The sequence below is a fragment of the Mya arenaria genome, chromosome 17 (assembly GCF_026914265.1).
Source record: "Mya arenaria isolate MELC-2E11 chromosome 17, ASM2691426v1".
In the NCBI taxonomy this organism is placed as follows: domain Eukaryota; kingdom Metazoa; phylum Mollusca; class Bivalvia; order Myida; family Myidae; genus Mya; species Mya arenaria.
The window spans coordinates 44,379,692-44,523,870 of NC_069138.1; the positions used below are offsets into that span (position 1 = coordinate 44,379,692).

Below are 144,179 nucleotides of genomic sequence, written 5' to 3' on the forward strand. Positions count from 1 at the left end.
CCATAGTTACAAGGGTCACAATGCGACATATTGGAGCCATAGTTACAAGGGTCACAATGCGACATATTGGAGCCATAGTTACAAGGGTCACAATGAGACATATTGGAGCCATAGTTACAAGGGTCACAATGCGACATATTGGAGCCATAGCTACAAGGGTCACAATGAGACATATTGGAGCCATAGTTACAAGGGTCACAATGCGACATATTGGAGCCATAGCTACAAGGGTCACAATGCGACATATTGGAGCCATAGTTACAAGGGTCACAATGCGACATATTGGAGCCATAGTTACAAGGGTCACAATGCGACATATTGGAGCCATAGCTACAAGGGTCACAATGAGACATATTGGAGCCATAGCTACAAGGGTCACAATGCGACATATTGGAGCCATAGCTACAAGGGTCACAATGAGACATATTGGAGCCATAGTTACAAGGGTCACAATGCGACATATTGGAGCCATAGTTATGGGTCTTGATACAAAGATGCGTATTGTCTTTGGCAGCATGCCTGCCAAGTTCCATCTCAAAACATTAAAATATTTTTGAGTTTTGGCCACGATTAAAGCTTATCAATATGTCACCTTAGTGCAAGAACTAATTACCTGCGTCTACTTCTAAATGCAGTTATTGAGTTATTGCACTAAGGTGAAGAAATTTAATTTATTTTATACATGTACCCCATCATTTTTCATTCAAAAATAGGATCAATATACGATCAAACTTCGAACAGACTTTTGAACAATATTTATTTTTCGTTGCATAAACATTCATTAACAAGGGAAGAACAGACTAGTATAACAACAAAATAATGAATAATGCATTTGCAGATATATTACATTCTACTGGGGACCATTCCTTTCCTAATAAGTGAAATTTAAAGGGACCCGCTTACAAAACATTTACTTTTATTTCAAGTTGGTGACATTGAGTTTTATATTTACTTTGATGAACAAAGACCAACCAGCGTCTGGCAGATAGATACTCATTGAAACAGAATATGTTTATTCAAGCTGGGATTACTACACCCAGATTGAAGACTACAATGATTCAATTTTCAATAACGTTTTTAATATTATCTGTCACATTTTTGAGCCATTAATTACGAAAGAACGCTTTCTTAGAAATTATTGTTTCGGTGTGTCACCATATATAATATGAGCAAGTCCGTCAAACACCATTTGCCTCATTCAGGCTGCCTCAAAACATTTTCAGTTTCAAAAAAAACACAAAACATACTTATACCTATAAAACATTGTATAACTCTGCATTAAAAATATCGATTTCAAAATTCAAATTTTAAACTGCTTTTTGTGATACAAAAGAAAACAAATTAAAACAAATATCCTTAAAAAAACAACAAGTTATCAAAACCAATTATAAAATCACAGTATTCTGTGCTTAACAAATAAATCTATGTTATACGAATAAAGAAAAGTGTGCAGATGTTTTTTTTTTTTTATTAAATTAGCTCTAAAATCAATAAAATTAAATAGATAGGTTTATATAGACGGACATAAATTGTTTCAATTTAAGGTAATACTAGTACATGATGATAACTTTTGTACATTGTTCAAAGTTTGAAAGGTTTTAAAATGTCAAATACATTTTCCAACTTGTTCGCTGTTGTTTTGTCGTTCATTTAGCATTTATTTCTTAAATTGATGAAAAAATAGTGAATTTAAAAAGGAAAATTAATTTAAGTGAGTAGTTTGGAACAATTATAAATGGCATAGTGCAAAACAGTTGTAACTGAATACAGAATTAGAAAGTTTTACGATAGTCTTACATTAAGTCCTCAAATTGGTCTTAAAATTGTGCAAACAACTTAAACGTTTCAGGTATATTTAGAGAGTTTCTGGTGTTGACTTTTCTTTCTATTTCTTTAATTATAATTGCAAACAAAACTGTTAAGATTAACCAATTAACTCTTCTTCCAATCAATATAAATATATATAATGGTGTCATTAATTTGACACAAATATTTGAATGTCAAAACAATTAAAACAATTAAAACAATCTCTGACAGGAGTAGGATGAAATTTGTTATTGCTCTCAGATTCAACTACAAAATTTAGGATTCAGTCACACTTGATACGCAATATCGCTTTGTAATCCAATTAATCATCTAGAACATGTTAATGTTAACATGTTCCGTTAACATGCTGATAAATATTCATCACTGCAATAAATCATGTGTCAATGAACAATTTATACCTTGTTTGTTTTATTCCGGTGGATAATTGTCCCCTGTCCGGTGACCAGGGGATTGATAAACATTCTGGGGGATCCCCTGCACACACCCGGCAAGGGATATGGCATGTTCACAGCAGATAATAACAGGTTATATCAGGGCGAAATATTAAAAACAAAAAAGAACACATTAAATTCCAATAAAAACAATAAATTAACACAATTGTCTAAAATAACCTTACCTGAAATAAATGTAATAAATACATCAATTTCATTACTGATCTTTTTTATGTAATGTGACATAATTTTATTAACTTCAAAAATGTTCATTTCAATTAACTTAAATTCCAACCCAAAAGTTAAAACATGATTTCTCAAAATACTGTATATCTAGGCTAGGGTTTAAAATATGTCAGTAAATAATATTATAAACATACTGCTTCGATGTTGTAAAATCTGGTAATTATTAATATAAAGCTTAAAATCATAATATGTATAACAAATGTGTGTAAATTACTGGTATATATCACTTTTACAATAAAGTTACAAAACAAACAAAAAGACAAAAGTGTAATGGTTAAGTCTTTTAGTGATCAACATTATATTATGTAACCTAACCGATACTGGACCAGCCACTGTTTATATCTACCACTCCAATGATTAAAATAAATAATGGCTGAATGCAGATTTACTGAAATAAATGTATTGGGTAATTAAAAAGATACTGCTGTCTCATTGGACAAAATATAATGTTGACCACTGCAAGAGGTTGAAATCAGTTTCCTTATCCGATCAAACAAGTGGCATTATAAAACTGTATTGACACAATTACAGCAGCTAGTGTTATGGGCCTTCTTACACACATGCACAACGTCTCTGAAAACATGACTGTATACAAAGTTTTATTCAAATAATTGTAACACATTGTGATTAATGCCTGATATCAAAATTTTACACACAGCCACATCAATGCCGCATAGGCTTTGACAATACCTTGACTATTTCTGCAAAAAGCAGACCAGCTATCAATAACAAACATAAATGCAGGAAGTGGTTGCCAATGCCCATCTGTTCCTTGTTTCAGTAAATCAAGGGGCATAACTCAACAACAGCTAAAATCAGAGTTACTGCCCTTTGATTTAGAGTTGTGAACTGACCTTGGTCAGATGTTAACAACTGATCTTATCTTGACTTTTGTTTACTTCAGTTATGGATAAAGTTAAAGTATGTGCATATCATACACAGGGTTTGGCTCTAACAAACACAAAACATACATCGTACAGTAAGTTTGGCTCTAACAAACACAAAAACATTCATTGTACTGTAAGTTTGGCTCTAACGAACACAAAAACATTCATTGTACTGTAAGTTTGGCTCTAACGAACACAAAAACATTCATTGTACTGTAAGTTTGGCTCTAACGAACACAAAAACATTCATTGTACTGTAAGTTTGGCTCTAACAAACACAAAAACATTCATTGTACTGTAAGTTTGGCTCTAACAAACACAAAAACATTCATTGTACTGTAAGTTTGGCTCTAACAAACACAAAAACATTCATTGTACTGTAAGTTTGGCTCTAACAAACACAAAAACATACATCGTACTGTAAGTTTGGCTCTAACAAACACAAAAACATACATCGTACTGTAAGTTTGGCTCTAACGAACACAAAAACATTCATTGTACTGTAAGTTTGCCTCTAACAAACACAAAAACATACATTGTACAGTAAGTTTGTCTCTAACAAACACAAAAACATTCATTGTTATGTCAAAACCAATACAATTATTGCAAGATGAGTAAATATTTACAAACTGACATGAATCACCTCCAGGAGTTCGATACATAGACATTATTAAATACTAATACTAGGAATTCAAAGTATAAACAATTCTGTTAAAATATTCGCAAGTTTCTGGAAACCAGTCCCTAAATAAAGTCATAGGATAGACTGGTATAAGTGGATAATACATCTGTCGAACACGCCGGGCACCCGCCTTGATTATTGCTAGCGCCGTGTCGCTGGGAGACTCCGCTTTTACGAAGGCAAGTAAGAAGGTTTGACCGAAGTCCCGCAATTGACCAATAGCATTGTCTGTGCCTAAAAATAGGTAAATAAATAATAAATAAAGTCTGCATCAAATTAAACAGAGATAGTGATGAGATTTACTATTGATATAAATATTCTCGCTGTGGACATAATTTTGATCCTAGCTTAATAATTTTCATTTCAGGTATCCAAGTTACGGCCCACAATGCAGGTTTTACACCCCGATGACAACAACAGTGCTGGGGCCTGTACCAACATTATATCAATTGCTGTTGACTTTTATCAAAATAGAAAAACTAACAAGACAACTTCACCATTACACTGTCATGTTCTACTGACCACCAAGAACACATGTGGTCACTAAGATAATAATAGTTACATAGTTCAAGCTAAGTATATTAGTGAAAGACACACAACTTACTAATAAAGCCAAGGAACCACATGTTCACAGATACATCACAGTTACGTGACATAGTTGAGGCTAAGTTTAAGCAGAGGACACACTTTTTATCAATTAAGTCGAGTACACAAGTGATCACAGTAACATAGTTTTAGGAACGTTTTAGCGAAGGACACAATACTTATCAATAAGGTTAAGAACACTAGTGTTTAAAGAGATATATCACAGTTAAATCGTTAAGTCAAGGTAACACTCCTTACTTATTAGGCCAAGGACGCAGGTGGTCACAGAGATGTCATAGTTACATAATATAAGCTTAATAGAAGTTAAAGTCAAGGTCACACTCCTTTCCAAATAGGCAAAGGATGAAGGTGTTCACATAGATGTCATAGTTACATAATATAAGCTTAATAGAAGTTTAATTCAAGGTCACAGTACTTAACACTTAACCCAATGGTTCAGGTGGTCAGAAATATCTCAGGTACTCATTTAGATGATATTTAAGCCAAGGCCACTCTACTTACCAATTAAGCCAAGGACGCAGGTGGTCACAGAGATATCACAGTTACGTAGTAAAAGCTCTTGACGAAGTCCTCCAAAGAATCCGTCCAGTGCAAACTTTGACCCTGAGTAGATGGACACAAAAGGCTGGCCGAGCTTGCCTGAAAACCAAGATTACGGGTTACGCTAAACCATGATTCAAGACATATTAATTCAATACTGAATATTGTCTATTTTTAAGGGATTTTTTCCACCATCTTCAGTTTATTCCTTGGACTGGTTAAGGCTAACCAAAATGTTTATGGATTTGTCAATGTTTATCCAACAATTTATACTAACCAATCAAATCATTTCAATATGCAAACTATCCTAAAGATAACGTGCGGAAAAAACTTATCCATGCCCATGTTTTGTTCAATTGGCGGCTGAAAATTATTATTGCTCAAGTCTTTAAACTAACCTAATGGACATGTGAAAATCGTGAACATTTATTTAAGTTAATTTTATGAACATTTTATATAATGATTTGCAAAATATAAAAAAAATATAAATAAATAAATTTGTAGGTTACAATAAAATACACTGATTTCATCCAATTGTGGATCAAATTTCCATCCTATTTTTACCAGTAATCTTAACCAGCCCCTTTCCCAGCCCCATTTATCTGCCCCATTTACCAGCTCATTTAGCAGTCCCATTTACCAGCTCGTTTATAAGTCCCATTTACCAGCCCTTTTATGAGTCCCCTTTACCAGTAATATTTACACGTCCGATTTACCAGCCCCCTTTACCAGTCATATTTAAAAGTCCCCTTTACTTGTCCCCTTTACTAGCCCCCTTTATCAACTTTACCAGTCAACTTTACCAGTTCATTTACCAGAAATATTTACCAGGCCCCTTTATCAGCTTTACTAGTCCCCTTTACTAGTCCATTTACCAGAAATCTCTACAAGCCCTCTTTACCAGTCCCCTTAACCATTATTATTTTCTGCCCCTTTACCAGCCTATTATGAGTCCATTTACCAATCATATTTAATTTACAAGTCCCCTTAACTTTTACCCTTTATCAGCTTTACCATCTCCCTTCATCAGCTTTACCAGCTCCTTTTATCAGCTTTACCAGCCCCATATATCAGCTTTACCATCCCCCTTTATCAGCTTTACCAGCCCCATTTATCCGCTTTACCAGCCCCCTTTATCAGCTTTACCAGCCCCCTATATCAGCTTTACCAGCCCCCTATATCAGCTTTACCAGCCCTATACCATTTTTAATGAGTGTTTTGATAAGTAGTTTGAATAGCTATATATGCAACATTCCTTTTATCATAAAGCATAAGAAAAATATAATTCTACCGATTCCTACCTGCTTTTTGGACAAGATGTTACTCTAACCACACAATTGTTTTTGGCCTAACAATCTTTATGCTAAACCCAACTCCACAGCTACTGAGGGAACAATGATAAATAATAAACTCCTAACCCTGATGGAGGCATCCCCTAAACACTCCAAAATTTGCCTGGACATACAGACAGGGGCAAACCTTTCTTTTGGCATAATGGACATTACGCTTAACCCAACTCACCAGCCAACGAGGACACGACTATAATACTGCCTTTGCTTTTTTCAAGATGAGGTAGAGCATATGAGGCGAGGTAGACGTAGGACTGGTAGTTGACTTTTGTCACTTTGTCCACCAGGGAGACATTATGCTGGGAACCAGTCCACACACCGAGGTCCAGCAGGATGATGTGATTTAACACAATGATGTCCAGACCTCCAAGTAGCTCAACTGCTTCCTGTAACAGAATGGTTACAAAACTTAGAAATAATGATTATTTTATCTTTGTTTGACTGGTTCGCTGTTGTCCAGACCTCCTTGTCCTTAAACACAATCAATAGTTACAAAACTTGGTAATAATGATTATTTCTATTCTTTGTTTGACTGGTAAAAAGATCACTTGAAGTTCATTTTTGTCACAAATTCTGTAGTAATGTGAAATAGACTATTCAGTTGTACTGTGATGCTTGTCGAGAAGAAAATCGGTAAGGCTTATGAAGCCTTATTTAAGTTATTAGTATCTAGTAACGTATCTAGTAACATTCTGCTTTCTAAAATGCTAGTTAGCTAGGAGAGAAGTACATGTATATTAATAAGTTTAAAAATAATAAAAGGGCAATAACTCTAAAATTCCATATACAAAATAATGCTTCTTTTGCCCACCACTTCTTGTCAACACAGCCAATGCGTGGATTAAGTTTAAAGTCAATACCACAAAAAGATATGGAGTAATGGAGAAAAGGACACTTTTCCTGATATACGGAATGGACAGAGACAGACATACAGAAGGGACAAGGTGATTCCTATAGCACCACCACCACCAGGTGGGGGTAAAATAAATAACTACAAATCTAGGACTATTGTTGTGGATGAGTGATATGCATTTGGTGGGATTAGAATATACGACCTCTTGCTCTGCAGGCAGAAACACTCGTCTATTGTTTTTAAGTCAATAATGATTTCACTTAAAGGTATTGGCCTGGTGTACATGTGGTATTGTCTTCAGTGACATGTGCAAAAAGTTTCATTTGAATATCTTCCCAACAGTTTTTTTCAACTCTAATGACCCAGATTAATGTTTTGCACTTAGATAAAGACAAAGCTGATGCCAACAACACCAAGGCTATAACAACACCATGTTGTACGCCAACAACATCAAGGCTATAACAACACCATGTTGTACGCCAACAACACCAAGGCTATAACAACACCATGTTGTACTCCAACAACACCAAGGCTATAACAGCACCATGTTGTACGCCAACAACACCAAGGCTATAACAACACCATGTTGTATGCCAACAACACCAAGGCTATAACAACACCATGTTGTACTGATGCCAACAACACCAAGGCTATAACAACACCATGTTGTACTGATGCCAACAACACCAAGGCTATAACAACACCATGTTGTACTGATGCCAACAACACCAAGGCTATAACAACACCATGTTGTACGCCAACAACACCAAGGCTATAACAACACCATGTTGTACGCCAACAACACCAAGGCTATAACAACACCATGTTGTACTGCCAACAACACCAAGGCTATAACAACACCATGTTGTACGCCAACAACACCAAGGCTATAACAACACCATGTTGTACTCTCCTTACCTTTATCACATGTTCAGTGTTGTTCAGCTGTAGCATGTCAGCTGGCACATAACCAAACACCTGGTTCCCGGACCCATACTCCCGACATTTAGCAACCACCTGTAAATATAAATATCCAAACCATTAGTCAAATATGAGTGCATTAATAGCATTGAGTGCTATATGAGTGCATTAATAGCATTGAGTGCTATATGAGTGCATTAATAGCATTGAGTGCTATATGAGTGCATTAATAGCATTGAGTGCTATATGAGTGCATTAATAGCATTGAGTAATATATGAGTGCATTAACAGCATTGAAAGCACTATGAGTGCATTAACAGCATTGAGTGTTGTATGAGTGCATTAATAGCATTGAGTGTTGTATGAGTGAATTAACAGCATTGAGTGCTATATGAGTGCAATAATAGCATTAAGTGCTATATGAGTGCATAAACAGCATTGAATGCAGTATGAGTGCATTAATAGAATTGAGTGTTGTATGAGTGAATTAACAGCATTGAGTGTTATATAATGGCATTAATAGCATTGAGTAATATATGAGTGCATTAATAGCATTGAGTGCTATATGAGTGCATTAACAGCATTGAGTGTTATATGAGTGCAATAATAGTATTGAGTGCTATATGAGTGCATAAACAGCATTGAATGCAGTATGAGTGCATTAATAGAATTGAGTGTTGTATTAGTGCATTAATAGCATTGAGTGTTGTATGAGTGCATTAACAGCATTGAGTAATATATGAGTGCATTAATAGCATTGAGTGTTGTATGAGTGCATTAATAGCATTGAGTGTTTTATGAGTGCATTAATAGCATTGAGTAATGTATGAGTGCATTAATAGAATTGAGTGTTGTATGAGTGCATTAACAGCATTGAATGCAGTATGAGTGCATTAACAGCATTGAGTGTTATATGAGTGCAATAATAGCATTGAGTGCTATATGAGTGCATTAACAGCATTGAATGCAGTATGAGTGCATTAATAGAACTGAGTGTTGTATGAGTGAATGAACAGCATTGAGTGTTATATGAGTGCATTAATAGCAATGAGTGTTAAATGAGTGCATTAATATCAATGAGTGTTAAATGAGTGCATTAATAGAATTGAGTGCTATATGAGTGCATTAATAGAATTGAGTGCTATATGAGTGCATTAATAGAATTGAGTGCTATATGAGTTCATTAATAGAATTGAGTGCTATATGAGTGTGTTAATAGCAATGAGTGCTATATGAGTGCATTAATAGCATTGAGTGCTATATGAGTGCATTAATAGCATTGAGTGCTATATGAGTGCATTAATAGCATTGAGTGCTATATGAGTGCATTAATAGCATTGAGTAATATATGAGTGCATTAATAGCATTGAGTGCTGTATGAGTGCATTAATAGCATTGAGTGCTGTATGAGTGCATAGATAGAATTGAGTAATACAGTAAAACTGCGATCGCTCGAGGTCGCCAGGGACCGAGCCAAAACCTTGAGGGAACCGATGTTTCGAACGACCCGATTTTCAATTTTCCAGTTTGATATGAAATATCTTTCAGTGTATTTTAAGTTTGAAGTCATCAAACAGACTGTTTACTAAGTCACCGATTATGGAAAATTGTGGAAATCGCTTATATGTTCAAACTTTGTCTTAAACTAAATGTAAAACGCAAAAGAAAAAAAACAATAAATGAATAAATAGAAATGTTTGTTTTAACAAAAAAGCACATTTTCGTAACAATCAACATTTGTATCACAGTACATATTGTGGCATTAGTCAGATTTAAGTTTCGCAAAATCAAGGATTGTTGATTGGCGCATCTTGTGACAAGATGTCGGATCGCGAAACTGTTAAATCCGATGTTGAATTGATATGGTAGTGTTTTATTCATATTTTTATTACTCATTTAAATTTCTCACAATTAACTTCTTATCAGTAACTTCTCATAATTATCATCTCAAATGCCCATATCAACTAATATCGGTCATGCGTTAACAATGAAAAACGTTTTTTCACACCTTTTCAAATTGCCTTTCATCTGTCATTGCAATTTTTACAACTTGCGAAAATTTAAACTCCTAGCAAATGTTTGTTTATTTTGGAACACGCGTTCTGGAAAAAGTGTGAAATTATGTCCTCGAGGGAGCCATAAGGTTTTGTGCACGATTTGTGTACTTGGGACCGAGGATATTGCTCGACTGCTCGACATAATTAGGTTTCGAGGCAGCGTGGGCATATTTTATATGAAAATAGAAGGAAAAAAGTTCGGAACCAAGCTCCGACCTCGAGGGAACGCCGGTTCTCGAGCGACCGCTTGTTCGAGGGAACGCAGTTTCACTGTATATGAGTGCATTAATAGCATTGAGTGTTGTATGAGTGCAATTATAGCATTGAGTGTTATATGAGTGCAATAATAGCATTAAGTGCTATATGAGTGCATAAATAGCAATGAGTGTTAAATGAGTGCATTAATAGCATTTAGTGCTATATAAGTGCATTAATACCATTGAGTGCTATATGAGTGCATTCACAGCATTGAGTGTTGTATAGTTCCATTAACAGCATTGAGTGTTATATAGTTGCATTAACAGCATTGAGTGTTATATAGTTGCATTAATAGAATTGAGTGCTGCTAGGATAGACTTTTCTTGACATTTTGGGGCTGTCTTCACATTTCCAGGCGTTTCTTGATATTTCACAGCTTTTCACAATTAAATCATACCCCTTCATTCTTATTTGATTTCAAAGAGCAGAGCACTGCCGTGCCAGTCTCACAATCAACAATTATGTATGCCAGAGTAACGGGCCCTGCTTTGCATTGCATATTGTCTCTGGCAATATATGTGTACACAGTTACACAGTACACAGTTGATTATAATATCTTATAAGACTTTCATGTAATCAAAATAACCAAGACAATGCCGACCCAAATGAGGACTGGAAGGATGACTGTTGTAAGAAAGAGTGCTGTGTGAAACTTCTACACAAGAGCTCACCTTAACTAAGCAACATTATAAGTAAACAGCAGCAAGAGAGGGAAAAGTTAATCCCAGCCTCTAGAATGTACTCTTGGTTTTTACCAACCATTTAGGGGCAGATTTGTTATGCAATAGCCATAAACCTTGTTAGAAATATTGCAGAACACAAGTGTCCATGAAATTTCTATGGCAATTATGATCTCAAATTTAACAATAATGGTGATTACATCTTTGTTAAATTAAACAGTTCTGAACAATCGGCCATTTGTTTCATCATGCTTTTTAACAGTTTTCTCCAACAAAGCTTGAAAATGGATCGAAGAAGTCAACATTAACTGTGACTGTTGATAATCAGGGACAATAAAACTGTGATTGTTGACAATCGTGGGCAATAAAACTGTGACTGTTGACTATTATGGATAGGAACACTAATATCAGAGTATTAAGACAAAGCGATTCAAAATGCAAGCAACTAACTTCTATGAGAAAGCTTTGCAGTGTATATGCAAACTTTTCAAGAACAAGTGGTAAAACTTATGACAATTATTACCACAAAACTTATGGGCCTTGTTATGCATGTATATTGTCTTTATTGGTTATCCAATTAGAGCACTCACTAATCACCAAGGCGACCTGGATTTGATTCCCGGCCTGGGCGCATGTGAGTTTGGTTTGTGGAGTTTTGTGCTGTTCTTCCATGATTTTTGTTTGTGATTATTTGTTTTTGTGTTCTATGTCTTTGCCGTTAACCCAGTGCCATTAAACCGGGTTTATGTTTAAACTTTTTGCTACTGAGCTTGTTTCTGTAGTTTTTCACATAGGTATTGTGGTCACCAAGCCGGACAGGTGGGCTTTCCCTGGGTATACCAGTTTCCCCCACAACCCAGACCACACTCTCGCACATCATCATGCCAACGAGAGTGACTTAGCATAAGTTATCATTACTTTCTTTACAAACGTTGTAAGTTGTAAAATAAATAAAGTTTAAAGTAACACTGACACACAGGCTATGAGAATACCAATACAACAGACAAGCTACAATTAACATACAATTACCGGTACCATGGTTACCACACAAAAATAAAACATGTCAAAGCCAAAGTGTACAGTAAAATCATGTTCTTTTTAAAACAACCTACAAGATTTGTATACATAAATGTAATAACTTAAGGGTTCAATGCAAAACAGATGCAACTTCTATTTTTTTACATGTATATGGTGTTACAACATTCCTGCGATCATCCTCGTATTGTCAATATCATGTCATACCTCTTGCAGCCGTTTTTCTCTGCGAGCAGTGATGACAACGTTCGCACCAAGTTTGGCATAGTGGTATGCGATCTGTTCCCCTATACCCGTAGACGCACCTGTGACCAATACACGTTTTCCCTTCACCGACTCTGGAAAATATAAATTATAAAACTTGATATAACTTAACTATATTAAAACATGCTTATTAAATCGCAGTATTTAAAGATGTCCATTAAATCAAATTATTAAAACATGATTATCAAATCACAATATTAAAATAGGTTTATTAAATTGCAGTATAATAATATGTATTAGAACATGTTTATTAAATCAATTTGTTTAAACACATTTAAGAGGAAGATATTATGGTCCAATCTAAAAGGACAATATCTTTGCTCTCAAAAAGGTCAATTTAGTACTGGGCCCATCATTTAATACTGGGCCAGTCATTCAGTACTGATCCCATCATTCAGCACTGGGCCCATCATTCAGCTATGGGCCCATCATTTAATACTGGGCCAATCATTCAGTACTGAGCCCATCATTCAGCACTGGGCCCATCACTCAGAACTGGGCATTCAGCACTGGGCATTCAGCACTGGGCCAATCATTCAGTACTGGGCCCATCATTCAGTAATGGGCCCATCATTCAGTACTTGGCCAATCATTCAGTATCCCTCATTCAGTACTGGGTCCATCATTCAGTATCACTCATTCAGCACTGGGCCCATCATTCAGTACCCATCATTCAGCACTGGGCCCATCATTCAGTACCAATCATTCAGCACTGGGCCAATCATTCAGTATCTCTCATTCAGCACTGGGCCCATCATTCAGTACTGAGCCCATCATTCAGTACTCTGCCCATAATTCAGAACTGGGCCCATCATTCAGTCTCCCTCATTCAGTACTGGGCCAATCATTCAGTATCCCTCATTCAGAACTGGGCCCATCATTCAGTATCCCTCATTCAGTACTGGGCCCATCATTCAGTACTGGGCCCATCATTCAGTATCCCTCATTCAGTACTGGGCCCATCATTCAGTATCCCTCATTCAGTACTGGGCCCATCATTCAGTATCCCTTATTCAGTACTGGGCCAATCATTCAGTATCCCTCATTCAGTACTGGGCCCATCATTCAGTATCCCTTATTCAGTACTGGGCCCATCATTCAGTATCCTTATTCAGTACTGGGCCAATCATTCAGTATCCCTCAATCAGTACTGGGCCAATCATTCAGTATCCCTTATTCAGTACTGGGCCAATCATTCAGTATCCCTTATTCAGTACTAGGCCCATCATTCAGTATCCCTCATTCAGTACTGGGCCCATCATTCAGTATCCCTCATTCAGTACTGGGCCCATCATTCAGTACTGGGTCCATCATTCAGTATCCCTAATTCAGTACTGGGCCCATCATTCAGTATCCCTCATTCAGTACTGGGCCCCTCATTCAGTACTGGGTCCATCATTCAGCACTGGGCCCATCATTCAGTACTGGGCTCATCATTCAGTATCACACTAGGATATATAAGGTAGGATAGATAAGTCATGATAGATATTACACTAGGATACATATGCTAAGATAGATAAGCTATCTTATATATTACACTAGGATAGATAAGCTATCATATATAACACACTAAGATAGATAAGCTATCATATATAACACACTAGGATAGATAAGCTATCATATATAACACACTAAGATAGATAAGCTATCATATATAACACACTAGGATAGATAAGCTATCATATATAACACACTAGGATAGATAAGCTATCATATATAACACACTAAGATAGATAAGCTATCATATATAACACACTAGGATATATATAAGCTATCATATATAACACACTAGGATAGATAAGCTATCACATATAATACACTAAGATAGATAAGCTATCATATATAACACACTAGGATAGATAAGCAATCATATATAATACACTAGGATAGATAAGCTATCATATATAACACACTAAGATAGATTCGCTATCATATATGACACACTAGGATAGATAAGCTATCATATATAACACACTAGGATAGATAAGCTATCATATATAATACACTAGGATAGATAAGATATCATATATAATACACTAAGATAGATAAGCTATCATATATAACACACTAGGATAGATAAGCTATCATATATAATACACTAGGATATATAAGCTATCATATATAACACACTAGGATAGATAAGCTTTCATATATAACACACTAGGATATATAAGCTATCATATATAATACACTAGGATATATAAGCTATCATATATAATACACTAAGATAGATAAGCTATCAAATATAATACACTACGATAGATAAGCTATCATATATAACACACTAGGATATATAAGCTATCATATATAATACACTAGGATAGATAAGCTATCATATATAATACACTAGGATAGATAAGCTATCATATATAACACACTAGGATAGATAAGCTATCATATATAATACACTAGGATAGATAAGCTATCAAATATAATACACTACGATAGATAAGCTATCATATATAACACACTAGGATAGATAAGCTATCATATATAACACACTAGGATAGATAAGCTATCATATATAACACACTAGGATAGATAAGCTATCATATATAACACACTAGGATAGATAAGCTATCATATATAACACACTAGGATAGATAAGCTATCATATATAACACACTAGGATAGATAAGCTATCAAATATAATACACTACGATAGATAAGCTATCATATATAACACACTAGGATATATAAGCTATCATATATAATACACTAGGATAGATAAGCTATCAAATATAACACACTAGGATAGATAAGCTATCATATATAACACACTAGGATAGATAAGCTATCATATATAATACACTAGGATAGATAAGCTATCAAATATAATACACTATGATAGATAAGCTATCATATATAACACACTAGGATATATAAGCTATCTAAGCTATCATATATAATACACTAGGATAGATAAGCTATCATATATAACACACTAAGATAGATAAGCTATCATAATATAATACACTAGGATAGATAAGCTATCATATATAATACACTAGGATAGATAAGCTATCATATATAATACACTAGGATAGATAATCTATCATATATAACACACTAAGATAGATAAGCTATCATATATAACACACTAGGATATATAAGCTATCATATATAACACACTAGGATAGATAAGCTATCATATATAATACACTAAGATATATAAGCTATCATATATAATACACTAAGATAGATAAGCTATCATATATAATACACTAGGATAGATAAGCTAGAATTGATAATACACTAGGATAGATAATCTAGGATAGATAATACACTAGGATATGTAAGCTAGGACAGAAAATACACTAGGATAGATAAGCTAGGATAAACAATACACTAGGATAGATAAGCTAGGATCGATGATTTGCTAGGATAGACAATACTCAGGGAGAAATATTGAGACAAACCAGACAAACTATTAACACTATGATTAATAGTACACAGGGAAAACATAACCTGAAGCAATCTATCATTATCATATATCCATTTAATAATACAACATATAGTATGATGCAATGATTTTAATCATATTATTGGGAGAATCACTGCAAGAATAACTGCACATTATCTACAGGAAATCTGGAGAGGAGCGTTGTGAGCCTGTCTGTTAAATATGCCCATGAAATATCACAGAATATCTCAACATCAGGTACGGACAATTCAAGGAAAATTGATATAATGTTATATAATTTGACTTGATAACTGAAACGCAGTGTACATTGAATGCATTATATCATAAAGCGAGGTTTTTATAAATCTGTAAATAACACATCAGTATTTATGATATAGATAGAAAATCTCATTACAACTATTAACCAGTAACCAGGGGTTAGCACCAAGGGGCAGTGACATATTTAAGGTCCAGTAATCAAGTACTAACTCACCTGGATTAAAGTCATCTATCAACCAGTAACCCAGGACTAAACCAATCAGGACAGCTAGAAGCTTTTTGAACATCCCTCATCAAGAATGGTCTGCCCCTGAAAAATACAAAGATCATTTTTGAGCACCCCTCATGTATAATTATTTCCCCCTCAAAAAAACCCGTCATGTATAATGGTTTGCCCCTGAAAAAGACAAGACAAGGTTTTGAACACCCCTCTTGTATAATGGTCTAGCTGCCCCTGAAAAAGACAAGACTAGGTTTTGAACACCCCTTTTATATAATGGTCTGCCCCTGAAATATGACATCGCTAGTTTTTGAACACCCCTTCAATAACTCAGGTTTACTCGGGAAACAAAACATTAAGATAGTTTTGAACCATCCTCTTTAATAAATGGTTCACTTTTGTAAGAAAAGCAAAGATAATTTTTTGAGCACCCCTTGAAATTGATATTAGCCTGAAATATTTTGACTGAGTGTGTTTTCTATAACTGAGTCCATTCATAGTGTTTTCTATAACTGAGTCCATTCCATAACTGAGTCCGTTCATAGTGTTTTCTATAACTGAGTCCGTTCTATAACTGAGTCCGTTCTATAACTGAGTCCATTCATAGTGTTTTCTATAACTGAGTCCGTTCTATAACTGAGTCCATTCTATAACTGAGTCCGTTCTATAACTGAGTCCATTCATAGTGTTTTCTATAACTGAGTCCGTTCTATAACTGAGTCCGTTCTATAACTGAGTCCGTTCTATAACTGAGTCCATTCATAGTGTTTTCTATAACTGAGTCCGTTCTATAACTGAGTCCATTCATAGTGTTTCCTATTACTGAGTCCGTTCTATAACTGAGTCCGTTCATAGTGTTTTCTATAACTGAGTCCGTTCTATAACTGAGTCCGTTCTATAACTGAGTCCATTCTATTACTGAGTCCGTTCATAGTGTTTTCTATAACTGAGTCCATTCTATAACTGAGTCCATTCATAGTGTTTTCTATAACTGAGTCCGTTCATAGTGTTTTCTATTACTGAGTCCGTTCTATAACTGAGTCCATTCATAGTGTTTTCTATTACTGAGTCCGTTCTATAACTGAGTCCATTCATAGTGTTTTCTATAACTGAGTCCGTTCTATAACTGAGTCCGTTCATAGTATTTTCTATTACTGAGTCCGTTCTATAACTGAGTCCGTTCTATAACTGAGTCCATTCATAGTGTTTCCTATAACTGAGTCCATTCATAGTGTTTTCTATAACTGAGTCCGTTCATAGTGTTTTCTATAACTGAGTCCGTTCTATAACTGAGTCCATTCATAGTGTTTTCTATAACTGAGTCCATTCTATTACTGAGTCCATTCCATAACTGAGTCCATTCATAGTGTTTTCTATTACTGAGTCCGTTCTATAACTGAGTCCATTCATAGTGTTTCCTATAACTGAGTCCGTTCATAGTGTTTTCTATAACTGAGTCCATTCTATTACTGAGTCCATTCCATAACTGAGTCCATTCATAGTGTTTTCTATTACTGAGTCCGTTCTATAACTGAGTCCGTTCTATAACTGAGTCCGTTCTATAACTGAGTCCATTCATAGTGTTTCCTATTACTGAGTCCGTTCTATAACTGAGTCCGTTCTATAACTGAGTCCATTCATAGTGTTTTCTATTACTGAGTCCGTTCTATAACTGAGTCCGTTCTATTACTGAGTCTGTTCTATAACTGAGTCCATTCATAGTGTTTTCTATTACTGAGTCCGTTCTATAACTGAGTCCGTTCTATTACTGAGTCTGTTCTATAACTGAGTCCATTCATAGTGTTTTCTATTACTGAGTCCGTTCTATAACTGAGTCCGTTCTATAACTGAGTCCGTTCTATAACTGAGTCCGTTCATAGTGTGTTCTATAACTGAGTCTGTTCTATAACTGGGTCCGTTCTATAACTGAGTCCATTCATAGTGTTTTCTATAACTGAGTCCGTTCTATAACTGAGTCTGTTCTATAACTGAGTCCGTTCTATAACTGAGTCCGTTCTATAACTGAGTCTGTTCTATTACTGAGTCTGTTCGATAACTGAGTCCGTTCTATAACTGAGTCCGTTCTATAACTGAGTCTGTTCTTCAGTGTTTACCTTCATGTATCTACCAATAAGATCACAGGATGGTTTCTGATTGGCCTCTGATGAAAACAACCACCAAATTTCATTAGTCATTCATTGGTTTTATTAATTGAGTTAATTATATGTCCACCTGCACATTGGTGCTGGTAAGTATAGAGGCATTCGCACAAACCCTGGGTAAGTTTTTTTGATATTGGCTTTCAATTGGGAACAGAACAATTATTATGCCTTATTTTTATGCCAAATTTATCACTAAGTAAAGCAAAAATAAACAGTTACTTAATTACCTTGTACTCTTTGGGAGAGTCATGGAACATGAACCTGTTTACATATGTTTTCTTTTATTGCATCAAAAGAAACGTTCAAAAGAAAATAAGGTTATAAGATCTTAGCCTCCCCTTATCTCCATCAAACCCGACCTCATACAAAAAATTCAAGTAACTGGAAAATACTTTTTTATGAGTAATTTATGGACTACTGCCACAGATTTTGTTAGATCCGGCCTGTAACAGCCTTTTCTTCAACAAAACTTTTGGAAAAAAGTGGCTGGCAGTTCTTAAAATTAAAAAAAAAGTTAAAATGTTCCAGCATCAATTTTAATTAATAAATAAAAAATAAAATATGGTCACTTCCTTAAATCCATATGAAACTTTTTTTCTCTGGCCTTAATGCTTTAATCATTACCCTTAGCTAACCTTGACGACCTTTAGATGAACCTTATTGTCACAGATGGAGGTAAATCAGGGTTGAAAGCATAAAAGCTCTAAGAACTGCTATATTCCATATCATTTAGAACTTTTTGCATTCACTCCATGTTAATACATATAACATCTGTTGACAAATAAATTAATGAATACAGACTTTTTATCATGAATTAATTAGATAATCATTCATGCATTTCTTTTGGCATTTCACATTAGAGCTAGGGGGGAGGGGGGTCCTTGGGGTCATAAACACCCTTCCCAAATAAGGCCTAAATTGTTTGGTTAGGGTTACATCCGGTTCAAAAATAGGTAGGGTAGGCAGGCTTTTTTTTTTTTTATTAGGTTTATATTAGACTGTCATTTTCATCAAAGCGGAATGGTGTTAAAGTTATCTTCTGAGTAAGCATTTAAGGTTTTAAACAACATATTGAAAAGCAATTTTTTTTTTTTTTAGTTTTTCATTTTTTTTTTCAAACTGATTATAAAAACGGTAGTTTCGGCGCCTATTCCGTAATGTTGTTTTTTTTTAAGCCTAACCAAAAAGATGCTCAAAACAGGGTATTCATGCAGGGGCTTTGGACTCTCCCAAGAACATATTGGCAATATTGAAATCTGAAGTTAATGTGCAATTCATTCATATTTTTTCTACCCAACTGTTTTTGTCAGGGGTGGGGCCTCATCAGGCTACTCTGTGGCTTGCTTGTTTGGAATTTCTATCTGTGTGAAATGACCAATATGTCACAGTTAACTGCTTGGAATTATGTGGAAAATACATTATCACAGTATGGGGTCCCTTAATTAATTCAAATGATTCCAACACATACTGCTATTTTTATCCATCTTTAATGAGTCCCGCTTGGTTCATTGTATTTTATTATCTTCTATAAATTTATTTAATTAATTGCTTTGCTCCTTATATCATTTGTTTCCATAGCAATGCTTACTAGAAAATGAAACAGTCATATCTACAAAATCTGATTCTTAAAATGCCCTAATCAAGTGACTTACTTTGACATTTAAGATACAAATCTTGTTTTTACCACTTTAGAAATCACTGCCAAAAAACATGTTGAAAAAAGGAGTAAAGGATATAATAAATGTGAATTTTTCCCATGACTTAATTATTAATGAATAATGTTTTAAAAGAAATGTACAATAAATAATTCATTCTTCTTAGCTTTTAAAAGATCAGCATGCTGAGCAAGCAGTCAAATTTTTTTCAGCAATATTCTTTCCTCACTGTATGACAGATTATTGTTGTTTCATCAAGGGAGATAATAAACTCCACAGTTGTAGCTCAAACATGAACAGTTGTAGCTCAAACATAAACATTTGTAGCTCAAACATGAACAGTTGTAGCTCAAACATGACCAGTTGTAGCTCAAACATGAACAGTTGTAGCTCAAACATGAACAGTTGTAGCTCAAACATGAACAGTTGTAGCTCAAACATGAACAGTTGTAGCTCAAACATGAACAGTTGTAGCTCAAACATGAACAGTTGTAGCTCAAACATGAACAGTTGTAGCTCAAACATGAACAGTTGTAGCTCAAACATGAACAGTTGTAGCTCAAACATGATCAGCTGTAGCTCAAACATGAACAGTTGTAGCTCAAACATGATCAGTTGTAGCTCAAACATGAACAGTTGTAGCTCAAACATGACCATTTGTAGCTCAAACATGAACAGTTGTAGCTCAAACATGACCAGCTGTAGCTCAAACATGAACAGTTGTAGCTCAAACATGAACAGTTGTAGCTCAAACATGAACAGTTGTAGCTCAAACATAAACAGTTGTAGCTCAAACATGAACAGTTGTAGCTCAAACATGACCAGTTGTAGCTCAAACATGACCAGTTGTAGCTCAAACATGACCAGTTGTAGCTCAAACATGAACAGTTGTAGCTCAAACATGACCAGTTGTAGCTCAAACATGAACAGTTGTAGCTCAAACATGAACAGTTGTAGCTCAAACATGAACAGTTGTAGCTCAAACATGAACAGTTGTAGCTCAAACATGAACAGTTGTAGCTCAAACATGAACAGTTGTAGCTCAAACATGAACAGTTGTAGCTCAAACATGACCATGAACATTCTTCAAAACTGGTTGAGATATATATTACAATTCTTATGCTTTTTAACGTGGTCATGAGTATTTGATAATTTCAAACTACATAATTATTGTTTATAAAAAAAATCCCAATCGTGTGAAAACCAATGCAAAAATATCTAAATCAAAGTCTTCAAAAGTCATTTTCCCAGAATACAAAAAAAAACCACCCTATGTGCAATGCTGCAGATGCAGCAGCTATCATATATTACACAAGCCATGATGTCGGACATGTAGCTTAGGGGCCAATTTGGGATTACCCAATTCAATGCCTTGGGGCATATTAACCCCTTCACCCCCTAAGGACCCCTCATTAGTTTATTCATTTCAAATTTAGGGTTTTTTGGTATGAACTGTCAAAATTTCATTACACAACTGTATATTTGCGTTCCGTCAGCTCCACTCCTGAATGTACATTACACAACTGTATATTTGCGTTCCGTCAGCTCCACTCCTGAATGTACATTACTTTATTTATAGTTTGATTTAATAAAATTGGAAGAAAAAATGTAATTTAATTTAATGAAGACAGAGGGGTGTCCTTGCTGGTCTCCATAATGGGCCATTGATGGCAGAAGGTTACTGCTACCAAACTACGGACAGGGTGCATCACCTATTTGCCATAACTCGTTAGCTAAAACCCTTTTATTGTAAGTCAATCACACCTACACATAATATAAGACCAGCAAACTTCTACTTCACAAGCTATAAATGTCACATGATATTTCATCTTCACGAAAATATGACAAGATATTAATTGACCAGTCACAAAAGCAATTATTTAAACTTGTTGAGATCATTAGGCGGAGGTTTACCTCTTAATCCATTAGATAATGCAACCACTTGCCTACATCTACTTACAAAATATAACCACATCATTGGTCAACTTTGATTGAAAACAGCTGATTGGTCAACTGATTATTTGATTGAAAACAGCCGATTGGTCAATTGTTTGAGCTGTTTAATGTAATCATCAAACTAAAGTTAAAGCCCAACTCATTGTGTTGACCAGACCAGTGTATTTGATGATATTTACAAATAAAGAAATAAATAATTGGTTGCTTAATTGGGCTTCTTTACCACTTCTTATTAACTTTCTGATTGATAGTGAAGCATTCTGACAAAAGAGAAACCTCTGTTCATACTGAATGTCAACAACTTTCTCAACAGTGTTGTCAAATTTTACCACAATTTTAAATCATGTTTTATAAAACCCTGTAATTATCTTTCTTCTGCGAGTCGATTTGGTCCCCGACTGTAGATTGAGAGTACCTTTGATCGATAAGTTATCTCTTAACCGTGGCCAAGACTTATCTCATTTCCATGACCTAGTTATATCTAAGTCGAGGCCATGACTTACTATCTCATTTTCATGACTTTGAGCTATCTCTAAACCATGGCCATGACTTACTATCTCATTTTCATGACTTTGAGCTATCTCTAAACCATGGCCATGACTTACTATCTCATTTTCATGACTTTGAGCTATCTCTAAACCATGGCCATGACTTACTATCTCATTTTCATGACTTTGAGTTATCTCTAAACCATGGCCATGACTTACTATCTCATTTTCATGACTTTGAGCTATCTCTAAACCATGGCCATGACTTACTATCTCACTTCCACGACTTAGTTATCTCTAAACTGTGGCCATGACTAACTATCTCATTTCCACGACTTAGTTATCTCTAAACTATGGCCATTACTAACTATCTCATTTCCACGACTTAGTTATCTCTAAACTGTGGCCATGACTAACTATCTCATTTTCATGACTTTGAGCTATCTCTAAACCATGGCCATGACTTACTATCTCATTTCCACGACTTAGTTATCTCTAAACTGTGGCCATTACTAACTATCTCATTTCCACGACTTAGTTATCTCTAAACTGTGGCCATTACTAACTATCTCATTTCCACGACTTAGTTATCTCTAAACTGTGGCCATTACTAACTATCTCATTTCCACGACTTAGTTATCTCTAAACTGTGGCCATTACTAACTATCTCATTTCCACGACTTAGTTATCTCTAAACTGTGGCCATTACTAACTATCTCATTTTCATGACTTTGAGCTATCTCTAAACCATGGCCATGACTTACTATCTCATTTCCATGACTTTGAGCTATCTCTAAACCATGGCCATGACTTACTATCTCATTTACACGACTTAGTTATCTCTAAACTGTGGCCATGACTAACTATCTCATTTCCACGACTTAGTTATCTCTAAACTGTGGCCATTACTAACTATCTCATTTCCACGACTTAGTTATCTCTAAACTGTGGCCATTACTAACTATCTCATTTTCATGACTTTGAGCTATCTCTAAACCATGGCCATGACTTACTATCTCATTTCCATGACTTTGAGCTATCTCTAAACCATGGCCATGACTTACTATCTCATTTCCATGACTTAGTTATCTCTAAACCGTGGCCATGACTTACTATCTCATTTCCACGACTTAGTTATCTCTAAACCGTGGCCATGACTTACTATCACATTTCCACAAGAAACAATTCACACATGTCAATTCTATTCCAACATAAGTCCCTGGGTATGTCCGACATTGAAATAAAAGCAAAGAATTTCAAATATTTACAGGAACTGTTTAAGAAACATGAAACAATTATGATGGAAATGTGGATATCTAATAAAAAATGTCATACAAAACATTAAACACATTATGCATGCTGTAAAAAAAAAGGAAAAGCATGATTTTTTTAAATTAAATACAAATATAAATAAATATTTACCAAAAATTCCTTATCTTTCCAAAGTGACCCCAATTAACACAGAATTACCACAATAATTAGCTTGATGTAATTAAAACACAATTAAACTGTTAAAATTTCACTTAAATCTACAGTGATATTTATCCCAAATATCGCCCTCACAGGCGTGAAAATGTCACAATGAAAATGTTAGTCAGTATTCTGATATTATAGTAAATATTACTCAGGCAAAACAGTTTGAGCTATTTCTAAAGTTCAAATGCAATTTAACAAACTGGTACTGGTACATCATCTTTGTTCTTGTTTTGTTGTTTACATCATCATCATCATCATCATCATCATCATCATCATCATCATCATCATCATCATCATCATCATAAGCATCATCATAAGCATCATAAGCATGATCATCAGCAGCAGAAGCACCACCATCACCACTACCACCACCACAACCACCACCATCATCATCATCATCATCATCATCATCATCATCATCATCATCATCATCATCATCATCATCATCATCATCATCATCACCACCACCACCACCACCACCACCACCACCACCACCACCACCACCACCACCACCACCACCACCACCATCAGCAGCAGCAGCAGCAGCAGCAGGAGCAGCACCACCATCACCACCTTCACCACCACAACCACCACCCCCACCATCAGCATCATCTTCATCAATATCAAAACAACAAATTCATCATGATAACTATCAGCATCAGCATCATCATTAAATAAAAAATCAGCAACAGGAGATTTTAATCATTATCATCAACAGCAGCAACAACAACAATAAAAACATCAGCATAACTGTAAAACATCATCATCATTACCATCATTGGTAACAGCAGCAACAACAACAACAACAATAAAGCAACTTCATTAATCATGGATTTGTGTCACCTGTAATTTATTACAAGCTTAAATATGGCATCCTGATTCACACTTTGATTAAAGAACTGAGCGTGGAATATAGCATGTTTATGCAAATTTATATGCAAATTAATTCATTCTGGTAATCTTAAGGGCATGAAACTAAATATGAATTCCTCCAGAAACTGCTTACAAGCATCAAGGCTTTGGTATGGATCTCCAGCACTATAATAGCCTGGTATCAAACCTTTGCTCTGCTCATAATTTATTCAAATGAAAATAATGCAATTTTTTCCATATGAATAGAGCGAAAGTCGCTATTTAAATAATGACTGATGGAAAATATTTTATTTCTTTTATTATAATAGGCAATAATGCAAACAAACTATGCCCCTTTGTAGTGTTAAACAGGTGGTTTCTGTAGGGTAGAATTAAACATTTGAAATTATAATATATAATAAAAGAAAGAGAAATTGTTGTAAATATTACAGGGACTCATTCACATTCTTACATTCATATATAATTGTTAATTTCCTGTATTTGTATGATCTTTATTTTGTCATAGTTAAAGACCACAAAGCAAGTGAGATACTGATGTGCCTTAATGTGTTATTTTCATAAAATAAAGTGTTTTTATTATTAAAATTTGTTTTTACATTATTATCTTAATATTATTATTATTATTATTATTATAATTATTATTATTGTTGTTGTTGTTATTATTATTTTTATTATTATTATTGTTATTATTATTATTATTATTATTATTATTATTATTATTATTATTATTATAATTATTATTATTATTATAATTATTATTATTATTGTTGTTTTTATTATTATCCTTTTTATCAGGTTATAAGGAAATGCTTGGTTCAATGAAAAAAAAAAACACAAACAATTACAGGAATGGCTTTATTTTGCTGAAAATTAATTAAATTTCAATTCAACATTAATTAAATTAACTATTTGTCAAATTAAACACTTTCGAAGTTATCTACATGTAAAATAAAACATAACCTGAATTAATTAATTATATATGTAAAATTAATTATTATCTGAATTAACTTTATGTAGAATTAAGCATTACCGGTATATGAAATAGTTGTACATAAAATGTCTTACCCAATTAACACAGAAATATCCTAATATTTTCCTCTACTAACTTTCACACTTATCCGAACCTTTCCTTTCTGTATATAGTGTTGGCTTTGAACTTTATGTTATTAATCTATAACTCAATAATCCTAATCAGGATTAATTTAAAACTGAAAGCGAAACTCCTGTTTGTTTGATTATATAGCCAATTAAGAAACGAGCTTGCTAACACCAGCACATGTTTTCATTAAATTCCATTCAATTAGTTTAACTGCACCTGTTTTTCTTTAAAAATTAAAGGTATTTTCTCTCATTTGGGACAAAAAGAGAAAACCCCTATTTTTTCATTTTTCATTTTAATTTCACTGCATGTGTTAGTAGAAATGAAGGATACTTAATTTCTTTTTTTTTCATAATTAAAGTGACACTCTTATTTAAAATCAATACAAAAACATGAATAAAAACATAAATTTTAACTGATAAACCTTGAACTACTTATTAAATAATGCACTTATGAAAAGTATTAATTATTGATAACATGATTGTAACGCAAAAATATTAAATGATTGGTGAATGCTAAAAGATTTACTGTGATCTTTTAACTATAGTCTTATAAGGTAGAAATAACGTGTTTTATGCGCATTTCTTTCAAAATAAACTCGGTATCCTTCATAAGAACAATTGTTTTTCGACCTTTATTCATCGATATATCCTTTTTGGAATATAAAAACAATTGTATTAATTGTGGTTAATCTGATTTGGGAGTAAAAGTACATCTTGAAGCCTGTGAAGCAAATACCCATGCTCCTTTGTTTTTGTATTACGGTATGTCAAAAAAGGGGCATAACTCATCAATCATCACCATCAAAGTTACGGGCCTTCAAGCTGCACTCTCACAGATTGACAGTTCTGACTTTTTTTTTATCTCAGAATTTAACTGATTTTGGCATCAATGCCTTAAATTCAGTCATTAAGAATTACTCACAATATAACAGATCCCCATTGTTCGAAAAGTGGCCTAAAACTTCAATTTTTTGAAGCGTTTAGCCACTAAACATCAATTTTCAACCATTATTATGAAGAGCTACGTCATAATCTAATCTATAGTCAACTTTCTTATAGCACTTTTTATAATACATTTATGCAAAAATTGGCTCATTCCAAGACAAAATATAAAAACAGTTGTAAAAAGGGGAAATCTGTGAGAGTGCAGCTTTAAGCAATACATGTATGTATTGTAATAGTTTAATTCTGTAAATTGCCACAATTTCTAAAATATAACCCCTCTGTATCCTAGCAACACTTTTGTGTTAAATAATTCAGGTAACCAAGGGTAAAACACACATTTCTTCTCATGCACATTTTGTTACTTACAGTTTGTTTTCTTTAATATTTGAGACACTGGATGAGTCTGCTATGCGGGTTGGAAGTTTGACTCCCACTAGGGTAACATGTGCATCCCTTCTAAAAAAACACCACCAAACAGCCCTCAGGAACACCATAGTGGTTTCTATATAAGCTTACAGCTGTGTTTGAAATTAAGCTCAGTATATAGTAAAGATGTTGTTGGTCTTCATAATTTAAGCTCCACCAGGGGAGACAATTCTCATGGTCTCCCAAAAAGGACAGCAGTTCAAGAAAACAAGGGGCAGTAGATACCAACCCTTGTCTGTTATTTTACAGTTAAAATGAATCCAGAGTTATGGGCCTTGCTACACATTTTGCTTAATTTCTCTGTTAACATGTGTACCAAGTTTTCATTTAAAGCTGCACTCACACAGAATGAACGTTTTGACAACTTTTGTCTTTGAACGAGCCAATTTTTGCGAAAATGCATGGAAACCAGTTATTTGAGACTGCTAACAAAAAACAGAATGCAGATTTTCAAATCAAAGTTCAAAAATTGATGTTTTATGCAATTTTCTTTAACAGTTAGTAGCGGTTTAAGCCATAAAACATTAATTTTCAAACGGAAATATGACAATCTGCGATCTGATTTTTTGTAAGCTATCTTTTATCATTGGTTTGCAGATATTTACGCAAAAACTGGCTCTTTCCAAGACAAAAAATAAAAAACTTGTAAAAATGGTATATATGTGAGAGTGCAGCTTTAAGAGTTAAGTTTTTATACACAACAACACCAACAACTCAAACTGCACCATCAATTCTATGGCAATACCTCAACTGTTTTCTTCAAAAGAATAATAACTTAAGTTTTCCCAATCAAGTTAAAATAAAATGTATTTGACACCTGGTAAAAGTAAAATCTACAAATTTAAAACTCTGTCAACACACTTTAACTCATTACCAGTGAAACCTGATGCCTGATCTTTTATTGTCTTACAACTTTTTCAAAACACCTAGCACACAATATCCCTCAGTGAAATGAATCCACCCATTTTTGTCACAAAGGTTAATGAGGACAGTATGGCTTTAAGTGCTAAACTGCAGTTACTCTGAACAGAGAGTTTGGTAGTTAGAACAGTCTTTCCTTCATAAGTCCACTTCAACTTACAAGAGGTTGGTTGGTCATTAAAAATCCATCAGGGGGAGGGGGTGGGGGGTTTAAAATATATTTAAACAAGTTCACCAAACCATTATTTTAACCCTTGACTTTCAAGTTCACAAGCCTTGGGGGTGATATGGAAGTCAGAGTCAAAAAGTGTATGGTAAAGCCGAGATTTGGGTTTATAATTTCAAGTGCAGTAGGTACTTAACATGACTACGAGACTGAAGGGCTTCAGTTTACAAAAATACCCATGTTCCAAGCTAACCTACCAGGTTTTGTTTTTACCCTAGATAAAAAAATATCTGTTTTTTTATTTGAAGTTATTGTTGACTGTGTTTCCCATTGGTGTTGATTACAATTAAAAAAATTGAATATTCATTATTTAATACACAAAATACCAAAATGTCATGGTAAGCATCGCAACTTGCTTTTGCTGTTTTAAGTGCATGGACTTAAATGACAACAAAAACAATTACACAACTTTGTCCCTACAATACCTTGAATTTGTTGAGACCATTGCTGTAAACTAAAATGATTTGTGTTTAGGCCTTACCCCGATCCCAGCTGACCACATTTAAGCACTATCAGAAAGTTTATACCAGATAACACTGGGGCAACTGGTTTAAGATAGAGGTTAATCAGTATATATCTACCCCGGGGTACTCACTAATATGATAGTCTCAGAAACTGTGGGTGATTATAATCATTACCCATGACATTCCCACCAACATAGGGGTGGGGGAGGGTCTCTGGAGAGGTTACAAGGAGTGGTAAAAAAAAAACATCATGGAACTTCCTCCTCAGTATTTCCATTTTCCGATTAAGATTTTATTTTCAATTTATTTAAAGCATCATCAGCAAATACATGTTTTCAGCCAAAAAATTTAAGTATATATGGAGATGCTTAAATACATTGTTATCATAGCGGGTCAACTTATATTTAAAACAATTATTTTTAAGTAAATTAATTTTCCTATCTATTCGAAACTTCGAAACTATAAGGAGTTTCATTGGTAGGTTTTTGCAATGTTTATTTGATGTTGTATTATCAAGATCAATTAAATTGGTCAAACAGACTTAATTGCTAGTGCTGCACTCTCAGATTGACCATTTTGACAACTTTTTATTTTTAGTCTTGAAATGAGCCAATGGTTGCATACGGTTTGTAGTTTGTATCTTTACATGTCTACCATTGATAATTTATTTTGACTGTTGACAAAATATTAGATTTCAGTTTTTCATATTTCTGTTCAAAAATTGCTGTTTTATGGCTTAGTTTAAGCATTACTGACGCTTTAAGACATGAGTTTTTCGGCAGCTCTCCAAATGATTAAGATCTGTTCATCATCCCATAAGACTTAAATGAAGGCATTGATGCCAAAATCAGCTGATTCTGAGACAAAAAAAAATAGAATAAAAGTCAGGACTGTCAATCTGTGAGGGTGCAGCTTTAATCAAGTCAGGACTGTCAATCTGTGAGGGTGCAGCTTTAATCAAGTCAGGACTGTCAATCTGTGAGGGTGCAGCTTTAATCAAGTCAGGACTGTCAATCTGTGAGGGTGCAGCTTTAATCAAGTCAGGACTGTCAATCTGTGAGGGTGCAGCTTTAATCAAGTCAGGACTGTCAATCTGTGAGGGTGCAGCTTTAATCAAGTCAGGACTGTCAATCTGTGAGGGTGCAGCTTTAATCAAGTCAGGACTGTCAATCTGTGAGGGTGCAGCTTTAATCACTGAACTGAAAATTTAGCTCTCACAATATTTTGTCATAGACTTGTTCATAAGACGGCTGCAACACGAGCAACAAAATTTCATTTTTTTTTTTTTTTAAATATTTGATGATTTGTTCATAGATTCAAATAAAAGAAGTACAGCTGAAAAGGTTGTCTCAAATTCTGTTACAAATATTGAAGATCACATTAAGTGTATCCATTAAATTTCCAGAGCAGAAAAGATTTGAAGGCTAACAATGATGACTTAAAACATCATCTTTTTTTTTTCTTTTTTATTTAATTCTTTAACAATGTTCTGAACAAGCGGGCCATGTGTTGTGGGATAACCTAATAATACATTGATTTATGTTTCGAGAAAAAGAGATTTTATTTAACAACCATTTCCACGGTGAAATCAAATAATTTCCTTTACGCCTAAAGTATGCTCACACTATTTCTTATGCTCATTATTAAACTTTGCAGCCCTCAAAAAAATAATTTTGTACATTACTATGATATATTCCAGAGGACTGGTTACTAGCAGGGGGTTATTTTATATGCATTTCTACCTTCAAACTGCATTAACCAGTCTACAGAGATTTGAAAAAAATAAGAGTTAAAACAAGATGAAAGTGGGGTTCTTAAGACCACAGTTTTACAAACATGCTGGGAGTATTTTTAAGCAGACTCAAGTACGCCCGGCTCAAAAGTCATAACTTGGTTCATCCCCAAAATGGCAATTGCTTACCGGGGTTATATCTCGAAAATATAATAATTTAAAGACTCCAAGGACAGTTCATAAGTTCATGAACACTACTCAAGAACTGGTTATAGAGCTGTTCATGAACAATTCTTAAAAGGCATGAAAAGTTCACGAGTTCATGATTTTCATTTCACAGGGGTTGTTAAAATCTTGTGTATAAAAAATAGATTCAGTACTTTGCACTTTCTTAATGTAACAATAGCCAAAATGTTCTTGCTGAACTTTGGGCCTCCAATCCACCACATATCAGCCATATAATTTTCAGTTTTTTGGGGACTGAAGTGGGCCATTGCCCTAAAGTTACGCAACCCAAACAACGCCCCTCTTATGTCAGATCTTGAATAAGGTTACATAATGCATAAAACAGTTATCATTTTCAAAACAACTTTATTTGAATTATGGACAACGAAAAAAACAATCTATCAAGAATATGATTGAAAATGAGTATACGGTTCTGTTAATAAAGATGCCGTTTTTATTATTCATGCAACTTTTAACAAAAAAAACTTCCTTTTTACCTTAGCATAGTTTTGTTTTAGAAAACATCTTTCAATTAAGAATAAGATTCTAAATGAGTACTGTTAATAGAGATGCTGTTTTTATAAATATATATATTTATGCAATTTTTAACACAAAAAAAACAACCATTTTACCATAGCAATATTAATAGACAGTGTCAATATCTTTAATGCAATCTTTAATGTTGATTAATTTTCGTGTATCAGCAAATTACACTATTTTGATTGGCTGACAGATAATGTACAATAATAAATTTTATCAGGGTCCTAGTCTGTACCTTGTATTTCATGAGGTGAGATCAAGAACGTTCTATGTGAAAATATATATAGATTCAGACAGAACATTTTAACTATCCTCCCTTCCATAATCAAACGAGGAGGAATGTCAAAAATAATTATTTCGCAGTTGGAAGTGAAACTGTGCTAAGTGACAATAACTAAAGCAGCAGATAGACCCCTCTTGCCCTCATCCCAAAACATGTAGATTTATATCTTTTGTTAATATTTCTTACCTTCTTACATGACAGAAATTAATACCTCCAATGTTGATTTTCCTGTTTAATACATTTTAACATCTTTCAATTAAAGACTTTATTTCAATTAAAGACTTTGAACTAAGAGTTTTAAAGAACCTGTCAAAAATGACCTTAAAAGTTTAACTTCTGTAATTCAATTAACTTTTTCGTTCCATATTATTGTCAGCACGCAAATCTGAAATAAGATTTGATCAATCAAAATTCCACGGCCATTCTTTTGAAGTTTAAATAGCTCAAAAAACGGAATTAATTATACATTGTGGTGGAGGTAATGGATTAAATTTTTAAAAACTTGCATTAATCCATTTACTATTTAGCAGCTATTAATTAAAATATAGGGAGGGTATTTCATTTGTTGAAATAAGATTTCAAAGCATCCATTAATGTACAATATGAAATTATAGGCATTCAAACACAAAAAGAATATCATAGAAAAGAAATTCAATTTAGTTTATACTGAAAATAAAGATCTGGTATGATGCAAAAAAAAATCAAAATATTAAATTTTACATTGACGTGATATCACAGATGTAATTCATTAATGAAGATTTATACGGTCTAAACTCTTTACAAAAAAATAATGTGAAGAGCTTCTTTAATCTACCTGTTACCCCTGGAGGTGATCCATGCAAAAATTTATATGGCATCATGCCCCGATTTCTTGAAACTTCTTACGTTCCTTATTAACACGATTAAAGGGACTGTACACCAGATTGGCACCAAAAAAGTTTTTTTCTGTAACGAATCTCAGGACAATTATCTAACAGAATGTGTTACACTTTGATATCATAATTGTAAAAAAAAAGTACCACAATGTAAAAAAAAAATGGGTCGGAGACCGGGTTCAAACCCATGTCGCCAAAATTGCCGTCCAGCATCCTATCTACTGAGCTATGATGGCTTACTCTTAAATTGGGTGACATAATTAAGCTATACACCTACCTCGGTAATATCACGTGATAACACCGACTAGCCAATCACACATAAGGAATGAATTCTACCTGGTAGACATACCCAGTAATCTTTTTCAATGGAAAAATACAAAATAACTGCTAAACTTACATAAATTGTTAACTATGTGGTACTTCAGTTAGTATTAAGTTTCAATGAATTGAACACATTGATGCCAAGTTTATGTCAGTGTTTGACAATTTTCTTTTTTTTCGCTATTATATCATACAGATTACAAGTGCTTAAAGCTAAGCTCACTATTTTTGTTCTTCAACAATTTGTGTAAAAATTACTTCTTTAAGAGTTTTTATACTTTAGTTAGGAATTATCTTTATGATATTCACAATAAATCATTCATTAAAATTCAATCTAAGTACGTTCTTTGCCTAATTGAAATAAGCTCCTTAAGCCTGCTATAAGCTTAATTAAGAAGTTTGGAGAAATTGGAGCCAGTGAATGTGTGAGCATATGGTCATAACCAAAATTATGTAAAAAACAAAACAAACCTAAGCATTCTGAGATTCAGACATATCGCTGTCAGGGCACCAATATCTATTTTAGTAAAGGTGACCATGACCTTGATCATTGACCTATTAACCCTATACATAGGAATCATCTACTATATAACCATGAACATTGTACATACCAAGTTTGAAGACTTTACACCAAGTATATTAGAAATAAAAACACCAGTATTATTTTCCTGTAAATTAAGGTCACAATGACCTTGCCCTATCATCATAAGGGTCATTACGTATGCACTGACATGACCAATGTGCATACCAAGTTTGAAGAAGCTACACCAAGTTGTTCATATCTTATTGACACAAGTAAGTTTAATACCTAGTAAAGATCACTATGAACTTGACCTTCCACCTATTGACTCCAAATCAATAGTTGTCATCTCCTGACTGTAATTGATCAGAAACAGAAGTCAGTGACACCGACAACGATGCGAATAATGACGCTGGACATGTCTGCAATGCTTTGCAAGTGACAAAGTCCAAACCCTGCAAATTTAAAGTGATATAGTTTACCAGGATTTGACTTTAGAGGGGACATAACTTACGGGTGTAAGATTTTCTCTTGTGCCGCTCCCTCAGAAACAAGATTTATTTAACATAAAGTGACTTGACGGGGGATTGAGGGTCCTCCTAGAAAATGTTAACAATTTATGATTTAGCGTATTTTTTTAATTTCATCTGCAATATTGAAATAAAATGTAAAAATGACGATTTAAGGGGGGGGGGGGGGGGGCGCACACCAGAAGCTACCCCCCCCCCCCCCCCCAATGCATGCAGTATGTTGCAAAAGTTTCAATGTAAAATGTAAATGGAAATATCATCGCCTGCATAACACTAAGTTAATGTGAAGGACGAAGCATGAAAGTTATTAACACCATTTTTTTACAGCATATTTCTTAGAAACCTGCAAGCAGTCATTGGCCTATCCAAACAGCTAAATATGGGTTTTAATTGCGATCTAGAAACCTGAAACTGGCAGAAATCTTTAAATGTCCTAGCACTGCTTAAAATAAATAGGCCACGTTTTTTTCAGCTCCTTCATTATAATAAAATATATACTGCAATTCAGTCTCGGCTAATCAGTACAATATCACAACCCTCGAATAAAACATTGTTAGCCTAGGGGTAACACTATTTTTCTCAGATTGCTATTTTACACTCAATGATATGTATTTATAAAAATATAATCTTCACAATGAAGTTTAAATAAGTTAGTATAAACTACTACAAATTATTCATTATATAAAGTTATTATAAGTTAGTGTTTATTAGCAGCCTTCTTATTGATTTAAACCTGCAGGCTGTGCAAAGCCCTGTGCCCACTAATTCTTTTGAAGACCATAAATAAAATCAAAATTTCTTAGTGTTCATTGTGAAGTGCCCATCATAAGCCTCTTTTATTATAACTAGCAAATGTGTGTAAATGCTTGATCTTTAAGAATGACCTAATATAACAAAATATTGACTAAATGGAAATTTGATGATTTTTTCATTACTAAATGGTATTTGTCTCTTGTAGTCTGAGTGACGGACAGGACCGAGCTAAATGGATTTTGAGTTGCCAGTTTAGCTCTATGTCTAAATGATTAAATGTAAATGTGTCCTGCAATCGCATGGGTAGATTCATGAGTCTGGCCCAAATTTCTCAAACCTTCTTAAGTCTGTTATAACAAGATTATGCTAAGCTCAATATTTTTGTTTTTTCGCTACTTCCCGATATAAATACTTCTTTGATAGGTTTTAGACTTTAAATATAAATGACCTTTCTGATTATCACAATAAACCATTTTCCATTTATCAAAATCACATTTAAGTATGTATTTTGGCCAATTAAAATAATCTTAGACTTAAGCATCAGTTAAGCTTAAGAAATTTTGAAATAATAATCATACAACTTTGATTTTTGATAAAAAAACAAATGTAATACTTTGTCAGCAGTTCATCCCTACAACACAGAAAGAACAAACCCTAAGTCATAAATTCTCTATGAAATGTTAATTAATAAATTAGGGGAGCATTAACAAGAGAAAAGCATTTAATGTCCAAAACTACTAGGAACAACATGGCTGTATATGGTTTATCGACATCGGAATAGTGATCGGTGATTAATGACCATGTTTTCTGATTTCTTTTCTGTATTTATTGTTGTGTCAATCACAGACAAAATTGATTTTTTTTTGTTTCAATGATCATGTTTAGTTAATTAGAACCAAATAACGCTTAAGTTTTGTTCAATTTAAGCAATTATATTTTTGCTTGATTGCAGTTTCAACAGCTTACTTTGTAGCTTAAGATCAACATTAAGCCTGGTTCTCCTACAATCTTCAGTCTCTTTAGACAGGATTAATTAAGTAACCTTATAGGGAGCGGAGAGCAGGGAAGTGACTGTGGTTTCTATAATTCATGATGAAATTAACTAATAAATTCTAACTGACTTCGTTAGCGTATGCCCATCCCAAATTGTATTAAATTTAAAATGATTCTAAGCACCTGTCAAATAGACCCCCTCCCATGAGATTGTGTCGTCAATTAAGTAGTAACGTTTTTTTTAGTGGTCTTCTTTACAAGTTTTTGGTACGCTGGCCTGAGAACACGTACCAACACAGTTGTGCCGACATACATATTCAGAAGACCAAAAATAAATGCTAACTTTCTTAGTGTTGAGCACGAAATGCCTCTATAATAACCAGTGCTCATGCGCCAGCATCTAAATAATCTACTTAATCAAACCAATTAATGACTCAATTGAATTTTTGCAGTTGTACATTGCTTAATGGATATTTGGTTGTCAGCGCTCTTCTAAATGATTAAATGTTGAATCTGTGTGATGATCACATTAAATTGTGGAGGCATGGGCGTGCTGAACGCTAAAATATTGTATTAAGAAATCAATCATTGTATATACTGAATAAAAAAAAAATGGAATACTATAATATACAAAAAAAATATAATAAGAAAATCATCTTAACATTTTTGTGGACTTAACATTTTAAGATATTAAGAAGATATTGCGATTCACAATCAAATCAATGTCAAACTTCTTCACCAAGTATTGGAATGAAGCCTATTTTATGGTTGTTTGAAAGGCATATACTTTTTTTGCTCTTTTTTATTTTTGTGACGTTTTAAATCAGCTAATAGCTCAAAATAGCTAACCAAATTTATGTTTGCTTATTAAGAGAGCAAATATTTGCCAAAAAGTCCCATTCTTCACTAATAACCAGCCTTTATCATTCGAAGTGACCCTTGATGAATTTTAAGTATCTGAGCAAATATCATTAACAATAAAGACTGGCATAAAATGATGTTTAAAACCGAGCAGAATATGATGAAATATTTTAGCAAGCCTGAATTAAATGTTAAATATAAAATCATTATTCAAATGTTGATGTGGACGTTTGTTTAATTATTTAAAAGCAATTAAATGTAACTATTTATTCTAAAAAAGTAGATACATTTTTGCTACTTCACATCTTTGTATTATTTCCATCGCAATATTTATTTTCCACAATCACGCTTTCATTCAATATTATTACACGTATATATGATTAATATTAATTATATTTCTGTTTATTTTTACTTCATGAACATGTTAGAAAATATAAAATAATGTAAAACATACAGGTAAAAAGTATTTAATTTTAATAAAGAATAAATTTAGTTATTAAAAAGTCACCCAGTATCACCAAATCTGGGATTCTTTCAGCCTTCATACAAATTAATTATCATTATATTTTCATATAATCAAGTCATATATAACCTGCCAGTATTAAGCATATCGCAAAGTACGATTGTCTGTAATTTCTACCCAGTGTAAGACAAGCCCTAGTCTACACTGATGACGTCGTTCCATAATTAACAATCATGATTGCCAGATGTCAAAATGTCGTCATAAAACAAAACAGCACTAATTTCAAGAAAAGACATTTGCCAATTTACGAACTACTGCTTCTTCATAAATAGAGAACACTTCAGTATTGGATCATACAGATTTTATTCTACTCAACTAATCCTATGAGGTTTTCATATAAATATTAACATTAAATTAGGGGTATATATTACGTCCTCTTAGTGCAATAATGCAATAACTGCATATATAGAGCAAATATTGCATTCTTGCACCAAGGTGACGTTTTATACTGTATACAAGTGTATCGAGATTAATTTGACTCTAAATAATTTCAACTTGGCAGGCCTAATATTATTTTCTACGGATAGCACAGTGGTAAGCGCCCTCCCATCTGATCATATGCGTAGGCCTCCTGGGTTCGGTTTCTGGCCCTGGGCAAAAGGGAGTTTGGCTGTGGTCACCAAGGCAGACAAGTGGGTCTCCTCCGGGTACTCTGGTTCCCCCACAACACAAGACCCAGCTCCCGCAAAACGTTGTAACAATGAGAGTGATTTACAATATATAATGTTGTTTTATACTTTTACAAACATTGTAAAATATGTTTGAACTAAATGAAACATTTAGAATATTTTGAAGAAAAAAACATTTGCCATTTAAAAAAGTAATTTATCTAAATATAAACATCAGAATTATCTAATTCACTTATTTTAAACTATCAGAGTGGGTTTACAATCTAACTAATTCATCTTATACATAAATATCCATTTTGGCTTCAGATGAGCCCTCATACATTTATTTTGCATTCATGCTTTTAGATTATTAATGTATTTTTTTTATTTGAAGCATGAGTTCTCTGTAATCATTATTACCAGAAAAACATCCATTACAACTACCCAGAAAACACATGTTAATACCCCCTGGATATAAGCTATCATCATTATTATCAGGACTAATTTTTACATAAGGCAAAAAAAAATGGTTTGGTTTAGGGTTACTTCTCTTTCAAGAACAGGTAGGGTTGGAAGGCTTATTTATTTTTTTGTTTGACTTTATATAAGAACTTAATTGTCATCAATGGAGAATGGTGTTAAAGTAATATTCAGTATAATTTCAGCTTTAAAGGTTTTAAACTACATATAAAAACAAACACTAAAACTTTTTTTTTATTTTTTTTTATATTTTTTTTAACAACTCACTATCAAAATGGTAGGGTCGGCGTCTTTTATGTACCGTAGGTAGGGTCGGGTTACCTGAACCAAATGTGTGTTTTTTAGGCCTTATCCAGATCAGCAAGGATAAATTATAGCAGATAAAATCTTGGTAACAATTTTTACAGACATGACTTCCAGACTAGCTCATACTGCTGCAGTACATTTTCATAGCAATAGTTATAGTTTAAGTTTTTATTTTTAGTCAGCGAAACAAATGACCATCCAAGATCTTTGGTTTTTCAGTAAATCCATCGGGCAATGCAGCTAAAAGCGCTTTTAATTTATTGATAGAATATTAACCTGTTATTGTTCAAATAATGGTTTGATTGACAACTGGTGATTGGTCAATGTGAAAGACCAGAAATAAATGCTAACTTTCTTAGTGTTGAGCGCAAAATGCCTCTATACTAGCTAGTGTGCATGCGCGAGCTTCTAAATTATTATAATACACCAGTCCATTGTAACCACGGCCCCCCAGGTCTAGGGAATAGCGGGGACTTTGACTTTCGGTCCAGCCTAGCCCGGGTAAAATCCAAGCATGAACTGCTGGTAAAATCCCTGCAAAATGCCCCCGCACCCCAGGGACCCTACTAAGATAAGGCCCATTCATTCCCTGCTATTTTTGATGCGAAGAAAAAACCACTGCATGCACCTGGCACTGCGGGGCAACCTGGAAGGTAAAAACATGGCCCATTTCCCTGGCTATCCCCCCCCCCCTCCCGGACCTGGAGGGCCGTGGTTGCAATTGACTGGTGCATAATATATTAAATTAAACCAACTAATGATTAATGGAAATTTAGCTGTTACAGTAAATCTGGGTTTTGAGGGTCAATTTAATATGTCAGTGCTCTTCTAAACGATCCAGTGTGAATAACATTGGGCAGAGACATGGCTTTGAATACCAAACAATGTTAGACAATGTATTTACACAGCTATCAGTTGACTTTAACCCACTTACAAAATGATAGGAAACACAATCAAGGACAATCCACTCAGGTAGCAGATATATTCATAATCATACAGAAAAGAGAAATGTTACGATAAGTTATAAATTGTGCAAGATTTTACATAATTTGAAGTATCAGAACTGTATTTAAAAGATGCAAAACAGCATCCTCAATTTAATATTTCTTCTGCATACACAGATAGGAGTCTGATATTATTATATATTCTCAAATCCAAAAATCAAGCATTCCAACCCAAAATATAATAAGCCAAGGACTGCCTGGGCAATGCAGCTAATGTAGAAAAAAAATCAGAAACAGTTGTATAAATGATTACGGCACAACAAATTAAATACTAAATAGTTTGAATTTCTTATAGAATGAAACAGCAGTCAGACACCTTAAATTAAGTGCCAGAGATTATTTTTTCTGTATCATCAGTCAGAATTAAATGTTCTTCTGACATACATCTGTATACAGAAAAACTATAGCCAGATCAGTGATTTTTTATATCACGGTTTGCCAAATATTAACCAGAATTTTGATTAAAATATCATTTATAATCTATTTGATTTCAGCTCCAAACATTATCTTGCCAAGATAGAAAAAAAATAGAAAACAATCACGAAAAAGAAAAAAGCATACTTCTTCATCTTTAAAACTATTATTATTATAATTATATAAAATTGGAACAATATTACGCCACACAAATTAAAGAAATTCATTACTTTTTATACTGATCGAGAAACTACTATATCAACACTGTCCAGAAAATATTTTTATCATCATTAGAATACTATTATAATGAAAAACAATAAAAAAAAAACTTCAGCTCTCAAATTGATATCATTTTATAAGGAAAAAAAACAAGAAATTTATTCTCCAACTTGAACACAAATATCTATTCCGTATTATACTATTCACACAATGTCCAGAAATTATTTTCTCAACATTCAAAAAATTTAATTAGAAGAAACCGGCATTTGTTTTCTTACTTATTACTCTTGTCATACAGGAAACTTTATCATCACCCAAATAAAAAAAGAAATATTTCCCATTTTTACTATAAACTAAAAAGAAAAAAATTATATCCATTTTTTACGACAAAGAAAGATGAAAACCATAAACTATCATAAAACTATAAAAACATCAACTAAATTAAATTTAATTAAATTGTTATCAGTATATAAATCCAAAAAAAACCTCCAAATTTAGATTATAAGCATTCCTTACATAGACTGAAAAAAGATTTAATTAAAATCCAATTTTTACTTAATAAGTTTCAAAACAGGTATCCAAACTCAGTCCACACTTTCCTCCATAACAATTATATAAACTATTATAATAATTCAAAATACCAACTCTACAATTGTTATCATAATGATCAATGATGAAGCTAAAGAACCTCACCCAAAGATAGATACATAATGTTCCTTACTAACTGAGAGGTTTAAGGAAGGTATTAACCCCGCCATGTATGTATCCAATAATACCGTAATCATGAAATCAGTAAATTTTTTAACAAAACTTATAATTGTCCCGAATATGAATAGAAAATTTCAACATCTTCCAAACTAAAGATAATATCCAATTTTTACTTATGAGGTTACAAAAAGATATCCGCCTTATCTATATTTTCACACATCATTTTTAAATTATATTATAAACCCAAAACATAAACTCTAGAATTGTTATCATTAATAAATGATGAAACTAAAACAACCAACCATCCAACCCAGAATATGAGATAAATATATATAGCTTACTGAGAGAAAACACGGTATCCGCAGTGTCCGGTAAGTGTTACGTCTTGTAAGACCGTCCAAACTTTTATATGGTAAAGAAAATACTGTATTGATTATGAAGAGCTAGGAAGAACATGTATCACACAAATAGTGCTAACAGCTCTGACAGGAAAGCCACATAAAATCCCGAAAGCTCGCTGATGACTTCCTCTCTATGTTCACATATTCCTTCTGATGTTACCCAGGGCTAATCAGAGTGTATATTTGATGATATATCTGTAAAACAAACAAGTATTAATGTCTATACAAATAAACCCCTTCTCTCTAAGTGGGCCTGTATAGTTGTAAGACTGATGTTATTGTGTTATCTCTGTTGATAAAAATACTGGATGCAGTTTCTTTTTTATCTCCCAAATCTTAAGTACTGTAACCAAAAAACAGCCCCCTGGTTGGATGCAAAAGTGTATTAATTTCACAAATTGAAAAACAGCCCCCTGGTTGGATGCAAAAGTGTATTAATTTCACAAATCAAAAACAGCCCCCTGGTTGGATGCAAAAATGTAAACAGCCCCCTGGTTGGATGCAAAAGTGTATTAACTTCACAAATTGAAAAACAGCCCCCTGGTTGGATGCAAAAGTGTATTAACTTCACAGACTGAAAAACAGCCCCCTGGTTGGATGCAAAAGTGTATTAACTTCACAGACTGAAAAACAGCCCCCTGGTTAGATGCAAAAGTGTATTAACTTCACAGACCGAAAAACAGCCCACTGGTTGGATGCAAAAGTGTATTAACTTCACAGACTGAAAAACAGCCCCCTGGTTGGATGCAAAAGTGTATTAACTTCACAGACCGAAAAACAGCCCCCTGGTTAGATGCAAAAGTGTATTAACTTCACAGACCGAAAAACAGCCCCCTGATTGGATGCAAAAATGAATTAACTTCACAGACCGAAAAACAGCCCCCTGGTTAGATGCAAAAGTGTATTAATTTCACAGACCGAAAAACAGCCCCCTGGTTGGATGCAAAAGTGAATTAACTTCACAGACCGAAAAACAGCCCACTGGTTGGTTTCAAAAGTGAATAATAACTTCACAGACCGAAAAACAGCCCCCTGGTTGGATGCAAAAGTGTATTAACTTCACAGACCGAAAAACAGCCCCTGGTTGGGTGCAAAAGTGAATTGACTTCACAGACCTAAAAACAGCCCCTGGTTAGATGCATAAGTGTATTAACTTCACAGATGAAAAACAGCCCCCTGGTTAGATGCTAAAGTATATTGACTTCACAGACTGAAAAACAGCCCCCTGGTTAGATGCAAAAGTGTATTGACTTCACAGACCGAAAACCAGCCCCTGGTTAGATGCTAAAGTGTATTAAATTCACAGACTGAAAAACAGCCCCCTGGTTAGATGCAAAAGTGTATTGACTTCACAGACCGAAAAACAGCCCCCTGGTTAGATGCTAAAGTATATTACCTTCACAGCCAAAAAACAGCCCCCTGGGGATTATAATGACTACTGTCATAGGGTTATAAAATATTTCATAATATCATTGTTGTTTATCAATATTGATTTCAATTTAGTTGAATTAAGCAATAGGAAAAGCTAAAGCATTTGTCTGCACGCAAGGCCACATATGCTAATCATAGATTATAGTCATAATCAGGTTCATACTAAGGACCCTGGCTGAAAAATTTTATTACCGCAAATCAGGTATCGTCATATCTACTTGACAACATGACAATTGTTAAAAGAATTAATGCGCTGCAGTTACAAAATGGGAGATATGGTGACCACTTTTAATAAGCTCAAAAGACTGCAATATTAATATGAATTTTAAAGCAAGCTGAAGAATCTTAAATAAATCTTGGGAAGGTACTGAAGGAATAGTTAATTATTAAAGATGATAAGGCAGAAAATAAAAATGAGTTGACTAAAACACCCTGCCTTACTTTACCTACTACAAATAGTTGAAACCTCCTTAACCAATATCAGGTTGTTGGGCCACTTTAAATAAGCTCATAAGACTGCAACGTTAATATGAATTTGAAAGCAAGCCAGAGAATCTTAAATAAATCTTAAAAGGGTACTGAGGGGAATAGTTAATTATTTTAGACAATAAGGCAGAAAATGGAGATGTGCTGACTAAAACACCCTGCCTTACTTTACCTACTCCAAATAGTCAAAACATCCTCAGCCAGTCTTTCATTGTTTCTTTATACCAGTACAAGTATGTAAATTATACTCTCTGAAATACTAGTTACCTACACCTGCTAGACTTGTTATTAATTACTGGACAGACTGAATCTTCTATTAGTAATTGAATGGCAACATGGTAATAAAGTATCCTACTTAGATCAAAGCATACAACACAAAGGTGTGAATTAGATTCTTATGAGTTCACTTGTCCCAACATCATGAAGAATACCTGAAATCCCAGTCTCAACTCATTTCACAACTATTTGTCATAAACTCAAAATTTATCAAAATTACATATATATATAAATATGTTTTTGCACCTTTTTAAAGGGCATTTTAAAATTATAAGAATTCATGATTAAAACCTTTGGTCAGAAATCCATGGGAAAAATATTCTATAGCCAAGATGTATTTGAGGACAATTCATCATTTATTGACAATTACTCCAGTATAATTATTTTGCTCTTAGACAAAAAAGTTTTTTTTTAAATATTGACAAAAACATTTTATAAACACACTGTATGAGAAGGGCTGGTAGGAATGACAGTTTCATAAGTATTTCCCTTCTCAAAAAATGCGCTTTAAGTGTATCTTTTTCGAACAAATGGCGCATTTATGCTCATAAGCGCATTTTTTCTGCGTTAAAAGCGCATAACTATTTTCTGTGTTAAAAGTGCATATTTTCTGCGTTTAAAGCGTTTTTTTTTTAGAAGGGTTTTGTATGTTTAGTTATTGTGTATGGGTGTGGTTTGAAGAAAAAGTGTTTGTTTTAAGAATAATGTTAAGACAGTTCATGTAAGGAAAATTGGACTGAAGGAAAGTTAAAATTTAAGGAAGATGAACATCTGAATAAGCAAGTAGAACATTTTCAGTTGAATTTAAAGAAAACTATAAATGTTTTTATACAAAAAGGATGAAAAAGGGCAATAAAAAGGTCAAGCTATGAAATGCATGAGAATAAATGAAAATGAAAATCGGAGAGAATTTGAAATATTCATTGTTAAAAATTTGAAATATTTTACTATCATTTACTAGTTGAAAATATTTACTACATATCTTTATGAATACAACTTACGGTGACAGATGCAGCATCTAATGATCCTGTACGCAAGTCCCTTTTAACATGATCAAGCTATATGCACTATTTTTTGTTTTGGTATTATGCGCTTATATTCCTCTTTTGTGAGTTTTGAAACTACATAAGGAACTTAAATTAAAGATTATCATGATAAACTATTTTTTGTTTTGTAAACTAAACTGTAAGTATGAAATTTAGCTAAATGAAATAAGGTTCATACGCTTAAGATTTTCTAATGTAATTAGGCCCAGTATTGTACAATCAAACGTATTTTTCAAATAAATTGTTGCATTACAGATAAATGTGCTTGAAGGAGAGAATAACATAGTCTAAACTAAAGGTAAGTGTGGGAGAAAAACTTAAAACAGTGTGGGACTTGAACCCACGACTGCCAGAATACTAGTAATAAGTATGGTGCTACTAGAGATGAGTAGTAGGGCGGCTGGTTCTTACCCACACATACTACACACTAAATTGAACAAATACTTATATTACGTTATACAATATGATCTTTAAATCCCTCAACATCAATAATCGTAATCAAGCTGGATTTAATTTGGGTTATGAAGCCAAGAAGTCAAGTCACTCTTTCCTGACCTGCTTATACAGTATAGTGAGTATCAAAATATGCTGACTCAGATAATCTAGGTGAATGGAGACTCTTAAAGCTGCACTCTCACAGATTGAACGTTTTGACAACTTTTTTATTTTTTGTCTTGGAATAAGCCATTTTTTTGCGTAAATTAATGGAAACCAGTTATATAAGACTGTTGACAAAAAATAAGATCAAAGTTTTTATATTTAAGAACAAAAATGATGTTTTATGCATTTTTCATAAACCGTTAGTAATGGTTTAAGCCATAAAACATTAACATAAACAAATATGAAAATTGTGATCTCATCTTTTGTCAGCAATCTTTTATCTTTGGTTTGCAGATATTTACGCAAACATTGGCTCGTTCCAAGACAAAAAAAAATAAAAAAAATGTTAAAACGCATATCTGTGAGTGTGCAGCTTTAACGGTCCAGTAACACAGTAATTGGATGAACTGGCTGTTACAACACAGAGGTTACGAAACACTATTTTTCACAAGAATGTAACATATTTTGTAAAAATTTAAACTGAAATGGATAGAGAAGCCTCAACATACAACCATATATTATACTTATATTAATATGTAGTGTACATGAACATAAGTATATGTGATGTTACAGATTGGTATACATACAAGCTCTTGTGGTTTATGATGATCTCTTGTATAAATGATCGAGAAGAATTTATTATTCTCACAGTGGTAAGTTATGAATGTTAAGGGTATAAATGTTGATGAGTGAACATCGTAATTATTTTTTCTGTAGTATTCTATAAATAAACTATAATAGAAGTATAATAAATAACATAGAAATATCGACATGTGTGTGTCTTTATTCCCACAGAAAGCGAAATTATTTAGTGTACAAATATTTTCCTCTTTTTTATTTTTAAATGTAACAAAAGATATTTATTTTGAGGATAAGCAGACACAAACTCAGAAATGAGTCAAATTTAAAAGGGTGACAGTTGAAGAGCCTTATCTGGACTCAAAATGATGCCACTAAAATTAGCTGAATACAAGAGACTTCACAGATAAAGTTTAAATTCATGCTTCTCGCAGTTATTTCAATTAGACTTTTGAATGGACTTGTCCCAATTCTAGCCATTATAAGCACTTAAAGGCATGAATATTGCCAACATTAGCTAGCCCTGCCATATAAAATTTAGATCTTATGCAAGCTTGTTATGTATTTAACCAGTGCCGGGCTTGAGGGCTTGTTGGCTTGTCGGCTCCTGCTTATTTCGACTGGTGCCCTCAAGCTGAATGTTTGAGACTGGACAGACATGTGGTTACCTTACCTGAGTTTCTACAGCGGTCCCGATTTCAATCCCCCAACTGCATGGAACCATACATCTCTGATCCTGTGACAAGAATTATTTGTTTATTAACAAGCTAAATCGAATAATAACAAATGATACATATGTTGACTAAAACTCTAAATAATAAGTAGACAACAAAATGCCTTCAAGCAACCTATTTCTTCCCTTAAATTAAAAAAATATTTTATAATGGGTTATATAATAGCCAATGTTAAAGTGTTTGTACACTGATGACCACATTGATAGACAACACCGATAATGATGATGGACAACACTGACAATGATGATGGACAACACTGACAATGATGATTGATGGAAAACATCACCGCGATGATGGACGACATCGACAACGATGATGGACAACACCAACAATGATGATAGACAACACTGACAATGATGATAGACAACACCGGCAATGATGATGGACAACACAGATGATGATAGACAACACCGGCAATGATGATGGATAACACAGACAATGATGATAGACACCACTGACAATGATGATGGACGACAACGACAACGATCATTGGACGACAACGATAATGGACAACATTGACAACGATGATGGACAACACCGGCAATGATGATAGACAACACAGGCAATGATGATAGACAACACCGGCAATGATGATGGACAACACCGACAATGATGATAGACAACACCAACAATGATGATGGATCACACCGAAAATAATGATGGATGACACTGACAAAGATGATTGACAACACCGACAATGATGATGGACAACACCGACAATGATGATGGACGACATCGACAATGATGATGGACAACACCGGCAATGATGATGGACAACACTGACAATGATGATGGACAACACTGACAATGATGATGGACAACACTGACAATGATGATAGACAACACCGACAATGATGATGGACAACACTGACAATGATGATAGACAACACCGACAATGATGATGGACAACACTGACAATGATGTTAGACAACACTGACAATGATGATAGACAACACCGGCAATGATGATGGACAACACTGACAATGATGATAGACAACACCGACAATGATGATAGACAAAACCCGCAATGATGATGGACAACACCGACAATGAGGATGGACGCCATCGATAATGATGATGGACAACACCGACAATGAGGATGGACGACATCGATAATGATGATGGACAACACTGACAATGATGATAGACAACACTGACAATGATGATCATAAGACAACACTGATAATGATGATGGACAACACTGATAATGATGATAGACAACACCGACAATGATGATGGACAACACCGACAATGATGATAGACAACACCGGCAATGATGATGAACAACACCGACAATGATGATGGACGACATCGACAATGATGATGGACAACACCGATAATGATGATGGACAACACTGACAATGATGATAGACAACACTGACAATGATGATGGACAACACTGACAATGATGATAGACAACACCGGCAATGATGATAGACAACACTGACAATGATGATAGATAACACCGACAATGATGATGGACAACACCGGCAATGATGATAAACAACACCGACAATAATGATGGACAACACAGACAATGATGATAGACAACACCAACAATGATGATAGACAACACCAACAATGATGATGGACAACACCGGCAATGATGATGGACAACACCGACAATGATGATAGACAACACCGGCAATGATGATGGACAACACTGACAATGATGATAGACAACACCGGCAATGATGATGGACAACACTGACAATGATGATAGACAACACTGACAATGATGATGGACAACACCAGCAATGATGATGGACAACACTGACAATGATGATGGACAACACCAGCAACGATGATGGACAACACTGACAATGATGATGGACAACACCGACAATGATGAAAGACAACACGGCAATGATGATGGACAACACCGACAATGATGATAAACAACACTGATAATGATGATGGACAACACTGACAATGATAATAGACAACACCGACAATGATGATGGACAACACCGGCAATGATGATGGACAACACCGACAATGATGATGGACGACATTGACAATGATGATGGACGACACCGACAATGATGATGGACAACACCGGCAATGATGATGGACAACACCGACAATGATGATGGACGACACTGACAATGATGATGGACAACACCGACAATGATGATGGACGACACTGACAATGATGATGGACAACACCGGCAATGATGATGGACAACACCGACAATGATGATAGACAACACCGGCAATGATGATGGACGACACTGACAATGATGATAGCCAACACCGACAATGATGATAGACAACACCGACAATGATGATGGACGACACTGACAATGATGATAGCCAACACGGACAATGATGATGGACGACACCGGCAATGATGATGGACAACACCGACAATGATGATGGACGACACTGACAATGATGATGGACAACACAGACAATGATGATGGACAACACTGACAATGATGATAGACAACACTGACAATGATGATAGACAACACCGGCAATGATGATGGACAACACTGATAATGATGATGGACAACACTGATAATGATGATAGACAACACCGACAATGATGATGGACAACACCGACAATGATGATAGACAACACCGACAATGATGATGGACAACACCGACAATGATGATGGACGACACTGATAATGATGATGGACAACACCGGCAATGATGATAGACAACACTGACAATGATGATAGACAACACCGACAATGATGATTGACGACATCGACAATGATGATAGACAACACCGACAATGATGATAGACAACACTGACAATGATGATAGACAACACAGACAATGATGATAGACAACACTGGCAATGATGATAGACAACACTGGCAATGATGATAGACAACACCGGCAATGATGATAGACAGCACTGACAATGGTGATAGACAACACCAACAATGATGATAGACAACACTAACAATGATGATGGACAACACCGGCAATGATGATGGACAACACTAACAATGATGATAGACAACACCGGCAATGATGATGGACCACACTGACAATGATGATAGACAACACCGGCAATGATGATGGGCAACACCGATAATGATGATAGACAACACTGGCAATGATGATGGACAACACCGACAATGATGATGGACAACATCGACAATGATGATGGACGACATCGACAATGATGATGGACAACACCGGCAATGATGATGGACAACACTGACAATGATGATGGACAACACAGACAATGATGATAGACAACACCGATAATGATGATAGACAACACTGGCAATGATGATGGACAACACCGACAATGATGATGGACGACATAGACAATGATGATGGACGACATCGACAATGATGATGGACAACACCGGCAATGATGATGGACAACACTGACAATGATGATAGACAACACCGGCAATGATGATGGACAACACCGACAATGATGATAGACAACACCGATAATGATGATGGATGACACCATCAATGATGATGGACAACACAGACAATGATGATGGACAACACTGACAATGATGATAGACAACACCAACAATGATGATGGATCACACCGAAAATAATGATGGACGACACTGACAAAGATGATTGACAACACCGACAAGGATGATTGACAACACCGACAATGATGATGGATCACACCAACAACGATGATGGACGACACCGAAAACAATGATGGATAACACCGACAACGATGATGGACGACACCGACAATAAGGATGATTGATGACACTGACAATGAGGATGGACAACACTGACAATGAGGATGGACAACACTGACAATCAATGATGATGGACAACACTGACAATGATGATGAACGACACTGACAATGAGGATGGACAACACCAGCAATGATGATAGACAACATCAATGACAATGATGCCAAGTTCTTACACACCATCAGCAACGACAACAACTGGCTATGACAATACCCCAATTATTTTGTGAACGAGCTAAAAATATTAAATTTAGTTGCCATGTTGAATAACCACTGTGTGTATCATTAATTAGTAATTTACATCATTTGTGAGCTACAGTGACACATAATGGCAGAATTGATTTTTAATTTCAAACCTTGAATAACCTCTCAAACTGTTACAGCCATCAAGGGAGACAATTTGACTTCCTCTGCATGATCTGGGTTGCCTCCCCTATTAGTTCTGACACTGTGGGTCTTTGTCTGGTTCCCTGCTTTCTGATATTCCATCCAGTACCAATAACAATACGGTAAGCAGAATGAACTCCAGAGGCGGGTCTCTGTACTGAAATATTTAGAAATAATCTGACTCCTGGAAACGATATAGGCTCACATTTTGGAGTGCAGGTATAGAAAACTATGATGTATTCTTTTATGCTTCTTGCTGAAATATTATGTTATTTCGGTGGTAATATTTTCACTGCTTCCTGTGCTGCTAAATAAAAATGAACTAGAGTTGAGACACTATGCCAATTCAAACTTTTTCTAAATGACATCATTAAATTAAATTAGATCTTACGCAAAAATTCAACAAAAATTGATCTTCAATAATCGCAGGTAAAATATGAAAAGAATTCACCAGAATGCGCCATTTAAGACTAAAGATAAACAAAATCTGCCTCTCCACTCTACAACATTTAAACCATAAAATTAAGGGTTATTTGGGAAGGGGTACATACATCCTGAAATGCCCCTAGTAGCTGCATGCTACCTCTCTGGACCCTCCAAACCTACCTCTCTGGACCCCCAAACCTACCTCTCTGGACCTTCAAACCAACCTCTCTGGACCCCCAAACCTACCTCTCTGGACCTTCAAACCTACCTCTCTGGACCCCCAAACCTACCTCTCTGGACCTCCAAACCAACCTCTCTGGACCCCCAAACCTACCTCTCTGGACCTTCAAACCTACCTCTCTGGACCCACCAAACCTACCTCTCTGGACCCTTTAAACCTACCTCTCTGGACCCCAAACCTACCTCTCTGGACCTCCAAACCTACCTCTCTGGACCTCCAAACCTACCTCTCTGGACCCCAAACCTACCTCTCTGGACCTCCAAACCTACCTCTCTGGACCAACAAACCTACCTCTCTGGATCTCCAGACCTACCTCTCTGGACCTCCAAACCTACCTCTCTGGACCCCCAACCCTACCTCTCTGGACCAACAAACCTACCTCTCTGGACCTCCAAACCTACCTCTCTGGACCCCCGAACCTACCTCTCTGGACCCTCCAAACCTACCTCTCTGGACCAACAAACCTACCTCTCTGGACCTCCAAACCTACCTCTCTGGACCCCCGAACCTACCTCTCTGGACCCTCCAAACCTACCTCTCTGGACCTCCAAACCAACCTCTCTGGACCCCAAAACCTGCCTCTTTGTACCCCAAAATCTACCTCTCTGTACCCTAAAATCTACCTCTCTGTACCCCAAAACCTACCTCTCTGTACCCCAAAATCTACCTTTCTTCAAACCCAAATCTACCTCTCTGTACCCCAAAATCTACCTCTCTGTACCCCAAAATCTACCTCTCTGTACCCCAAAACCTACCTCTCTGTACCCCAAAATCTACCTTTCTTCAAACCCAAATCTACCTCTCTGTACCCCAAAATCTACCTCTCTGTACCCCAAAATCTACCTCTCTGTACCCCAAAATCTACCTCTCTGTACCCCAAAATCTACCTTTCTTCAAACCCAAATCTACCTCTCTGTACCCCAAAATCTACCTTTCATCAAACCCAAACCTACTTCTCTGGACCTCCAAACCTACCTCTCTGGACCCCAAAATCTATCTCTCTGGACCTCCAAACCTACCTCTCTGGACCCCAAAATCTTCCTCTCTGGACCTCCAAACCAACCTCTCTGGACCCCAAAACCTGCCTCTCTGTACCCCAAAATCTACCTCTCTGTACCCTAAAATCTACCTCTCTGTGCCCCAAAATCTACTTCTCTGTACCCCAAAATCTACCTCTCTGTACCCCAAAATCTACCTCTCTGTACCCCAAAATCTACCTTTCTTCAAACCCAAATCTACCTCTCTGTACCCCAAAATCTACCTTTCATCAAACCCAAACCTACTTCTCTGGACCTCCAAACCTACCTCTCTGGACCCCAAAATCTATCTCTCTGGACCTCCAAACCAACCTCTCTGGACCCCCAAACCAACCTCTCAGGACCTTCCAACCTACCTCTCTGGACCTCCAAACCTACCTCTCTGGACCTCCAAACCTACCTCTCTGGACCTCCAAACCAACCTCTCTGTACCCCAAAATCTGCCTCTCTGGACCCCCAAAATCTGCCTCTCTGTACCCCAAAATCTGCCTCTCTGTACCCCAAAATCTACCTCTTTGGTACCCCAAAATCTGCCTCTCTGTACCCCAAAATCTACCTCTATGTACCCCAAAATCTATCTCTCTGTACCCCAAAATCTGCCTCTCTGTACCCCAAAATCTGCCTTCTGTACCCCAAAATCTGCCTCTCTGTACCCCAAAATCTACCTCTCTGTACCCCAAAATCTACCTCTCTGTACCCCAAAATCTGCCTCTCTGTACCCCAAAATCTACCTCTCTGTACCCCAAAATCTGCCTCTCTGTACCCCAAAATCTACCTCTCTGGACCTCCAAAATCTGCCTCTCTGTACCCCAAAATCTACCTCTCTGGACCTCCAAAATCTGCCTCTCTGTACCCCAAAATCTACCTCTCTGTACCCCAAAATCTGCCTCTCTGTACCCCAAAATCTACCTCTCTGTACCCCAAAATCTACCTCTCTGTACCCCAAAATCTGCCTCTCTGTACCCCAAAATCTACCTTTCATCAAACCCAAACCTACTTCTCTGGACCTCCAAACCTACCTCTCTGGACCCCAAAATCTATCTCTCTGGACCTCCAAACCAACCTCTCTGGACCCCCAAACCAACCTCTCAGGACCTTCCAACCTACCTCTCTGGACCTCCAAACCTACCTCTCTGGACCTCCAAACCTACCTCTCTGGACCTCCAAACCAACCTCTCTGTACCCCAAAATCTGCCTCTCTGGACCCCCAAAATCTGCCTCTCTGTACCCCAAAATCTGCCTCTCTGTACCCCAAAATCTACCTCTTTGGTACCCCAAAATCTGCCTCTCTGTACCCCAAAATCTACCTCTATGTACCCCAAAATCTATCTCTCTGTACCCCAAAATCTGCCTCTCTGTACCCCAAAATCTGCCTTCTGTACCCCAAAATCTGCCTCTCTGTACCCCAAAATCTACCTCTCTGTACCCCAAAATCTACCTCTCTGTACCCCAAAATCTGCCTCTCTGTACCCCAAAATCTACCTCTCTGTACCCCAAAATCTGCCTCTCTGTACCCCAAAATCTACCTCTCTGGACCTCCAAAATCTGCCTCTCTGTACCCCAAAATCTACCTCTCTGGACCTCCAAAATCTGCCTCTCTGTACCCCAAAATCTACCTCTCTGTACCCCAAAATCTGCCTCTCTGTACCCCAAAATCTGCCTCTCTGTACCCCAAAATCTACCTCTCTGTACCCCAAAATCTGCCTCTCTGTACCCCAAAATCAGCCTCTCCAGACCCGCAAATCTACCTTTCTTCAAACCCAAATCTGCCTCTCTGTTACTGCAACAGGTTCACATTTTGGAATACTGTATGCCAATTTAAATTCTATTCATTGGAAAATTCAGAAAAATTCAACCCAGCAAAGTAAACATGTTATTTAAGTGACATATACACCAAATTACAACAACTCCTGAAGAAGGAGTAAACATATATACAAATATTTCTCTGAAAACCTTTAAACAAAATCATGTATTTGGAGAGAAATACTGCTAATAAATTTGTCTCAATATCTCTTGAAATGGGAGCAACCAAATCCTTAGGGAAGTTATGTGATAATTTATGTGATAATTCTGCTAAAATACTGCGAATTATGGAAACAAACCAAATCCTGCATACTTACAAAAACTAACAAAAGCTCGATATGACAATATCTATACATTGAACCAAGATTGAGAGTATTATCTTTGTTTTCATCTTTCGCATATCGGCTCCAGTAGGAGGAGCTTAACCACGCAACTACTAAATTACTGATAAATTCACTCATACCCACCATAGTTCTTGATTGCTGTTCTTCACAACAATTGTACAAAATAGGTTTCTATCCACATTACTGTCTTGAATAAATATTTACAGCCGAACAGCTCAAACTCATTTGGCTGGAACTTCTCTTTGGCTCAAATTGGATGTGAAGGATTGATTTCTTTATACTAAAGGAAAGCATTCCCGCTAATGGTTCAAATTTCCTGAGTCTGAATTTCCTGGCTGTCCCCTGGCATCTTGAACAAACATGGTTCGACTGTACATCTTGGGTAAATGGTCCAGGACTTACCAGTTTAACATTGACGCAACAATTAGCTTGTTCAAAAATGTACATGTATTTTTAGTCTTAAATGGTGCATTCTGGTAATTTCTTTTCATATTTTACCGGTGATCATTGAAGATCAATTTTTGTTGAATTTTTGCGTAAGATAAAAATTTAATGATGTTATTTTAAAAAAGTTCAATCCAGCATAGTGTCTCAACTCTACTTTATTTTTAATAAGTAGTACAGAAATACACATTGCCTAGCTTATTCTGTGTTTTTTTCACATTTTTTTAACTAGGGCTAGGGTCCATGGAATTATGAAAATATCTACACATTACATTGTGAATTTACCACAATAGTATATTTCAAACAAAGCCAAGATCCTGGGTCTGAAGAAATTTAAGACTGCATTTTGTGTGCAACATTTATGCCCCATTTGCAGTCAGCAGAATGAATTTATAAAACCAGGTACCGGTAGCTAAGATTTCATGCTTGTCTATCCAGGAGTTTTATTTCAATGACTCTAACCTTTTGGCCATTTATCTGTCAATCTAACCTTAGAGATTCAACTACAGATAAAATCATTTGAATTACAGTCTATCATGCTGAAATAAAAGATATCATTGAAGATCAAGGGAGATCTATATCATGAAAATAACTGATGGCTCTTAAAATTGAGTGAAATGGGGTGGAAAATAGACTTTTTATATTGCCGATATTGGACTCTTTCATTAAAGATAGTAAAAAAGCATTTATTTCAATTACAACAATAACCCAGGTGACCCTGCATCACTCTGCTTGGCTGCTTGCATACTCGTTCTGGCTTCCATAACTTTAAAAGCAATTTTTATTTTTTGACATTTACCTATATAAAGGTCAATCAGCACTAAAAACCTGTTTCGATGAAGTTCTTTAGCTACATGCTTACCTACGTGTAGGCATACTTTATTATGCCCAGACATACAAGGCACACTCCAGTTGGTATATAATGATAATTTAATATATGGAAAAAAATAATGAAAGCATGTCAACAGCTTACTCAAGTGTGAGTACAATTCAAAACACTACAACTAGGCCTATGGCAGCTAATGTAGTCGACATTTCTTTGCAAAATGGAAAACAGGCTCCATCATTGAAGTGATTGATTTGTAGCAAAGTTTGATTTGAATTAATTGATATTTTGTAAGCTCTAAGACGTAATACATTGATGTATCATGATACTTTGACACTTACGAAGTTAAATTTCATCTCAATTATGGCCCTTTATTATGTCTTGTGGTGTGAGAAAAAGCGTATTGAATCGTTATTTTTATTCTTTAATTTCATGGTCAAGACCGATTTAACTGTAGCAAGGACATGCCATATGCAACTACTTAATGTTAGCTAGGGGCAACTAGTTTAGTTCTGCATAATACATGCAAATATCTGTGGTAATGATGCCCTGAAGGTTAGAATATCTAGCGTCTTAAATAGGTCTAATAAAACTCTGCAAACATCAATTTAAAGCAGCAAAAAGAGAATAAATTATTTATATTTTAAAAGTACATCGATCCTTATTTGGGAGCCTACCATAATGTTTTTGCTATTTCAATAAAGAGAGAAAAAAAACTTTAATCGTAAAATTAGTGGCCTTTTTATTTCAAAGGGAAGTAACTTAATTCAATCTAAAAATGGCGACCTTGGTGAAGTAAGTGAGAACATTTCGTCATTTTTGTGACATATTTTGATATTATCTGTATATAATCTCGTACTTGAATTGAATATTAACTTAAAATCACTTATTTTCCATTATTTACGTGAAAAATGTTAAGAAATGTAGAGAAGTTAAATGATAATCTGTGTTTTTAAAATCTAATGTTAATTCGGACAGCACATGCATTCGGATATCTTGATTAAAAAGCACTTGTTTCAGGAAGTTTGACCTGTAAACGTGTGTTCCGTCATTCTTAGTAAATTAATAATGATCTGTTTTCATCCGTCTTATGTTGACCTGTTTATTAAATGATAACATATGTAATTGGAAGCTACAACTACGATGTATTCAGTTTGGTGATATATCCGTTAACCACAATAATGCGCATTAAGGGAAGGAAACCTTTTTATCGTTCAGATATTCATTATGTTCCCTTAATGTGCATAGAGTCGCCAAAACAAAAACCATCATAGACTCGGAAGTGGCTGTTTATATGGACTTAATTTCGGACATATCTGGTGGTAGTATAATGCACCAGTCAATTGTCCAGGGACTTGCGGGGACTTTGACTTTTGGTCCAGCCAACCCTGGGTAAAATGACCGCCCTGCTGGGACCAACTGATGGTCAAATCCCCGCAAAATGCCCCCACACCCCAGGGAGCCTAAGTAAGGCAAATTCCCCGCTATATTTTGCTCAAAGACAAAACCACCGCATTCACCCGGCACTGCGGGGCCACCTGAAAGGTAGAAACACGGCCCATTTCGACAGTTGACAGCTAGCTTCAAATAAGGAATAGAAAATAAACAAAGATGATTCATTGTTAGACACAACAATCAAGAATTGAATGAAAAAAAAGTGTGAAAAAAAAGTTCTTCAATCACAATGTAAGTTGGGATAGCCTTTTAAAATTTCACCAAAATAACAAATAAAAACTTAACTAATATTAATTTGAATCAGAAGCAGCTAAATATTAATAATATTGGTTGGGAATAATTATCTATTTTTAATAAATGTTGATTTATTTCAGAGGCATCGGTAAACTTGGTATAGCAATAGGAGCAGTTGCAGCCACTGCAAGTCTTGGTATATGGAGCGGAGACACACGGAAGAGTGAGGCAGCATTGCAGCGGGTTAAGTCATCAGTGCCCAGCGCTGAGCAGTATATTCAAAAGGTACAACATTCTTGCCAAATGATATCTTAGTTTAGTAGCATCATTCACGAGTCGGACAGCCTTGCCTTGCGCTGAGCAGTATATCGAAAAGGTACAACATTCTTGTCAAATAATATCTTCATGAGTTTAGTAGTATCATTCATGAGTTAGACAGCCTTGCCTAGCGCTGGGCAGCATATTAAAAAGGTTCAACATTCTGTTCATATCTTAATTTAGTAGTATCAATCATGGGTCGGAGAGCATTGCCTAGTGCTGAGCAGTTTATTGTAAGATTCACATTCTTGCCAATTGATATCTTAGTTTAGTAGCATCATTCATGAGCCTGACAGCATTGCCTAGTGCTGGGCAGTATATCGAAAAGGTACAACATTCTTTTCAAATGATATCTTCATTTAGTTTATCATGCAAGATTAAGACAGCCTTACCTGCGGCTGAGTATTATAGCAAAAAGATACACCATAGTGTCAAATAAAAACTTATTTTTGTAGTATCACTAATGAGTTGGACAGCCTTGCCTAGCCCTGGGCAGTATATTAAAAAGGTTCAACATTCTGCTCACATTCTATCTTTGTTTAGTAGTATTATGTAAGATTCAGACAGCCTAACCTGGTGCTGGGCAGTATATCGAAAAGGTACAACATTCTTGCCAATTGATATCTTAGTTTAGTAGCATCATTCATGAGCCAGACAGCCTTGCCTAGCACTGGGCAGTATATCGAAAAGGTACAACATTCTTGCCAATTGATATCTTAGTTTAGTAGCATCATTCATGAGCCAGACAGCCTTGCCTAGCGCTGGGCAGTATATCGAAAAGGTACAACATTCTTGCCAATTGATATCTTAGTTTAGTAGCATCATTCATGAGCCAGACAGCCTTGCCTAGCGCTGGGCAGTATATCGAAAAGGTACAACATTCTTGTCAAATAATAACTTAGTTTAGTGGTATCACACAAGAGTGGGACCACCTTGCATAGGGCTCAGCAGTATATTAAAAAGGTACAACATTCTGTCAAGTTATATCTTCATTTTAGTAGTATATCGCAGGTGTTGGACCACTTTTCCTATCACACAAGTGGTGAACCGGTTTGTCTAGTGCTGAGCAGTATTCTGCTCGATAATAACTTTATTTAGATTTTTTTAGTAGCATCATGCAAGAGACCAACTGCCTTGCCTTAGCGCTTAGCAAAACATCAGAGAGGTACAGCTTCCTTTCAAATAATATCTAAGTTAAGAGTCAGACTGCTTTGCTGGGCAGTAAATCAGAATGTAAAAATTCTTGTCTACTGATATCCTAGTATGGTAGAGTTGTGCAAGAGTTAGGGACCAGGCAGTGAAATTCTAAATGATGTATTTTATAATTTGCTATCTATTAAGGTTTAAATATTTTATCTTTTTATCAGAGCCTTTCAGCAGAGGGAGTCCGAAAGATAGTTTTCAGAAGTTTGTAATGACTGTACATGTCCATTTTTAATTATGAGATTTTCAAAAAGTTTGATTCCCAGAGCAAAAGATTTTTTCAAATGTGAGTTAAAGTGAAAGCTCTGATTTCAATAAATAGGTGTCAGCTGGTTACAGTCTTACATCATAAACCTGATGATATGAGGCTTGAATTGCTTGACTATGAATGGTTCAAACTTTGTATGCATCTCAAGAATGTTTAGCTTGTTTTTCACAGAAGAAAGTTGTGGGATTGTCATTGCTATCACTTGATTATTGTGTTAAATCTTAAACCTTGTCCTTTTGACATATTTAACTGAAACTTGGTACATAATTTTCATGTTCCTAGAAACAATGCACACATGAACAGCAAGGCTATTAACTTTGGCTTTAAAAAATGTTGAATCATGCCAGATTTTTTTAATGAACAAAACAGCAACTCTCCTTGATGCTCTTGTTGTTAAAAATGATATTTGAGGTGCTGGTGGTGAGTTTATCAACTTGTCAGAGGACTTGTCAAATGCAAACCATACTCCGCCTGTCAGCAAATATACCGTCCCTATATTGACTATCATAAAATATGTTGAACAAATGTAAAAGATATATTTTCTTCTTTTTCCAGATTCCCAATCCTTCAGCAGTTGGGCGTGATTTGTCGAATCAATGGAATTCTGGTACTGTCATGTTATTATTTTAATTTAATTAATTACATTTAAATGAACAATTCAACTGTAGATGTATACATACATACATGTGTCTCGTCATAATGGACTGTATTCGATAACGTCACAACTGATGTATGAAGTCTGCATGTACCTGTGCTTTATAAAGCTCTTGTAACTTGTTCATTATGAGCTGGTCTGTTTTTTGAAGGAACAATAGAAATATAGAGAGCATTGTCATGGCGTCTTTAACCTTTGCCGTGACTAAAAATTGGTGTGAACACTAAGTCTTTAACCTTTGCCTTAACTAAAAATTGGTGTGAACACTAAGTCTTTAACCTTAATGCCGTAACTAAAAATTGGTGTGAACACTTAGTCTTTAACCTTAATGCCGTAACTAAAAATTGGTGTGAACGCTAAGTCTTTAACCTTAATGCCTTAACTAAAAATTGGTGTGAACACTAAGTCTTTAACCTTAATGCCGTAACTAAAAATTGGTGTGAACGCTAAGTCTTTAACCTTTGCCGTAACTAAAAATTGGTGTGAACGCTAAGTCTTTAACCTTTGCCGTAACTAAAAATTGGTGTGAACGCCGAGTCTTTAACCTTAATGCCGTAACTAAAAATTGGTGTGAACGCTAAGTCTTTAACCTTTGCCGTAACTAAAAATTGGTGTGAACACTTAGTCTTTAACCTTTGCCGTGACTAAAAATTGGTGTGAACACTTAGTCTTTAACCTTAATGCTTTAACTAAAAATTGATGTGAACACTAAGTCTTTAACCTTTGACGTAACTAAAAATTGGTGTGAACACTTAGTCTTTAACCTTTGCCATTATACCTAAAAATTGGTGTGAACACTAAGTCTTTAACCTTTGCCATACCTAAAAATTGGTGTGAACACTAAGTCTTTAACCGTTGCCGTAACTAAAAATCATAGCTGATATTTAAATGAACTTTGGTACACATGTTGATAGAGACAATACATGTATATCAAAGCCTATATATTTTGGTTTAATAATTGTTAAGTTATGCTGCCTTTTTTGACTGAAAAAGTAACAGATGAGCAGTGGCATTTACTCGATGGCGCTCTTGTAATGACTTTAGGATATGCCCTCAATGATGTCCCCTACCTAAGATAGGATGTCACCTGGTTGTTAAGGATGTGGTATGACAAACACTTTTTGTGTGTTACAATTTCTGTTTTTGCTGCTGACTTGGCCATTTGGACCGAAATTGAAAAAAACAACAGTTTTAGGACCGATTTTTTAGCCATTTTCTGTAACTGCAACCAGTCCAGCAAGGTTAAAATCGGTCCAGACCGGCAAATTTTTTATTTTTAGAAGCCCTGCTTGTGATAGTGTTTATTTTCATTAATAACATAAAAAAAACAGTGTTTAAGGCAACTCGGCCTACCTGGCAAAACCCTTCATCCCTTTTTTGTACCTTAGATAAAAAATTCTAAATTTAGCAATTGTTGACCATTTGTGTTGATTACAATGAAAAAACAAAGTAATAATGATTAAATTCAGAATATACTGAAACTTCTACATACATGGTAGCCTTTTATGACTTGCTTCGCTGTTATGACTTTATCCTTACCCTACCAAGCATTTTTGAGACCGTTGCCCTAAACTCTATATTATTCTTTTCAGCTCAACTAAACCTTCCCCTTGCATATACACCAAGAATACAATCAGTATTTCATGGTGGGAGCTTGACACTAAACAGACGAAACTCCTTTAATATTCAAATTAAAACAGTTGCAACTGTCATGTGTTGAGCCCATGATCAAGTCTTTGTAATTTGTATACAAATTTGCAACCCGTGTATTGCCTCCTGTTTCAGGGATCCAGACAGTATTTCATTGGGTGATGGACGTGCCACAGAAAACGTGTCAAGCCGTAAAAGACGCTCTGGGCAGTGGTGACAAGTGAACAATGTGGTGTGGTCAAAGCCATCTGTTTTATTTATCATTTGCCTACAATGTAGAATGGCTCTTGCCAGCAGATTTTCAAGTTTCAACATATTTTTTAAAGTTAAAATAAATGCATTATGGAGTTATTTTACTTAATATTTTAAACCGACTCCCAACAGCAACTGGCAGTTTTTCATTTCAACACTATTTTGTGATATCAAACCATAAGTATTATGGCTTTATAGTGATATGGTTTAGTGGAACGTGAACAGTGAATTTGCATCTATTTGATTGAAGTAATGAAAATGAGTGTCTGTTATTGATGTCAAAAAATAACTTAAAAGTTACCAGGTAGTGGTTCTTTTCTTTATTTAGAAACAATTCATGTACCTGTATGGAAAATCTGAAATATTTTGGGAAAACAATCTGAGTCAAATAGTTCATCATAATGTTGTAATAATAGAAATTGTTTTGTTTTATATCATTAAACTTTGATCGAAGTGTTTTTGTCCATTGTATTCTACCCAGTTAATTGATTGAAATGGTTAAATAGGGCATCTTGAAATGGTTGGATAATAGATGTCTTTACACGTAATTCAAGCTTTCAATATTCCGAAGGCAGACAAAACAACCTGCAAAATCCTGTTTTCAAAAGCTTTTAATTGAACATAATGTTCATAACAATATATATTGTACAAGCCTTTCATATGCCCCATGCTTGGCACAAATGTTCACGACATACAGCTGGGCGCATGTTCCAGCAACCCACTTTAGTTTAAACATATTTATTTTACAATGATTGTGAAACAAGTTATTACAACATTATATTAATCACTCTCGTTGGCACGATGTCGAGCAATAGTGCGGTCTTGTGTTGTGGGGATAACTGGAGTACCTGAAGGTAATTCACTTGTCCAGCTTGGTGACCACAAACTAAACTCACATACACCCAGGCTGGTAATCGAAGCCGGGTCGCCTAGGTGAGAAGTGAGTGCGCTAACCTCTTCAAGGTCAAGGTCACAATAAGGGCTAGATTTGTAGCCAATTTTCATGTCTGACCTTTGACTCCTCAACGGAAGGAAATATTTCAAAATATCTTCAGATCAAACTGACCTGCATAGTTATGGTTTCATCTTCCATCCTTTAGAGTCAAGGTCATACTTATGGTCAAAGTTCAGATAGTAATTTCTCTTGTCCAATACATAACTTCTTAACTTAAAGAAATTTAAAACCATTTGGCACTATTGTTTTCCACATTAGCTTAACATGATGTGTGCAATTGCTTCAGCTAACGTCCTTCAAGTTGGGGGTCAGGCTTTAGGACCACAGATCGGATACTTCATAACTCCTCTAGAAATGAAAGGTTTTCAAAATTACTTGGTACAAATGTTCACTACTTCTTTTTGACACCGATTTGCATAACAATTGGCACTTAAATCGCTGACAAGAAAAAGGAAGATAAATACTTAACACAGATATAATTGTAGTAATTTATTTTGAATAACAAAATAGTAACATCCCATACACAATCTATTTATAAAAAAAAATCAGTTTGAAATTCTTATTTATTAGTCATCAATTAGAGTATGAAGATATTTAAGTTAAAGAAATATCTTGGAAAGAAATCCAATAAAGTACACTTAATTTCATCCATTTCATTGAATACTCCAGCGTATTTATAACCTATATGATATCATAAAGGTTGTGAATATGCTGGGGTGCCGAGGATGACTTTATTTCAACATCACAAGACAATTATTCATATAATAACAGTACTTTAACTGAACACAGAGATCAAATCTGAGATAGACACAATGTTGTACACATCTGAAGCAATTGTATAAACCTGTTTTTTTTTTTGGTTTAGCTACATATATAATTTAGATACATATTCATATAATTTAATTCTAACATAAGACGGCATAATGGAAGAAAAAAATGCCTCTAACATGGTAATTTTTTGTTAGATGTTTTCCTTCATTAAAAGAAGGGAATGTTGGCAAGAGGATGGGTAAAATCATTTACTTTTTAAGGAGGTAATTGGGACGGAAATCGGCCCCAAAATCACTAGAAAGACAACCCTGAAGATACCCCTTGTTACTTCTCCATCCACAGTCTAATAGGTACAGCTTTTTACTCTTAAGTTGTATAATGAGAGGATTAACTAGGGGCGGCTGATGTGGCCACTTCTCTATAAAGCAAAGGGTTACCAAGAATGTCACCTTGCGCCAACACTAATGCTCTCCAACAATAATGCTCTGTTTCTTCCTATTGAAATTTCAGTCGATCTTTACATGGTTGGTGTAACCATCTAGCCTGAACCTAACAAAATAAGTAAAACTGACTTGAACAAGGGACATAATCATACAAGGGACATAATCATAACTTGACAATAATTAAAACCAGAGTCATGGGCCTTCCTACAACAACACAAAAGCTATTGCAAAACCCCGATTTTCTTCTCTTTACAGAAAGATATACATAAAAATTGTTAAAATTCATAATCTTATTTATTGAGACCTCGAGAACCCTATTTATTTGCCCCATATTAGGGGCAATGGGGTCGGCGGCGTCCCCATGGGCCTTACAACATTCAAGAACAGTAATTAACTAAAAATTCATCACAGTGTACGTGCAATTACCAAGTTACAAAATATCAACTTTAACAAAAATGTTCAGTTATTTAGTCTAGCAGTACCGTGAAAAGTTCTAAAATAAATTGTTGCTAGGTTATCAACGTCTATATACAGCATGTTTAATAGATCTGAGATTGAAATATTCTTTTTAAATTTAAGCCAATAATATATTATGCTTTTCAGTAAATGTTTGTGTATATTTTGGAAACATTGCACAATCATATAGTATACATCTGCATCTTGTGAACTTTATAACAAATATTTTGCTCAAAGTGTCCAGTCATGACAGTTGGTGCTCACTCAGTGTCCAATCATGACAGTTGGTGCTCACTCAGTGTCCAATCATGACAGTTGGTGCTCACTCCGTGAAATATATTGAAACCTTACAACAGAAGATACAAAACACTAAAAATGTAAGTTTATAATTCAGATAACAAGACTGACATTTAAATACTGAATAATGCTTCACAAAACAATACAAAATTTCTTCAAAGAAATCAATACACTTCTCAGTACGATAGGTGACAGTTTCTATCCGTGATGATGAACCATTTTTGTTTTGTTATTATATAAAGCATAAAACTTAAAAAATATTGAAAAAGATTATATAACACAAGGGGTTACTGAGGAAAACACATTCAAATCAGGTTTTTGTTTTTGACATTTTGCAGCAGGATGTATGCATAAAGAAGGAAGAGTAAATTTTGACACTGGTCCAACCTAGTTTTTGACCCGAGACAAAACATAGGCAATAAAGGGGGTTGTCACAGTGCCAGGCTATATTAGGGTCAGTTGTTACCAAAACTAGGTCCAGACCAAAAAAACATGTGACCCCCTTATATGGTATGACCTAATTTTTGACCCCAGACAACCCATGTTTACACTGGTATGACCTAATTTTTGACCTGAGACAACCCATCTTCACACTGGTATGACCTAGTTTTTTACCCGAGACAATCCATATTCACACTGGTATGACCTAATTTTTGACCTGAGACAACCCATCTTCACACTGGTATGACTTATTTTTTTATCTGAGACAACCCATATTCACACTGGTATGACCTAGTTTTTGACCTGAGACAACCCATCTTCACACTGGTATGACCTAGTTTTTGACCCAAGACAACCCATATTCACACTGGTATGACCTAATTTTTTACCTGAGACAACCCATCTTCACACTGGTATGACCTAGTTTTTGACCCTAGACAACCCATCTTCACACTGGTATGACCTAGTTTTTGACCCAAGACAACCCATCTTCATACTGGTATGACCTAGTTTTTGACCCAACACAACCCGTCTTCACACAGGTATGACTTAATTTTTTATCTGAGACAACCCATATTCACACTGGTATGACCTAGTTTTTGACCTGAGACAACCCATCTTCACACTGGTCATAAATATCATGCTGAGAAATATCCTGACCGAGTTTAAAGAAGATTGGATGAACACTGATGAATTGGTGCAAGGAATAAGAAAAACTTGAACATAGAATTTTGTGTTAATATTTGACTAGGTAACCCAATGTAGGGTTTTAGCTACAGGGTTATGGATGGGTGCTGCACCCTGTCCTTTATCAGTAGCACCCTTCTGTCCTCATGGAGACAAGCATGGGCACCCTTCTGCCCTCATGATGACCAGCATGGGCACCCTTCTGCCCTCATGGAGACCAGCATGGGCACCCTTCTGCCCTCATGGAGACCAGCATGGGCACCCTTCTGCCTTCATGGAGCCCAGCATGGGTATCCTTCTGCCCTCATGGAGACCAGCATGGGCACCCTTCTGCCCTCATGGAGACCAGCATGGGCACCCTTCTGCCCTCATGGAGACCAGCATGGGCACCCTTCTGCCCTCATGGAGACCAGCATGGGCACCCTTCTGCCCTCATGGAGACCAGCATGGGCACCCTTCTCCCCTCATTGAGACAAGCATGGGCACCCTTCTGCCCTCATGGAGACCAGCATGGGCACCCTTCTGCCCTCATGGAGACCAGCATGGGCACCCTTCTGCCCTCATGGAGACCAGCATGGGCACCCTTCTGCCCTCATGGAGACCAGCATGGGCACCCTTGTGCCCTCATTGAGACAAGCATGGGCACCCTTGTGCCCTCATTGAGACAAGCATGGGCACCCTTGTGCCCTCATTGAGACAAGCATGGGCACCCTTCTGCCCTCATGGAGACCAGCATGGGCACCCTTCTGCCCTCATGGAGACCAGCATGGGCACCCTTCTGCCCTCATTGAGACAAGCATGGGCACCCTTCTGCCCTCATGGAGACCAGCATGGGCACCCTTCTGCCCTCATGGAGACCAGCATGGGCACCCTTCTGCCCTCATGGAGACCAGCATGGGCACCCTTCTGCCCTCATGGAGACCAGCATGGGCACCCTTCTCCCATCATGGAGACCAGCATGGGCACCCTTCTCCCATCATGGAGACCAGCATGGGCACCCTTCTGCCATCATGGAGACCAGCATGGGCACCCTTGTGCCCTCATGGAGACCAGCATGGGCACCCTTCTGCCCTCATTGAGACAAGCATGGGCACCCTTCTGCCATCATGGAGACCAGCATGGGCACCCTTCTCCCATCATGGAGACCAGCATGGGCACCCTTCTGCCATCATGGAGACCAGTATGGGCACCCTTCTGCCCTCATGGAGACCAGCATGGGCACCCTTCTGCCCTCATGGAGACCAGCATGGGCACCCTTCTGCCATCATGGAGACCGGCATGGGCACCCTTCTGCCCTCATGGAGACCAGCATGGGCACCCTTTTGCACTCATGGAAACCAGCATGGGCACCCTTTTGCACTCATGGAAACCAGCATGGGCACCCTTCTGCCCTCACGGAGACCAGCATGGGCACCCTTCTGCCCTCATGGAGACCAGCATGGGCACCCTTTCTGCCCTCATGGGCACCCTTGTGCCCTCATGGAGACCAGCATGGGCACCCTTGTGCCCTCATGGAGACCAGCATGGGCACCCTTCTGCCCTCATGGAGACCAGCATGGGCACCCTTGTGCCCTCATGGAGACCAGCATGGGCACCCTTGTGCCCTCATGGAGACCAGCATGGGCACCCTTTTGCCTTTATAGAATGCTTAATACTGTCAAATATTTATTTTGTGTTGTATAAAACTTATAGTATGATTATAAATACATACACACTTAACATAGGATATCTGGCAGTTGATACCTAATATAACTTCAATTAAACACAATTTATAACATGTTCTGCCTAATTCATAATGTTAAAGTTCTTCAGTGCTCAATTCAATGTGCCCTTTTTACCATTAGCACCCTGTCCCTTTTCTGCAGGTGACCCTGTCCCTTTTCTGCAGCACCCTGTCCCTTTTCTGCAGCACCCTGTCCCTTTTCTTCAGCACCCTGTCCTTTTTAAAACCAGGCTAAAGCCCTTAGCCTTATCTTTAACCCGAGGTAACCCTTACTAACATTGGTCTTCAATATCATGTTGACAGATATTCCACCCTAGTTTCAGGAAGATAGAATAAAAACCTCTTGTATTAATGACACGAAAAAATCAGGTTAAAATTGACAAGAATCAGTTTAAAGTATCATTATAGGTCTATAATTCACAAGAACCTTACCAATTCATTGACACACAATAACAGATAACAATCAAGCAAGTATTTCATAAGAAGTTTTTTATGGTTGTATGTTTCTTACAGTGGTCGAAATTAACACAAGCTCACAGGCCCTGCACTGGTAAAATGTCTTCCAAGCTTGCTCAAATTCTGAACTTATATAGCAGGGCTTGTTCAAACATTTGATGCTATTCAATAGTATAAGAATTCGGGCTTGTTCATCCAAGAGTCTAAATTTGATGACTGTAGTTATTAAAACCTTGTTAAGCACGGTCAGAGTTTGCCATTTCGATCTTTTTATTACGGCAAAATAAATATACAATGACCATGACTTCCAAGCATGCTTTATGTTATTTGTCCAATAGTTCTTTTCCATATTTCAATAAGTACTCTAAAAATTAAACAGGGGCGGTATTCATAAAACATCTTAAGTCATTTCCTAACTTAAAGTCATTTTCCTATGTTTAGTATCTTTAATACCATACTTGTGATATGATATAATAACTTTATACTATCTAAAATACTCTTTGTTCATTAATGTAATGTAATAAACACACTTTAATGTCAAAGTCACTGGAAATTTCTTTCAATCTGACTACGAAAATCTTAGGAAATCGACTTAAGATTAGAAAATCGTCCTAAGATTAGAAAAATTGACTTAAGATTAGAAAATCATCCTAAGATTAGAAAAATTGACTTAAGATTAGAAAATCGTCCTAAGATTAGAAAAATTGACTTAAGATTAGAAAATCATCCTAAGATTAGAAAAATTGACTTAAGATTAGAAAATCGACTTAAGATGTTTTATGAATACTGGCTCAGATATTTAGCACCAAAATTACTGCCACATTACTATTGCTCCTAAAGTTCTATGTCTACAAATTCACTAAATGGAGACACTTGTCTACAAACAACTGGCGTCTCTAAAATAGATGTCAGCTTTTATATAGATCTAAATGTCGCCAGCACATTGTTACAGACTGTCAAGAGTGTCATAATGGATTATTTTTCTCTAAATGCCCTCTATAAATGTTCCCTTTGATGAGGACCGGTGTTTCTCTACATGCCAGCTGGCACGTCAGATCGCTCTGAGGTCTCTTCATCTTCCTCTTCATCTTTCTCTTGTTCCAGCATTTCTGAAAATACCCAGAAATATTGGGGATTAGCTTTGTTGCAAAAACAGTTTGGGGTTAGATTGGTAAACAGAAATATTAGGGGTTGTTTTGGTAAACAGGAATATTGGGGGAAAAACTTGTAAACAGAAATATTAGGGGGTAGATTGGTAAACAGAAATATTAGGGTTTGATGGGTAAACAGAAATATAGGGAAGAAATAAGTAGCCAGAAATATGGGGGTTATACCTATAGCTTAGATTGTGGCAAGAAGTATGGGGGTTTTGATTGATGACCAGTAATACGGGGGTTAGATTGTTGGCCAGAAATAAAGGGGATTAGATTGGTAAACAGAAATATTCGGTGTTAGTTTAGTAAACAAAAATATCAGGGTTATATTGATAGCTTAGATTGTGGCAAGGAGTGTAGGAGGGGGGGGGGGGTAGATTGGTGTCCAATAAGATGGGTTAACGATTGACTGGCTACCAATCTGACCCTATATAACTGGGCCAGATATATGGGGGGAAGACTGTAGCCAGATATATGGGGGAAGACTGTAGCCAGATATATGGGGGAAAGACTGTAGCCAGATATATGGGGGGGAAGACTGTAGCCAGATATATGGGGGGAAGACTGTAGCCAGATATATGGGGGGAAGACTGTAGCCAGATATATGGGGGGAAGACTGTAGCCAGATAGGGTTTGCTTTCAGGTCCGAAATATGGGGTGAGATTGGTACCCAGTAATGTGGGGTGAGATTGGTAGCCAGTAATATGGGGTGAGATTGGTAGCCAGTAATGTGGGGTGAGATTGGTAGCCACTAATGTGGGGTGAGATTGGTAGCCAGAAATGTGGGGTGAGATTGGTAGCCAGTATTGTGGGGTGAGATTGGTAGCCAGTAATGTGGGGTGAGATTGGTAGCCAGTAGTGTGGGGTGAGATTGGAAGCCAGTAATATTGGGTGAGATTGGTAGCCAGTAATGTGGGGTGAGATTGGTAGCCAGTAATGTGGGGTGAGATTGGTAGCCAGTAATGTGGGGTCAGATTGGTAGCCAGTAATGTGGGGTCAGATTGGTAGACAGTAATGTGGGGTCAGATTGGTAGCCAGTAATGTGGGGTCAGATTGGTAGCCAGTAATGTGGGGTGAGATTGGTAGCCAGTTATATGGGGTCAGATTGGTAGCCAGTAGTGTGGGGTCAGATTGGTAGCTAGTAATGCTGGGTGAGATTGGTAGCCAGTAATGTGGGGTGAGATTCATAGCCAGTAATGTAGGGTCAGATTGGTAGCCAGTAATATGGGGTGAGATTGGTAGCCAGTAATGTGGGGTCAGATTGGTAGCCAGTAATGTGGGTTCAGATTCGTAGCCAGTAATATGGGGTCAGATTGGTAGCCAGTAATATGGGGTCAGATTGGTAGCCAGTAATATGAGGTCAGATTGGTAGCCAGTAATGTGGGGTCAGATTCATAGCCAGTAATGTAGGGTCAGATTGGTAGCCAGTAATATGGGGTGAGATTGGTAGCCAGTAATGTGGGGTCAGATTGGTAGCCAGTAATGTGGGTTCAGATTCGTAGCCAGTAATATGGGGTCAGATTGGTAGCCAGTAATATGGGGTCAGATTGGTAGCCAGTAATATGGGGTCAGATTGGTAGCCAGTAATGTGGGGTCAGATTGGTAGCCAGTAATGTGGGGTCAGATTCGTAGCCAGTAATGTGGGGTCAGATTGGTAGACAGTAATCTGGGGTCAGATTGGTAGCCAGTAATATGGGGTCAGATTGGTAGCCAGTAATGTGGGGTGAGATTGGTAGACAGTAATATGGGGTGAGATTGGTAGCCAGTCATATGGGGTGAGATTGGTTGCCAGTTATATAGGGTCAGATTGGTAGCCAGTAATATGGGGTCAGATTGGTAGCCAGTAATATGGGGTCAGATTGGTAGCCAGTAATTTAGGGTCAGATTGGTACCCAGTAATATGGGGTGAGATTGGTAGCCAGTTATATAGGGTCAGATTGGTAGCCAGTTATATAGGGTCAGATTGGTAGCCAGTCATATAGGGTCAGATTGGTAGCCAGTTATATAGGGTCAGATTGGTAGCCAGTTATATAGGGTCAGATTGGTAGCCAGTTATATGGGGTCAGATTGGTAGCCAGTTATACAGGGTCAGGTTGGTAGCCAGTTATATAGGGTCAGATTGGTAGCCAGTTATATAGGGTCAGATTGGTAGCCAGTTATATAGGGTCAGATTGGTAGCCAGTTATATGGGGTCAGATTGGTAGCCAGTTGTATAGGGTCAGATTGGTAGCCAGTTATATAGGGTCAGATTGGTAGCCAGTTATATAGGGTCAGATTGGTAGCCAGTTATATAGGGTCAGATTGGTAGCCAGTTATATAGGGTCAGATTGGTAGCCAGTAATATGGGGTGAGATTGGTTGCCAGTAATGTGGGGTCAGATTGGTAGCCAGTAATGTTGGTTCAGATTCGTAGCCAGTAATATGGGGTCAGATTGGTAGCCAGTAATATGGGGTCAGATTGGTAGCCAGTAATATGGGGTCAGATTGGTAGCCAGTAATGTGGGGTCAGATTGGTAGCCAGTAATGTGGGGTCAGATTGGTAGCCAGTTATATAGGGTCAGATTGGTAGCCAGTTATATAGGGTCAGATTGGTAGCCAGTAATGTGAGGTCAGATTGGTAGCCAGTTATATAGGGTCAGATTGGTAGCCAGTTATATAGGGTCAGATTGGTAGCCAGTTATATAGGGTCAGATTGGTAGCCAGTTATATAGGGTCAGATTGGTTGCCAGTTATATAGGGTCAGATTGGTTGCCAGTTATATAGGGTCAGATTCGTAGCCAGTAATATGGGGTGAGATTCGTAGCCAGTAATGTGGGGTCAGATTGGTTGCCAGTTATATAGGGTCAGATTCTTAGCCAGTAAATGGGGTGAGATTCGTAGCCAGTAATGTGGGGTCAGATTGGTAGCCAGTAATATAGGGTCAGATTGGTAGCCAGTAATATAGGGTCAGATTGGTAGCCAGTTATATAGGGTCAGATTAGTAGCCAGTTTTATAGGGTCAGATTGGTAGCCAGTTATATAGGGTCAGATTGGTAGCCAGTTATATAGGGTCAGATTGGTAGCCAGTTATATAGGGTCAGATTGGTAGCCAGTTATATAGGGTCAGATTGGTAGCCAGTAATATAGGGTCAGATTGGTAGCCAGTTATATAGGGTCAGATTGGTAGCCAGTAATATAGGGTCAGATTGGTAGCCAGTTATATAGGGTCAGATTGGTAGCCAGTTATATAGGGTCAGATTGGTTGCCAGTTATATAGGGTCAGATTCGTAGCCAGTAATATGGGGTGAGATTCGTAGCCAGTAATGTGGGGTCAGATTGGTTGCCAGTTATATAGGGTCAGATTCGTAGCCAGTAATATGGGGTGAGATTCGTAGCCAGTAATGTGGGGTCAGATTGGTAGCCAGTAATATAGGGTCAGATTGGTAGCCAGTAATATAGGGTCAGATTGGTAGCCAGTTATATAGGGTCAGATTAGTAGCCAGTTTTATAGGGTCAGATTGGTAGCCAGTTATATAGGGTCAGATTGGTTGCCAGTTATATAGGGTCAGATTGGTAGCCAGTTATATAGGGTCAGATTGGTAGCCAGTTATATAGGGTCAGATTGGTAGCCAGTAATATAGGGTCAGATTGGTAGCCAGTTATATAGGGTCAGATTGGTAGCCAGTAATATAGGGTCAGATTGGTAGCCAGTTATATGGGGTCAGATTGGTAGCCAGTAATATGGGGTGAGATTGGTAGCCAGTTATATGGGGTCAGATTGGTAGCCAGTTATATAGGGTCACATTGGTAGCCAGTTATATAGGGTCACATTGGTAGCCAGTTATATAGGGTCAGATTGGTAGCCAGTAATATAGGGTCAGATTGGTAGCCAGTTATATAGGGTCAGATTGGTAGCCAGTTATATAGGGTCAGATTGGTAGCCAGTTATATAGGGTCAGATTGGTAGCCAGTTATATAGGGTCAGATTGGTAGCCAGTTATATAGGGTCAGATTGGTAGCCAGTAATGTGGGGTCAGATTGGTAGCCAGTTATATAGGGTCAGATTGGTAGCCAGTAATGTGGGGTCAGATTGGTAGCCAGTTATATAGGGTCAGTTTGGTAGCCAGTTATATAGGGTCAGATTGGTAGCCAGTAATGTGGGGTCAGATTGGTAGCCAGTTATATAGGGTCTGATTGGTAGCCAGTTATATAGGGTCAGATTGGTAGCCAGTTATATAGGGTCAGATTGGTAGCAAGTTATATAGGGTCAGATTGGTAGCCAGTTATATAGGGTCAGATTGGTAGCCAGTAATGTGGGGTCAGATTGGTAGCCAGTTATATAGGGTCAGATTGGTACCCAGTAATGTGGGGTCAGATTGGTAGCCAGTTATATAGGGTCAGATTGGTAGCAAGTTATATAGGGTCAGATTGGTAGCCAGTTATATAGGGTCAGATTGGTAGCCAGTTATATAGGGTCAGATTGGTAGCCAGTTATATAGGGTCAGATTGGTAGCCAGTAATGTGGGGTCAGATTGGTAGCCAGTTATATAGGGTCAGATTGGTAGCCAGTTATATAGGGTCAGATTGGTAGCCAGTTATATAGGGTCAGATTGGTAGCCAGTTATATAGGGTCAGATTGGTAGCCAGTTATATAGGGTCAGATTGGTAGCCAGTTATATAGGGTCAGATTGGTAGCCAGTTATATAGGGTCAGATTGGTAGCCAGTTATATAGGTAATAATAAAGCAGTAAAGGGAATTATCAATACAATTTGCACTTTTTGTAATGTTCTTGGAAGAAACCACATTCCTTATTTATTGCAATAACAACAACAACCCCATCTTTGTTTACAGAAAATAGTGACAGCTTTCCTGGTAAACAAGTACAAACTGTGAGTTAAAAAATGCATACAAAGATATAAATGTCTACTAGAAGAAGTGGCCAAGGTGTCAAGATGTTCACACACACACACAGGCTCACTGGTCTTATTGACAGTTCCATATCACATACACACACAGGCTCACTGGTCTTATTGACAGTTCCATATCACATACACACACAGGCTCACTGGTCTTATTGGCAGTTCCATATCACATACACACACAGGCTCACTGGTCTTATTGACAGTTCCATATCACACACACACACACACAGGCTCACTGGTCTTATTGACAGTTCCATATCACATACACACACAGGCTCACTGGTCTTATTGACAGTTCCATATCACATACACACACAGGCTCACTGGTCTTATTGACAGTCCCATATCACACACACACACACAGGCTCACTGGTCTTATTGACAGTTCCATATCACATACACACACAGGCTCACTGGTCTTATTGACAGTTCCATATCACATACACACACAGGCTCACTGGTCTTATTGACAGTCCCATATCACACACACACACACAGGCTCACTGGTCTTATTGACAGTTCCATATCACATACACACACAGGCTCACTGGTCTTATTGGCAGTTCCATATCACACACACACACACAGGCTCACTGGTCTTATTGACAGTTCCATATCACACACACACACAGGCTCACTGGTCTTATTGACAGTTCCATATCACACACACACACAGGCTCACTGGTCTTATTGACAGTTCCATATCACACACACACACAGGCTCACTGGTCTTATTGACAGTTCCATATCACACACACACACAGGCTCACTGGTCTTATTGGCAGTTCCATATCACACACACACACAGGCTCACTGGTCTTATTGACAGTTCCATATCACACACACACACACAGGCTCACTGGTCTTATTGACAGTTCCATATCACATACACACACAGGCTCACTGGTCTTATTGACAGTCCCATATCACACACACACACAGGCTCACTGGTCTTATTGACAGTTCCATATCACACACACACACAGGCTCACTGGTCTTATTGACAGTTCCATATCACATACACACACAGGCTCACTGGTCTTATTGGCAGTTCCATATCACATACACACACAGGCTCACTGGTCTTATTGACAGTTCCATATCACATACACACACAGGCTCACTGGTCTTATTCACAGTTCCATGTCACATACACACACAGGCTCACTGGTCTTATTGGCAGTTCCATATCACACACACACAGGCTCACTGGTCTTATTGGCAGTTCCATATCACACACACACACAGGCTCACTGGTCTTATTGACAGTTCCATATCACACACACACACAGGCTCACTGGTCTTATTGACAGTTCCATATCACATACACACACAGGCTCACTGGTCTTATTGACAGTTCCATATCACACACACACACACAGGCTCACTGGTCTTATTCACAGTTCCATATCACACACACACAGGCTCACTGGTCTTATTGACAGTTCCATATCACACACACACACAGGCTCACTGGTCTTATTGACAGTTCCATATCACACACACACACAGGCTCACTGGTCTTATTGACAGTTCCATATCACATACACACACAGGCTCACTGGTCTTATTGACAGTTCCATATCACATACACACACAGGCTCACTGGTCTTATTGACAGTCCCATATCACATACACACACAGGCTCACTGGTCTTATTGACAGTTCCATATCACACACACACAGGCTCACTGGTCTTATTGGCAGTTCCATATCACATACACACACAGGCTCACTGGTCTTATTGGCAGTTCCATATCACATACACACACAGGCTCACTGGTCTTATTGACAGTTCCATATCACATACAGTTGTGTACATTCCTATAGTACTTTCCCTGAAAATTTGCATTAAAAATAAATTCATCCTAAAAACTTATTTGCATTAAGTGAATGAAATACCCTGATTTGATTCCAATATCTGCTTCTATTTCTATGACAGTTAATTGAGTTATTTATTTCACTAGGGTGACAATATTCGCATTGTCCTGGCAACTGGCAGTCATTTTGCATGAAGCGCTCGTTGTTCATCATATATGTCATTTTTTATTGCATTCCTGGACCAGTATTCAAAATTGATCTTATCCTTAGACATGCCTCAGTGATTCCATTCAGCCTATTGATCAGCTAAATATACAGGCCTATCAAAACACTTAGTTACTAATCTTAAATTTAAGTTCAATCTAAGTTGCTTATTTAATACTGCCCCTGCACTCTGATTGGACAGCATAAAGTTGTAACACCAATGGAAAAAGACATTTCAAATAATTAAATTCCACTTCCTGTTTATAGACTTAAATGCCGAAAATGGATTTCTCTTAATTTTACTTTATATTATGAATTTAAAACAGAAGAAAAATATAACAATACTGATTGATTGGTATTTTCAATGCATTTGACAAAATTGCCCCTGAGCGTTCCCACTGCATGAAGGCAAAAAAAGAAAGAATTAATCTTTTACTGTACTTTTAAACTGATGAGTGATACCTTAAGATTAACCATTGTTTTTCTTACTAAGTGGGAATATGAAACATTTTATCAATAAACTCGTGAAGAGTCATCCTTTAGGAAGCACAGAATACACTCATCTGCATACATGTTTTTAAAACATATTCTGATTGGGGTAAGGGCCCAAAGAATTGTGAAAATAGCAAGGTCAGTCAAGGTCATTTCTGAGAATGTGAACATCCAGTTTCTTCCAGGATGATGATATACTTTACCTTTTGCTATAACCTCTAAGATGTTAGAGTCACATATTTTCTTAAACTGTGACTCGTCAATTGCGTACGACTGCATGGCAGCCTTGAACTCTTCCAAGGGACATAACACATGGGTGCAGCCTCGAATTGTCACATCCTGGAACGAGATTATGTGTGTATATTGTGCCATACATGTGAACTCTACCGACGGTAGGTAAAATATACCGCTTTTGAGACCCTTCTAACGCCATACCACTTTCCCGTCGAAATCTACTGTTATTGAAAGCTCTTTTAAAAAACCTCAAAATTCTATGAAATTGACCTTAAATTTTCTTTTAAAAACCTCAAAATTCTATCAACCATGCTAAAAACCATATTAATCTGTCACTTTAAAGATCATAGTGCAATAAACAACTTGTCAAATCACTTCACACTCGGCCGAGATTGTTGCTAAGTTACCAGTACGGTACAAAAGACCACTAATCAGCATTCTTTGTTAATTGACATCCTACTAATTAGCATTTTTGTAAATATCGAAGACATTATAAAACTATCAAAACAATAAAGAAAACAACATTTCCAAGGTGTTATTAATTATCTAGTGTTTAAATTTTTACAACATTTTGTCGGGAAAATTGACATGTACAACTCTGCAGCCGTCTGCACTTACACTCCGACCTGTTTTGGCAGTCAGATTTAATTTCTTTAGCAGCTTATCTGAATATAAACTTGTTTTTACAAGTCAGAGTTAATAATCCTTCTGTTTCTCAATCAAACACTGACATTTGACAAGTCTCTTAACCATGACGTATTTTATGCATATTTTCCGAGAATATAAAAATAGTAACAAATATCAAGTTTTTGTTTCCATTGTTTCAATCATTGTTTTTGACTGAAAATTAAAGGAATTAAAAAGTCTACTGCTTTTGAACCAAAACTACTGCTTTTGAGACCTAAATCTACCTCTCTGTCATTGCCAAAGGTTCACATGTCTGATTGTACAAGGGTGCTTTGCTCAAACCAGGAGCTCTTGAGAGCTCTAAGAACCAATCCTATGCAATCTATATTATGGTATGTTAGCAGAGAGACCTTTGTAATTTCCCACTCTAGAAGTACGCTACCTTATGGAAAGTGGTTTTTTTATTCCTGTTGTTAAAATATGAAAATGTAAATGAAAAAACAGTTGAGCTAATATAATCACAATGTAACACCAACAGTACAACTGTCCAGACAGACAGTGCCAAATAAAGGTATATGAGAAAATGGTGGTAGAACAATGTCCCTAAAAAGTTTTTATAGGACACTCCTTTAAAAATATGTTTCAACATACTTCAATGAAATTAGTATAATCTAACCCTGTATTACCTTTCCATTATAAGACACTCGTACAAACTTTTGTCCCCGTCTATTTTCGTACAGTTCAAACCTCACGTCTGAACCAAATGGAGGCCACGTAAAGTCATAAACGTCCAGCGTTCCGAGTAAACCAACAAGGGTGGAGTCGTGACACGAGAAAATGTACAGCTTTGTTCTGAAAGATATAAAAACTATTTGATACAACTAGGGTTTGATAAACAATTTTTGGTTATTTACACCCGAAGGTCCCTTTTTAATTGTAAAACCTATATTGTGTATTGGTGCCGATATATGGGGCTAGTGCTATTCTGAGAGTACTGATATGGTTCATATAAACTTGTGTTAACAGATCTGTGTTCTTAACTAGTCTGTTGCTAACTTTTACACCCTTGGAAACCAAGAAAAAAAATTAATATTATTTACTGGTTGACTTAAAGACTGCAATACAGGGTTCCCCCTGGGTTCTAAAAAATTGTCGCCACTTTTTCGCGGGGGGTTAAGGGGGCCGCGATAGGCCCCCTTATGGGTCCAGGGCAGCGCCCTTGTGGGGGCCAAGGGGGCGAAGCCCCCTGAAGCTCATGGGGTTTAAGCATTTTAAGAGCCTTAAATTGCATTTAATTAGCACATTGTCGTGCAAATCATAACATTTTGTTGTACATGAAGCACAAGATATTAATAGCAAATTGTTATTCTGTTGACAAAATTCATTGTATATGGACTAGTATATAAATAAAAAAATATTGCAAAAAATGTGACATAAACATCAATATGTTGATTTCAGTCTAATGCCTGCATACAATAAAAGAATACATTTGTGAAATTATGAGATAAATTTAAAATAAATGGAAACTCAAAGAAATATACATTGTCAAACTAGGGCCATAACTTTCCTAATAGAAATTTGTCTACCTACTCCTTACTCCAGCCAACATATTAGAAGCCTTATCAAATGGGGTTTAATCCTATTTATTTGATTTCTGTTATTCTTTTTGACACTTTTTGAACTCTTAGAATGCTGCATTTATAGCAATTACAAATTGCGACAAAACCGAAAGCAAGTCTATTTTTAGCGCATAAACATCATTACGAAATTTGCATATCACGTGACTTTCCAACAACATAAAATTCTACGATTTGCATATTTAAAACTAACACGATAATTACGCAACAAGGCTGTTGAGCTAAATATTAAAATTGTTTGCTAATAAGAGACATAACAGTTAAAGGATGTCATTGCTTGTCCTTGAAAGCAATAAAATTCTGCAATAATTAGCGAGGTGTTGACTGGGCCGTGACTGCTTGCCTTAATTATCGGATTAATTTTTGTTGTCGCACCAGCAGATGCGCTTGATTTATGACAGTGACAGAATCGATTATCATGCAGGCCGCATGGTCACCACTTACGTCATTTTAAGAAAATATTTTAGAAAAAAATCGTTGTCGCCATAAATTCGCCAAACTTGAACAGTTGTCGCCACTTTTGCGATTTTGTCGCAAATGGCGACAATGGCGATCGCCAGCGGGAACCCTGCAATACAGTAATTATATTCATGTGTAGATGCTTCGCCAAATAAAACAGCACTTGACCATGAACATTATTTTTCATGTGACCTCTAATACAGATGGAAAAGACATTTATCAATCTTCAGGCCCCAATTTCTCGAAACTTCTTAAGCTTAACAGGCGTAAGTCACTTATTTTAAATAGCCAAAATACATACTTATAATGGATTTTGATAAATGAGAAATGGTTTCTTCTAATTAGCATACAGATTTTTCTTATATAATTTATAAAAACTCTTAAAGAAGTAAATATAACGCATATTATAGAACAACAAAAATAGTGAGTTTAGCTTAATCCTGTTATAGGGGACTTAAGAAGTTTCGAGAAATTGGGGCCTGGTGCTCTAGTAAATCTCTTACGATCGAAAAGGGTCGCCAACCTGAATATACGAGGGTTGTTCGTAAAGTTTGTGGACAGGCTTTGTATTTTTAAATATCAATATAGTTATTTAATGTTGAAGTAACTTAAGTGTCACCTATTTCAGATCATTTTAGAAACAGGTTGTGTAGATATGACCATATTGTATTTTAGTTTACGTTGCTAAGAAAACTTATGGTAAGGAACATGAAGTACATTGAAAAAGCTTCGGGTCATAAAATACTTAAAACATTGTTATTCGTACATAATATAAAATTCATCTCAAACACAACTCAACATAAAATTGATATTTAGTAACTCGAAAACCTCTTGAAACATTGTACAAAATTAGAAAATGATCATAAACGGTATAAGAATAGAATGGGATTGAGAATCACATTGGTGAAATTGACGTTTAACACAGAGCAAATATCCTTGACATGAAATGTTTCACAGTTTATATTATACAATTACCCATTACATCTGATTGTTCATACATTTGATAGGAATATGCATGTTTTCTCCAAATTAGGTCTAAATTCCATCCAATTTCTGGCTCAAAACAAAGGTTCCTGGCATTTTAACAGTTTCAAAATGCACCTTAGAGGGTTTTTATCATCATTGTGCAACTTTAATTTAATTTGCATTATAATACTGGAGATAAAAGGAGAAAACAATCCGAGAATGTCATATAAATGACTATTAATTGATCTTAATAGTTTCATGATATGAAATGATGAAGAAAATTTACAATAAGATAATGCATAGCTATAATATGGTCATATTACCATCTATGAAATATATTGCATTTCTAATTCCCGATGCCATGACGTGTCAAAGTGCTCTGTGCCGAAAGGGATGGTTGTTAATAGAAATGCTTCTCATCATCATTTTTTTAATGAAGTTTTCATTTGATACTTCTTCACAATAAATTGAATGACATGTTATATTGTTTACATTAGCAATTGTGGGAGTGAACTTGCTCCTGTTCACAAACCACGCCGTGGGTGAATTTAGATTTTGTCCTGGTTGTTTGTCTAAATACGTATATATATATATATATATATGTCAATGAAGACGAATTTCACATGTATATGATTTGCCTCTTTTGCAACTGTACTCACTTGTTCTCATTCATGTTATCAATGTTGTCTGTCAGCATTTTGACTAAAGGACCAGTAGACAACTGCATGGCTAAATCTCGCCAGGCTCTGAAATGAAAATGAAAAAGTTTCAAACTGCTTCAAACAACTATGTTAAATACAAGTACAGGGATTTCGTTTATTATATTACAACAAATTAATGGTTATTGATCTGCAGCCAATTCTAAACAACTTTTGGCTAGTTGACTCATTAAAATGGTTTTATTTGTTAGTGGTTATTATTGGATAAATATTGACAATCAATTTTGGATAAATTTGACCCAATAAAAAAGTAAACTGTGTTTATACAAATAGCTTCTAATGAGTAATGTACTTGAGACTCATTTCTGCTCTACTCTACCAGTATCAAAGTCATTTCATACTATTTTCTGATTCTTCTAATTGGTAAATGTATGCCCAATGACTTATCGCATGCCTAAGGACTTATGGCATTTCCAAGGACTTATCGCATATCCAAGGACTTATCACATGCCCACGGACTTATGGCATTTCCAATTACTTATCGCATGCCCAAGGACTTATTGCATGTCCGAAGACTTATCACATGCCCTAGGACTTATGGCATTTCCAATTACTTATCACAAGCCCAAGGACTTATCACATGTCAAAGGACTTATCGCATGTCAAAGGACATAGCACTTCCAATTACTTATCACATGCCCAAGGACTTATCGCATGTCAAAGGACTTATTGCATGTCAAAGGAATTATCACATGTCAAAGGACTTATCGCATGTCAAAGGACTTATCACATGTCCAAGGACTTATCACATGTCCAAGGACTTATCGCATGTCCAAGGACTTATCGCATGTCAAAGGACTTATCACATGTCAAAGGACTTATCGCATGTCAAAGGACTTATCGCATGTCAAAGGACTTATTGCATGTCCAAGGACTTATCGCATGTCAAAGGAATTATCACATGTCAAAGGACTTATCGCATGTCAAAGGACTTATTGCATGTCCAAGGACTTATTGCATGTCCAAGGACTTATTGCATGTCAAAGGACTTATCACATGTCCAAGGACTTATCGCATGTCCAAGGACTTATCGCATGTCAAAGGACTTATCACATGTCCAAGGACTTAGAACTTCCAATTAATTATCACAAGCCCAAGGACTTATTGCATGTCAAAGGACTTATCGCATGTCAAAGGACTTATCACATGTCCAAGGACTTATCGCATGTCCAAGGACTTATCGCATGTCAAAGGACTTATCACATGTCCAAGGACTTAGAACTTCCAATTACTTATCACAAGCCCAAGGACTTATCGCATGTCCAAGGACTTATTGCATGTCAAAGGACTTATCGCATGTCAAAGGACTTATCACATGTCCAAGGACTTATCGCATGTCCAAGGACTTATCGCATGTCAAAGGACTTAGCACTTCCAATTACTTATCACATGCCCAAGGACTTATCACATGCCTAAGGACTTAGAACTTCCAATTACTTATCACATGCCCAAGGACTTATCGCATGTCAAAGGACTTACCACTTCCAATTACTTATCACATGCCCAAGGACTTATCACATGCCTAAGGACTTAGAACTTCCAATTACTTATCACAAGGCCAAGGACTTATCGCATGTCAAAGGACTTATGGCATGTCAAAGGACTTAGCACTTCCAATTACTTAACACATGCCCAAGGACTTATCACATGCCTAAGGACTTAGAACTTCCAATTACTTATCACAAGCCCAGTCTTCGACGTAACCCACTCGACCATCGACCGAGTCGAGCTGTTTTCCGCTCGGTCGAGTGAAAAAATCAAGTCACTAGCCCGACCTGTCAAGTGATTTTTTCCCGAAAAATAATTATCCGAAATGTTTTACCTATCGGTATCCATATCTGTTACAACAGGCTACCTAGACGCTTATTGAAATGCGCTTAATAGACGCTTGCACTATGACTGGTTTACCGCTATTTGTATCAGATCGATAATTCAAAATGTAACATTTCGTGTACTTGAGGGACGCTTGAAAAATTGAGAACGGGATACAGTCTATTCGTGTAGCTGTCATTTCTTCACACTGAACGATGTCGCTTCTACGTTATTTCGAAGGAGCTTCCCCGAAAAGAAAGGCTCCTGGTGACAAGCCTGATGCTAAAGAGGAGGTAACTAAGGTTTACGAACAGGCAAGAAAACAAAAGTTCCAGTCATTTTGGACTGTGAACAGGCCATGGCTTTGTTACAGTGATGGTATTATGACTTGTAGCATTTGTAAACAGTACTCCCCAACCAAAAACAATGCTGAATGGATGGTAGGTTAAATAAAGCAAGAATTGATATGGTCATTAAAAAGTATATGAAACTATATGAATCAGGGATGATAAAATTCCGGATTAATCCGGAATTCCGGATTTCAGGCCTCACGGATCGATTTTGAGATATATGTAAATCCGTTGAGTTTTTTCTAGGGAGGGAGGGGTACAGGGAGCGATTCGAGCTATGTTCAAACAATATGGGTACGAAAGGTGAGTTTTCCGGAAGTGTAAATCCGGAAATTAACGAACACATTTACGTCTTGCCAATCGAGCTATATGATTGGTTAAGATAGCTTCGGGTGATTACGGAAATTACCGATCGGACTAGAAAACAGTATCCGGATGGTTCGTATCCGAATATGACAGACGACGAAGATTAATAAACGAGTATTGGAAAAACACGACCACCACCAACTTCTAAAAACATTGATTCGTCGATTAAAAGGTATATTTGTTATTTAGTTTTAAGAGAAATTGCCGAAACGTTATTTTTAAAGTTAATAGAATGTGTTAAAACTAAGAAAGGCTTTTTGCGCATGTACTGATGTAGCAATATTTCGGACATTCCGATTCGGATTTTGTTATAATAAATGATTTTTATTTTACAAATTTTATTTGGCCGATTGAAGTTTACGATGTAAACCGTTTCTTTAATGTTCTCATAATATTTGAAGCACTGTTCTCAATAAGAAGTGGCTGTTGACCATAATGGAAGGTTCAAATGAAAATCACTATCCCCACCCCTGACACATTCAAGGTGGCTGTAACAACCATTTAGCATTAGATCAGCGAGCAGTGTTTTTATCCTTTTACCAGTTCACCAATCACTTTTTATCATGTTACCTAAATTGTGTTCTCTTTTATACCCTAGTTCTCACTTTTCTGATGTGATTTGCCTCATCAGTGTTCTATTTTTTTCACTAACAAGCCGGTGCACACCGTTCATGTCAGTAACACTCGGAAGAGGGGTTGACATTAAACTGAGATAGATAGATAGATAAAATTGGGTTGTTGAAAATTTAAAGAAAAAATGAATTAATATTTTGTAGTAGTAATATATATTAAGTAAGAGCAATCAGTTTATTTTCTATTTGAGACAGTTCAACAAATCTTCTTGAGGACCCAGTTTGAGTGAGATTTAATTTCTATAGTTGTAATTTGTATTTCCAGGTATGTTGATGGTTCCAAAAGTCAGGGATGAACAGACTCCTCAGCCAGTGCATCCGGTTATTCCTGTCAATGACCAACAATTCAATTCAGATGCCATGATTCTTGGATTTATGGCTGAACATGATATCATATAAGATGACTTCCGGAGAGGCAAGCCATTTCAATGATAAAATTGTTGAGGAGTTAAGTGATACTTGGTGTGTGCTACTGGACACCTGTAAAATCATGAGGAGAAAAAATCCGGCTTGGAGACCAGAATACATCAACTTGTCCCTCACCTCATAGACATTGATGGTGACACAGCCCGCCATGTCCACAACGGTTACCCTGCCAAAGCATTTACAGTCCCATTTGGATATTACTTGGAATTCCGAATAATTATTAATATAATATATATATAATAATTAATAATATTATATTCTCATCAAATGTGCAGATAATGGAATAAATACTCTTATGTCTGATCTATACAATTTGAATAAATAACACTTTACAATAAACATTTGCAAGCTTGATATTTGATATGTTGTTCATCATTATTTATCAAACATCCCACAGTATAGACTATTCATACACAGTCATTTGATCATAGCCAGTTGAGTTTTATGGGAAGTGGACAACTGACCAAAATGTCAGGTACATGTCTTATGCCTGTGACTTAATAAGGTAAAAAAGTAAATATAACTTTGTTCAAAGACAAAGGTGTTAAACTTCACTGCTAAGATTCCTGATAATTGTTCTGATTGCGGAAGTCTCCTGCTGGACATAATTATATCTACCAAACCGAAAGGTGAACTCCTTGGACACTATTCTAAGACAAAAAAGGGTATTAGAAACTCTGAAATACTGAAAGCTTCGGGGGGCTTTGCCCCCCTTGTCCCCCCACCAGGGCTTTGCCCTGGACCCATCGGGGGCCTTTAGCGGCCCCCTGAACCCCACGCAGACATTTTCAGGATTGGCAACTTGGCCCTGTTATCATCCCTGATGAATTCAAAAGCATGACAAACAATAATTGAATAATCTACATGTTTAATACAATGTACATGTTCACAATTTCAGACCTCTACTCCATCTGGCTAGACCCAAGGAGATCATCACCCTTGCAGACTCTGATCTCGACCAGGCAGATGAGATGGATCAGGCAGATCTCAGTTACAATATAACTGTTTGTACTGAACTTTACAATAATTATTAAATACTATTTTCGGTTATTTTGACAAATAAATTTTATGCCATTTCATGCATTACTTTTAGTCAACTACAACATCGCTGGTGCCAGAGAAGATGATGTATGATGGAGACGATAGTGACGGAGAAAGCGACTGCGAGATGTCAGAAGACCTTGTGCTTTCATTGTTGATGGAATACAGTAGAGATTAAAATGAGAAAACAGTTTACTGGTGTTATAGCTTTATTACCTTACACATATATTTAAATATCTCTGTTAAAAAAGTTATTTTGGTTCGGGCTAGTGAAACCTGTTTCGGGCTAGTGCTTTTTCCAGGCTGCTAGCCCGACTGGGCTAGTGCTTGAAAAAAAATTAGTGCGAAGACTGCAAGCCCAAGGACTTATCGCATGTCCAAAAACTTATCGCATGTCCAAGGACTTATCGCATGTCAAAGGACTTAGCACTTCCAATTACTTATCACAAGCCCAAGGACTTATCACATGTCAAAGGACTTAGCACTTCCAATTACTTATCACATGCCCAAGGACTTATCACATGCCTAAGGACTTAGAACTTCCAATTACTTATCACATGCCCAAGGACTTATTGCATGTCCAAGGACTTATCGCATGTCCAAGGACTTATCACATGTCAAAGGACTTATCACTTCCAATTACTTATCACAAGCCCAAGGACTTATCGCATGTCAAAGGACTTATCGCATGATCAGTGACTTATCGCACGTTCAATTACCTATCACATGCCCAATGTCTTATCGCATGTCAAAGGACTTAAGTATATTTGGTTTAGGTTAACAATCCCTACCTACATAATAGGCTCCGACCCTAACATTATCATAGTCTGTTGGTAAAAAAAATAAAAAAAATCTAAGTGTAATTTTTTAATAATTATGTAGTTTTAAATCTTTAATATTTTTATGTCTGATCTTTATCAGCGAAAAACAGTCCGTTTAACATAAATCAATTTTTACACAAACTATTTTCTTACTCATGCTGTCCACAGAAGGAGTAGTACATGACTTTACTGGCGTTGAGCTCAATTTCCCGTCTCATTGAATCAAGACATTTCACTCCGTGCAGGCCGTGTGTCTGAAAAGCAAGAAAAACAATGATCACAAGGAAGATCACTGCATTGGAAAACATCCGTACTGAGGATGTCTGAAAATAATAAAATAGTGTCAATGTAAACATTGACTGCTATTTTTTTTTAATCAACAAGCCTGATTTCATCGTCTGTCTGGCTACCTTAACAGATTGTTTCCTAGCCCAGGCCTATTGGTTATTTGGCTACTGTTAATTTTGCCACTTTTTCTGATTTTGATGGCTAATATATTTGATTTTAAATAGGAATTGATCCTTGATGAACAAGTTGTAGTAACAGTTCGCGGTCAATTGGAAAGTGAACAAGCTTGCCTGGTGGTCAATAACAACAAGGGAAAAAGACAGGGGTTACCTCCCTTGCGACTAGGTCATCTCGTATATCGATGAAGTTGATCTTATGTTTCTTCGGATGGTCAGGCTCCGTTATACCTGAAACAAGACACATATAGGATAATTAGGTGAACTAAAATTTTCGTAGTCAAATAAAAAAATAAATAAAAATAATATATATATATATATATATATATATACAGCTAATGTATTTTGAATCAAATCAATAAAAATAAAGTATTTCAGATATTATGAAGCGATTATATAATATGTTAAGTAAGAAACTTCACTTAAAAAATGACTTAAGTGAATGAATACCACCCCTGGTCATTTGTGATTACAATCTAAAGTTTTAATGTTTGGTGAACTCACTCAATTTTGACTGAACAAAAATTATAAAGCTATTGCAATTTATATTTTTGTTTCTTATTTTTATTGAAATTGGTCTAAAATGAAATGATTATTTTCAGGCCAAAAGAGCTTGATTGTAATGTTATTTTCGGTATGTCTTATATGTTGTTTTTTTCTACATATTAAACCCACTCCAATGAACTCGTACTAATATTGGGTCAACGAGCACCTTAATTCACATAATTGTACATAGGATGCCTTACACTTTAACAAATTCTCACCTTCAACATAAAAATATTACTGATTTTTTTTACAGCTTGATTGTGATAGAAGCTGACAGCTTATATAATCATTCCATCTCCTGGGTAGAAACCAGTACAATGTCCATTTTGAGATGCCATGAGAAAAACCCAATGGTGGTGATCAAATCCACAATCTCTTGGGTGAAAGGCAAACACCTAATGTGACCACTAGACCACTCTCACCTTTTCCTTTCTCATAGCTTACCTAAACATTGTTCCACTCTCCACCTATCCTCCTTAATGCCAGGTATGTCTCCCCCGTGTATCATAGCCGCATGGTTTATCTGCCGTAGCGTGCGACACACGGCTGTCCGCGGTACGAGGGGATCACACTCGCTCTTCTCAACATGGATGACTAGAGGATCTGTAGTGCAATACATTTTTAAGGTTATAGACCACTAAATAATTTTTTTATATTGTTATATTCTATAGTTAATTGACTAGCTTGCACACAAAATATCACTGACTACTTGTGATGCACGACCCACATCCATATATGGGGAGAAAGTTCCACTTGTGTACTGATGAAGAGGTTTAATATTTTATTAATTCAACAAAATTTTCGAATACAGATTATGACATTTGAATACCAAAAATATTCGAATATTGGTTTGCATCTCTAGTATTTAACATTTAAAATGACTTAAACTTGACTATGAAGTGTGTGTATTATTTAAAGTGGTCCAACAGATCAAGGCCATGATAAAATACCATGGGCTACTGGGATCCATGCAAGGCAATGAAAATATCTATGAAAGTTAAAAGAAAAAATGTTGCTTTTTTTATTCACAGAAAAAATGATTGTATGAACTATACAGTTATACCGTTCAGCACATCTATGTATTTACCTCTATCTGACCAAATATTCTAATTTGCAAAAAAAAATCATAAACAATTATTAAGACATAACACATTTGGTTAACAGACTACAGTTGTTATGTATATTCCAATAAAAATGAAAATATGAGACTACCTTCCAGTTTGTTGAGATTTTCCCGCCCAAACAAGCCCACCAACACACATCGGGCTGTCAGTATGGTCCGGTTGATGTTTGTGGAGCGTACACTGCAATAGAATATTAATGTTTCATGTACAGTGCATAATAAACACAAGCTTGCAAGCCCCTGTACTGGTAAAATGTCTTTCTAGCTAGTTAAAATTTTAAATTTTATACAGCAGGGTTTGTTAAAAAATTTGATGCCAAGCAACAGTATAAGAATTCGGGCTTGTTCATGCAAAAGTGTAATTTTGATGACAGCATGGAACAAATCTCTGATTCATATTCGGCTAAAACACGGTATTTGTCCATTTTATATATTTTGGTTGTTATACATAGATTGAAGGAAAGTGTGTGATTTCAAACTTAATTCTTTGCAGCCAAAGCATGTAACCTAGTCCACTCCTGCTGGCCTCCAAATTTCAAGTGAAAATATCAATTTGTATTCGAGTAACAGCAAAAAACATATCCCAAAAATGGCCATTTTTCAAGCGTTATGCTGTCTCATTTGATTTTTTTATATATTCAAACTGTTATATATCTATTTTGCATGATGATTTGGAAAAAATGCATTACCTCAGCTTATAGAAAATTTCAAGTGCTAAATTTTGGTGGGTAAATCAAGAAAATAGACAAATTATTACAGAAAATATGACTTATTAACATAAAGTGGTGCTTTTGCCAATTTTTCAAAATCACAATAAGTATCCCTTGTTATATGCATGAAAAACATTGAAAATTCACCCATTTACAAGTGATAACTGTTTTGTAAGACTGATTATTAATCAAATTTCCAATTTTTTGTTGCTTTGGGCATTCATGATTCACATTCTTAAAAAGAAGGAGGTTCAGTCCTGTAAGATTTTCAGGGTTAAAAAATCTGTAGAGTCCGTAACCATGGGTTTGTATCTACATATGTATTAATGACAGAAATGTGGCATTCCACAAATAAAAACCTCTGTATGAGTATGTTTAATGGCTGAAATATTTTTGGAATATTTTGATTTAAAGTTGCATTTTTTTACATATTTAATGTTACGGACACTACAAAATCTGCCTTCAAATTTTGATTTGAAATTTCCATTGTTTTCAATAGCATATTTCCTTATATTTTTTCATGGTAAAAGCAATTTTTTTATTGTGCAATATTGCATCATCTTTTAACTATTGGAAAATACCAATAAAACGGCTGATGCAACAATATTTGTGATGAATTATTGCATCATCCAAAACAACCACCTTTCTAAGAAATACAACAGTCCAGCTGTAATGATGGAATCAGCTAAGAAAATGGCTTATTTTGGGTAATAGTCGGTCAGATTCCAGCAAGAAGTCCTTTCAAATGGAAAACACTAAAGGTGTTGGTTCCAGTGATGCTCTAGGTATGTATAATCCTTATCTAAACATTCCATGCTATGTTATGTAGGGTCCGTAACCAAAACCATATGTCTGTACATGATGCCCTGAATTAATGCAATTGTCCACATGAAATGCACATGTTGTGATGCTTAATTGTTGAAATTGCCATGCCCAACATATAACAAACTAAAATGGTCTTAACAGGTTGTTTAATGGAAATCCTATGACAGTATGACACACAATTTCATTTTGTGTAGCCTATTACGGAGCCGAGATGAAATATTTTTACATAAAGATTGGCGTGTATGCCAATGAATACAATCAGTGTTATAATATACAGATCACAGACACAGTGGATACTTGTTAAATGTACAGAATTGAAGCTTAAGTAATATTTGATTTGTACTTGTACTCAGGTTACAGACTCTACAAAATACGGCCACTTGTTTCTAAGTCTACTGTAAGTATGTTCAAAAACATTTTTATGAACAGAAACAATACAATTGAACCATATAGGGACATTTATACCTTTTGAGGTTTTTCTTTTCACAAAACCTGTCTTTATATGAAGATTTATATACCATATATATTAATATTCTAAGGTATACATTGAACCCAACCGTTTAAGGTTAATTAATATTCAGAATGTCTTTTTACAGAAGAGAGCCGAAAATCATCACTGCAATCCCGGAAACTTGAAAAAATGCTGAAATGAATGCTGAAAAGAATGAAGACATAGAAAAGAAGCAAAAGGAGAAAAACAGGCTGAAAGTCAAGGCATGGAGAATGCGGACACCAAAGAAGAAAGCCGCCATTTTAAAGAAGCTTATTGAGTCACCTTCAACATCCAAAGTACTTTCTGACCAAGGAGTAACAATGACACCAGCTTGTAAGAAGAAACTTGAAGTAGCAGATGCTATACTGAATTCCTTGAAAGAAAGTATTTCCGAAGTAAACATTGGTGTTCGAAAAGACAGAGAAAAGAAACATGCATATATGATGTAATACGTGAATCAGTACTAAGGAAATACAAAAATATCACAGTTAGTAAATATTTCAATGTGTCTTACAAGACAAGGAAGATGAGAAATGAATGGTGGAAAAAGAAACAGAGAAAAACAAGATGTGATGTGATAAGTGATCATGTGAAACAATCAGTGAAAGAGTTCTACCTGAGTGCTGAAATTAGCAGAGAGGTGCCATCCAAACGTGATGTTGTTAGAATCAAAACTCAGACTGGTATGAAAGAAACACTACAGAAACATGTGATGACAATGACACACCCTTCCCTAAATTTGCCACCAACTTCCACCAAATGCCACCCAGATCCATGGCAAATGGGTGGCACTTGGTGGAAAATGGGTGGCACTTGGTGGAATATCAAGAATTCCACCAACTGCCATGAAATTTCCACCCAACTGGAGGTGGCAGTTGGTGTAAAATTGAACTCAGTTTTTTTTTCATGTGGCACTTGGTGAAAAAGTTGGACTTAGTTAATTTTTCATATGGCAGTTGGTGAAAAAATGAACTTAGTTAATTTTTTGGGTGGCATTTGGTGAAAAAAGACTTAGAAAATTTCAAGAGTTCTGTAAAATGGAACCATTACTTATCATCATGGAATAATAAGAGCATTTACGACAGTTCCTGTTCATGCTGCTGTTGTAGCATCATTACATATGCTACTATTTAAAACTAACTGGTAATGTTGCTGGTTATACTGATGATGATTACGATGTTGGTGGTTCTATTGATGATGATTATGATGTTGGTGGTTCTATTGATGATGATTATGATGGTGGTGGTGGTGGTGGTGGTAATTATGATGATTGTGGTGGTGGTGATTATGATGATTGTGGTGGTGGTGGTGGTTGATTTTGACAATTGTGGTGTTGTTGGTAGTTCATTGTGGTGTTGGTGATTATGATGATTGTGGTGGTATTGGTGATTATGATGATTGTGGTGGTGGTGATAGTGATCATGATGATTGTGGTGGTGGTGACAACAACAACAACATGTTGTTATTGATGATGATGATGATGATGATGATGATGATGATGATGATGATGATGATGATGATGTTGATGATAACAACAACAAAAATGTGATGATGATTATCATGATCATGATAATGATGAGTTAAACTAAGATTTCTGTGTACATGTGCTCTGTTGCTATTTCCCCAAAGGTACAGGGATCCCATTAATGTTTGATTTAAACTCAGAATGACCTCTCTGCTGGAAAATCTGCTCAAAATATTTGAATCTTCTGACAGTTACTAGCATTAATTTTGTGGAACTTTGAATAGTGAGAAAAAAATTTGTGCAGCAGTTTTGTTTAATAAAATGGATTGATTATAAGGTAACTGTTGTTTTTTTATCATATTAACAACCAAAAAAGATCATGACTTATCATTTTATTTTATTTTTACACATATTAGGCTCTTTATCTTTGTTCAAAGTTTGACTAAGAGATAAGCTTTATGCATGTAAGTCAAGTATGTTTCACTTTATTCCAAAATAATTGACAAATACTCAGTCAAGCAATGTACTAAGTTTAAAAATTATCATTCAATTTGTACAATGAAGTTGAAGATGTATTAAGAAATGTTATACACATTTTTTTTCCAGACACCCCCCCCCCCCCCCCCATAACGATGACAATGTACTTGGACAAGATTCTAAGACCTTTTTGGTAAATATTTGAATATTACAATAACTTAAATGAAGACTGACCTCATAGTTTTATCATATTTTATTAGCTTATACTTATTTAAAAGTGCTAAGTGCTATGAAGGGTGAGATAAACAATATTAAATGCCAGTCAAGAAAAGATGTAGAAGATGTATATGATCTAAAGGGTGTGTGTATTTTTTTTTAAGAAAAATCGTTGAGGTATTGACAAAGCCTTGGTGTTATTCATGTTGTTGGCTGCATGATTTTGAAAAAATAAAGATATAAAAGTGAATCTTGGTGTACACATGTTTCCAAAGACATTTGTAGAACAAATTGTAGAACAAATAACATTCTTCTGTGAGGCAAACCCTGTTATATTGAACAGATTTATTAAAATGATCGCTTTTTTCAGAAAGAAATATGAATAGAGGACTTCTATAGCAGAAGAAGTATAGCCAAACTTGCAGAAAACAACAACCGAATGTGCATCACGAAAGAAAAGAAACAGGTTATTGACATTTCAATATTCAAAATACCAAAACCGGTAGTTTAAAATTAACTTTTTGCCTGTATTGTCATTGCTAATACAACAGACGAGTGCTCTTGTAAAACATATTTGCAATGATTCAATGGATGAGGCTGAATTCTATATTTAGTTATGGTATATCATTTTGTTGTTATACTTGGTATTAATCTGGCTAGGCCCAAAGTTGAAAAAACTTATTTAAGAGTATGTTTTTAATGTTGTCATTTTATTTATGCATCTAATTTTAAAATATATTTTGAATAATGATAGCTAAAATGAAACCTTCAAAATAAATAATACTAAAACTGTTTACAGGATTTCTCCAAATGTAGAAATGCAGACAGCTCTTCACCATCAACTGTGATCCTTTGTAATTTTGTGTACATATGAAACTAAATGACTGCAAAGAATTGTGTTTTTTGTTGTTCTTAGGTTGTTGTATGCATACTTCACAAATCCCATGATTTTATTTCCACCAAGTGCCACGTAATTTCCACCAAGTGCCACATTGGCATGGCATTTGGTGAAAAAAAGATCAAAGAAACTGAACGTGGCATTTGATGGAAAATTGTTCCAATACTCCACCAACTGCCACGTTGGGGTGACATTTGGTGAAAAATTTGCCACCAACTGCCATGTGGCATTTGGTGGAAAACGTTCCAATACTCCACCAACTGCCACATTGGGGTGGCAATTGGTGAAAAAATTTGCCACGTGGCATTTGGTGGAAAACGTTCCAATACTCCACCAAGTGCCACGTTGGGGTGGCATTTGGTGAAAAAATTTGCCACGTGGCATTTGGTGGAAAATGTTCCAATACTCCACCAACTGCCACGTTGGAGTGGCATTTGGTGGAAAATGGTGAAAAATTATATCGGGGTCCCATTTTATTCTGTTTTTCATCGTTTTACACCAAGTGCCACCCGTTCCAATACTCCACCAACTGCCACCCATTTTCCACGTCCAATTCGTGGCAAATTTAGGGAAGGGGACTAGAAGAAGCACACAAGTTATACAAAACAAGAAACCCCAATCATAAAATAGGACTTACATCATTCAGCAAACTAAAACCAGTTAATGTAAAGAAAGTGTCCGAGACAAGCAGACGGTCATGTCTGTGCCAGACTTGTTGTAATGTAGCCCTGAAAGTAGAAGCACTTACAACATTGAAACAAGTTGTAAAAGAGACTGACATGACAGAAGACATTAAGATTGATAAGAAGAGTCTGAGTGATGCAACATTCTGCAGCTATGAACAAGAGCCATCTTTAAAATGTGTGTCAAGAAATTGTGAAAAATGTGGAGTACAAGGCCTTCAAAAGTATTTGGCGACTATGGAAGAAAAGAACAGAGATGGGATGGTGTCATGGTACCCGGTATCAATGGGAAAGCATTGAAATAAAGAAATATGACAAAGTAAAGCGCTGCGTTTCCTGTGTGCCCAAAGAAGCTGATTTCAAAGTGTTTTTGACAGCTTTAGAGAAAGACATGATGGTGTACCCAGAGCATGCATTTAGAGCATCCTGGCAACAGAAACAAATGGGTGTATGTGTAGAGAAATTAACAAAGGGATCTGTAGCCATGGTAATGGATTTCAGTGAGAACTATGCATGTGTCTTCCAAAGTGAAGTGCAGTCAGGGTTCTTTGATAGAAACCAGGTAACTGTACATCCAATGATGTGCTACTATAAAGAAAGTCTTGATGACAAAGATGTTACAGTAAAACATGCCATCATTGGAATAAGTGAAGAAACCAAACATGATGCGGATTTAGCAATTGTCTTCGAGAATCAAGCCATTAAATTACTAGAAAGCAGAGGGGTGAAGATTGGTGAACTCCACGAGTGGACTGATGGGTGTGCAGCCCAGTACAAGGGGAAAAAGGCGTTTGCTGATATCAGTCTCAGAAAGCAGCCCAAAATGACTCGAAACTACTTTGAAACGTCTCATGGAAAGAATGTCTGTGATGGGTTGGGTGCAACTGTAAAGAATGCTTGTTATCGTGCTGTAATAAGTAACAGGAAAGTTCTTGGTAATGCTGAAGACGTTTACCAATTTTGTCAAGAAACTCTGAATATGGAAGTAGTGGACACTGTAAAAAGCACTCTGTCGAGAAGAGAATTTGTATTTGTTGAAAATGTGAATAGAAACCGACCAGAAACAAATGTACAAACATTAACTGGAACACGGAAGCTGCACTCTGTTAAGTCTGTTGGTAAAGACTATGAGCTGAACTCAAGGAAACTTAGTTGTTACTGTGATGCTTGTGTGAATGGTGTAACATCAAAATGTGAGAATGTAGACATAGTTAATAAGTGGGAGAAAAGAAACCTTGATGTTATTAGTAAAGTCCAAGAAAAACTAAATGTAAAGAAGAAAAACCATCTAACAAGGAGCAGCCTAAAGCAACCTGCAAAGACAGGGTTGCCAGCACTTTGGTGAAATAAAATTCCCTGACTTTTCCCTGACTTTTCACTGACCAATTCATGTTTTTCACTGACCAAAATCGTCAAACACATAAACGGCCTCCTGACCTCCCCTATAGCCGTCCAATCCTCCCATTATATTTTTGCATGTAAACTTGTATTTATTTTCCAAAATATAAAACATTTACATTGTACATCAAAGTAATGATTCAAACATAGTGTTCTACTATTCTTAACTATTTCTATTCAAACACAGTGTGACTGTTGGTCAGTGAAACATGTGAAACATTAGCATGAAAACAAGAACATAGAGCTCATTTTGGCATATCATGAAATAATCACTATAAAATTAAAGACTTTGAATGAGTATGGTAAGTAAGTGTGAAAAAAAGTTAGTGTGAAAAACATAGCATTGCATAATTTAACCAGTTTCCATCATGTTTGCAAGACAAATCCTCTTGTACAATTTCTTAGTGTCAAAGCAAAAAGCAAAGCAGGTTATATGCCAATATGGTAGTTTGGTATACATGTATACTGACTAGATTTTGTTAGTAATTAAAAGCCCTTCTAGTGATCATGCACAGAAATAGCTAGACCAATACAGAATACAATGAGAGGCATGACTGTAACATTACATTTGTTTCAGTTTCTTTTCTAGATGTTCAGCTGTCTTAATTTCACACTCCATCTCCTTTCTCTTTCCATGGGACTTTTCCCGCAGGGCATTAGATTTGACCAGTAACTGCAGATTGTTTTTGGTTTCAGCTTGTTTGGCCAGTTCATCAGCTTCAACAACCAATTTATCTGCCATCTTCCTCAGACTTGCCGTTTTCTTCTTTGCATCATCCAGTTGCCTTTGAGTTTCTTCCCTTTCTTTGTCTTTCTGCTTCTTTTCATCCTCTACCTTTGTTTCCTGTGCATGAGTCCTGTACCTATGGTAAGCATGCCTACAGCTCTGAAGTAACTCCTTGCTGACACACTCGGAGAGTGGCTTGTCCTGGGATTTGAGGCCATCATAAGCCTGTCTGTACGTAATAAGGGTATGCTTATTCATGTTCCCTTTCAATAGCTCCTTATTGTCAGAGAACCCCCTCTCAACAGATGACTGGCCATGGGACAGAATAAGCATGTCTTTCACCACTGTGAAAAGTTCTTGGTATTCAGCCTTCCCACCAATATCCTTGTAGAATAGTATTATAATCACTAAGTTAACATATAATGCTTCTTAATATCACAGTTTACTGTTATTTGAATTTAATGCTTAACTGTGAGAGTGATAAAGTCAAATATTAAATGCCTAAAGACTGCCATAGCCAAGAAAGACCTTCAATGCGTATATTTTTCGACCTTTGAAATAATTTTTCCCTGACTTTTCCCTGACTTTTCAGGATTTTCATTTTTCACTGACCAAATTTCAAAATTCCCTGACAATTCCCTGACCTTGAAAAAATACCCAATTTCCCTGACTTTTCAAGTCCGCTGGCAACCCTGAAAGAACAAACAAAAGGACAGAAACAAATAACTTTGAAAAGAAAATCGGAGACCAAGCAACCAAAAGCCAAGAGGAGAAAAATAGAAGAGACAGCAGCAACAACATCCCAACAAGATACAGCCTTTCAACCTGGTGATTTTGTTACCGTTGGGCTCAAACCGAGAAAAGGACCCATAAGTGTTTACGTTGCTGAAATTACAAGTAAATCTGAAACAGAATATGGGCTTAAATATATGAAGAAAGCTGGAAACGCATATGTGTGGCCTGAGAAGTCAGACGTTTCTCAGGAGCCAACAGAACATATCATTTCAAAGCTAGAAGCTCCTGAACTTGTCAATGAAAGAGGTCATTTTAAATTCAATACACAGGAACTCAGCAAAGTTAAAGTTAATCTGTTGAAAATACACAAACATGTGTATTTCAAATAGAAAATGTTGAGCATGTGTTGGTTCTTACAATGTGTAGAGTCCGTAACCGTAGTGCAGTCTATTTCTATCTCATACAAAAAATATGTTCTATTGATATAAACAGCAGAAACTGACTATACTTGATAGAAAAAGTGTTTATTTTAGAAAAACAATGTGCTTGGGGCACTTGGTTCTACAAACTTTAAAAGTTACAGTTAAAGTTGTGTGATCATTTTTGTCAATTTTTAGAGTTCATCGCAACTGGGATGAAATATGTTTTTTTTTTATGCTTATCTCAAGCAGAGATTTTATGCATTTGTTTGTTAACATTCTAATTGTTAGTTTTCTGTGTTAACCTGAATAATACAGACTTGTTTCCATTAAAATCTTTGTTGTTATATGCCTGTTGTAGTGTCTGTAACCTTACACTGACCTGTATGTAAAAGTCGCCAAAAAAATAAATTTATAAAAGCGACTGTAGGAAAACAAATATCATTTCCAATGACTGAAACTTTAAACTAAAAATGGACAAAATTTCATGGCCCTGCATGGAAGTTCATTTTTCCACCTTGGTGAGACACTTAGGTGGACAAATACCGTGTTTTAGCCGATTGGATGGTGTTAGTTAATAGATGTCCACCTCTCACCTATGGGGTTGTGGGTGAAGATCGACCAGAGATTCTTCCTTATGACCTCATAAAAAGGACATCGCAACTAGTTTTCTGTGCAGGAAGCAGCCTTCACAGTAATCTACATTAGCAATAAGCTTAACAAAAGATAAATAATAGATTTGTATAAACTAAAGGACATTACTCCGGACAATGTTTAATATCATGGATAAACACACGAAAACTTACAAGACCTGTTGTGGACTATATTGCGCGTCGATGAGTCCCATCTCGTCGACATATTCCCTTCGTAGTTGTCTCCCCTTGATGTACATCTGGTCTTGGCCGCACTGTGTCAGCTGGCCGCGTAACGCCCCACCCTAAAACACCAAGAAAATATGGTTTTAAAATAGTATGACAAGATGTTCAGTGAGGTAATTCGCAAAACACCATAAGTGTTATTCGCAAAACACCATAAGTAGTGAGATTATTCGCAAAACACCATAAGTAGTGAGGTTATTCGCAAAACACCATAAGTAGTGAGGTTATTCGCAAAACACCATAAGTAGTGAGGTTATTCGCAAAACACCATAAGTAGTGAGGTTATTCGCAAAACACCATAAGTAGTGAGGTTATTCGCAAAACACCATAAGTAATGAGGTTATTCATGGTAATTTCCTAGTAACTTAATTCATTTACCTTATTAAAGGCTTGTAATAAGAGTATTCAGAAAAACAGGAGTTAAATACATTAAACTAGTAGTAATACACATTCGAAGCAAGTAATAACAAGCAACACCTCCCATTTTTTTTTATTCATTTTGAAAACAGTGCACACTCTCCTGGAAATTCTTCAACATACCTTGTTTAAGTTTCCTTTTTTTTCATTTAACACATTAACTTACTTAAATATGATTTAACCAAACAGAATGTAGTTAATCATATTTAATTATATCCTTTAAAGCCTTCAGACTTGTTAAAAGAGAATATTATACAAACCATGCATAATCAAAAATTAATAGTCACTGTATTCATAAAGTATGGTATTTTTGTAATTTCTTAACTGAAGTCAATATCTTAACATTTTTATAGTCAAATTAAAAGAAGAATATTAGAGTGTTTTTAAAATAAAAGTAAGATCAAGTATTTCAGCTATTATTAAGTAATTAAAGTTATTATATCATATGTTCAGATTCTTAATTAAGGAAAATAACCTCAGATAGGAAATGATTTAAGACGTTTTAAAAATAACCGGGGGGGGGGTGGATTCATAAAACTTATTTCAGTCATTTCTTAATTTTAGTCAATTTCTTCAAATGTTCATAGTCAAATTAGAAGAAATACATGTGTGTGTTCAACATTAAAGTCTTCTCTTTTTTTTTTGGGGGGGGGGGGGGGGGGAGGGGGGGGGGTAAAAAACGGTGAATGAAAAAAATGTATTAAAAAATTATTAAGTTTTTTATATATTTATATCTATATATCATTTGACCAATGAGATTCTTAAATTTGGAAAGTGTATTATATTCGGAAATGAATTATTAATAAGATGTCTTATGAATGCCAGCCCAGCCCCAACCTTGATCCTGACATTGTTGAAGAAATTGTTGCCAAATCAATGACATGTGGCATCCCCCTGCCATGTAAACACAGGTATAAAATGCCAGAGGCTCTGTTGCTGTAAAATGAATGTTACATTTTACAAAGTGGTGCCTTAAACAAATACATTTGGTTCCAGTTTTCCGACCCTACCTACAGAATAGGCGCCTACCCTACCGTTTTAATAGTCAGTTGTTAAAAAAATAAAAAATAAATTAAAGTCTGTGTTTTAATATGTACTTTGAGGCCTTTAAAGCTGCACTCTCACATATTTACCATTTTGACAACTTTTTTATCATTTTTTTTAGAATTTTTGTGTAAATATCTGCAAACCAGTGGTATAATCTGACTGCTGACAGATCAGATCACAGATTTTCATAGTTCTGTTAGAAAATTAATGTTTTATTGTCAAAAGCGTTACTAACGGTTTAAGAAAAATGCATAAAACATCAATTTTTTAACTCAAATATAAAAATCTTTGATCTTCTTTTTTGTCAGCAGTCTTATATAACTGATTTCCATGGAATTTCGCAAATATTGGCTCGTTCCAAGACAAAAAATAAAAAAGTTGTCAAAACGTTCAATCTGTGAGAGTGCAGCTTTAAATCACCTGCATAAATTGTCTCGTTCAAAGACAAAAAAATAAAAATGTTTTCAAAATGTTCAATCTGTGAGAGTGCAGATTTAAAGCTTTATTCAGAATATTACTATAACACCATTCTAAAAAGATGACAATTAAGTTCTTATATAAAGCCTAATAAAGCAAGAGGCCCAAAAGGGCCTAATAAAAAAATAATAAAATAAATAAAAAGCCACCTGTTTTGGAAAAGGGTGTTACCCTAACCATTTACCATCTAATTTTTGGCCTGGGTATCAAACTTGAAATGAACAATGAACTATACACCTTACATTATGAGTGTGTAAATTGAATGGTATGTTTTACAAAGTTGGTACAATAAACTTGAACAATTAAAGTGACATTCTTCTTCAAAATCAATACATACATATGTACACATGACTGTAAAACAAACATAAATTTTGAGTGATAAACCTTTAACTACTTCCTAAATAATGCATTTAGGAAAATTTTATTACTGATAACAAGATTGTAGCCTTGTATTTAATAGCTGAAAATGGACACATTAATATTAAACTAGAGATTGCTTTTTTGAAAAAGCGCTCATTTCCCCTTTTGTGTGGTCATATGAGAAAAAAATAAATGATGGACATGAAATTTGTAATTTTGGACTGAAGATGAACCAACAGTGAAGTTTGGTTTATTCACCCGTATTAAATAGTGAATATCTACTGCGACCTTGACCATTGACCTAGTGACCTCAAGGTCAATAGGGGTCATCTACTAGTCATGACCAACTAGCATACCAAGTATGAAGATCCTGGGTGCATTAAGCGTTCTTTATTTACTGTGGATACGTCATACAGACTGACGGACTGATCACAAAATCAAATCTACTAGTCATGACTAACTAGCACACCAAGTATGAAGTTCCTGGGTGCAAACGTTCTTTAGTTACTGAGCAGTAACTGTTTCTTCACCTCGGGTCACGGCGACCTTGACTTTTGACCTACTGATCTTAAAATCAATAGGGTTCATCTACTAATCATGACCAACTAGCACACCAAGTATGTAGTTCCTGGGTACAAGTGTTCTTTATTAGTTATTGAGCGGCAACTGTTTCTTCACCTCAAGGTCACGGTGACCTTGACCTTTGACCTACTGATCTCAAAATCAATAAGAGTTATCTACTAGTCATGACCAACTAGCATACTACTTTTTCAGTTCCTGGGTACAAGCATTCTTTAGTAATTGAGCAGAAACCATTTTTAAGCTTGAGGTCACTGCCAACATATCCTTTCTTATCTGAAGGTAAACTTGACCTTTGATCATTTGATCTCAAAATCAATAGGGGTCATCTTCTTGTCATGAACAACTAGCTTACCTGGAACCAAAGGATCTTAAGTTATTGAGAGGAAACCGTTTTTTTCACCTCAAGGTCATGGCGACCTTGAACTTTGACCTAGTGATCTCACAATCAATAGGGGTCATCTACTAGTCATGACCAACTAGCATACCAAGTACAGTGAGTATGAAGTTCCTGGGTGCAAGCGTTCTTTAGTTTATTAAGCGGAAACGAAATGTGACGTACCGACGGACTGACAGAAGAACTGACAGAAAGGGCAAAAACAATATGTCTCCCCATTAATGGGGAAGACATAATGACTGGTGAGTGCTAAAAGATTTACAGAGATTAACTATCAACTCAAAAGATTGAACTATCATGTTTTCTGCAACTTTCTTTCAAATTAAACTCTGTATCCTTCATTAGAACCATTGTTTTCCACATTTATTCATATTTTTCAGTATATTGAAACAATAGTATTAATTGTGGTAAATTTTATTTGGGAGTAAGAGTGCATCTTTAACTATACACCTTGAAATAAAAGTATTTGTAATTTGAATGCAACAATATATATATATATATACAAATTAAGTATATTAAATAAACAAAAACAATTAACTATTCACCTTGAAATATTAGTTTTTGTAAAATGAATGTAACATTTTACAAAGCGGGCATGATAAACTTGAACAATAAACTATATACATGTACCTTGAGGTATCTGCTCTTGTAAAATAGAACTTACATTTTACAAAGTGGGTATAATAAAATTGAAATTTAACTATACACCTTGAGAATTTGTTTTTGATTATGAGCGTACAATGTTATCCCTCGAACATCAGTTAGCACCGGTTACATCTGTGAAAGGCTTAGCATCTACCAACACATATTTTCAACTAAATTTTATAAGCCTTGAGGCGCTTGAGAAAGCAAAAATTATCACATGAGACATTTCGAATAACTTGTGATGACCAGGGCTTCTAAAAACCAACAATTTCCTGGTTTGGATCCATTTTGACCATGCTGGACCGATTTCAGGAAAAGAAGATGGTTAAAAAATCAGTTTGAAATTTGTTTATTTTTTTTCTATTTTCGATGCCAAAAAGTCAGTAAAAATTATAAAACACCAAGCAATGACCACAGGTAATATTATAAAGGCAAAGTCACATGAGGTGTTATATAATAAACTATTTACCTTCAGGTATCTGTTTTTGTAGTACCCGTCATATTTAGAAAAAGGTCTTTCACCCCCGTCTATTCCCCGTACAACATAACTGCAGCTGGTGTGTGGTACATCGGTAAGGAACTGTCTTGCGTCGTATTCCACCTAAAACCATTGTAGTTTTACAATATAATAGTATAATTGTAAAAACAGATAACAAGCTTTTTTGTCTCCTGCAAATGAGGAAATATTTAGTATTAGTTTTTTTCCCTTTCAAAAGGCCTGAAATCGGCTGAAATACCAAACAGTGTGAGTGTAAATATCTATTCAGTGTCAGTTACTGTTTATTAAATAAATCATGACCGTTAATATTGCATACTGATCTGTGATAAGAAAACAACGATTTCTGAAATCAAAAATCCCCAATTTTTTTTTAATTTTTTTTTACTTTTGTTTGGGATTTTTTTTTCTCCAAATTGGGAAAAATATCATATAATTTGCTGGGGAATGGGTCAGATAGTCAAACCCATGGGAACTATAGAAAAAGGCCTGCAAGCGCAAATCCTTTTTCTGGTGAATGCTTTAAAATTAGGGATGCAAACGAATGGCAAAATTGATATTTGAATATTCGGTAATTCTTTTGGTCGAATATTTGAATATTCGATTACCAAAATGAATATTTAAGAAATGTAGTAACCTACTATTATTATTCGCTACATTTATAGCCAGGGCCCTTTGCATTAGCGGTAAACGCAACGGACCCTGATCTTCCCTAAAATTAGCCTCTGAAATTTCCCATTTATAGAAAATTAATCTAACAAAAAGCAATATATTTTGAACAAATAAAAACCCAAATTAATTTCAATTTATCAGCATTTGTATTTGTAAAAAAGGTCATGATCGAAAATTCCTGGTCGAATGTCGTGATCACCAACGGAGGGTCTTTCCGTAGGACGAGCAGCCTTGTTCTGGGAATCTCTACTAAATATAACTATGGAAAATCCAAACCTATTTTGGAATTAGTTCAATAATAAAACGAAAATAACCCTGAATTTTGGCTCATCTATTGTACATCAATATCATAAAACAATATTCTATGCAGTTACATTTCAAATCTTGAACGTTATATATTGAAACATGGAAAACAGTTTAGAGCACATAACTAGCACATGTCATTCATATCATAACGGCGATATGAGCTATATTGCACAGCTAATTTGGCAGCCATGACACCACTTTGGTTGCTGATTCCGTATATCCTTTATTGGCATGGTCATTAAAATTTACCAAAAATAATTGAAACTTGTTTGATGTCACTTGCCCCTGGCATTAGGGTTCAATCGTTGTAAAAACAAGACAAATGAATATATACAACAACACAGTTGTAGGCAAAAGGTTTTCTGTTATATCAATAAAAAACATCGAATATTCGAATACCAATTTTGACATTCGAATATCAAACGTTCGATCAAAAATTCGAATATTCATTTGCATCCCTATTTAAAACAAGAGGCCCATAAGGGCCTATGCTCTACTGGCATGGCTTCTGTGGTCATATCAATCCAGAGCATGTATGTATGGGTAAAAGGCAACAGACATATAGTTTATGTTTTGTGTTTGGGTTACCTAAAAACGTAGCACGTTCAACATCTGAGCCCAGAAAGTATTGTAAGCAGATTAGTTGCATGAACTATTTTAATATGTGCCAAGTAAAAGTCATCTGACAAAAAAAAAAATGCTTTCAAAACTGTACTCATAGTAAAAAATTCTGTAGTTTTAAAAGTTAAAAAAAGTTGGTCAAAGTCAAGGGCATCCTAGGACAACATTGATCAATTTGAACAAACATTCACAATCAATTGTGCTGAGATGGATGCACGAACACACAAAAAGATTTTCAAACCTTTCCAGATTTATGTTTACCAAACCTGTGAACCTTGGGTTTGGCCAGTAATGACCCCAGGTGCATAACTTAAACATTCACTACCAATTTTGTTAAGATGAATGCGCAAACTACAGAACTTAAAGCTAAAAAATGGCCTTTGGGCTTTCAACAAGAACAAGGCAGAGTAATTCACAAAATCAGCTGCAGAAGCAAAAAGCAAATTGTCTCTCAAAATCCTAGACTTGCAAATTGTCTCCCTTAACTCTAGACTTGAATTTACATGAACATGTAAACTTGGCTAAAAATAAAATTCGCTCATGCAGACCTGGCTAAAAATAGAAAGCATTTCTTTGAAACTTTCATGGCCCATAATCTAGGCATTCATGGGCGGATCTGGCTGGTTTTCGAAAGGAACCGAGCTCTAATCTATATCTAGATACTGTACAAGTTTCATCGAGATACAATCAAAACTGAAGACTGTATCGTGTTCACAACCAATTGTTTACACAATAGCATTTTTTTATACTATCAAGGGCCATTAAATCTAGGCATGCATGGGCAGATCTGGCTGGTTTTCGAAAGGAACCCAGCTCTAATGGATATCTAGATACTGTACAAGTTTCATCAAGATACAATCAAAACTGAAGACTGTATCGTGTTCACAAGCAATTGTTTACAGACGCACGACCGCACGGATGCACATACTACGTACACATTACCATCGCATAAGCTCTTCTGGCCTTTGGCCAGTAGAGCTAAAAATAAACAAGCCCTGCTATTAAAAATCAAGAATTTGAGCCAGCCCAGAAAGTTTTTTACCAGTGCAGGTTTTGAAGGCTAATGAACCAATATCGGCCACTGCATTGATACCTATATTTAGGCCATGGGACACCATTCTATTTGCACGCCCATTGCTGTAACACCTTTTTGGTATTTTTGGATGAATATTATTTTTAAACATCAGTCATCATGTAGATTTTTTTTTAGATACAGTACAATCAACAAGTTAGACCAACTTTCTGGTTTTCTCTTAAATGGCCAACACAATGCATAAATCAACTGCATGTGTTCTGCGGGGTATAGATTTTTGACCCTTGGATGCTGGACAGTAGATCGAAGAATTATAATCACGGTGTTCCTTGAGGGTTACCGTAACTCCAAGAAATTCCGCGAAAACTTGATATTTTATTTGAATATTAAAGAAAATTGACGATGATGGCTACAGCAAATTTCTGTTTTTGTTTTCCCTCTGCCTGTCTGGTTTTCAAATCCACTTTCAACCTAGATAATATTTAATAAACTTTAAAATATTGCATTTTGCATGAAGTTTGCTCACGACAAGAATGCAGCCCTGTTTGCCCATGCATTTCAAAACGTGATAAATTGCCCTTGTTGATAATGCTTGGTTATATTATGACTGAATAATGGCATTTTATTTTGAGATAGCATTAACATTGATAAATACATAACACAGTGTAATCACTGAAAAAGGCCTTGTTACTACTGAATGAATTTTTGAAAATCATGATTGAAAGTGACTGGGGTCATACACCCATTAAAAAGCGTGGTTGAAGGCCTTCTTTTCTCATTTTCTAAAGAAAATCCCCCAAAATGTCACTATCTATTTTTAACCACCAATAATTAATGTTATATATTATAGATTGTATTGATCACAGGCATGACGCTCATGATTCAAAATTGTGTAATATATCGGGTATTTTACAATGCAATACAAACAGAGGCAATATACTGCTAAACTTGTATTAAGTATAGCCACCTGTGGGAAAAGGTCAAAGTGACTGCTTAAAACAGGTGGTCACTTAATCCAGGTGGAAAATTCTCCCCCACACTTAAGCTTTGTTTAAACAGAGATTGATTTTATATGTTAACAACCACCTCACGCCACCATCAGTATCATCATCATTAAAGAAGTTTAAATACAAATGTAGATAAAATAACTTTATTCCAAGTAATAAATATAATACAGTAGATAAATGTTATGCATGTATGCACTTTATAGCATTATGCAAAAAAAACACCAAACAGTCCACAAATAAACATACAACTACATCAAAATGTTCACTGTTTAAAGTACATTGTAATCCATCACTTTCATTTTCTTTACACCAGCCTCTAATCTGAAATGCATGAAGAAATCCTGTGCCGACATGTTAAGCATGTCACACTGTAAGCGTTGTAGAACAAATGTTTTAATAGTGTTCATACAATCACTCACTTCATTTAATGAAACCACTTTCTCTGAGCTTCCACATTCATCATCTTCATCGTCATCATCCTGGTTAAAAGAAATTGTCTTGTGCCCGTTTACAGTTAAATTCCTTGGCAACACTTCTCACACTTATAATGACCGTTTTCTAATAAACAAATTTCAATGCAAACTGTGAATTCATAATAACCAGTGTTCTTTGTTGGAACTCAACCTCCCAGATCAAAACGCAGTACTAATAAACCCTTTTGTATTTAATAATGATTATTCAAGTATCTTCATTAGTTGTGTCAATGCTAATCAAAACATTCGCCAACGTGTTATAAAAACTTCATTTCAGGCTGAACTTGGCTCTTCAGGGAAACAAAAGAGATTGTATCAATGTCCTTATTAAGTTATGTGAATTATGTAGGCAATGGTAAAAAGAGGATATAGTGAGTTCCAGTTATTAAAATAAGACTCATTATTTTGAAGGTTTAATATTGTATGATAGATTTTATGTAATATTATTCTTTACTATATGCCCATCACAAATCCACACGCAATTATATATGCCTAAATACGAGTATTCCGTATTCCAATCCAGTGCAATACCGCCTTATTCCACTCTTGTGCCATCACGTCATAACAAAAACCGTTGCGCGATGTTAAAATGACAAAAACAACACAGTGCGTCGTTAAAATGACTTTTATTATGAAAACATGTGGCTTTTAAGTGATCTAACCAGTAATGTATATACTAAAAGGGTTATTAGTACTGCGTTTTGATCTGGCATGTAGTATTTGACTCTCGTGGATTTTTGCAGATTTTGATTTCACTCGGCCCATGCCTCATGAAATCCGAATCTGCAAAAATCCACGAAAGGTAAATACAACCTCCGGGATCAAAATGCAGTACTTATAGCCCTATTGAATTAAGAAAATAATATATCACAGACAACGCGAAAACTTTTTCTCCTTCACAGGACATTGCGACAGGTAAACACTTAAAAATTACCTGTCGCAACAAATTTTTACCTGTCGCAATGTTACAAACAGTATTCGGTTACATCAGCCTAAACCTTGAGTTTAAGCCACTTTTTTATATAAGTTTTGTAATTCCCCATTATAACAGGTTTAGATCTTTTTGGTTAGATTTGTCCTACAGTACTATAATAAATTACAAAAAAAGCTAAACATCATGTAAAAAAAATCAATATTCGATTCTTATGTCATAATTTTTTTCTTCCCTTGCCTCCCAAAAAAAACTCATATCTGGTTCGCCTACCCATGGAACAGCTAGATCTTACTCTTTTAATTCATCTTTAAATTAAAGATACAGTACAGTTATAAAATGTAACGAATTGTACTTCAAGTCAAACTCAGGCACAACATTTATGCAAAAACGAAAGTAGATTTCTTGTTATTGGCAATGTTAAACAGAGCGGAAAGAAAGTCAGCTTGGTATATTAATCATCATATTTAAATTAACACGATTGCCGGGAACCACTTCGCCGAAAATAAATACATACGGAATTTTGTAATTTCCGAACATTTCCGTAAAATAAAAGTATTATAGTACGAGCTGTGATCGGAACCTTAACATGTTTTATCGGCTTTTACGGAAACATGTCGAAACGGGGTTTACAAATAGTGATACACGGATTAACACGCTGAATAATCATGATATAATAGTTAAAAATAACTCTGAACATTTATTTAGAAACTGAAAGTAAATTTTCCGAAAATTTAACGGTGCTGACTGTAATTTTTCACCGGACATTGTGACCGACCAAAACAAAAGTTTCGTTGGTCAAAATGGAAATATACCGGACATGTCCGACTGTCCGACGGACATTCGCATTGTCTGATATCATTGTGTTCTCAATGTGTGAAAGTCTAAATACAAAATGTTGCGATGATAGGGTTGTTTGTCTCTCTAGGTCACATGCTATACTTCTTAGCTGAAGGTGTTGACATACTGAAATCATAGATGTACACAGGGCTCATCCTACCAGGCGACTTACGCGATTAAGTCGCCCTGCCCGCAGCGACTTCACTATTTTCTAAGATCAAAGCATAAGGGATTCATATTTACACTTGCCGTTGTTTGTAAATCTCAAAATTTTCCGACTTGAGGGAGGGGGCAACCTCCTCCCCCACCCTCCCCCGATCTCACTTCTCCCTAAAATTTCTGTGTAGGATGAGCCCTGGTACAATAAAAGGCTGTTGCTTTTACAAATTGTATCATTTTTCCAAATGTTATCATTTCTGATACACCATCAACCAAAAAGAACTTGAGAGCTTTGTGTTCTTTCTATGCTAGCTCCCTATAGGCTATTCACAGTGATTTACGGTGTTAGCAAGTCAAGACAATATTTAATTCGCGCTTACTCACACATATACAAACACAAAAACAACATTGGTGAAAAATTTAATGAAAAATCAAATGTACGTAAGGATTAAATCGAGAAAATTCTGAACAAGAAACAATTATTTCTTGCTTATCTCTTCTCAAAGAGTTATGCGGCGATCATAAAGTCATTAATATCGGACGATTGCTGATGCTATCATTCATATAAAACGCCGCGGAAAACAAGCGACCCTGGGGAGTTCGGGGGAAATTCAGCAATGGAAACAGTTATACCTTTAGAGAAAACCTGCAAATATAGGCTTTGTGCCTCGAAAATTTGCAAGGAAAGCGGATCTAACTCGTTCAGTGTACTGTGCCATTTTAGGAAGTTTAAAAGGATACTGGTTAGCGACCCCTTTTCGGCCGGAAATGGAGGTTTTTCCTACGTTACTTTTGACACAAGATAGCTATTACGATAAAACTTTACACTCAGATAGGTTGGCTCTTCCGACAAAAACTGTGTAATTTGTTTTTGAAAATAGCTAGGGATTCCGAATATTCCCACGCGTAAAGTACCCCTATAATTTCGCTAAAATAAGCACCCTACTGTACCAATTATTCGCCCACCCCATTAATTCGCTATTCTTACGATGTTTTTCACATATTTCTCTCTAAAATATATCTTCAAATATTTTTATTTTATTTGACCAGTCTAGCCACCGTTTAAAACGACAGTTGATCAATAAATATAACATGTTTACTATTACATACTGTTAATGTATGTGTAAAATGATACAACACCTACTCGGTAATTCTTCTCTTAGCAGAAAATTTAAGAAGCTGCTGGGATTCCTCCTTGAAATATTACCTACATAATGTATGCATATTTATCTTCCGAAGAGGGCCAACGCATGTCGGTACAAGAATGTAATGATTAATTCAAATTTGAGTTGCTTCCCTTAGACAAAAACTCGGCGATAACTTCACCGTTTTGAGGTTTTACCATTTGCCATTTCAAAAATTGAACTTAAAAGCAGAAATTTATGGTATTTGAATAAATTACCACGGCTTTTTACTTTATAATGACAAATCAATATTGTCGTCTGATAATGCAAGGTATAAAGAAAATTAAAAAATCCTTACAGGGCCTCATGCAAGCGAGCGCGCGTGATGACGTCATCCCCACGTGCAACTAACAAGGTTAGAAGTGTACAGTGTTTATTTGGGTCGAATTCCACATATTACTTACATTTTAACGCAGAAAACAGCTGATATCTGTCAAAAGAGATGACGCAATAAAATGCCATACTAATTTGTGTAAAATATTTAGTTTTGACTGGTTTAAACTGGGTGGGCGAAAAAGTGGTACGGGCGAATAATAGGTCGCTAACCAGTATACATGTATGGTCTTGAGAGTCAATTGTCACTGTCAATTTGGAAACAGCCCATTAACATTCTACTGATATTTTAACATTCAGGGCTAAGGAAATGTATATTAGTGGTCTTTAACCTTAAATTACAACCCTTATCTGGAGCTCTGCCATTGCCATTGCATAAAATCAACAAGTGACAGACACAATCAACTAAACCTACTTACACGTTCCAATCTCAACAAATCAATACTAAAAATACTGCTACTACCTCGGGTACGTGTTTGATGGTGTGGATGGGCGTTCTTGCACCGTGCCTCACCAGAACCTGAACCATTTTCAGCTCATATCCATCTAGGTTTAGCCGGCGTCGTCCGTTTTCGAGCGTATATGGGCCATTTTCACGATTCACAACTTGAACCGATGTTCCTGTGGCTAAAAGCCCTCCTGCACCGAGCATCAGTCTTTGAAAATTACTTGAAAACATTTTGGGTTTTACTTCGAAGTACGATTTCCTATTATTTCGTAAGAAATCTGTGTAGGGTTTAAATAAACGAGCAACGCACCGCCTGACTGCTTTGGGAAAAAATCATTTGTAAAAAATAAAAATAGGTCGTATACTACTATACTCTTTCTTAAACAATTTAATCGCAGTAACTTCCCCTAATACGGATCGGAGAGGTTCTGTGAAGTGGTGTTTTTTTCTTCTTGATGATCTTTATTTTAAAAGTTTCGTACATATTTTTTTAATTTAAACTTAAAGATAAAATGAGTACTGTAATTACGGACATATATAGCCAGTATTGTCCCGGGTAAATGTATTTTGTGTATAAAGAATGCCCGGCCGGACCAAATCCGGACCAACGGAAATCTCCGAACTGTAACGGAAATCGTTCGGGATTTTCCTAATTTTGTGTTGGTATTATAGACTGGCCGGACCGGACCAAATTAAAATACGCATTGCTATGTTCTATAGATATTTAATCTATTATATACATATATATTTCATTATGTCTGTCTGTACGTCTGTTTGTGCGTCTGTCTGTATGTATGTCTGTATGCGCGTCTGTACGTGCATCTGTTTGTGCGTCTGTCTGTGCGTCAGTATGTATGTCTGTCTGTCTATATGTATGTATGTATGTATGTGCGGCTGTCTGTGCGTCTGTATGTGCGTATGTATGTCTGTCCATATATTTGTTTGTCTGTGAGACTGTCTGTGCGTCTGTATGTATGTCTGTCTGTTTGTGCGTCTGTTTGTGCGTCTGTCTGTCTGAATTATTATTATTTTATTATTATTATTATTATTATTATTATTATTATTATTATTATTATTATTATTATTATTATTATTATTATTATTATTGTAACCTTACATAATAAAATATATTAACATGGACCTAGGTCCGTGATATTAATTAATAAATAAAAAATATATGAAACAGAGCAATGCGTATTTTAATTTGGCCCGGAAATTAGGTAAACTTCCGAACGATTTCCGTAACAGTTCGGAGATTTCAGTTGGTCCGGATTTGGTCCGGTCCGGCCAGTCTTTTATACCCAACCGTATTTTGTTCATTTATTCAAGGTTTACATAACAGAGTGAATACCATGAAACGTGTTGCAATCAAAGTAAATTGCTGTATTAAAATGTTCCGTAAATTGAGCATGTGCAACACAATTCATCACTGTTCTGTCCGATCAATACAATACATGTAAATGTATCCTCCCAGTATTAGAATTGTAACCAAGAACACGAAAACGGCATAAAAAGTATTTTTAACTTCAGTAAACATCCGGCGATCATACATATACATGTACGAAAGTTATTTGAAAGTTATCATCATGAATTCGTACTGACAATGATTCCGTAAATTTAATCATTATTTCAATTGTCGTCAAGAAAATTGTTTGGTTATTACAAAAAGCGGAGTTACCTTGCAACAAGCTCCATGGCGAATAGAATGCGGGGCGGCTTGGGCGAGGTGGATATTTGCACTCCATCAAAGTTTTTGCCCTTTTGTAATCCGTGCTGCATGTAGGAAATGTTTATTTTCATTTAGATTCATTCTTAAAAAGCTTTAAAGCTGCACTCTCACAGATTTACCGTTTTTACAACTTTTTTATTTTTTGACTTGGAAAAAGCATTTTTTTGCGAAAATATCTGCAAACCAATGATAAAATGTTGCTGACCAAAGATCAGATCGCAAATTTGCATATTTCCGTTCGAAAATCAATGTTTTATGGACTAACGGTTTAAGAAAAATGCATAAAACATTAATTTTGACCTTAAATATAAAGATCGGCGATCTAATTTTTTGTCAGCAGTCTTATATCAGTGGTTTCCATGGATTTTCGCAAAAATTGGCTCGTTTCTAGACAAAAAATAAAAAAAGTTGTCAAAACGTTCAATCTGTGAGAGTGCAGCTTCAAAAGCTAGAGAAATATCGCTCTGTAATTGTTAGGGTCAACCGCCGATTTCCTCTTCCATGTGTGTAATGTGACCGTTAGACATGATTTGGAGTTTGTTTATTAGTTTGAACAAATTAACTAATGAAACAGTCAATATGCGTACCACGTACTTTAAATGTTCGTAGTTAAATAATCTTTCGGACAATACCCATTTAATTATGCATTGGAGCTGCGATTACATCCGCCATGGTAAGCTATTATATCAACAAAAAGAAATGGCATAACAGTTTAAAATTGTCACTGTGATACAAACTGCTATGTTTAGAAAATTATGGTGTATACAAATTATATTTAAATGATCTTAGTTCAACTATGATACGATGTTAATGAAAGAATGCAAGAGAAAAGGGAAAAAAAGAAAAATGTTTGTCGCCATTACCTCTTTTTTAATTTACTGGAATGACAGCTATAACGAAAATCGTTTAGTATTCTTTATGTATTTTTGAACTTGTATAAAAATAAACTCATTCTGTTCATCGGTTAGATTGTCGAGGCCAAACAATAGTTTGTCGACATTAAGTGGATGGAAGGCACGGGTTTCCCTAAACATTATTAAACGTTCTATTAAACGTTTTTGCACTGGAACAGGAAGTGTTCGGCGTCTTCAATATCAGCTCCACATTCACATGAAGATGTTTGCTTTAAGTGATTATAATGGAGGTCAGCGTTAAGATTGCTACATTTGTTTCGCATACGTGCATGGTGAACAGAAGCAAATCGTTCACCTTTGGTGTAATATGTTGGTATTGTTGGTGCTTTATATAATACTTTAATTTTCGTTTTGAACTCTGGTAAGGAATCCGAGTCTCTCGTTGCCTGATCAAGATCATTCCAAATACTTATAGCTGAGGGAATAACTGATGTGGCATATATTTCTGTTCTTCGAACTAATGACTGATAATTGTTGGAATTCCTTAACCAATATGAATTGTTGCTAGTATTTTTAACTGTCTGCGGGAAAAGTTGACTTAAATACGAAGGTAGCATATTGGTTTTCTCCTTATAAACTAAAATAAGCTTTTGGAGTTTCCTTCTGTCCGCTAATGAAACCCACCCGATTTCTTTAAGCAAGTTATTGATGGAGACGGATCGCGTTAAGCCCGTAACAATTCTTGCGGCTTCGTATTGAATTTTCTCGATTTCTTCTTTTTCATATTGCGTGCAATTATCCCATAAAAGCGACGCATATTCTAGATGTGGTCTAAGAAAAGAAGTATAAATATGATTTAATGAATTCCTTTTTATTTTAAACTTAAGCATTTTCATAGAGCCTAGTATCTTGGAGGCATTTGCTACCATGTTAGTGATGTGATGATGCCATGAACCGTCCTGGCTAAGTGTAACTCCTAAATGTTTGTGGAATTCAACAAATGTGAGAACTGTAGAATCAAAGGTAAGTTTTGGTAAGTTTCTCTGACAAAATGAAAAGAACATTACTTCGGTTTTTAATGGATTAAAGTTAACAAGCCATTGTTTGGACCATTGAAGAATAATATCAAGATCATGATTTAATGTCTCTTGAATTAACTGGGTATCTTTACTTGATACTGCTAAAGAGCTATCGTCAGCAAAGAGTCTGGTAACGCTATTGAGTGACTCCGCTATATCGTTTACATATACCAAAAATAATAAAGGTCCTAACACCGAACCCTGAGGGACCCCGCCGTGTAATATTTTGGCGACAGAAAAAGAATTGTTGATAAAGACCTTTTGCTTACGGTTTGTTATGTATTGTTCTAACCAAACGAGAATTTTCCCGCCGATTCCATTTTCTTTGAGTTTAAACAACAGTCCTCTGTGCCAGACTCTATCAAAAGCCTTAGAAATGTCGCAAAATACAATACATGTAGATTCTTTTTTGTCAAATGATGTACATATTTGATTGTATATATCGATTAGTTGATAAACTGTCGAGTGACCTGGTAAAAAACCAGACTGTTTGGAGTAAATAAGACTGTTAAAATGCAAGAAATTATAAACGTGTTTAAAAATGATTCGTTCCATGACTTTTCCGACACAACTTATAAGTGATATAGGTCTATAATTGACAGGCTCTCCTTTATTGCCCTTTTTGAATAACGGCATTACATGTGCAAGTTTCCAAATTTCTGGATAAACCCCAGTATTTATCGAACGATTGAAGAGCATACAGAGGGGAAAGCACAGCGTTTTTGACGTTTCTTTTAACATTCTTTGACTTATTTGATCTGGACCAGTTGATTTGTTTACGTCAAGGTTTTCTAAAATGTCAATGACTTCCTGTTCGTTAATGGTAAGTTCATTTAAACAATAATTTGTTTTTAAAATAGAACGAGGTAATGTACTACTTGAGTCATTTACATTAGATATAGATGAAAAGTAGTCATTTAGTGCGTTTGCTTTTTCTTCGTCTGTTTGCGCGTAGGTTCCATCACTGCCTAACAACGGTGGTATTTCTACTTTATTGTTACAGTTATCCTTAATCAATAATTTAACGGTTTTCCAATACTGTTTCGAACTAATTGACCATGTTTCGTTTAAGAAATTTTCTATATTGTTGTAAAATGTTTCTTTAGCATGCTTTTTCATATTATTGACTTTGTTACGCAATTGTTTATAGACTTTCCAATCAGAAACTTTGTTAGAAATCAACGCTTTTTTCTTATGTCTATCTCTGTCACGTGAGGATTTTCTTATTTGAGAGTTGTACAACGGCTTATCGTTTGGTCTTATTGTTATAAAATCGGTAGGTATACAAAGCTTAGCCAAATCGAGAAATGTCGAGGTAAACAATTCACTTGCTTCTTGTACACTTATTTCATTAATAAATGACCAATCTGTATTTCTTATAAGATTGTTGAGTTTAATAAAATCTGCTTTTTTGTATCTCCATATGCGTCTTTTGTATGGCACGGGCCCAATAAAGTCAATTTTAGTTATCATGTAGGTGCCGTAATGATCACTTACGTCTGAAGGTGTTTCGTAAATTCCGGAATCGCATACTGTAATATTGTTTGTGGTAGCTATAGGGTCAAGAAGTGTGCGAGTGTTGGTAGTTATTCTCGTTGGTTCATTAATATAATTTGTCATATTATTTAACGATAAAATGTCACGAAATTTATGGTTGCGATTATTTTATTGATCTTCATTTATATCCCCAACTATAATAACTCGACTTACGTGTTCTGATGCTTTATCTAAACACACATTAAGTTTATCCCAGAAGTCAACGGTATAATGGGGCGGTCTGTATATCGTGCATATTAAGTAGCTATTGTTACGATCATGAATTCTAATCCATAAAGATTCAGGAAGCAATGTTTCTAAATCTGGTAATCGAGTTGGTCTTAGATGTCCGGAAACATAAGTAAGGAAGCCACTTGAATGCGATGTAACATCTTTTCTAAACATGTACTGGAACCCCTCTAAATCTAATATGCTGTCTGATATATTAATATCCAGTTTAGTTTCAGTAAAACAAAGTATGTCTAAGTCAAGGAAATTGTTCTTTATGTACTCTAATTTGTTGCGAATACCTCTAATATTTTGATGCAGAATATATAAACAGTGTTCATTGTGAACTATAGGTCCTGGATTAAGTTCAACATCGCCAGCACGGTATAACAGCAAAAAAAGTAAGAAAAAGTGCCAAAAATCTAAGGCAGAAGCTATGGCATGGTTATCGACTTTGCAACTATAACGATCGCTTAACTGATATTGACAAATTAGAGTGGTAACTAATATGCTGTGTAAAAGAGCATGAATTTGATATCTATAACGATTCACCTGATTTACGCGTCTTAGTAGCAAAAGCAACATTTCAAATATAATGAATACTAGGTTGAACGCACATCTAACAGCTTTACTTAGCTGTCTACTATAATTAAATAATCCCACAGCTGCCCGCCATGACATCAAATCATTACCCATTTGGTAAGATAATCTGCGTCAGGTACATGGCAAGCTGAACTGTGGGGATTTCAACATTAAAACAAAGGGGGAATGGCGACACATATCTAAAGAAACATAACATATGGAAGGAATAAGAAAAAAACAGTGGATAGGTACAGTATCCTGTCATAGAACAGTGGGTAAACAGTACCGGTTCTCTTGAACAGATAATCAATGTAATGCATATAAAAACCTTGTAGTAAAAAAGCAAAGTTAATTTCGCAGAGTGAAGGAAGTTCAGGTAATTAAAAGTCGTTGTTAATCTATATAAGCTGACTTATTTGAACTGAAAGTGAACAGATACATTTTTCAAACTTTGAATTAGCACGATGGTTTATTTACGGTTTACTCTGCTAAGCTGGTCGAACAATTACATATACAATCACTAAATAGCAAGGTGACCAGCTCGCTGACCCTGTCAAAAATCGTGATTATTGTGGTAAAATTCAACTCCCCAAGTTTATAGGGAATGCACTATTATTAGTTTAAAGTAATAACTCTGGTCGATATATAATAAGTTAAAATGGTAATTTGATGGATATTTCGCTATCCAGTTAGGTAAACTATAATAAAGCTTTAACTTGTGAGTAATGTTCTAATTAATAAAACAAATAATTCGCCAACATTGATTCAATTAACACATTCCACTATAAGGGACAAATCAAAGCATGAAAATCATGGTTAGTTAATGGAGACAATGAATATAAAGATTGCTTGATTATATTGACGTTTGTCTTTGGTAATGTAACCTTAGCAAGCTTTTAAGAAAAAATGTATACTTTCATCGAGTAACCTTAAATTGTGAACGAATACAGTATAGAGCACATATAAGAAGTTTTGCATGTCCTTATGGATTTAGACTACTGGACATGTACTTTACTTTGACATTCGTGCTCATGTGTTCGGCTCATATGGATATATATATCAGTGTATAGGCCAGTGATGGATTTATCAGCTTTTGTTGACGTACACGTATGGATTCGGTTGTACACAGCGACGATAAAATAAGCCTCGGTTACCTGCCCTTACCATTTCATTATCGTACTCATTATCGTACTCTTGTTGTGTAGAGTACGCTTGGAACCAGACAACGATGAAATAATCTTGATCAAGGCCTGAATACAGGCCGGTCAAAAACTCATATTTAAAATGCGTGTTCTTACGCATGCGCATTTCAATGAACAGAACATGTCATTCTTATACTAAATATACTTTTTCCTAGTAACTGTTTTCTATTATATTAATATTTATTATTATAATTTAAGGCATTATGGGCTTTATATTGCTATCTAATCATAAAATATAGTAACAAGCTAAAGAAAGGGAAGTAATGACTTAACGTTCACTGGTGATACATCTGACAAAATTAGACAACCGTACTGTAATGTAATACTTGTAGACTTGTTGTTATTTTTGGGACCCTGGCATGTTGTATACCATTGGACACAGCAACAAAATGCGCTTTAATGTGTCAATGCATTGCCAGAAATATATTTTGATTTCAATTATGCAAAACATATTTAGTGTTTGGTATGACGCTAATTTTAACGTGTCACAGCGTCACAACAACAGGATCATTTTTCATTATATTCCTCTACAATATTTACGCGGGAAAATGCAAACGACAAAATTTTGTAGCAGACGTTACCGACGTCATTTCCGGTCTTACTGGTTGTTTTTTTCGATGCGGTCGCACGCATGTCGCATTTGCCAGCAGGGTAAAAAGCACAGATGCCAAGATGTCACATTTGAAATAGGCGGCACGAGCTAACGAATTTGATACAGAAGAACTAGTATATACGTATGACAATGGGTAAATTCGTTTGCACACCTCTAAAATAGACATTTGTGTCGAAAATTCCACAATTATTTTTGTACTTTAATATCTTTATAATCAAACAATTATAGTTTTTGTTTCTAATTTACAGATGTCCGCTAACGTCGTTTGTATGGTTATGCTCTAAACGGTTGAATATTATTTTATTATCTACGCCTTTTTATGATAAGCATTAACAAAATAATTTTCAATATTGAAACCGTGAATCATTCCGTTTCAAGCCTATTGTTTCTTTGTTCTATTATTTGAAGAAACACCTTCATAAATCATGGTTTTGTTAAACACACCTAAATGTCCGCTCTAGATTTATGCGACGTTTGAATATCGAAAAACGGATAAACTTGGCGTATTTGTAATCTAACCAGTTAAGTTATAAGTTTAAAAATTAGATATTGTGATTGTAATTTTAAGTAGGATTATCGTGATATATTTATTTTGTATAACATAACGCTAACTATTGAATGACAATTTAAAACGCATGTCGCAAAACGGTACGAAAACGTTCAAATTAATGACAATGTACGAAGGCAGAGCTAAATCTTAAGTCATATTTCATATGAACATTCAATAGGAATATTATTTGATTTTGTACCGTAATTTTGTAAATTTATTTAGGAATTAAATTGCCAATTATCAGCCGTTTTCAACAGAAAGTGAGTGTTTAACATAACAAATACTGTGTCGCACTGGCTCGAATTTGCCCAAATTTTATTGGATAGTAACGTAACGTCACACTGCGTCAATAAAACGTGTCTAAATAATTATGGATACAAACAGTAGGCTTATAAATAGCATCGTTATCTATGTGCGTGATTAAATCACTAAAAGGAACATTGTATAATTTGTTTCAGATTTCGACAAACCACCGGCGTTTGCGAGTAACTCGGAAAGAACACAATGGTATAAGCAGAAAAAGCAATTGAGACGCAAACATCAACAAGAATTATCAAAAAAGAAACAACATAAACTTCAACAACATATTGTGAAAGGTACATTTTATATAAAAATATTGTTTGATTTTATATAAAAAATGTACATTAGTAAAATCAGGCTATTTGGTTACTTCCTTATATAAATAGCTATGGTAAATGTTAGCCGTAAGATCAAGGGCTTTGAATGATAGTGTTGAAACAACCAATCTACTGCAAAACAGACCGCGCGTTTTCGAACTGGCTGGCTGGCTAATGTTGTTCGCAAATCCGTAATAATCATTTTATCATGTTGAGGCTGAATTATTTACGCTGATTTAAGGACATTCTACATAAAAATGAATTGTGTGTCTCAAAGTTTATTACGGACAGTTATACCGAACATCTATACAATTTAAATCTCCTATGAAATGCATTCTTACATGTCCGCGGGACATATGTACATTGAATAACCACGAACCTGTTTACAAAATATGTGGCAGCCTCGATTCTACAACTGAGCAAAACATACGAACTATTCTGTTCAATTCATTTGGTTTTAATTCAAAATAATTTATTGATATGCATGTGCTAGTGCACCTTCATATTGAACTAGTGCAACGACATATTGATAATTAGTGCACCTATTTAGTAATAATTAGTGCGTCTACATCTTGATTATTGTTTAGACTTTTAAAATCTAAATGTAACTAAGGGACACGATTCGCGATATACTTAAGGATTAAAATTCGACATGTTGCATTTTATCGGGGTATGGTATGCAATGGGGCTGTTCAAAATGGGTGGAGTCCGAAGGAATACCTTGAAATACCTTTACTGCCCATTTTGTGTTTTCTCTTGCTCTCTTTGACTGGTGAGACTCTTCAAAAACCTTTATGTCTTCCTCGCCTACCCTTCTAAACCTGTTACAATCTTCTTGTTCTTCCTTCAGTTCTCCTTCTTCCTTCTGTTCTTGTTTCAATTCCTTGATTTCATGTTTTGTTGAATTGTCAGATGCTTTACAATCACTAAATGTTAATTCCAAATCCCGAAATAAGTCATCATCATTGTCATTAAATAGTTCTCCAAATGTTCCATCCATCATGAAATCAAAATCTAGATTAAAATCAATTAAATTATCGTTGCTCATTTTGTTTTCTCTTCTTTAATGAAGTTTTCGTCGTCTGCATTATTTTGACAGGTTGCCAATAATTTTACTACGATTTCATTGAAAAAAATAGTTCCGTAGTAAATAAGCTCCGCCCATTTGTATTATTGCGCCCAATGACAGGACAGAAGTATCGAACAAACGCACGCGATATCCATGGGAAATGCCATTGCACTTTATACAGAAATAAAGTGCAATTGATAAACAACAACCATCGTTAAGGAATGAAGTGTGAATGTAAATATTGAAGTATAGTGCCACACTGTAGTTATTCCTACTAAATTATAAGTATCTCCAATGGCCAGTCGAGTAAGATTATATAGTATATTCCATGGACGAGAGTGTAAGATAGTTATAGGGTGTTTTCCGGCAACGAAGTTTACCGAACACCCCGCGGGAGGATTCAGATGAACCTATCTCACACGAGCGGCTATGGTAGATGCTTTTCTCCCTTCCCAGTTAAACAAAATAAAGTAAAATGTATTTTTTTCGCTGGAATTTTTTGTGCGTAGTGTAAATAATGTGCGTATAGATAAATGATAATTCGTGGTTGCCATGAATACGCGCGCAGTGATTCATATTATGTAAAAAGTCAAATCGTTCTTGAATGAGTTATGAGGAGTTTGCAGCTTTATTTCTTGAATGGAGCGTGAGATCAATTTTATGGTGCCATTTGAAGCGAGAAACAATTAATTTGGTTTTTGAATATTGCCACAATCAAGGTTTCCATGATGCTACAGACGATGGTCTTCAACAATGGAAGGTAATTGTGTGATGACAATAAAATAGGAGTTCCATACGGGTACTTGTTTTATCTTTGCCCGTGGGCATGATAAGAATTTCCAGCATGGCCAAATTCTTGAATCTAAAAAGTACCTAAGGTGTAAGAATATAAGTATCTTCCATGGCTGAGAGTGTAAGACCCGAGCATAGGGTGTTTTGCGGAAACGAGGTTTACCGAGTTTCCGCAAAACACCCTGCGCGAGGGTCGGGATGAACCTTTCATACACGAGCGGCTATGGAAGATGCTTTTTCTCCCAACTCAGTTAAACAATTTCCATCATGCGCTACAGACGACAGTCTTCAACAAGGGAGGTAATTACAATGTGGTGACCATTAAAAGAAGTTCCATACGGGCATTTTATCTTAGCCCGTGGGCAAGATAAGAATTTCTAGCATGGTTAATTAATGGATCTACTTATCTGAGGTGGGAGAAAAGGATTTCCAGCATGGCCAAATATTTAGATCTACTTATTTGAGGTGTGAGAAAATGTGTTCCAATATAGCTATGACTGTAATATTGTATTTTCACTTCATGCTTGGGCATGACATATTATGAATCTAACCCATTCAGCATACAGTTATAAGAACTAATCCACCAACGTAACAGTAATTAGTGCAATTATACATAATATTGATAAATAGTGCAGCTACATATTGATAAATAGTGAACCTACAGTAACAGTACATATTGAAAATATGTTCACTACAAATTATCAATTTAAGTGCACCTACGTTTCGAAAAGTTCTGCGCCTACAAATTGATAAATGTTGGACAACGTACAACACAGGGCAATGCAATACTATAATAAATTATTATATAATAATTGTAATTATTATTATTGTTATTGTTATTATTATTATTATCATTATTATTATTATTATTATTATTATTATTATTATTATTATTATTATTATTATTATTATTATTTATTTTATTATTATTATTATTATTATTATTATTATTATTATTATCATTATTATTATTATTATTATTATTATTATTATTATTATTATTATTTAGAGAAGGTATATACACATTATGACCTTATGACATAATTACAGGCTCAACATAACAACATCATATTTACAATGTGGCCTTCTATACTTCCTGGGCGTCCAAAGGTTCACTCCCATCCTTGCCATGGTCGGAGACAACGGCTGGCTTTCGAGCACCAACCTTGCCATGGTCGGAGACACGGGCTGGCTTCCGAGCACCAACCTTGCCATGGTCGGAGACACGGGCTGGCTTCCGAGCACCAACCTAGCCATGGTCGGAGACACGGGCTGGCTTCCGAGCACCAACCTTGCCATGGTCGGAGACACGGGCTGGCTTCCGAGCACCAAACTTGCCATGGTCGGAGACACGGGCTGGCTTCCGAGCACCAACCTAGCCATGGTCGGAGACACGGGCTGGCTTCCGAGCACCAACCTTGCCATGGTGGGAGACACGGGCTGGCTTCCGAGCACCAACCTTGCCATGGTGGGAGACACGGGCTGGCTTCCGAGCACCAACCTTGATAGATGATAGAATAACCAAGAAAGTGTTTGCTGTTGAATATGCTAGACATAACACTGTAAATAATTTGTCCTATGAAGTCAAACAAGTGATAAACACTTTAGGTCTAAATGACTACTTCGAATCACAGTCTATTGCCAGTGTATCTGTCTAAGGTTGATGACCATCTTGAGGACTTTTACAGTAGAAAATGGCAATATACAGCAAGTTTCTAAGCTAATGACATAATTATAGACTATTAAAGGACGCATTTAAGGTAGAAAACTACATCAGCCTAAACTATTGCAAAAATAACGCTCTATATTGTGTCAGTTCAGGTTTGGAATGTTGCCCGTCAGAATAGAAAGAGGTCGGTTAATAGGCGAACCTGTAGATCAAAGAATCTGTTGGTTCTGTGAACGTGCGTCTATTGTAGATAAAGAACATTTTTCTGTTTTATTGCAGTCTATACAATGACTTGAGAAATATACAATATAATGATAGTTTCATCATGGACAATGGCTTGAATGCTTATGAAAGACCTGTTCATTTAAGGTCAAATTACCCACGTAGACTGGCTAAATTTCTAGTACGTGCCTTTTTTATTAGAAAATATACTTTGTACATATAGCTTTTTTTAAAGAAATAAAACCACCTTAATAATCATGATAACCTAGTACATGTATAATGTTAGAACACTGAAATTCCAACTTCTCCTATTGCTATGTATACATAACTTATTTTTGTGATTTTCAAAAATTAATATAATTATGTTCGTTTTACATTAGTACGTATCTTTAATCTGAATTAATGTAAACCTTCTGATTGATTACGTTAAGGCCCAAGCAGTCGGGTGTTATCCGCTTGGTTTTCATATTCTGAGAATTTGTAATTTGTATAGACACAAGTCACAATAAAAACAACAATTTACTAACTTACTAAGTGTATCTACCTGGATTAATAATTATTAATGATCACGTGGTCTGTGAATTTACTACGCTTTTGAATGAAAAAGTAATGAATGTATTTACTCTGACCTCGCGGCAAGCGAAAGGTCAGAATAGCAAAGATAAACTACCACGGTTTAAATCTCAATGTCGAGATGCAAAACAAAACTTTAATACGAAACGAAATGCTTATAATGGATTAAAATCAGATCTAAATAGAATATATTTCTTAAGTGCTCGAACATAGTATAATAAAGCAAAATATAAGGCAAGAAAAATATATTAACAAAAAGAGGGAAGAAAGATAAGTAATCTAGCTACCTAGAATCCAAGGCAATTTTGGAATAAAATTAAAAACCATGAGTTCAAGAGTGCTAACACCAAGTCACGATTGCTAACAGAATTAATAATGAACAATAACTTGGTATCATTACAACATGTACGTGGAAATAGATATGACGGTACGTTTGTGCCAACGGGGAAAGTAATCGACCACATATTGCTTGAATCATCATGTGTTACTTTGTGTACTAACTTTATAATTGAAGACAGTGCAAACATTATAACATCAGATCACTTGCCACTAGTCTGCAGTCTGAGTATGACTCCTATTCGAAAACCGGATCCACCACTACGTGTCAACGTTGCTTGGAATAAATGTACAATTGAAAATTATCATAGCTATCAACATATGTTACAAAATGAACTGAACTGTATACTCATAGTTGAAAGTACAAAATGCTGCCCAGACTTTCTTAACGACTTAATAACTAATGCAATACACCGTGCAGCTAGTATTCTTCCAGTAAGCAAATATAATAAAAGGGCGAAACCTTACTGGTGTGAAGAAGTAAAAGCCGCCCACACAAAGGCGCGCCATCTACGCCGAGTATGGATCAATGAGGGTAGACCGAGAGGCTATATCAACGATTCATTTTATGGATACAAAGCCGCTAAAAGGGAATTTAGACGTGTTCAGCGCTGTAAACAAAACGAATTTGAAAACAAAGCTATCGATGACCTGAACATGGCTGCAGAGCTAGACTACCGATTATTTTGGAAACTACTCCGAAAACGAAGCGGTAAAAAACCATTAATGTGTAACGAATTATCTGTTGATAACAAAACATACGCAAATGTGAACGTTATAAGTGGTTTTGAAACATATTTTACCAGGGTGTTTGAAGATAAATTCGTGAATAAGGATGAAAAACATAACGAAGATTTACAAACATTTTTAAGGGAAGATAACGATATAGCAATGTCACTAGAAATTACGAAAGAAGTTACAAACGAAGAAATTACCAGCGCAGTGAGAAGCCTGAAACTTCGTAAAAGCCCCGGAATCGATAACGTTTTAAATGAGCACATAAAACATGGTGGTGAAGTATTGACAAGAGCATTAGCTATTCTTTTCAACTCCGTGCTGTACAACGAACGAACACCTAACAAATGGAGCACCAGCATTCTTATCCCTATTTACAAAGGCAAAGGCAAAGACAAGACCGACCCAGGCAGTTACAGGCCCGTCTCCCTCAGTCCATGCTTAAGCAAACTATTTGAAAAGGTTATACTTAACAGAATCAATGACGTTATAAAATCGCAGCATATAAACTTTCCCAATGAACAACAACAAGGTTTCCGTAAAGGCCTCAGCTGTGTTACCACCGAGTTTAATCTACAAGAGACTATTTATCAACAAATAGAACGAAACAGCAACGTGTACGTAGGCATGCTTGATCAGAAGGCTGCGTTTGATGCTGTGTGGCATGATGGACTATTCTTAAAGCTTGGCCAGTTTGGAATTGTCGGAAAAGCCCTCCGTACACTTAAAGCATCTTATAGCAATCTTAAATGCGTTGTTAAGCTTAATGGCGATACATCAGATAGCATCAACATACAAAAATCAGTTCACCAAGGAGGTGTTTTATCTACATTTTACTATTTAATCTACGTCGACAACCTTCTGAAAGATCTTGAGATCAGTAACAAAGGCTGTTGTGTTCTTTCAACCAAGTCCGGCAATCCTGCATACGCCGATGATATTGCCCTGTTGGCGTTATCTCCCTTGAATCTTCAGAAATTGATGGACATTGTATATCGCTACTGTAAGTCATGGCGAATAGACATGAATGTAAACAAGTCAGAAATAATCGTATTTACAAGAAAACGTGATCCACCCAAAGTTGCAATAATGTATGGTGACCAGATACTCCCTCAAACTAATAGTGCGAACCACCTGGGTGTGAAACAAGTTTCTAACATGAAGTGCAAAGCACAAATTGAAGAGAGATGCCAAAAAGCTAAAAATGCATTTTTTGCAATGACTGCTCAAGGTGTACACCCACATGGTCTTAATCCATTAGTTTCGGTTAATCTCTATGTTAAAATCATAATGCCAATTGTTCTCTATTGTAGTGAATTATGGAATAATATTGTACAAAGCGATATAACTTCAGTTAATCGCTTACAGCATTTTATGGTTAAGAAAATACAGGGATTTCATTTTCGCACGAGATCTGATATGTGTGAATCAATGCTTGGGCTTCACAAATTGTATTCATCGGTGATCATTAAGAAATTGCTATTCTTACATTTGATACTTTGTCTAGACTCTAAATGCACCACTAAGAATATTTTTGTACGACGATACTTTCAGTTTGTAACAGATAGAAATGTTTCTTTAGGTTTTATTCCTGATATATGTAAAATCCTATGTACATATGGACTTCAAAGCTTTATCAACAATGCTTTAGTTAATCCAGAACGAATTCCCTCTAGACGTCAATGGAAACATACAGTTAAAACTATTGTTTCATTGAAAGATACCTCATTATGGTCCGCACGAACTCTGTCAGACGAGGATTTTAGTCTATTTAGAATTTTGCAACCGCGTGTAAGTAGAGCAACAGTGTATGATATATTTGACTTAAACTGTTATAAACATATTCGCATGTTTATTGCAAAACTGTGGTGCAAAAGGCCACCACAATTGCCACAACGATGTCATGGATGTCAAACAGTTACTGACAATTTGGATATACACATCATTCACGGGTGTACCAAACATGAGCGTGAAAGATGGCGTCTAATCACTGACGTCATGGAAATGGACATGGGCCTTGCGCAAGAACTGTTGTCAATGGATAGCGTTATGTTTTTCTTAGCACTTCTTGGGGCAGAACTAAGTGTACAGAATTACCAAGCAGTGCGAAAACAATTCTTGAGACGATCGTTTGTATTTATTTATAACTGTCTCGTGAATAGTGCATAATTGTGTTCGATACAAGACTTATACCTCAAAGTTTGATGCAAAGGATACAAACACATTTTCAATATGCATGTTGATATAATATGCTAATTATTGTGTATGTACATATATCATGTATATAGATATCATGCCTTAATAGTAACTATTTGTATCACCGCTAATGGTGGAAATAAAGATGAGTTGAGTTGAGTTGAGTTGAGTTGATACTATGCCTGCAGAAATATTTACCCCGATTCTTGGGGAAAGGGCATTATAACACCAATCTATAAGAAGGGCGACCCAGATCTTGCAGAGAACTATAGAGGAGAAACACTTATAAACATTCTTGCAAAAATTATTCACAATTGTTGCTTAATCGTCTGACAAAATGGTCAAACAAATACCAAAAAATATGTAAAAACCAATTTGGGTTCCAAAAACGGAAAGTCAATTATAGACTGCATTTTTATATTACAATCAATAATTAATAATGTTCTTAATTCACGTGACAAACTGTATGGTGCGTTGGTAGACTATGAATGTTGTTTTGATTCCATTGAAAGAAATATGTTGTGGCATAAATGTTGATTCCATTGAAAGAAATATGTTGTGGCATAAATTGGTGGCTGAAAATATCCACAGCCGCATGGTGACTGCTTTACAAGCAGTGTGTAACTCAGTAAAATCGTGTGTACTACTTAAGAAAGAGTTATCACCCTTCTTCGACTCAAAAGTAGGGGTAAAACAGGCGGACCGAGTTTTCCGATCATTTTCATGATGTTCGTGAACGATTTAATAGAACATATCAATGATTATATCGATGATATCTTCAATTGTAACGAACTACGTATTTTCCTTTTCTTTTACGCCGTCGACCAAGACGTATTTGCAAAGTCAGCCCAGTCTTACAATCAATGTTAACAGACATAGAAAACTATTGCCACAATTGGGGGCTTAAAATTAACACAAATAAAACAAAAGTAATGATATTTGAATAGGGGCGACATACCAAAAATGATTTCTTCATATATGGGAAAACGCTAGAACTAGTAAAAACGTTTAAATGCCTTGGTTTAAATTTATACAAGAATGGACAATGGTACCGAAAGCCAAACAGCAATTGCTCAGCTTGCACTAGACTATTTTCTAAATTTTATAAAGTTGATTTACCTATAAATAAAAAGCTGGAGTTATTTAAATCCCTAGTTTTACCGATTCCTCATTTTGGGAGTGATTTGGAATTAATTCATACCATTTTTTTAAGAAAGTTATTAAATAATAAATACGAGCAAACAGTAGGAACCTATACGTACGGGCAAACAGTAGATACTAATACGTACGGGCAAACAGAAGGATCTAATACGTACGGGCAAACAATAGGAACTTAGACGTACGGGCAAACAGAAGGATCTAATACGTACGGGCAAACAGTAGGAACTAATACGTACGAGCAAACAGAAGGATCTAATAAGTACGGGCAAACAATAGGAACTAATAGGTATGGGCATACAGAAGGATCTAATACGTACGGGCATACAGAAGGATCTAATACGTACGGGCAAACAGTAGGAACTTAGACGTACGGGCAAACAGTAGGAACTTAGACGTACGGGCAAACAGTAGGAACTTAGACGTACGGGCAAACAGTAGGAACAAATACGTACAGGCAAACATGAACTTACTCGTACGGGCAAACAGTATGAACTTATACGTACGGGCAAACAGTCGGAACTAATACGTACGGGCAAAGAGTATCAACTTATACTAACGGGCAAACAGTATTAACTTATACATACGGGCAACTATATTAACTTATACTTACGGGCAAACAGTTTGAATTTATACGTACGGGATAACAGAAGGATCTAATACAGACGGGCAGACAGTGGGAACTAATACTTACGGGCAAACAATAGGAACTTAGACGTACGGGCAAACAATTGGAACTAATACGTACTGGGAAATAGAAGGATCTAATACGTACGGGCAGGCAGTAGGAACAAATACGTACGGGCAAACAATAGGAACTTAGACGTACGTGCAAACAATTGGAACTTATACGTACTGGGAAATAGAAGGATCTAATACAGACGGGCAGACAGTAGGAACAAATACGTACGGGCAAACAATAGGAACTTAGACGTACGGGCAAACAGTCGGAACTAGCACGTACGGGCAAACAGAAGGATCTAATACAGACGGGCAGGCAGTAGGAACAGATACGTACGGGCAAACAATAGGAACTTAGACGTACGGGCAAACAATTGGAACTAATACGTACCAGGAAATAGAAGGATCTAATACAGACGGGCAGGCAAAGGAACAGATACGTACGGGCAAAAAGTAGGATGTAATACAGACGGGCAAACAGTAGGAATTTATACGTTAGGGCAAACAATAGGAACTAATATGTACGGGAAAACAATAGGAACTAAGACGCACGGCAAACAATTGGAACTAATACGTACGGGATATGCATGGGATACGCACGGGATACAGAAGTTTCTTATGCGTACGGGATACAGAATTAACTTATTTGTACCGAGTACAAAGGAAAACTTTACTTAGGGGGAACTGAAGGAAATAGCACGATTGATTGTCGTCAAATTAGACTATTGTTGTGTCACATTAAATTATCAACAAAAAAGCTCTCTAATCTCAATGTTGTTTTATCATTGTGATTACTTGCGGAGTTTAGTTTACAATTTAAACGAAATAAGTTTTTCCGAGAACATAATGTAAAGATTGATTTGAACGTTTTGCCTGTAAAATACCACATCAAAAAACTGTTTAATTAAGAAAAAATGGATTTATAATGCAAATGTACTGGCATTTGAAAAGTGAAAAGGAAATGAAACGAGTTTGATGAATGCTAATATTTTTAGTGTATGAGAACATTGAATGACTTCCTAACAGTTCGCATGTTTTAAACCCTTAAAGCCGATAACGGCACTGCCAAAAATGATACATGTCTAGTAGTAACAAAGTTGTAGAAATTTAAAGTGTTGTTTGGACTGTATAAGAATGGCGAGCAAATGAGACAGACATTTGACAAAAATCTAATACCCAAATTCTATGTACTAGAAAAATATATAAAAATCGAAGTGTACGCGGTAAGACGTTCATATTTGGTGGTCAACATATTCTTTTGTCCATTGAGAAGGCAGTATTAGTCCAATACATTTATTTCAGTAAATCAGTAGATGGTGGTGTTAGTTAGTAATTTATACTCCGGGTCCCGGCATGAGCACAATGAAGGGTCCCAGAGTGACAGTTCAACCACTGCACACCTATCCTGGGCAGACTATCAGGCGGTTAACCAGTACTAGGTGCTTTCACCTCTGCAAGGAACTGACAACTCCTGTTCATGCCAGGGGCAGTGGTACAGTGCGAATAGTCGTAGAAAGGAATTCATAACTAATCACAACAGAGGTAACCTGGTCCGCCCGGGAATCGAACCCGGGTTATCCGATTCACAGTCCAACGCTCTACCGATTGAGCTAACCGGGCGAACTAGTAAATCAGTAGGCAGTCGTTATTAATTTTATCAGGTAAAGCGATAGATATAAACAGTTGCTGGTCTATTTCGTTGGTAGTTTACCCAATATATTTTAGAACACTGAAGGTGTTTAAGATTACAAGTATTACTTACACAACATATATACTACTATACTAAACTATATTCTATACTAATATACTGAAAACATTATGGTGTAAGCATAGAAAATCCGCCTCTATATGAAAATCAGTAACAGACTGGCTAATTCCTTTATCTCTCTGAGCCCCTCTCTACCAGTTTCTTATTTACTTCTAACCTTGCCACAAAACATTGCCTTTCCTCTCAGAGCCTCTCTCTACCAGTTTCTTACTTACTTCTAACCTTGCCACAAAACATTGCCTTTCCTCTCTGAGCCTCTCTCTACCATTTTCTTACTTAATTCTAACCTTGTTTTCTTACTTACTTCAAACCTTGCCACAAAACATTGCCTTTCCTCTCTGAGCCTCTCTACCATTTTCTTACTTACTTCTAACCTTGCCACAAAACATTGCCTTTCCTCTCAGAGCCTCTCTACCATTTTCTTACTTACTTCTAACCTTGCCACAAAACATTGCCTTTCCTCTCAGAGCCTCTCTACCATTTTCTTACTTACTTCTAACCTTGCCACAAAACATTGCCTTTCCTCTCAGAGCCTCTCTCTACCAGTTTCTTACCAACTTCTAACCTTGCCACAAAACATTCCCTTTCCTCTCTGAGCCTCTCTACTATTTTCTTACTTACTTCAAACCTTGCCACAAAACATTGCCTTTCCTCTCTGAGCCTCTCTCTACTATTTTCTTACTTACTTCTAACCTTGCCACAAAACATTGCCTTTCCTCTCTGAGCCTCTCTCTACTATTTTCTTACTTACTTCAAACCTTGCCACAAAACATTGCCTTTCCTCTCTGAGCCTCTCTACTATTGTTTTTACTTATTTGTCACACTGCCCCAAAACAAAACGCATTTGCATCAGAGACGGGTAAAATACAGCTAATCCATTTAACTGTAACAGAAGGGTAAATGACGTATTTTTTTTTAAACTTTACTAACTTGGATAGTCCCTGTAGTTTCCGTTGTTTGTGTGATTTCTTATTCACGGAACGCAAACATTATGGCAGGGAGATTTGGGGCCACACCATTCAGAAAATTTGGTGCACCCATTGTCGGATACCTCCGATACACTAAGCGAGGTTGGCGACGATGCTTGACACCCAGTATAGCCCATTAAGTTCTAGTAAAGAGGCAGTCTGTTGTCATTATAAAGCTATAAATATGTCAGGTAATCGCTAAAACCTACGGAACTATGACACTTTGCATTAACATAGTTAAAAATAATATCTTGCAAGTTATGCAAGAGATAGACGATCTGGTTCTCACTTTTGTTCTGACCTTTTACTTAAAACATAGCACATAGACACGCTTTTTTGGAAATACGTTCACGATTGTGTTCAGTTGACTCGTATAACCATCTGAAAAGGAACACAACAGACGATACTCTCATCATTTACTTTCATTTTGAAGTAATGGATACCACAAAAGAAGAGGCCTTGGAACATTTCCAATGCATAACAAAATGTTGAGGCACCAATAATTTCCATCATGAATATACTGCAAAACAATCGATGATTACGATACGTTGAACACATATTCCTCATTACATGATCAAAATATTTATTTTTACACAACGATAACACAATAGGTTATACCCAGGACACCCAAACAGTCATCATATTGTTTACATACGTTGACACTCACAGGTGGGAAAACATGATTCTAACGATGTATCCATGAATAGCGCAGTTAGTAAGCTGTTTTCTGAGGCGAATACTCGTATATAAGCATCTCTTCTGTTTACAATTGTACAAAAATTAGGGTACCACCATTAGCTGTACAATCAGAAATACTTGAATTATAAATCGTTTTGGTATAAGATTATTTTTGCCATACAAGATATCTATGGTAACAATATTAACACACCCACACTTCGATAAGAAAACAGCTAATTAAAAACTGAGTAACGTTTTGACACGAAAGACATAAATATTTTGAGAATAACATAATATAAAACGATCAGTTTTAAATATTGAGAGAAAAAAGCGAAACTGAAAGAAAAAAAAACGTATACGTAGTTGTATCAATTAAAACAAATAAATAACATGTTAACAAACTTGAACAATGATTTAAGCAGAACACCAGGTGGGATATTTGAGGAAAACGTGGCGTTAACGACAGTATCAAAGTAAGCTTTCCAAACATGAGCTATAATATATTAGAGTGTTACAGATCAGTGGTCAGCAGATTAGAACGTTTTGAATACAAGGCAGCGGTTTCACGGAACAAAGACTTGACTTAAAAGATCGATTGATGAACAACGTAAAACCTTCTTCTGCTATTAAGAACAATATTCTACAAACAATATATAAACACACGCCATTAAGTTAGTTTCAAATACAGATAAAAAACACACTTTACAGGCTTGAAAATAATAAAAAGTTAAATGGAATATCACGTGATACCGGCAATGTTTCCAGTGTTCCTCCTACTGGTATTCATCACGTCCTGCAGTGCCCACGGGGGATTGCAGGAGCCACCAATGCGGAGCCTGGCATGGCGCTATGGATTCGACGTCCCAATCAACTATGATTGGAACTCGTTGTATTGCGGAGGGTTCCTTGTAAGTAGTTCACTAGTCAACTAAGATTGGAACTCGTTGTATTGCGTATAATTCTTTGTAAGTAGTTCACTAGTTCACTATTCGACTATGATTGGAACTCATTGTATTGCGGAGAGTTTTTTGTAATTAGTTCACTAGTCAACTATGATTGGACCTCGTTGTATTGCGTATAGTTCTTTGTAAGTAGTTCACTAGTTCACTAGTCGACTATGATTGGAACACGTTGTATTTCGAAGTGTTCTTTGTTAGTAGTTCACTTTATATATTTCTTTTGCATTACATATGAATTTGTTTTCTGTAGTTTCGAACTAAAACTGTTTAAAGTTCAACAGGTCGGCTAATTATGACTTGGTTCCATGGCACACAGAATTTATCGGTAAAGCTATGTTGATGTATATGTGGTATTTTTGTGGTGTCTGTATGTGCGTGCGTGTGTATGAATGCGGTGTGTGTAGGCTCGTGTCTCGATTACATTGTCGGTGCCTACAAACAGGGCTTGGCCCTATAGTTGGCATTGCGTTATTGAAGTCACTATGCATCTTATGATCTTTTAATGTAGTACAAATTGGCGTTAAAACAATGTGGGGTGTTTGTGTTATGTGGAGTGTTTGTGTAGTGAGGAGTGTTTGTGTAATGTGGAGTATCTGTGTAGTGAGGAGTGTTTGTGTAATGTGGAGTATCTGTGTAGTGAGGAGTGTTTGTGTAATGTGGAGTATCTGTATAAAGAGGAGTGCTTGTGTAATGTGCAGTATCTGTGTAGTGAGGAGTGTTTGTGTAATATGGAATATCTGTGTAGTGAGGAGTGTTTGTTTAATGTGGAGTGTTTGTGTAGTGAGGAGTGTTTGTTTAATGTGGAGTATCTGTGTAGTGAGGAGTGTTTGTGTAATGTGGAGTGTTTGTGTAGTGAGGAGTGTTTGTGTAATGTGGAGTGTTTGTGTAGTGAGGAGTGTTTGTGTAATGTGGAGTGTTGGCGTAGTGAGGAGTGTTTGTGTAGTGAGGAGTGTTTGTGTAGTGAGGAGTGTTTGTGTAGTGAGGAGTGTTTGTGTAGTGAGGAGTGCTTGTGCATTGAGGAGTGTTTGTGTTATGTGGAGTGTTTGTGTAGTGAGGAGTGTTTGTGTAATGTGGAGTGTTTGTGTAGTGAGAAGTGTTTCTTTAATATGGATTATCTGTGTAGTGAGGAGAGTTTGTGTAGTGAGGAGTGTTTGTGTAGTGAGTAGTGTTTGTGTAAAGTGAAGTATCTGTGTAGTGAGGAGTGATTGTGTAGTGAGGAGTTTCTGTGTAGTGAGGAGTGTTTGTGTAAAGTGGAGTGTCTGTGTAAGAATGTATTTATACGTCTGTATACTTGCATTATTCCTTTTGCTGTTTGCCTAGTTTCTGAACTGATAATTTTCATATGTTGAAATGTTTTAAACTTTTTCTTTCTCAAATTTGAATAAAAGTTTCGCAATTGCAACAAAATTCCAGATTTTTCGATATGATTAATCTTGAAAATCTTTATTCCTTAATTTGTGGTTTAAATGTTATCATGATTTGTGTCTAAATTTGTTTCAATGCAGAGCATTCTGCGTGATTCGTTTGTTCTTTTCACTAAATATGTTAAATAATGATTGACGCAGTTGGTACAGAACATACTTTTATTTCGTTTATCCAACAAGGAATCCCACCATACAAATATACACAATGCAAACACATGTTCATACGTTGATTGTGCTTTTTTATTACATTATTGAATTATTTAATTGAGTTTCTTCCCAGTTTAATTTGATTCATGAGTCAAATCTCAATTTTAAAAGCATTTCTGATTTTGTAGAAGGATGGCTTGTCGAAGTATTTAAGTCGTATTTTTTACATAGACATGTGAGCCAAGTTTTGGTTCCGTTGATAGTTAAACTCACGATTCAGACCTTGGTTCATCAAATAATGATGTGCATGTGTTGTTATATGAAAGCGACGTTTATAACCACACTTAGCAGTTTCATGTTGGCTCTAATGATCTAGTCTCAATTAAATATCAATTAATGTTTATTTTATACTGACTAACGCTTGACCGATGGAAAATGTATTAGAAATGAAACAAAACTACTGGAAATACATCATGTGTTTGATGTTGACCACGAGAAATGAGATTCTACGTTCAGTGAATCATGAAAAACAATATCTATTCATTTAGGACATATATGCAAATAGCTTTAAGAATGACCAAAAACAAAATCGGCGTGAAGTTGTTTTCCAAGACTCTTTATGAGACTTCAATCAATAAAAGCATTAAATAGGGACTAAGGTTTGTCAACAATTGTCAAGACACTGGTAGATCGTTTCAATATTTGCTACGATGCTTTGACAGGATAGTTGACGTGGCGAGCCAATCCAGGCACATGCCTTCTTCAAATGGATATAAAGATGTTTTCCAACCGAAGGTTTAACAATGTTGTAGATACTAAAACTAGGTCTAAACATAATGGTTTATTTTGCAGAAATTCCAGCAGAGCGGAGGAAAATGCGGGCTATGTGGAGATCCCTACGACGGACCCTTCCAAAATGATAAAGGCGGTCCGTATGACACAGGGGTCATCGTGAGGCACTATCCCGCAGGCATGAGGCAGATAGATGTCAGATTCGAGCTTACCACCTTTCATAAGGGTTACGCGACCTTTCACCTTTGTCCAAGAAATGAGATGACCTTGACCCAAGCTTGTTTTGATGCGTACGTATATGTTTATAAATAGAGAATAATGTATAGGAGAATGGAGGCTCTGTTTGATAATTGTTAAAGTATTGAGATAGGTGCCCTAGCTATGAGCTTATTGCCCCGGTATTGACATAATTACCCCGGTATTGAGATATTTGTCCCGGTATTGAGATAATTGCCCCACAATTAAAATGTCCCAGTATTGAGAGAGATGCCCCCGTATCGATATGCGTGCCCAACATAGAGATTATTGCCCCAGTATTAAGACAATTGCCCCGGAATTAAGATGATTGCCCCATGATTGCAATTGTCCCAGTATTGGGATGAATGAGATACTTTTCTTTCCTACATGTTGTGGAAGGATGGCATTCTTAGATGCCCATGTTACGGACTGTTTGCATTTTTAGATGTCCTTGTTACTGACTATTGGCACTCGTAGATTCCCATGTTGTAGACAGTTGGCATTCGTAGATTCCAATGTTGCGGACTGTTAGCACTCGTAGATTCCCATGTTGTAGACTGTTGGCACTCGTAGATTTCCATGATGCGGACTGTTAGCACTCGTAGATTCCCATGTTGCGGACTGTTGGCACTCGTAGATTCCCATGTTGTAGCATATTGGCATTCGTAGACTCCCATGTTGTAGAATATTGACATTCGTAGATTCCCATGTTGTAGAATGTTGGCATTCGTAGATTCCCATGTTGCGGACTGTTAGCACTCGTACATTCCCATGCTGCGGACTGTTGGCACTCGTAGGTTCCCAAGTTGTAGAATGTTGGCATTCGTAGTTGTAAATGTTATGGACTGTTGGAATTCGTAAATGTACGTTATGGATTGTTGGCATTCGTTGATGCCGATGAAGCGGATGTTGTCACACGTAGATACACATATTATTGACTGTTGGCATTCGTAGATGTACATGTAACGGATGTTGGCCAACGTGGATACCCATATTATTGACTGTTGGCATTCGTAGATGTACATGTAACGGATGTTGTCCCACGTAGATACACACATTATTGACTGTTGGCAATCGTAGATGTACATGTAACGGATGTTTTCACACGTAGATACACACATTATTGACTGTTGGCATTCGTAGATGTACATGTAACGGATGTTGGGCACACGTAGATACACATATTATTGACTGTTGGCAATCGTAGATGTACATGTAACGGACGTTGGCACACATAGATACATATATTATTGACTGTTGGCATTCGTAGATGTACATGTAACGGATGTTGGCACACGTAGATACACATTTTATTGACTGTTGGCATTCGTAGATGTACATGTAACGGATGTTGGCCCACGTAGATACACACATTATTGACTGTTGGCAATCGTAGATGTACATGTAACGGATGTTGTCACACGTAGATACATATATTATTGACTGTTGGCATTCGTAGATGTACATGAAACGGATGTTTTCACACGTAGATACACACATTATTGACTGTTGGCATTCGTAGATGTACATGTAACGGATATTGGGCCACGTAGAAACACACTTTATTGACTGTTGGCAATCGTAGACGTACATTTAACGGATGTTGTCACACGTAGATACACATATTATTGACTGTTGGCATTCGTATATGTACATGTAACGGATATTGGCCCACGTAGAAACACACTTTATTGACTGTTGGCAATCGTAGATGTACATGTAACGGATGTTGTCACACGTAGATACATATATTATTGACTGTTGGCATTCGTAGATGTACATGTAACGGATGTTGGGCACACGTAGATACACACATTATTGACTGTTGGCATTCGTAGATGTACATGTAACGGATGTTGTCACACGTAGATACACACATTATTGACTGTTGGCATTCGTAGATGTACATGTAACGGATGTTGGGCACACGTAGATACACATATTATTGACTGTTGGCATTCGTAGATGTACATGTAACGGATGTTGTCACACGTAGATACATATATTATTGACTGTTGGCATTCGTAGATGTACATGTAACGGATGTTGGGCACACGTAGATACACACATTATTGACTGTTGGCATTCGTAGATGTACATGTAACGGATGTTGGGCACACGTAGATACACATATTATTGACTGTTGGCATTCGTAGATGTACATGTAACGGATGTTGGGCACACGTAGATACACATATTATTGACTGTTGGCATTCGTAGATGTACATGTAACGGATGTTGGGCACACGTAGATACACACATTATTGACTGTTGGCATTCGTAGATGTACATGTAACGGATGTTGGGCACACGTAGATACACATATTATTGACTGTTGGCAATCGTAAATGTACATGTAACGGATGTTGGGCACACGTAGATACACACATTATTGACTGTTGGCAATCGTAGATGTACATGTAACGGATGTTGGGCACACGTAGATACACATATTATTGACTGATGGCAATCGTAGATGTACATGTAACGGATGTTGTCACACGTAGATACATATATTATTGACTGTTGGCATTCGTAGATGTACATGTAACGGATGTTGGGCACACGTAGATACACACATTATTGACTGTTGGCATTCGTAGATGTACATGTAACGGATGTTGGGCACACGTAGATACACATATTATTGACTGTTGGCATTCGTAGATATACATGTAACGGATGTTGGGCACACGTAGATACATATATTATTGACTGTTGGCATTCGTAGATGTACATGTAACGGATGTTGGGCACACGTAGATACACATATTATTGACTGTTGGCATTCGTAGATGTACATGTAACGGATGTTGGGCACACGTAGATACATATATTATTGACTGTTGGCATTCGTAGATGTACATGTAACGGATGTTGGGCACACGTAGATACATATATTATTGACTGTTGGCATTCGTAGATGTACATGTAACGGATGTTGTCACACGTAGATACACATATTATTGACTGTTGGCATTCGTAGATGTACATGTAACGGATGTTGGGCACACGTAGATACATATATTATTGACTGTTGGCATTCGTAGATGTATATGTAATGGATGTTGGGCACACATAGATACATATATTATTGACTGTTGGCATTCGTAGATGTACATGTAACGGATGTTGTCACACGTAGATACACATATTATTGACTGTTGGCATTCGTAGATGTACATGTAACGGATGTTGTCACACGTAGATACATATATTATTGACTGTTGGCATTCGTAGATGTACATGTAACGGATGTTGGGCACACGTAGATACACATATTATTGACTGTTGGCATTCGTAGATGTACATGTAACGGATGTTGGGCCCACGTAGAAACACACTTTATTGACTGTTGGCATTCGTAGATGTACATGTAACGGATGTTGTCACACGTAGATACACACATTATTGACTGTTGGCATTCGTAGATGTACATGTAACGGATGTTGGGCACACGTAGATACATATATTATTGACTGTTGGCATTCGTAGATGTACATGTAACGGATGTTGGGCACACGTATATACACATATTATTGACTGTTGGCATTCGTAAATGTACATGTAACGGATGTTGTCACACGTAGATACACACATTATTGACTGTTGGCATTCGTAGATGTACATGTAACGGATGTTGGACACACGTAGATACACATATTATTGACTGTTGGCATTCGTAGATGTACATGTAACGGATGTTGGGCACACGTAGATACACACATTATTGACTGTTGGCATTCGTAGATGTACATGTAACGGATGTTGGGCACACGTAGATACACACATTATTGACTGTTGGCATTCGTAGATGTACATGTAACAGATATTGACCCACGTAGAAACACCCTTTATTGACTGTTGGCAATCGTAGATGTACATGCAATGGATGTTGTCACACGTAGATACACATATTATTGACTGTTGGCATTCGTAGATGTACATGTAATGGATGTTGGGCACACGTAGATACACATATTATTGACTGTTGGCAATCGTAGATGTTCGTATTGCTGACTGTTGACATTCGTAGTTGTACATGTTACGGACTGTAGATTGAATCTCGTAAATGAACATGTTGCGGACTGTTGACATTCGTTGATATTGCCGTTGCAGACTCATTGCTGAAGCGGAAGTGCCTATAGAGTTATATAGGGAAAATATGGTTCTTACGAGTTAGTCTTTCAACATATCAACTTACTTCCTACACATATGTTAGGATAATTCTTGCCCTTGAAGATGATGGTTTTGTATTAATTGTATGATTTTTACATTTTGGTCCTTTTTAAGGGTTTTGTTGGTCATTAAAAGTTACATTGAAATAAGAATGAGCTTAAAATTGTTTTGCTATTTTTAAAGTTGTAATGGACATCCGATCGCTTAGCTTCCAGCGGATTACGATGCCGATTTTTGTTTATCTTCCATCGGCAAGATTATCAAGATTATGACACTGGGTATGACATGTGCAACGAAGTTTGTCATTTAAAGCAATAAAATTATTCCTTAACTATTTCGGATATTTTTCCTTTTATCCTTATTATATAATTGAAATTGTATATGATACTCGATTATTCATTTACATTAGTAGTTAAGAAATGTCAAATATTGGTTGTGGAAAAAAAGAAAGTTATATATTTAGGAAAAAAATATTCCCATTTTTAATAGCAATCACTATTACAGACAGTTAAAACGTAACACTCTTCTTATAAAATATTAATGTTTAAAGTTTCATTGGCAATTTTGGAAATACATTATGGGCTATGAAACATAATAAATAAGGGTATTCAAAGATAATAATTTACATAGCTACATCGAGTCAACATGTTCATTAGTATTGCTTAAGTTCTTATTCTTACTGGTTAACATTTTGGTCTACCACATTGCACTCAACCAAACATGTTTATAAATTTCGCGTAAATATAATTATTTTGGTTAAGCAAGAATAGTGTTACATGGAATTTTGTCAGCATATTTTAATAACGAGTGCACTAGGTTATCATACCGTGTCAAAATGCTAACTTGTTGTTATGGAATAAAAGGGGATACCTGTATTATTGCCAATACAACATTAATGATATTTGATATATATAACTTGTTTCGTTAAAGACCGGTACTAAATGATAACAACTGCAGCTAATACTTTATTTTAGCAGTTCCTATCCGAATTTTCACACCCAATTTTATGTTACACTGCTATTAGAAAAATTACCAAACTGTTAAAATAAAGGTGTGGAAATGGCCCCAATTAATTGTCTTGATAAACGATTAATAACAGACTTCAACAAAAAAGACACGGAATATAATACGTAAAAGAAGTAAGTTTATCAGAGATGATTTTATATTTCAGTTCTTTATAAACTAACGTTTCCCCTATAGAACAGCTCTACCTAATTATGGCTCAATCTTAAATCCTCCAAAACTGAAATTTTCTATCGCAACTTATAATAAAAGGACGGGTCAACTTTATGACCTTCATAAGTTCTGTATTTCTTATTTGCCTTAATCTTACACTGCGTGCAGTAGATAATTAAGTGCTAAACTAGCGTATCTTAACTCTACTATTGCACTGAGAGGAGAAATCGATTAGAGACCGTCGTTACCCTGATAATTTAGCAATGGTCGATCCTATGAATGACAACTCTAAAATTCGGATATAAATTCATTTTAAATGCAGTTAATCATTTGCAGTTTTATCACGAAATACATAAAAACACCACTTACTAGAGGTCTTTGATGTTCCCGAAACTTATAACGGAGAGCAGTTAAATGTTTTATCGAGTTACAGCTATACGCTATTTCAAAGTATTAAACTTATTTTAAATGCAAAATACTAATTACTTCACTTTTACCAGGGCCGCTTTTTAAACGTTTACCACAAGAAATAATCTGATTATTGATTAACGTCTTGACGTTAATATGCCACATCTGTCAATGAATGGCTACAGCCGACCACATTATTGTCTGCACGCATATATGTCTTAAGCACTTTTTAAACTCACAACAGATTTATTTCCCCATTACAAATGACAAAATAAAAACAAAACTTCTTAAGTACAGCACACTTTTCTTAATCATTCAAAAGCTACCATACCATGGAAATAAAAACAAATCACCAAAAAATACGCAAATGAAATTCGAAATCGAATAAGTTTCATCGATATCTATTTTTAGATGTATTCGGCACTAGTGCAAACAGTTACGTAACGTTCTAATGATAGAACAGTACATTTTGTATTGAGTGAAACTTTTCAACTATATCCATGCCAGAATTGTCGCTTTATTTTGCAATTGTCTTTCAACTTTAGAACCGATTCTCTCACCATATGCACGGTACAAAAGTCCATCACTCATCTGTGCACAGATCGCTATCTTGAGTCACAATTAACCTCAATGGAATCATTTGGAACACCTTGGCATTTTTTCTTAGAGTAGAATTATTTCAGTTTTAATGCTAAATTGATATTACTACGCGATCTACTTGCAGCGTAGTAAAATGTAAAGAATTCTGACATTGTAAAACGTCCATATACATCAAAGGTTGTTTTCGATGGAAAGTGGCCGATGTTTATTAAACATGTTTATGCATGTTGACCACGTGTAATACTAGTATTACAAAAAAATGTTTACCTGCTATTTTGAGGAAATAACCACAGATAAATAATCATGCTTTAAGTGTGATATATCGCTCGTATACATGAGCTTTAGGTTCCATTTTCTCGAAACCTCATCAGTCCCTTTCAGCAGGATTGAGCTAAGAGCACAATCTTTCCGGTATAATTTGCAAAATATTTTCATTCTGAAGAGTTCTTGGACTTTAAAAGGAAACTATATTTTCGATATTTTATTTTAATTTGTAAAATCAAGATAAAGTAAGAAAGATCGTGTAATGAAATAAGGTATTGGACACTTCAGCACTTTCTGGAAATTCTGTCCTGGGATACTTTTACAGATAATTTTCTTAAAAAGTATCAGAAAATTTTAAAATGAGAACATATCACAAACCACATGTCAAGTAAGGATTTGGGACAATTTTTGTGACAGTTTTATTTATGAATTTTGAAATACTAATATGATTATTTTGAATATTTTGAATAATACGAAATAACACTTACGATTTCCATTACAAAAATAAATGAAAGGAGTAAATTACAATTGCCGGAAAGAGCCTCCCGTCGGATACTGCTATTCAACAAGATTAATAAAATAAATTTATAACCCCTTCAGCTGCGTTTATGTCTTGCACTAATTTTAATTCAGTGTCTTGTCGCCTTTCAGGCACCCACTGCAGATAGTGGAAGGCTCTCTGGACGACCAGTACAAATTTTACCCGCCAGAAGATCCGAAACTGCACGAGGTCAAGGTCATATTGCCACAAGATGTCGTCTGCGATCGATGCGTTCTTCAATGGATTTATAAGGCTGGTAAGGAAAAAACATTAATTATTTAGTAATTAACTAAAAATCATGATTAATTAATTACCGACTAATTG

The 144,179-nt window shown here is 36.0% G+C and overlaps 4 protein-coding genes and 1 non-coding gene across 6 annotated transcripts; 2 read left to right on the forward strand and 3 right to left on the reverse strand.

Moving 5' to 3' along the window:
• Positions 1–740: 740 nt before the first annotated feature.
• LOC128222792 (hydroxysteroid 11-beta-dehydrogenase 1-like protein) lies at positions 741–41,740 on the reverse strand. Of its 2 annotated transcripts, none has more exons than XM_052931906.1 (7): positions 41,468–41,740; positions 16,533–16,628; positions 12,580–12,710; positions 8,340–8,438; positions 6,741–6,954; positions 5,181–5,318; positions 741–4,307 (listed from the first exon to the last, which is right to left on the reverse strand). In XM_052931906.1, the coding sequence occupies exons 2-7, from the start codon at positions 16,603–16,605 to the stop codon at positions 4,075–4,077; spliced, it is 888 nt and encodes a 295-aa protein (XP_052787866.1). In that variant the 5' UTR covers positions 16,606–16,628; positions 41,468–41,740; the 3' UTR covers positions 741–4,074. The 2 variants fall into 2 exon arrangements, with proteins under 2 accessions (XP_052787866.1, XP_052787867.1); XM_052931907.1 differs by lacking the exon at positions 41,468–41,740 and adding an exon at positions 26,214–26,333.
• A 9,583-nt stretch (positions 41,741–51,323) lies between these two features.
• LOC128223523 (uncharacterized) lies at positions 51,324–54,336 on the forward strand. The gene is made up of 2 exons (XM_052932801.1): positions 51,324–52,016; positions 52,810–54,336. Exons 1-2 carry the CDS (start codon positions 51,324–51,326, stop codon positions 54,334–54,336), a joined length of 2,220 nt encoding a protein of 739 aa, XP_052788761.1.
• Positions 54,337–56,634: 2,298 nt separating this feature from the next.
• Positions 56,635–62,374, forward strand: LOC128224464 (uncharacterized). The gene is made up of 4 exons (XM_052934304.1): positions 56,635–56,680; positions 57,715–57,859; positions 59,919–59,970; positions 61,804–62,374. The coding sequence occupies exons 1-4, from the start codon at positions 56,664–56,666 to the stop codon at positions 61,890–61,892; spliced, it is 303 nt and encodes a 100-aa protein (XP_052790264.1). The 5' UTR covers positions 56,635–56,663; the 3' UTR covers positions 61,893–62,374.
• A 6,024-nt stretch (positions 62,375–68,398) lies between these two features.
• Positions 68,399–111,597, reverse strand: LOC128223890 (lysophosphatidic acid phosphatase type 6-like). Its single transcript, XM_052933347.1, has 11 exons — positions 111,309–111,597; positions 103,260–103,391; positions 98,797–98,927; positions 89,034–89,125; positions 88,266–88,424; positions 87,430–87,506; positions 86,965–87,065; positions 81,304–81,390; positions 78,269–78,434; positions 76,925–77,060; positions 68,399–69,258 (listed from the first exon to the last, which is right to left on the reverse strand). The coding sequence occupies exons 1-11, from the start codon at positions 111,522–111,524 to the stop codon at positions 69,182–69,184; spliced, it is 1,374 nt and encodes a 457-aa protein (XP_052789307.1). The 5' UTR covers positions 111,525–111,597; the 3' UTR covers positions 68,399–69,181.
• A 19,661-nt stretch (positions 111,598–131,258) lies between these two features.
• Positions 131,259–131,334, reverse strand: Trnah-gug (transfer RNA histidin (anticodon GUG)). The gene has a single exon. It is a non-coding gene; the product is annotated as a tRNA-His (tRNA).
• Positions 131,335–144,179: the final 12,845 nt, after the last annotated feature.

Bases quoted from the DNA above. Each gene is read 5' to 3' on its own strand.
- LOC128222792 (XM_052931906.1), bottom strand. From the start codon at position 16,605: ATGTTCAAAAAGCTTCTAGCTGTCCTGATTGGTTTAGTCCTGGGTTAC. The intron at 6,955-8,339 runs GTAAGGAGAGTA...ATTCTGTTACAG, and splicing joins ACACTGAACATGTGATAAAG to GAAGCAGTTGAGCTACTTGG. The intron at 4,308-5,180 runs GTAAGTAGAGTG...ACCTATTTTTAG, and splicing joins CTGCGTCCTTGGCTTAATTG to GCACAGACAATGCTATTGGT.
- LOC128224464 (XM_052934304.1), top strand. The intron at 57,860-59,918 runs GTACAACATTCT...TTCTTTTTCCAG, and splicing joins CTGAGCAGTATATTCAAAAG to ATTCCCAATCCTTCAGCAGT. The intron at 59,971-61,803 runs GTACTGTCATGT...CTCCTGTTTCAG, and splicing joins GTCGAATCAATGGAATTCTG to GGATCCAGACAGTATTTCAT.
- LOC128223523 (XM_052932801.1), top strand. From the start codon at position 51,324: ATGCCCCTAGTAGCTGCATGCTACCTCTCTGGACCCTCCAAACCTACC. The intron at 52,017-52,809 runs GTACCCCAAAAT...CCAACCTCTCAG, and splicing joins ACCCCAAAACCTGCCTCTTT to GACCTTCCAACCTACCTCTC.
- LOC128223890 (XM_052933347.1), bottom strand. From the start codon at position 111,524: ATGTTTTCAAGTAATTTTCAAAGACTGATGCTCGGTGCAGGAGGGCTT. The intron at 88,425-89,033 runs GTAGTCTCATAT...ATTGCACTACAG, and splicing joins AAATCTCAACAAACTGGAAG to ATCCTCTAGTCATCCATGTT. The intron at 69,259-76,924 runs GTAAAGTATATC...GGGTATTTTCAG, and splicing joins CTTAGAGGTTATAGCAAAAG to AAATGCTGGAACAAGAGAAA.